At 39.2% G+C, this 144,179-nt stretch overlaps 1 protein-coding gene across 1 annotated transcript; it reads right to left on the bottom strand.

The window, feature by feature from the left end:
* Positions 1 to 67,546: 67,546 nt before the first annotated feature.
* Grpr (gastrin releasing peptide receptor) lies at positions 67,547 to 111,090 on the bottom strand. The gene is made up of 4 exons (XM_060374789.1): positions 110,993 to 111,090; positions 110,244 to 110,674; positions 76,205 to 76,556; positions 67,547 to 74,481 (listed from the first exon to the last, which is right to left on the bottom strand). Exons 1-4 carry the CDS (start codon positions 110,996 to 110,998, stop codon positions 74,095 to 74,097), a joined length of 1,176 nt encoding a protein of 391 aa, XP_060230772.1. The 5' UTR covers positions 110,999 to 111,090; the 3' UTR covers positions 67,547 to 74,094.
* Positions 111,091 to 144,179: the final 33,089 nt, after the last annotated feature.

Raw genomic sequence — 144,179 nt, 5'->3', positions numbered from 1 at the left:
TTTAACTGGGGTTTGCTCATAGGTTCAGAGGTTTAGTTCATTATTGTCCTGTCAGGAAGATTGGTGGCATGCAGGCAGACATGGTGCTGGAGTAGGAGCTGAGAATTCTACATCTGTATCCACAGGCACCAGGAAGGGAGACAGTGACACTGAGCTTGGCTTGAGTTTTTGAAACCTCAAAGTCCTTTCCTGTGACACACTTTTTCCAACAAGGCCATACCTACTCCAACAAGGCCACACCTTCAATAATTCCACTCCATATGAGTTTATAGGGTCATTTTCATTCAAAGCACCACATGGCCCATGCCATATCCAGTCACTGTGCATTTACTACTACAATGGATGGCATCCTCTGAAACTAAGCCAGCACAAACTTCTCCCTTATGTTGCTTCTGTACGGTATTTTGTCACAGTGATGAGAACAGTAACCAATATACTACTGATGTATATTATTATATTTTCATGTTGAAGTTCCATTCATTCCTGTGAGGGGAGCCTGTCAGGTCTTATCTCCATTTGACAGGTGACAGAATGAAAAACAAAACAAAACAAAAAACAACAAAGAAGCTGAGAGTCAAGAGAAGTTCAATGTCTTTTTGGATGGCTGGTTAGTGGTGCATCAGATAAAATGTTGAAGTCAAGTTCAAGTTTTGGGATTCATTCAAGAACAGCTCAACAGGGGATGCTGAGCTATACTGAAAACATTAGAAATGAGAAACTTTGCCAGATGAACTCAGTAAATGAAGCAACCTCACCAGTTCTACTAAGGCCTTTGGGTAGTTGCTATAAGAGCCTCCCAGATTTCTCAGGCTTGTGCTGTTTATACCATTTCCCTGTGGGTCATTGCCCACAGCGGAAACTGGCTTGACAAATATTTCTTTATTGTCTACCTTCTCGCCCTTTTCATATCTCTCCACTCTCCTACCCATGTTATCAACACTTCCCAAATCAACTGTTTGCGTGCACAGTCTTCTTAAACGGAAGCACTCTTGGAGAAGAGTAAATATTTGGCCTCATGCTGATAGCTTACCACGTTTTTCCAAGGGAAGACTCGGTCATGAGGATGAGACTAATCTTTGTGGTTCATTCTATTAAACCTAACTTCTAGTTTGCAGATGAGGGCTCACTCTCTCTCCCCAGCTCCTCAGTCACTAGTTTCAAATAAACTCACCTGCTGTGCTGGCCAGGAGGGAAATGAGCATCAGCCAAGACTCCTCTGGCTGCTGCTCACTGCAGTGTCATCAATCAATGCCTTACACATGCTCTCAGCTGAAAGGCAATTAGTGCTACTCAGGATAAAAACTATTGTAAGACTGCGGATGGATGCATTATTGAAGAGACAATCAAATCTGCCTGGCTGGCAGAAGTGACCAGAGGTGGGTGGGAGTGCTCCCTATTGGTGCTCAGCAACAGGCAGGCCGAGGGTAGAGCAGTTTTCCAATTCCAGCTTAGAAGGATCATTCCAGTGATAGAAATATTAGTCATTAATGATAGGAACTTTACTACTTCCTCCCTTTTGGTCTCTCCCCTCAGCAGACTCAGCACTGCACTGAATCTACACATACGATTATGTCCTTTGTTTTCATTTTTAAAAGCAAGAAAATGGACTCATTTCAACACAGTGATAGTAATTTTTTGCAAGCTTTTCTCATTTATCAGTGCTTTTGATTGTCTTTTATGTGATTTTTTTCCTGTGGCCTTTCTTTCCCCATACCTGTCTCTCGCTGTCTTTCCCCACTCTTCCTATCTTTATTCCCTTGCCTATGAGCTTCCTTTCCCCATCCCTTTCTACTTGCTTTCTCCTCTCCTACCTCCCCTTCCTCCTTTACCCATCCCCAGCTCTAGTCCTTCTTTAAGTCCTTGCAATATTTTCTCATATTCTGACATTCCTAAAGATATATTCATTTACGGAATCTTTGATCTAGCCCCTTAACCAAAAAGGGAGTGGTCAGAAACAGTTAAAAATCTTCCTGTGTCATTTGTGTCCAAAAAGCATGACATAAAATCAGTTAGATTCATTTTCAAGCAAAGTTCCATTTTGGGCTTTAAAAGCCTGGTCCCTGTTGGGTAGCCTGTCTGCTTCACTGTCTTTATGGAAGCCTCACTGTGCCTGCTGAGCATTCCCAAGACAAAGTGGTACCACAAATTTCAGCCATTTTTGAAAAATAGGTGCCAAGTGTTCTCTCCTGCACTATTTGCTTGGAAAGGCAGGAGACAAAGTAGTAACGATGAAGGCAGCACCCGGGGCCTGTGCCTCCCAGCCTGTGATTCTTTGCTGGTCCTCTGAGGGCCTAAAGGACATAGCAGCTTTTGAATCCAGAATGGGTTCCAAGTGAACGCAGACTTAGTGACTAGGACTGCAAAATTTGAGATGGTCACAAGGCTGGACCTGGTTCTCTATCTGTACCTACTTAAAGTATTGAAAACCTATTGGTCAGAGGGCATGATGGTACACATCTGTAGTCCTAGTTGCTTGAGAGTCTGAGGCAAGAAAATTTATTGAGCTTAGGAGTTTGGGGCCAGCTTGGGCAACACAGGGAGACCCCAGCTCACAAAACAAAACAGCCACCTCAAAAACAAACAAACAAACAAACAAACAAACAAACAAGCTGGAAAAGTAGAAGCAGCAGCAGGAAAAAGAGTAAGAGAAAAAAAAAAACTCTTTTACAGATTCAAGATAAGGGGCTGAGGAGCTATCTCAGCTGGGAAGGAGCTTGCCATGGAAGAATAAGGACCAACCCAAGAACCCACACTACACAAACGCGGTGCACTTCCATGGGACAATTTGAACAGCTGCCCTTGCCTGTTTGGCAAGTTGTAGACCAGTGAGAGGCCCTATCCACAAACAAAATGAATGATATGCTTGAGGAACAATCCCAGAGGTTGACTTCTGGTCTCTGCGCGTGCGCGCACACACACACACACACACACACACACACACACACACACACACACAAAAACATGCACACAACCATTTCCAAAGAAGGTAGAGAAGCTATACACTAAGAAATGCAGCTGACAAACCACCAATTAGAGAATTCACTCAAGATGGACGTAAAACAGTTTGCTTAAAGCATACAAAGTTTGCATTATGAGCATAGCTGAGATAACAGACTGAAAAAAATAAATTTTCAAAAGAACAACACATTATGTAAGAATAAGGGTAAGTTGGATACTAAAACAAAAGAGAATGGAAATATATTTAGTGGAGGTACTCAGTAGATAGAGATGTGGGTTCTGGGAAACAAACATGGCTCCTCTGCAAGAGCTCTTAACCGTGAAGCCATCGCTCCAGCTCTAAGACTCAATTAGGTTAACTGAAAACTAAACATATTTGAATAGAGAATTTGTGACTTAGAAAGCACATTTGAAGAAATCATCCAGAATACAGCACAAAGAGAGTAATATCAAGTTACTGTCTAAAGTAACTAAAGTTACCATGGAGATAGGTTCAAAAACACACGGGTTTCTGGGTGAGGTGGTAAACTTCTGTATTTTGGAGGTTGAGGCAGAAAGGTTGGGAGTGGGAGCTCAGCCTTTGCTGCATAGCAAAACTTTCAAAAAATTTCAACAGTAACAATGCTTAGGTACAATAAGCATTCTAAAAGAGGAAAAAAGATGAAAAACCTAAACTGTGATATTTAAGGAAATAGTTATAAACTTTTCCCACAATTGATGGCAAGTGTGAATCTTCACAGCAAAGAACAGTTTAAGATTGAGCAGGATAAATCGAAGTATACCCATCATTTGACAATACTGTAGCACAAATGTGAAGAGCAGCAGGCATAGAGAGAAAATATTTACAGAGCTACCAAGTAGAAAAGACAGACATAAGAACCTAATAATGGAGAGAGTGGGCTTTTCAATAGCAGTGATTGCAAGGAGACAATGGAGGAATATATTCAAGCTAGAAATGTATGCACATGTAATTTTTCTTCAAGAGTGAAGTAAACTACGAATATTTTACAATTAATTGTTTTACAAAGGCTGAATGGTGCAACACATAGACCCCAGTTGAAAGAAATATTGAATTATGTATGCTTTCCAGAGGAGGAGTGAATATGAGGGAATGCTTTAAATGTGTGCTATAACAGTGAGCAAATAGACTAGGAAATATCAGTAGGTCAGTAAGTATGTTTAATTAATGACTGAAAAAAGTAACTACTTTATATAAGCAAGGGGATGCTAAATCTCTAAATGACCATAAAATGATGGAGCCTATTCGGTCCATGCTCAGAGCACATAAGGGGTTTGATTTCACAAAAATATGGAGATATCTTGTGATGAGTTTAGGAAGCATGAGGACTTTTCACAATTTTTTAAATAAATAAAGAGATTATGTCCAAGTATTTATAAAACTATTTTCCAGCTGACAAATTACTATTTGGTTATGTGAACACTAAAGACTTTCTTGAGAGAAAACATACTACAAATAAAATTAACCAAAGTGTTACTTAAAGAGAAGATTTTTTTGAGACAGTGTCTCTAGCCTAAGTAAACTTCAACCTTGTTAAATAGCTGAAGCAATCCTTGAATTTCTGAACTTCTGGCCTCCACCTTGTGAGTACAGGGAAAACTGGTGTGTGCTTCCATGAACAGTTTTCAAATATTTATTTATCTATTTTGTATGCATGATAGTGTTCCATGCTTGAATGCATGTGCATACCTGGTACCCACAGACATCAGAAAGTGTTGGAGGACCTGGAACTGGAGTTATAGGTGGCTGTGAGCCATCTTGTGGGTTCTGGAAACTGAACCTAGTAAAGCGACAAGTTCTCCTAACTACTGAGCCAGATTTCAGCCTTCTATGCACATTTTATGTGGTACTGGGAATGGAAGCTGGATCTTTGTGCATTCTAGGCAAGCACAGCAAGTGCTCTTAAATGTTGAACTCTTCTTTAAATTCTTTCAGTGATGTTTTGCAGTTTTCACTGTGTAAGTCTTATTTTTGCTTAATTCATTCCTAAATATTTTATCTTTTGGGGCTCTATTGTCCATGGGAGTGTCTTCTTCATTTTTCTTCTATATTGTCCACTACTAGCATATGGTAGTAGTAGAACAGCTAACTGATTTTTACGTAGTAACCTTGAATTATGAAACCTTACTGAATTCCCCTTTTGGCTTTAGTAGATGTCTTTGCAAATTTATTTGAATTCCTTTATACACAATCATGTCCCCTGCTAATAGATATAGTTCTTCACCTTTCTTTCTGTATGGATGCCTTATATTTCTTTTCCTCAATTAAATGATCTGTCCAGGACCTCCAACATAAGGCTGAATAGAAGTGACAAGAGTAGGCATTCTTATATTTGTTCTGAAGTAACAGAGAGCTGTCCAGTATTTCACCATTAAGTATGATTTAAGTTTTATGTAATTATATAAGTTTTATGTAATTATTACTTTATTATCTTGAGAGGGTTCTCTTTTGTTCCTATTTTTTTTAATTGTTTCTATTATAGGAATTGTTACAGTATTCTTTTGGCACCTATAAAAGTGATAATGTTGGGGTTTTGTTCTTTATTTGTTAATATTATATACTAAATTAATTTTAAGATGTGTGTTAGCCTTTGTGACCATGTGAAAATACCTGATAAAACAATCCAAATTTGTGATTTTGCCACCTAAAAGTGTTCCTACACATGAAATTTGGTTTGTAAATGGAGGTGCTGCTGGCATACAGTTGGGAGAGATCAAGAACACTGCCCAATATTCTGCAATGCACAAGAGAGCACCCCCACAACAATGAGTAACCTAATTAAAAAAAAACAGTGCCAAGATTAAGAAAAGTTGCTTGTAGATTAAAATCTAGTTCATCTTATCAAAATGGAAGAAACAGTTAAAGTTTTATTATCCTAAATTCTATGCATACATACATAAGTGCCATGATTTTGTTTTATGAAGGAAATAAACTCAGGGACACAAGATATAATATTTTAAAAACTTAACAGATGACAAATGTGAAATCTAGCATATATTTCCAAAATCAGCATGAAAGATTACAAAAGGAAAAACTAGCAGAAACAGGCCTCTGATGGAGAATAATTGTTTTATGCAGAGATTAATCATGTAGAAGTGATGTTGCCTTAAGGACTGATAATAATAAAAAAAGCTAATCACATGCTTTTTCTCTGTAAAGTAGTACTTAGAATCCTGTTATTACACAGTTTTATTTTAGGTTTCCCAAGGTATTTAGGTTTTTATTTTATTTGTCTTACATCCTGACTGCAGTTTCTCCCTCTCCTTTTCTCTCAGTCTCTCCCTCTCCCCTTCATTGTCCTCATCAACTCATTTTCTTTTTCCCTCCAGAAAAGAACCAGCCTCAGCCTTGATGCATATCAACCAACCCCGGCATATCAAGTTGCAGTAGGACTAGGTGCATACTCTTCTATTGAGGTTAGATGAGGCAGCCCAGTAGGGGGAAAGGGATCCAAAGACAGGCTGTGTGGCTGTGTGTTGTCTGGTAGGACATTCTTCTGGGATGTGGTTACTAGAGGGTTTTAAGTAAAATATGTTTGTAAGTATTGGGAGCTGACACTTAGAAATAGGAATGGGTTAAGGGGATATGGAAGATTTCACAGGAGGAAAGAAATAAGGATGTTCCTCTAGGATCTTCCTTGTAACCTGGGAATATGGACAGAGAATGAGGGGAAGCCAAAACACATAGTCTATTACAGAGCTGGGATGAGACTGGGGAGTTGGATTAGGAGGAGAGGAGGGAGAGTGAAGATCTGAACTTTGCCTACTTGCTTTGCTGCCTACTTGCTGCTCTGGCAGGCCTGAGTGGTGGGTTCCCAGGCGATGTCTTCTGGAGCTAGCAGCTGGGACAATGTGATAAGTGGGGAGGAAAGTTAGAGGAAAAGATCTGCGTGGTCCAATGGAGATAGGGGCAGAGAGCAAGGCTTAACAGGTATTCTGCTATAGAGCTGGGTTCAGACTGGGAAACTGAGTCTGAAGAGGAGGGAAAGGTGACAAGCTGCAGTTAGCCCACCAACTTCCTTGGCTGGTATAGCCTGAAAGTAATAGTTTCAATTGTTCACATTGAGTTTTAAAATACATTTGATAGCTGTATCTATAATAAAACATCTTTTTTTCAATTTTTTTTTCTTCCAGACAAAATGTAAAATGAACCAAGCGCTATCATGTGCATGTTTGCAAACGTATGGTGTTTTCTTTGATCAAGTTAATAGGCTTAACTCGTTCACTTCATGAAAACTAGCAACATGATAGCAGACATATTGAAAAAAGGTATAATTTCATAAAATGTTTATGAAATAGTTGATGCCTAAGTAGTCAATTTACTTATTTTCGCCATGCTTCCTACATGTGAAAGTAAACATAGACAATCATATCATAAACTGCTAGCTACCTACCCATTATAAGAAACGTATTAATTTTTTTATTATTAATTACACTTTATTCATTTTGTATCTCCCCATAAGCCCCTCCCTCCTCCCCTCCCGATCCCACCCTTCCTCTCCTTTCTGCATGCATGCCCCTCCCCCAGTCCACTGATAGGGGAGGTCTTCCTCTCCTTCTTTCTGATCTTAGAAAATCAGTTCTCATCAGAAGTGGCTGCATTGTCATCTTCTGTGGCCTGGTAAGGCTGCTCTCCCCTCAGGGAGAGGTTATCAAAGAGCAGGCCAATCAGATTATGTCAGAGGCAGTCCCTGTTCCCATTACTATGTAACCCACTTGGACACTGAACTGTCATGGGCTACATCTGTGCAGGGGTTCTAGGTTATCTCCATGAATAGTCCTTGGTTGGAGTATGAACGTATTAATTTTTAATGTAGTTTTAAACATTCAAATGCATATTGGTTTTTTACACAGACATTATTTATGTTTTACAATTGTCATGAAATTTTAATTCCACAAGATATAAGTTAATTATTAATATATCTGTTATAAATGATTTGCCTCCATTTATTATCCCACAATCATGTATATACACTTTATCATTGTTTCACAGCATTCCTTATAGCTAACAACTAATTTTATGTAACAAAACTAATTTTCTAATCTCTTTTTTTATATACACATACATAATTTACAAATGAAGCTTTTAGAAAAGCTTTCATTCATACATATGGGTAACATTACATAGACCGAGCAGGGTATATATTTAGTAATGTATAGGTAGATACACATACATCTATGCCCGTAACAGCATTTCATGAAAGCAGAGGCCACGCATTTTAAAAAGAGAAAGAAAGAGTATATTACATTATATTATAATCACAGCATGAAAATAATAAACTACAATTATATTTTGAAGGTTTCAATTTTAGTATCTATTTTCCCTGAACCCTTATTTACTTTAAGCTACTACTTGAAAAATTATTGCTGCTGAGTACATCTAATATTATGTTGATCGCTTTTTTTTTTTGATAAGTCCCTTTTCTTTGGTGACTAAGTAACACGCGCATAAAAATGCAGAAGATTAGAGATGAGATTGTAGGGAGTGAGGCTCCCTCTGACCCAGGCCTTTTAAACATAATCTTCTTAGAGACAATCGTCACCACCTGGTATGTTCTGCAGTCCCCTTCATGTTAGATTTTTAAACATGCCTAACAGAGCTTACTTTTTTCCTAAAGACTGATAAAGGCAGCAGGCCCCTGGAGTTGTACATCAATCCTAGGTGAAATGCACAGAAAAAAAAAAAAGTGAATAAATGCCAACAGTATGGAGGCTTTTATTTTACTTTTCCTGGTGATGAGGATCCAGGGATTCACATAGAGGTTAAAGCTGAGTTAGTCCTCAGCTTCTATCTTTAGTAGATTCTAAGAATTAAGCTCAGGCCATCATGATTGCATCATCTGGTAGCAATGCCTTGAGTTATCTCCATGCAACCATATAGAGGTTCCTTAAAGAGAAAAAAAAACTAAAAGTAGAACTACCATTTGATCCAGCTCTACCATTCCTGGGCAGATAACCAAAGGTTCCCTAAGTCCTTCCACATAAAAAAACAAAAAAACAAAAAAACAAACAAAACCAAAACTTCATGTTTATTGCTGAAATATTCACAATAACAAAGAAGTAGAACCAACCTAGGTGTCCATCAACAGGTGAATCGATAGGGGAAATCTACTAAAGGAGTCCAATAAAATAATTTTCAGGAGTAAAGAAAACTGAAATCCCCATCCCAACCCAGTAACAGGTAAAGAGACATCTTGTTGGCACTGCTTTGTTCATCCTAGCCTGATGCCTGGATTGGTGGCCAAAGCTGTTTTGTACCTAAGACTCATAAAAATCAAATCAAATCAATCCAGACAGCACAGCCTAGGTGGAGGAAGACATACAGACCTGTGAGATGCCATGCAAACCACAGATCTGCATTCCAGTCATGCCACAGGCTGGCCATAGGCACCTGCTTACTTCCACAACCATGCAGCAGGGGTGGAGACTGCCTGTCTCAGGGCCCCTTTCCCATTGTGTCTCAGGGTACATGAGGTCAGCCTGATAATGAAGAACCTGGAGAAAGCCAACCGGGTGAGCAGTGAGCAGAAGCCTCCTGTGGGTTGGGTTAGGAGGAAGGGCTGAGGGGGAGGTGGGGCACCTAGCCCAGGGCTGTGTGTGTGTGTGTGTGTGTGTGTGTGTGTGTGTGTGTGTGTGTGTATTATTTGTGCCAAAGCTCTCTGGCTTTGCCAAGCTCCTTACAATGCTACAGCTGAAGAATAGCCCACCAGAAAGGGCCTACAACCTCTTATTCAGAGTATCTTGCTGTCTGCATGTGGGTATAAACAACCCCATGATCAGCAAGCTAGTCTTGAGGCAGAGCACATGGTCATTTTCCTAGGGTCACTACTGGAGACCCTGTGGCAGAGTCACTCAGGACAAAGGGTACTGAGGCCAGTCTCTGTGGGCACAGTGTAGGCTGTTGACCCCTCCACAGTCTGAGGATGTCGCCCAGCTCTGTGGCCAGCCTCCAGAGAGAGCCAACACAATGTGTGAGTAGCTGGTGATCAGATGGGAGAGAAGGAGAAATGGGGCAGCCTGAGCATTCTGAAGAGAGATGGAACTGGAGACTTGAGGGTAGAGAGAAGTAGTTGGTTGTGAGTAGCCCTGCCACCTAGGGTCATGGTGAAGTTCCAGCCCAAGCTGCTTGACTACACAGTGGCAGGGGTTGGTGTTGATGTCAGTAGCTCATATTACCACTAGAAAACAAGGGTGTGCGTGTATGGTTGGGGCAGCCGCAGGGGATCACAGGGATGTACAGGGGCCGTGCAAAACTGGCACCACCCCTCACTGGATGTGCTCTGGGAAGCTGGTGCCATCTGTCACCAGCAGCAACACTCTTAAGAGCAGGCTCTGTCCCTAGGCCAGGCAGCACAGTGGAGCTGGCCCTCATGGCAGAGGTGCTGAAGAGTTCTTGTTGGTGGTACAGAAAAGAAAGAGCTGGTGTGCAGACCAGCTCAGCTACCACCCAGGCCCAAATCCAGGGCTCTGAGCTAGCCCACCTCAAAAACTGTATCATGTGCTAATGGTTGGGTCACGTGATAGGGCCAGACCTGTTGATCAAAAGCTGCAGGATGTCCATGAAACAGGGCAACAAGAAGATAACTAGAAGGAATCTGATGAGGATCAAATATTGATGCTGACACAGAAGCCAGAGAAGAGGATGGGCACCAGAAGAAGAAGAAAACAGGAAACAAGTTAGGAGCCTCCCACAGAGGGCCTCTGAAAGGCTCTGCCCTGCACACTATCAAAGCACATGTTGAGACTTATGGCCAAACTTTGGGCAGACTGCAGGGAATCTTATGAAAGAAGTGGAAAATAATAGTAAGAGCTGGAGAGGACAGGAAATCCACAAGGAGAGCAACAGAACCAAAAAAACTTGAGCACAAGGGTCTTTCCTGAGACTCATACTCCAACCAAGTACCATGCATGGAGATGACCTAGAACCCCTGCACAGATGTAGCCCATGGCAGCTCAGTGTATGAGTGGGTTCCATAGTAATGGGAACAAGGACTGTCTCTGATATGAACTGATTAACCTGCTCTTTTTGATCACCTCCCCCTGAGGAGGGAGCAGCCTTAACAGGCCACAGAGGAAGACAACGAAGCCACTCCTGATGAGATCTCATTGACTAGGATCAGAAGGAAGGAGAGGAAGACCTCCCCTGTCAGTGGACTTGGGGAGGGGCATGCGTGAAGAAGGGGGAGGGAAGGTGGGATTGGGAGGGGAGGAGGGTGGGAGCTACAGAGGAATACAAAGTGATTAAAATGTAATTAATAAAAAATTAAAAAAAGAAAATGCTCACACTATTTAAGTGTCATGCTGCTGATTTGTAATCGTTCATTGATAAATATCTGGTGCATAAAAAAAAAGAAAAATGAAATCATGGAATCAACACAAAAATAAATGGAACTGGAGATTACACACACATGATTAAATGTAAAAAATTAAAATGATAGTCTTCAGTAAGTCTAAGACCTTTTCTGTTTTGTATGTTCTGTTAAAATGCTGTGATAGCCTAAACACTCATGTGCACTTAGATATACTTCTGAAATTTTTCATGTGGGCAATTGATCACTCATGCTCTTAGATATACTTCTGAAAACTTTCATGTGGTCAGTTGATCTTTATATTCATGCACTACTTTTAAACCCATAGTTTCAAAATATTGTAATATTTAATAAGGCTACAACCCTGTTTATAACTCACATATTAGATTTACTAGATTGCCTTGGGAAATTTGTATGTATGTGAACTTTAGGTTCAGCTCATATATTTCCCCCTAAATTACATGGAATTTTATTGAAACTATAATAATTTAACTGAGAAAAATAATATTTTATTATATTGAGCTGTTATACCCAAAGATAATATATGTATATAATATATATAATACATATAATACATATATATAATATATTATAATATATATATATATATATATATTAGGCCCATCAAGACAAACTTTTTAATGTAAAATTTCAGGGCTGGAGTAATGGCTCAGTGGTTAAGAGTGGTTGCTGCTCTTTCAGAAGGCTGGGGTTTAGTATCCAGCACCCACATCAGACAGCTTACAACCACCCATGATTTCAACTCCAAGAGAGCTAATGTCTTTTTCTGGTTTCAGAGGTCACCTGAATACATGTAACATGCACACACACATACACACACACACACACACACACACACACGTGCGCGCACACACACACTAAATAATAAATTAATAAAATAAGAATAAGTCTAAGAAAATTTTCGTATTTCTTATTTTGTTTTCAGTAGTTGTGTATATTGTAGGTAACATCCATGTTGATAGAAAAATTGAATTATATGCTTTAGCATTGCTGTGATAAAACACTGGTCAGAAATACAAAAAAAATATTCTGGCTCATGTTTTCAGAAGGCTCAGTCAACGATTACTTAGTACCATGTGCTGAGCAGAGTATTATGATACTGGGGGTCCATGGCAAAAGGACAATGTTCAGGAGGCAGAGGGCAAAACAGGAAGTGGTCAGAAATAACACATTCCATGGATTTTTCTTTAGTAGTGTCTTTCTCCAACTAGGTCCCTTTTTTATAAAGGTCCCACAACCTCTTAAAAAAAGGAAACAACCCAGATGTCCCTCAGTTGAGGCATGGATACAGAAATTGTGGTACTTTTACACAATGGAATACTACTGAGCAGTTAAAAACAAGGAAATCATGAAATTTGCAGGCAAATGGTGGGATCTAGAAAACATCATCCTGAGTGAGGTATCCCAGAAGCGGAAAGACACACATGGTATATACTCACTTATAAGTGGGTACTAGACCTATCAGACAGGATAAGCATGCTAAAATCTGTACACCTAAAGAAGATAAACAAGAAAGAGGACCCGGGTAAGATGATCAATCCTCACTTAGAAAGACAAATGGGATGGACATTGGAAATAGGAGAAAACAAGAAACAGGACAGGAGCCTACCACAGAGGGCCTCTGAAAGACACTACCTAACAGTGTATCAAAGCAGATACTAAGACTGATAACCAAACCTTCTGCAGAGTGCAGGGAATCATATGAAAGAAGGGGGAGTTAGTATGACCTGGAGAGGATAGGAGCTCCACAAGGACCAAATATATCTGGGCACAGGGGTCTTATATGAGAGTGTTTCTCCAACCAAGGACCATGTATGGATATAATCTAGAACCCCTGCTCGGATATAGCCCATGGTAGCTCAGTATCCAAGTGGGTACCCTAGTAAGGGGAACAGGGACTATTTATGACATGAACTTAATGGCTGGCTCTTTGACCTCTTCTCCCCCTCCCCCCCAGGGAGGAGCAGCCTTGCTAGGCCACAGAAGAGGACATTGCAACCAGCTCTGAAGATACCTGATAAGCTAGGGTCAGATGGAAGGGGAGGAGGACCTCCCCTATTAGTGGTCTCAGAAAGGGTCAGGGAGGAGATGAAAGAGGGAGGGTGTGAGGGAGGGGGCTATGGCTGGGATACAAAGTAAATAACCTGTGATTAATACAAAAAAATAAAAATAAAATAAAATAAAGGATGACTAGCTAGGGAACATGTATTCAAAACCAGAGCGACTTAGGCATATTTTATATTTAACACACAACAATACATATTATTTTCTTTATATTGATATTAAGTATAGAAATGTACTTAGTATATCTATTATTTTTATGGCAGTATTTGAAGTTTTCTAAACTAAATATTATGTTGGATTTTCTTCTAAAAAGTCATTTTATCTACAAGTAATGGTAACTTGACCTTCCCAATTTTTAAACCTTTTGACTTACTTCTCAAATTGCATTGGCTCAAAAATGTTATATAAAAATAATAATATTTAAAAATATATATAGTAAGAAAATATATATAGACTATATTAATATATATAGTAAGAAAAACTTCTTGTCTAATTTTAATGTTTTTACCACGTTATAGTGATGATTTGTTTGTTGTTATATTTTAGTATAAGGAAGTAAAATGATTGATTTTCATTTTATTAACAATTCACTTTATTATTTTTTGAAACAAGGCTTTGTTAAATAGCCCTAGTTGGCTTGGGATTTGGTATATGTCCCAGGCTAGTTTTCAACTGGCAGCAATCTTTGAATCTCAGTATCTTAAGTGATGAGGCATGTACTACTACCACAAGCTAATAGTTCACTTAAATCATGAATAGATGTTGATGTAAGGCAATGCTTGGGCATATGGTTCTTACAGATTGTAGCAGGTCCCCTTTTTAGTTTTCTCTGGGACAAACATGTGACTGCCATGGCAATACTAACTTTTCCTCATGTTGGAGGTGTTAAGAGATGTAGATTTGCATTTGTGTTTGTTTCTGCTCACTCTTACTGCTGTTCTGGCTCATGATATTACATGCAGAGGCAAACAGCATCCCATGGGCTGCTGATTTCCCCTATAACACCATAACACCTACCCTCTGTAAGAAATCTGACAGTGTAAATTGGGCTTCATGTTTCTGCATCTCTCAAGGAACCCTATGTGATTCAGATTTTCATTTTGGCTCATTGCTAGCTTTAGAAAGTGCTTTAGTATAAAACTTTTGGATGCAGAAATCTTGACATTTTATATATTTTCTACCCGAAGTTAATTCAATTTTAAACACTGACTAGATCACCTTGAAGAAAATCTTTTGATTGCTCAAGTGCTAGTGAACTTTTTTTTTTTTTTTTTTTTTTTCTGGAGAAAAGTGGTCTCCCGAAATTGTTGGTGATGTATATTGATTAAGTAGCTCTAATAATCCAATTTAAGTTAAATTAGTACATGGCTGTCCACAAAGACCCTTGATCAAAATTCCCTCTTGAAGTAGTTATTGTCCCAAATTTCTCTGATTTTTCTTAGCACTTAATACACAATTATTGCTTTTCCACTTCTTATGAGAAACAAATGAGAATGAAAAGTGGAACTTTGGGTCTAGTATTTGTCTAAGTCACACTGTATACTTATCCCTAGTACACACATGCACATGCACATGCACGTGCCGCGCGCGCACACACGCACGCACGCACACACACACACACACACACGAATGAATCATGTACTGTTTAAATATTCCTGGGAAAGGCTTTTCCCACTCAGCCCATAGAATGGTGCCAATTTGATGTCATCATGTTGATTTGGCATCAGGGATGGACTATCAGATAGACAGTTGCATTCAAAGCCAATCATGGTGACTCATGTCTGAAATCCCAGCAGTAAAACAGGAGGATCGCCACACTTCAAGTCCAGCCTGGGCTACAGAGTCCCTATTTTAAAATTAACAACAACAAAAATAGAATTGCATTTGGTTCACAATCAAGCCCAAATTTACACTATCTGAAGAAGTAATCCTCTCATGGGAAAAATTGTTTTCATCTGTCATTTCCTGGCCTATGCCAACCTCAGCATTATAGACCTTTGGAGGCAGATAATTCTTTGTTGAGGGGCACTGCTTAGTGACATCCTAGACATCTACCTTCTAAATCCTAAGACTTCCTTACCCATAGAGTGATAATAAAAAGTTGTGTTCTTGGCCAAACATATAACTAAGCGGTAGAGGACTTACCAAATGTAGTGGCTTAAGTGAGACATTCCTCATAGTCTCAAGCTTCAAACACTTGGTCCTCAGTTGATAGTACCACTTGGGAATTTTAGGAGGCTTGGATTTGTGGGAAGAAGTATGACACCAGAGGTGGGCTTTGAGAGTTGGAGGACTCATGCCATTTCATTTTTACTCTTTTTGTTTCTTGCTTGTGGCTCAAAATGTAAGAGGTCAGCTTCTAGCTCTAGCCACCATGTCTGCTTCTTCTCCACCATCATGGACTATTATTCCTCTGGAACTGTAAGCTCAAAGAAATTATTTCTTCTGTAAGTTGCCTCGGTCATGGTGTTTTATCATAGCAATGGAAAAGTAACTAATAAACGAAGCAAGCCCCAGGTGCTGGGTTCAATGACCTGAACATTTAAAAAATAAACAAACAAATAAGCCTCTTGACATGACCACATGTGCCCTGAAGAGTGAAGGCTGGACCAAACAACATCTAAATGAGGACTGTTGAACATTTCATTTTGGGCTAGTGAAAGAGCAATGAAGGATTTAGTTAAACTTGAACACAGGCTGGAAGGAGGACACCTCTCACAAAGTAGAATGCTTAAGTTATCATTGGCACAACCTGAATACTATCAAATATCGTTCAGGGAAGAGAATAAGTAGACAGTAGGGGCTCTGTTGTATGGGGACTAAGTACAACATCCTAGGATCTCCACTCACATCTAGGAAGATGGATCTTGATGTACTAGGCTTTCCTCTTTTCTTCCTTTCTCCCTTCACACTCTTTTTACAGTGTTCAGGATAGAACCCAGGACGTTGTATATGCCAGGCAAGTGTTATACTAACTAAACTACAGCCACAGGTCCCTCTTTTCTCAAGTACTAGAAACCAGGATTCTCTGTTTCCATTTCAGCTTCTCCAGGGAGTTTCTTTGAGCTTGAGTGTTGCTAATTATATTTACCTACTGTAGGATTGTCACTAAAATAGAAAATTACTAGTTACAAAGTAATTAGATAAAATTATTGCTTTTGCTTTTTACTAACATGGCATGAGAGGTTTCTAACTTGAATCTCATTTGGAAAACCCTTTGAACTACTGGATTGAAAATTACAGTATGAGCTGATATAGGTCAAGCAAGGAACACACAGGTGATAGAATCAGTGAAAATAGAAATGCAAAACAGCAAACCAGAACAACACAGCAATATTTGGCACTTCAAGCCAAACTGACATCAACTTGAACTTCAGGGTCCTCATTGTGTGATACGGATTCAGAAGAACAAACATGTCCTGCCTACAATGTATGACAACAGAAGACTGCAAAGAAAATTGTTCTCTGAACTTTCTCATAGAGAAGATAGGGGAGTGATGCCCATAGGAAGTTGTGTCCAGGCTGGCTGTTTAGAGAAATGGTAGCTCAAATTCACAGTTCTGGGAGATTTGGCAATCTATTGTTTTATACAAATTGACAAGTGCCCACAGTTAAGATAGACCGCAAAGGCCAATTTTCTCTGAACTAACAACAAATCCCAGAGTGTTAGTAAATACTAACAGAACATATAAGGAATACACAAATAGCAAATTAAATAAAAATACAAAAAAAAGTCCAGGAGTGACAATTAGCAGAAAAACTAGAACAAGAAAACAACAGACCTACAAAAATTTCATGATACTCACGATATAAAATCACTAGTGAATACAATATTTTTAAAAAATTGAGTTTTTTTAGTTAAATGTTTTATTCATTCAACATTTCACATTACAAATATTTGAAATGTATATGCATGTTGGGATAAATAGTCATTTGCAAGCTATTTAATATCACCAATTTTCACTAGCACTTCAACAAATGAACTTTAAACAAAATGGGACTGTGTTATATAGCTTAAGAGGAGAATATACAAAAATTTACCATAGAATGAGTTTAATAAAAAAAGCAATTACTTTTATATAAAATGCTAGAATACAACTATGACCTCCCCATACATGATAAAACACTATATGGAAATTCAGGCAAGTGTGCAATTAACTGACACACTTATAATATTTCTTGCTGATAACACAAACGATACACTGGAAAAAAATTACGGAGTAGTAAAAAGTAGACATCCCTTTCTAAAAGCTTCCCTTCCAAAAATAGCAAAAATTTGATGAAACTATAAAAGCTCATATTTAAAATTTTAAAAAGATATAAACAACCAGTTGAATGTAGCATTGTCCCAATTCTTACACTGCTCCATCACAGTAACTTTAAAATAAGATAATAAAGTAAAGCAAATGAACAAAAACTTCTTTTGCTGAATTTTAAAGCTAATCTTAAATTTCCATTAGTAGAAAGATTGATTTCTTATTCTTTTCTTTAGAAACACCACCAAGAAAGAGGATTACTCTTAGCAGTAGAAAATGACATTTTAAAATATCTGCAATTAAAAACAAAAAGTAATGTGGCGAATATCTTTTCAAAGTCTGAGATAAGAATTGCACATGATTGGAGTGAGCATTCCACAATTTATCACTTTCAACTTTTTTTCCTTTTTTTCCACTTTTAAAATTTTTATTATTTATTACAACTTATTCACTTTGTAGTCCCCTCCTCATCTCCTCCCAGTCTCACTCTTCCTCCCTCTTACTAGGGCATAGAGAAAGAAGAGCCAGAGAGTCCTGATGAGATCTGATAGACTAAGGTCAGCTAGTAGGAGACAAGAACCCCCTCTATCACTTTCAACTTTTAAGCCATCTTATAACAAGAAACAAAGGAGGGTGAATTATCAAATCTTTCTCTTGGCACTCTTGTAAAATGCTAATTTTGTTGGCTGCAAAGGAAACACATTCAAAGAATTCCCTGTGGACATGTGAATGGAGGAATGAAAGATGCTCCCTGGTAGTTGGTCAGTGTTTTCTTTTCTTCTGAACTGCATGATTCTAATTGGGATATTCATATGCCTTTTTCTTTCTTTCTAGTTTTTTTTTTAATGCTCATACATGGATTGGGGTGTGCTGTTGTGCTGTTCCTACCAAGTAAACATGTGAGATGAGTTAATAAGAAATAACAGTTGAACAAGTAGCTTTGAACAATAATTTTCCCTTTGTGCATTTTGGTAGAGTGCTGAATTTTGGTAGAGTGTTTTGTAGCTAACTTATTTTACTATGCATGTGGTGTATATTTAGTTTAGTTTTTTTTTAATTTTTATATGTATATATGCATGTGTACATATATATATATATATAATGTCCCAATTGTAGCTCCCTTTCACCCCTCCTCCTGGTTCCTCCCTCCCACCTTCTTTCACCCTATCTCCCTTCCCCTTATCCTCAGAAAAGGGGAGCAACACCACAACACACCACAGCACATCATGTCATATCAGGACTGAGTTTCTCCACATCCACTAAGGCCAAGAAAGGGGAAGTAATCTAATGCAGCCTGGTTCAGTGATGTCCCCACCTTTGGTTTCTCTTTTCTCTCCAGGTCCTCAAAACTGCCCCCCCCCAATGCTCCCCACATCTGATCCTGACTTTCATTTAACTCCCCACACCCTCTCCTCTCCAGTTCCTGCTCTACTTCCTCTTCCAAATTATATTCTATTCCCCCATATTTAGTTACTTTGGGTCCGTAATTAGTAGTATAGTTATCCCATAATATATGGCTAATATCTGCTTATAAGTGAGTATATACCATGAGTGTCTTTCTGCTTCTGGGTTACCTCACTCAGGATGATCTTTTCTAGTTCCCACCATTTGCCATTCTTCCATTGAGGGGCATGTAAAGTGTTTCTAGATTCTGGCTATTACAAATAAAGCTGCTATGAACATAGTTGAGTAAATGTCCTTCTTGTATGATGGAGCATCTTTTGGGTATAGGCCCAGAAGTGGTATAGCTGGGTCTTGGGATAACGCTATTCCAAATTGTCTGAGAAAGCACTGGATTGTTTTCCAAAGTGGTTGTACAAGTTTGTACTCACACCAGCGATGGAGGCATGTTCCCATTTACTCCACATCCTCTCCAGCATATGTTGTCACTTAAGTTTTTTATTTTAGCCTTCCTGATGGGAATAAGATGGAATCTTAGTGTTGCTTTGATTTGCATTTCCTTTATGACTAATGTTGTTGAGCATTACTTTAAGTGTTTTTCCTCCATTCAAGATTCCTCTGTTGTGAATTCTGTTTAGCTCTTTACCCCATTTTTAATTTAATTATTTGGATTTTGGTTCTTTAATTTCTTGAGTTCTTTCTATGTTTTAAATATTAGCCCTTTGTAAGATGTAAGGTTGGTGAAGAACTTTCCCAATCTGTAGACTGCTATTTTGTTCTCTTGACAGTGTCCTTTACCTTACAGAACCGTTTCAGATTTATGAGGCCCTATTTATTATTTGTTGATATTAGAGCCTAAGTTGGTGTTCTGTTCAGGAAGTTGTCTTATTTGCCAAATGACTTCAAGACCATTCCCTGCTTTCTCTTCTGTTAGATTTAGTGTATCTGGTTTTGTGTTAAGGTCTTTGATCCACTTGGAACTTGAGTGTTGTGCAGGATGATAAATATGGGTCTCTGCATTTTTCTACATGCAGACATCCAGTTAGACCAGCATCGTTTATTGAAGATGATTTCTTTTTCCCATTGTATGCTTTTGGCTTCTTTGTCAAAAATCAAGTGTCCATAAGTGTGTGGGTTTATTTCTGGGTCTTCAATTCAATTCCATTGATCAATCAGACTGTTTCTATGTCATACCACACCGTTTTATTACTATTGCTCTGGAGTACATCTTGAAATCAGGTATAATGATAACTCTAGAAATTCTGTTATTGAACAGAATTGTTTTAGCTATCCTGTGTCTTCTATTTTTCCATATGAAGTTGAGAATTGTTCGTTCAAGGTCTGTGAAGAATTGTGTTGGCATTTTGATAGAATTGCATTGAATCTATAGATTGTTTTTGGTAAGATGGCCATTTTTACTATGTTAATCCTACTGATCCAGGAACAAGGAGATCTTTCCATCTTCTGATATCTTCTTCAATTTTTTTCAGAGTCTTGAAGATCTTGTCATACTGGTCTTTTACTTGCTGGGTGAGAGTTACACAAAGATACTTTATACAATTTGAGGCTGTTATGAAGGGTATTGTTCCCCTAATTTCTTTCTTCAGAGACTTGAAGTTTTTTTCATACAAGTCTTTCACTTGATTGGTTAGAGTCACACAAAGGTATTTTATGTTATTTGTGGCTATTGTGAAGGGTGTTGTTTCCCTAATTTCTTTCTCAGCTCATTTGTATTTTGTGTACAAGAGGGCCACTGAGTTTTTTGAGTTAATTTTGTATCCAGCCACTTTGCTGAAGGTGTTTATAAGCTGAAGGAGTTCTGTAGTAGAATATTTTGGGTCACTCATGTATTCTATCATATCATCTGCAAATAGTGATACTTTGGCTTTCTTTCTGATTTGTATCCCCTTGATCTTTAGTTGTCTTATTGCTCTAGCAAGGACTTCAAGTACTATGTTGAGCAGATACAGAGAGACTGGGCAACCTTGCCTTTTCCCTGATTTCAGTGCTATTGATTTAAGTTTCTCTCCATTTAGTTTGATGTTGGCTATAGGCTTGGTATATATTGTCTTTAGTATGTTTAGATACATGCTGTTTATCTCTGATCTCTCCAAAACTTTAAACTTGAATGGTTGTTGGATTCTGTCAAATTGTTTTTCAGTATCTAAGGAGATGATCATGTTTTTTTTTTTCCTTTTGTTTGTTTATGTGGTGGATTACATTGATGGATTTCCTTATATTGAACCACCCCTGCATGCCTGGAATAAAGCCTTGGTCATGGTTGATGATATCTTTTATGTGTTCTTTGATAAGATTTGTGAGTATTTTATTGAGTATTTTTGCATCAATGTCCATAAGAAAGATAGGTCTAAAGTTCTCTTTTTTGTTGGGTTTGGATGGTTTAGGTATCAGAGTGACTGTGGTTTCATAGAATAAGTTTGATAATGTTCCTTCTGTTTCCATTTGTGGAATATATAGAAGAGTATTAGCTCTTCTATATATTGGTATTAGCTCTCCTTTGAAGGTCTGGTAGAATTCTGCACTAAACATATCTGGACCTCAATTTTTTTTTCTTTTTTGGTTGGAAGACTTTTAGTTACTACATTTATTTTCTTAGGGGTTATAGGACAATTTAAACTGTTTACCTGATTGTGATTTAACTTAGTAAGTGAAATCTATGAAGAAAAACATTTATTTTTAAAGATTTTTCAATTTTGTAAAGTATAGGTTTTTAAAGTAAGACTTAATGATTCTTTCAATTTCCTGAGTGTCTTTTGTTATGTCCCCCTTTTCATTTCTGATTTTGGTAATTTGTATTGTGTCTCTCTCTGCCTTTTAGTTACCTTGGCTATTGTTTTGTATGTCTTGTTGATTTTCTCAGAGAATCAGGTCTTGGTTTCATTGATTCTTTGTATTGTTCTGCCTGTTTCTAAGTTATTGGTTTCAGCCCTGAGTTTGATTATTTCCTGCCATCTACTCCTCTTGAGTATGTTTGCTTCTTTTTGTCCAGAATTTTCAGGTGTGCTTTTAAATTGCTAGTATGAGAACTCTCCAATTTCTTTATAAAGGAACCTAGTGCTCTAAACCTTCCCCTTAGCACTGATTTAACTGTATCCCATTTGGGGGGTATGTTGTGCCTTCATTTTCATTGAATTCTAGAAAGTCTTTAATTTCTTTCTTCATTTCTTCCTTAACCCAGTGGTTGTTGAATAAGGATTTGTTCCATTTCTGTGAGTTTTTTTTTTTTTTTTAGGGTTTCTTTTGCTTCCATTGTTGAAATCAAGGTTTAATACGTGGTGGTCTGATGAGAGACAAGGCTTGTTTGTATCTGTTGAGGCTTGCTTTGTGACCAAGTATAGGGTCAATTTTGGAGAAGGTTCTGTGAGGTGCTGAGATGAATGTATATTTCTTTGTGTTTGGGTAAAAGTTCTGTAAATGTCTGCTAGGTCCATTTGATTCATGGCATCTGTCAGTTTCATTATTTCTTTATTTAGTTTCTGTCTCAGTGCTCTATCTTTTGGTGAAAGTAGGGTGTTTAAGTCTCCCAGTATTAATGTGTGGGAATCTATGTGTGATTTAAGCTTCACTAATTTTTTTTACACATGTGTGTGCCCTTGCATTTGTGGTATAGATGTTTGTAATTGAGATGTCATCTTGGTGGATTTTTCCTTTGATGAGTATGAAGTGCCCTTCCTTATCTCTTTTGATTAATTTTGATTGAAAGCCTATTTTATTAGATATTAGAATGGCTACTCCAGCTTACTTCTGGGGTCTGTTTGCTGGGAAAAGCTTTTTCCAGCCCTTTACTCTGAAGTAATGTTTATCTTTGTTGCTGAGGTGTTTTTATTGTAGTAAAATGATGGGGTCTGTTTATGCATCCATTCTGTTAGCCTGTGTTTTTTTTATTGTAAAATTAAGTTTGTTGATGTTGAGAGGTATTAATGCCAGTGATTGTTAGCTCCTGTTATTTTGATGTTTGTTGTTGTATTGTATTTGTGTGTTTCTGTTCTTTTGGTTTGGATGCAGTGGCATTACTTATTTCCTATGTTTTTTGTGGGTGTAGTTTACTTCCATCAGTTGGAGTTTTCCTTCTAGTAACTTTTGTAAGGCTTGGCTTTTGTGTAGATATTGTTTAATTTTTTTTTTTCATGGAATATCTTGCTTTCTCCACCTATGGTGATTTAAAGTTTTGTTGGGTATAGTAGTCTGTGCTGACATCTGTGTTCTCTTAGGGTCTGTATGACATATCTTTGGGCCCTTCTGTCTTTTATTGTCTCGGTTAAGAAGCCAGGTGTGATTCTGATCTCTCTGCCTTTATATGTTACTTGGATTTTTTACCTTGCAGGTTTTAACATTTTTTCTTTGGTTTGTACATTTAGTGTTTTGAGTATTATGTGATATGAGATTTTTCTTTCTGGTCTAATCTATTTGGTGTTCTGTAGGCCTCTTATATGCTTATAAATATCTCTTCCTTTAGGTTGGGGACATTTTCTTTTATGATTTTGTTGAAAATATTTTATTGTCCTTGGAGCTGAGAATCTTTTCTTTCTTCAATTCCTATTATTCTTGGGCTATTTCTTTTCATGATACCCTTGATTTCTTGGATGTTTTGTGTCAGGAAATTTTTGCATTTAGCATTTTCTTGGATGCATGCATCATTTTCTTCTACTGTAGCTTCTAAATCTGGGATTCTTTCCTCCATGTATTGTATTCTGTTATTCCTGTTTTCTTTCCTAAGTTTTTCATTTGCAGGATTTCCTCAGTTTGTGTTTTCTTTCTTGTTTCTATTTTCATTTTCAGGTCTTGAACCATTTTTATTCATTTCCTTCACCTGTTTACATTTTCCTGTATTTCTTTAAGTGATTTATTCATTTCCTCTTTAAGTGTCTTTATCAGGTTTATTGTGTTTATCTGTACTTCTTTAAGGGATTTATTTATTTCCTGTTTAAATGCCTCAGTCATCTTCAAAAGCATAGTTTTAAGGTTATTTTCTTATGTTTCAGTTGTGTTTGGATATCCAGGACTGCTTGAAGTGAGATAACTGGGTTCTGGAGGTGCCATATTGACCTAGCTTTTGTTGATTTGTCCTTACACTGGCATTTAGCCATCTGTTTGTCTCTGGCACTGACTGGTTGTCCCTGATTACCTTCTGGATTTCTTTTTCATCTTGTTTTACTTGTTTGTTTGTTTATTACAATTTATTCACCTTGTATCCCAGCTGTAGCTCCGTCCCTCATCTCCTACCAATCCTATCTCCCTCTTATCTCCTCCCATTTCTCTCCCCAAGTCTACTTAAGGGAAGTCCTCCTCCCCTTCCCTCTGATCCTGGTCAATCAGGTCTCATCAGGACTGGATGCATTGTCTTCCCTGTGGCCTGGTAAGGCTGCTCTCCCCTCAGGGTGAGGTGACCAAAGAGCCAGCCACTGAGTTCATGTCAGAGACAGTTTCTGTTCCCATTACTAGGGAACACACTTGGATACTGAGCCTAAACCCCTACATCTGTGCAGGGGTTTAGATTATCTTCATACATGATCCTTGGTTGGAGTATCAGTCTCAGAAAAGACCCCTGTGCCCAGATTTTTTGGTTCCGTTGTTCTCCTTGTGGAGCTCCAGACCCTTCCAGGTCTTTCTATCTCCCCCTTTTTTCATAAGATTCCTTGCACTCTGCCCAAAGTTTGGCTATGAGTTTCAGCATCTGCTTTGACACCCTGCTTAGTAGTCTTTCAGATGCCCTCTGTGGTAGGCTCCTGTCCTGTTCCCTGTTGTTTTTTTTTTTTTTTTGTCTTTCAATGTCTATCCTGTTTGCCTTTCTGAGTGAGGATTGATCATCTTACCCAGGGTCATCTTTCATGCTTAGATTCTTTAGGTTTACAGATTTTAGTATGTTTATCCTTTATTATATAGCTAATATCCACTTACAAGTGAGTATATCCCATGTGTGCCTTTCTGCTTCTGGGATACCTCACTCAGGATGATCTTTTCCAGTTCCCACCATTTGCCTGCAAATTTCATGATTTCCTTGTTTTTAATAGCTGAGTAGTATTCCATTGTGTAAATGTACCACAATTTCTGTATCCATTCCTCAACCGAGGGACATCTGGGTTGTTTCCAGATTCTGGCTATTAAGACTAAAGCTACTAAGAACATGGTTGAGCAAACATCTTTGTTGTATACTTAAGCATATTTTGGATATATTCCTAGGAGTTCAGGTATGGGAAGAGCCCTGAGCAGAATGCTGAATGTTCCTGGGGCAGCCCCCCTCAGGATGGTGAGTACTGCTGTGGGATGACTGCTGGATCTTAGGGAATAGCCCATAGTTCTCTTCAGGTGGTTGTGTCCCGATTAGACCTACAGACAGTGGATTGGAGTTGGGATGTCTACCTTGTATTATCCAGAGAACCAATAGTTCTCCTCAGGAACCCAGGAGTCCTCCTTTTGCCAGGGGAACTCCTGGAGTCAGCAGCCCCACCACTCACTCTCTGTCTCCCTGGTCTCTGTGCTCAAGCTGCTGGTGTTTTGAAGTCTGCAGAAAGGCCTCTGGCTTGCTATGAAGTTCCACAGTCCAGCCACTCAGAAATTGTGCACACTGAGCACCACCATCTGAGATCCTTCTGTGATGTATATTTGTTATCTTTTGTATATCCTGTCTTTTTTCCAACAATGAACATTTTTAAGCGCTCTTTTCACTGATGGGCTATCTCTTTATGCAATATCTCAGATTTTCATGTTGCAGAGAATAGGTTTTTGTACTTTTACTACGTAGAGATCTTCATATACTTCATTTTAAATAGAAACAATTTTAATAGATTTTACTTTCTTATATTCTGCTTTTTTATACATTTCAGTGCTCTGCATACGTTTTAAATTATGAACGTTGTACACCAGCAATGATATTTTAGAGTCTGCAGAGAAGAGAAAGCATGATGCTTAATCATCCTTTCCCAGCACTAGCTTTTGGTGTATCTATAATCTAAAATTAGCCTATGAAAAGAAAAAAAATAATAAAAATATTCACATCAAAATGACAACATAACACTGTAATTCCTAAACAACATCATATGAATATGTACAGGATCAAAATCTAAAAATAACAAAATTGTCTACAGATTCTTAGTTAGGTTTTAAAAATCATTCATAAAATGTGGACATTTTTGTGATTGTTTAACCTTTTTAAATCTTAATTCATCGATACTACATGTTTGATTTAGAGACATTTGTTCCTTTAATTTCTATGTATTAAAACAAATTACCTGCCACAGGACCCGTTTGTAGTGTTAGTGTTCATGACTAATGTAAGTAAATGCTATTCTAATATTTATCTGTGTTTGTGTGACAAGTGTGCTTACAGATCATTTGCTTCCACTTCTTTACAGGGCATAAACAATAATTGCCCATTAATGCAAATTTTATAATTACATGTCTTTCACATTGCATGGGATTTTAGGTGGGAGTTACTAAGTAACTCAAATATAATTAACATGTAATTAGTTTACAGGTTTTAGGGTATCACTTCAGCTTACCAAACATGTGGTACTTGTGTACCAGAATAGCACCAGCCATGTATTTACAGTGTAGTTATAGCGTAATCACAGGTTAATTGTACAATAAGCAATAAACTACTTCTGTGTATTTTCTAGGTAATGAAACCTCCTTCCATGATATCATGATATATAAATACAAAGATTATATTGTGTTTCTATGTAAGAAACATTTCTCTTTTTTGTATTTTTTTATTTTTATTTTTATTATAGTCAATTCACTTTTTATCCCCCCTGTAGCTCCCTCCCTCCTCCGTTCCCAATCCCACTCTCTCTCCCTCTTTTCCACCCATGCCCCTCCCCCAGTCCACTGATAGGGGATGTCTTTCTCTCCTTCCTTCTGATCCTAGTCTATCAAGTCTCATCAAGAGTGGCTGCATTGTCATCTTCTGTGGCCTGGTAAGGCTGCTCCTCATATAATTATATGTATATAATTATACATATATTATATATATAACATATGTAAAATATAATATATATTATATATTATAATATATATGCATATAATATATAATATATATATTCAAGTTTCTGCAAAATACAAAATAAAACTTTCAACAAATAAATTTAGCATTTTGTGAGAATACCCTTGGAAAGACTTGATAATTCATCTCTTCTCTTTTGAAGATTACATTTTCTGTTAAGAGAAATGTTGTTTCATGTGGTCCCATTTATTGATAGTTGCTCTTAGAGCCTGTGCTGTTACTGTTCTGTTCAGGAAGTTGTTTCCTGTGCCAATGAGTTCAAGGCTCTTCCCCAATTTTTCTTTTTTCTAATGGATTTAGTGTGTCTGGTTTTATATTGAGGTCTTTGATCCATTTGGTCTTTAGTTTTGTGCAGGGTGATAAGTATGGATCTATTTGCATTTTTCAACATGTAGACATCCAGTTAGACCAGCGCCATTTGTTGAAAATGTTATCTTTTTTCCATTAAATGGTTTTGGCATCTTTGTCAAAAATCAGGTGTCCATAGTGTGTGGATTTATGTCAGGATCTTCTATTTGATTTTATTGATCCACCAGTCGGTTTCTATGTCAGTACCATGCAGTTTTTAGTATTGTTGCTCTATAGTACAGCTTGAGATCAGGGATGGAGATACCTCCTGAAGACATTTTATTGTAGAAGATTGTTTTAGCAATTCTGGGTTTCTTGTTGTTCCATATGAAGGTGAGAATTTCTGTAAAGCAAAGGACCCTGTTGTCAGAACAGAACAACTGCCTACAGATTTGGAAAGGATCTTCAAAAACCCTATATCTGACAGAGGGCTAATATCCAGAACATATAAAGAACTCAAGAAGTTAAACAGCAACAAATCAAGCAATCCAATTAAAAAATGGGGTACAGCGCTAAACAGAGAATTCTCAATAGAAGAATATAGAATGGGAAAGAAACACTTAAAGAAATGCTCAATGTCCTTAGTCATCAGGGAAATGCAAATCAAAACGACCCTGAGATTTTACTTTACACCCATCAGAATGGCTAAGATAAAAAACTCAAGTGACAACACATGCTGGAGAGGATGTGGAGAAAGGGAAACCCTCCTCCACTGCTGGTGGGAATGTAAACTTGTAAAACCACTCGGGAAATCAGTCTGGCGCTTTCTCAGACAACTAGGAATAGAACTACCTCTAGATCCAGTTATACCACTTCTAAGCATATAACCAAAAGATGCTTAAGTATACAACAAGGACATTTGCTCAACCATGTTTGTAGCAGCTTTATTTGTAATAGCCAGAAGTTGGAAACAACCCAGATGCCCCTCAGTTGAGGAATGAATGCAGAAATTGTGGTAGATTTACACAATGGAATACTACTCAGCTTTTAAAAACAAAGAAATAATGAAATTTACAGGTAAGTGGTAGGAACTGGAAATATCATCCTGAGTGAGGTAACCCAGAAGCAGAAAGACACACAGGGTTATATACTCATAAGTGGATACTAGACATATAATATAGGATAAACCTACTAAAATCTGTACACCTAAAGAAACTAAGCAAGAAGCAGCACCCTGGGTAAGATGATCAATCCCCATTCAAAAAGGCAGAGAGGATGGACATCAGAAGAGGGAGAAAACAGGGAACTAGACAGGAGCCTACCACAGAGGATCTCTGAAAGGCTCTAACCTGCCGGGTATCAAAGCACATACTGTGACTTATAGCCAAACTTTAGGCAGAGTTCAGGGAATCTTATGAAAGAAGGCAGAGGTAGCAAGACCTGAAGATAACAGGAGCTCCACAAGGAGGGCAACAGAACCAAAAAATCTCAGCACAGGGATCTTTTCTGAGACTGATACTCCAACCAAGGACTGTTCATGGAGATAACCTAGAGCCCCTGCACAGATGTAGCCCATGCAGTTCAATATCCAAGTGGTGTCCCTAGTAATGGGAACAGGGACTGACTCTGACATGAACTGATTGGCCTGTTCTTTGATCACCTCCCTCTGAGTGAGGAGCAGCCTTACCAGGCCACAGAAGATGACAATGCAGCCACTCTTGATGAGACTTGATAGACTAGGATCAGAAGGAAGGAGAGAAAGACATCCCCTATCAGTGGACTGGGGGAGGGGCATGGGTGGAAAAGAGGGAGGGAGAGTGGGATTGGGAACGGAGGAGGGAGGGAGCTACAGGGGGGATAAAAAGTGAATAGACTATAATAAAAATAAAAATAAAAAATACAAAAAGAGAAATGTTTCTTACATAGAAACACAATATAATCTTTGTATTTACATATCAACAGTTGTAATCAATTCTATAAACAGGCAAACATTTAAATACGTTAACTCGGTGAGGTAGAAAAATATTTGAAATAAATTGGCATGATTCAGTATTTTAAAAATTACATCCTAAGTCTTAAAATATCAGAATGGAAAGGATCTATTTTTATATGGCTAGGACATAAAAAAACTAAGGTATTAAATTGTTACTTTATAATTTAAAAGTCATTAATTTTTATATCTGTCAACCTAATACAATAGTTATAATAAACATAGTCTATGGGACCAGTCTGAATGTCTTCTCCTTGATTTCAATCATTAGATTGAAATCACTTATCCCTTTTATTCCATATTTTACTGATGTTCTGGGCTGGGCAAGGAAAAGAAACATGATTGGAAAGGAAGACAGAAAACATCATTACTCATAAGGGTTGTGATTACCTTTGTATATAAGCCTAAGCCTGATATATATGAACGAAAAATAACAGGAGTGTTTAGTATCGTGTGTTTGCTTCTGTGTGGATGTGTGTGTGTGTGTGTGTGTTTAATATACCTAATCAAGCAGCCATTAAACTTTCTGCCTCTCTCCTCAACTGGTAATCGTTAAAAAGAAATATATGCTTCTATATGCGTTACATATTGCTATGAATATATGTCAAATGTACTACATTGCTTTGTATCAATTAACAAAAAGGTAAGGAACAGAATTCCTGTTTATAACAGCATCAGGAATATGCAATATCATACTCGACCTAATAAACAATGTGGAGTACATTATAAAATTTTAATGAGAAGACTGAAATGGTAGAGAGGATTTGACAGATTTGTAGACTGAACAACTCAGTAGCTTTTGAAATTCATAGTTTAATTTGTAGCAATGAAATCACGACAACTTTGGAAATTGACAAGCTGATTGAAAATTTTCTGTGGAAGAGTTTAAAAGTCTGGTAAGAAGAAAGAAAATTTTACAAAAACAGATTTGGATGAAGAGCTGAATTTTCCCAGATAGGGTGAGGTTATTTTAAGACTACAGTGATTAAAGCAAACACAGCGTGGGCTCAGAGATTAACACATAAAGAGTGGAACCACACAGAATTTGGAAATACACTTACATGTGGATTCTTGGCACAAAACTAGAATCCCTACAAATCACTGGGTAGGGCATAGACTTTTTTATTTTTTATTTTAGTGGTTATCAAAAAACATCTACCTTTTTAATAAAATTTTAACTCCATTTACTCTAGCTAGAAATAACCCAAAATTTGGATTAACTCTTCTTATCCAAATTATGCAAAAATACTTCAGTGTCTAATAACAACATTTTTGATATTTTATTCCTTAATATGGATGGTTTTTTGACTTAATTACTATCTAAAACGTCATATAAAATTAATTAAATGATATTTGTGTTTAACCAATTTAAAAATGGACAAAACTACAGTGATTCCTTCCAGAGCCTAATTTCAATCTCTAACCACTTAAGCATAAGTGAGTTCACAGAGCACAAATAACCATGAATACCAGGAAACATATAGTCAATCTCATTTTAAAAATACGTACATCTTGTAGCAGTTGTGCAGAGAGGTTACCATGTGGGTTTCCTAATAGTGGGAGTGGGGGCTGTCTCTAACACTGTTGCCTGCTTCTGGATCCCTTTCTACTAGCTGGGCTGCCTTGTCAGGCCCCAGTAGGAGAAGATATCCTTAGTCCTGCTCTGACACCCTGCACCCTCCACCCTGGGTGCCAGGGTGGTCTGGATACCCCTTCGGGGGCTCCCTTGCTCTGAGAAGAAGGAGAAGGAAGAGAAAGAGGGGACGATAAGGGAGGGGGAATGAGAGTGGAACATGGAGGGAGGGAGGGTGTTTGGATCAGGCTGTAAATAAATTAACTCTGAGTTTATGTCAGAGACAGCCCTTGTTCTCCTTACTAGGGTACCCACTTGGACACTGAGCTTCCATGAGCTACATCTGTGTAGGGGTTCTAGGTTATATCCACACATGGTCCTTGGTTGGAGAAACAGTCTTATAAAATACCCCTGGGCCCAGATTTTTTGGTTCTGTTGATCTCCTTGTGGAGCTCCTGTCCCCTCCAGGTCTTTCTATCTCCCCCTTCTTTCATAAGATTCCCTGCACTCTGTCCAAAGTTTGGTTATGAGTCTCAGCATCTGCTTTAATACCTGCTGGGTAGAGTCTTTCAGAAGCCCTCTGTAGTAGGCTGTCTTGTTCCTTGTTTTCACCCTCTTCTGATGTCTATCCTGTTTGCCTTCTGAATGAGGATTGAGCATCCTTAACAGGCCACAGAGGAAGACAATGCAGCCAGTCCTGATGGGACCTGATAGTCTAGGGTCAGATGGAAGGGGAGGAGAAACTTCCCTGTCAGTGGACTGGGGAAGGGGCATGGGAGGAGAGGGGATTGGGAGGGGACTAAGGAGGGGCTATAGCTGGATACAAAGTGATAAATTGTAATAAATAAAACAATTTAAAAAGTAAAAAAGAAATTAACTCTATCATGGACTCGATTACCTGCTCTTTGATCACTTGTCCTTGGCAATGCAGTCTTGCCAGGCCACAGAGGAAAAGGATTCAGGCAGTCCTGATGACACTTGATAAGCTATGGGCAGATGGCAGAAGAGAAATTCCCCTTACAGTGGACTAGGGAAAGGGGATGGGGGAAGGAGGGATGGTGGGACTTGGAGGAGTTGAGCAAGGGAGCTTCAATCAGGATATATGATCAATAAATTGTAAAAATCAAATAAGAAATAAAATAAAATTGATATCATCTAAAAAAGAATTCAACTAAATAAATAAACTAAAAAATCAAAACAAAAATACATGTTTCCTTTATCTGTTACCTTCCCTCCAATAGGACAAACTATCTTCTTAGTGATTTGACTTGACTTAGGTATATCCATCTTACATATGTCATGTGTAAACTTTGCTTCAGTCACAAAAGCTATAAGGAAAAACCAGTTGGCTCTGGGTCATGATGGGGAATAGTTTTGCTATGATCCAGGTGTTTCTTAATAGCCTTTTACCAGCTGTTCTTCTCTCCTTAAGACTGCCTTCTTGTCACTACTCAGCTTCGTCTACACCAGATGCTAGAAAGGAGCAGGCTGAGGTACACAGGATCTTGTAATATTTAATGAGCCTCTTTATCACATGCACAAAATATGATGCTTGTTCAGTGAGGAGAGGATCTGTGAACAGGAACTATTGGCAAAAATTTAGACTTTGCTTAGAGTTTGCCATCTGTGCAACATTGTCTTTTAATGGAGGAATTCCAGTTCCTCTAGAGCAGTGCAAAGAAAGGCATCCAATGGTGAGTTGAGCATCTCACCTTAAGCAAACTTTCCTTTTCCTCAGAATTCCCTAACGCAGTGTGTACATGCTATTTTTAGTGTCCCATGTTCATCTGCACAGAGACAGAGCAGGAGAGTCTTTCTGATCCCTCTCCAAGTGGGAGTTCTCTCTCGTTTGCTACATCCCTAAGGGATATTAGGAGAAGTTCTCTGATGCCTTTGTAATTTCTTCATCTAAGACCAATAACCTGAGGGTCTGGTCCCTGTTCTTCAGTCCCTTGTAGCTCCTGTTGCAAGATTAACTTAAAGTTTGTTCCCAGGCCTGGGGATATGGCTTAGTGGTAGAATGCTTGTCCAACATACAAGAAACGCTGGGTTCAGGACCCCAGTATGGGTACAGAAATAAAAATAAATAAATAAACATAATAAAAGAAAATCCTTTCCCAATGAGGTTAGTAGTTTTTCATTTTGCCCACTTTCCTTGTCCCAGAGACTGAGCTGCTGTGCTATGGAATCACTTCTGTTCCTGTATCTTCCTGGTATGGTCGTCAGGTTTTACAAAGAAGATCACCATTTTTCTTATGTGCTATGTGATAGGTATTCATGGACTCCCCAAAATGGTATTGATTGAGACTGGGTATCCTGTATCCCAATGTTCCTAAGCCTAGTATGAATCGTTTCAGAGAGCAAATACTTCTGGAAACAAAAGAGTCAGTGAGCACAAGTTCTCGTTTGTGACTTAATTTCTTACATGTTCTCAAATAAGCTAAGCAAATCCAGGCACATAGGTTTTAATTTTACCAAGAATTGGTAACTTTACTAAGAAGTGAATAGGAATAAGAAAACTCAGGAAGCCAGGCATGGTGGTGCATGCCTTTAGTCCCAATACCCAGGGAGGCAGAGGCAGGTGGATCGCTGTGAGTTCGAGGCTAGTCTGATCTTCAAAACGAGCCCAAGACAGCCAAGGCCACACAGGGAAACCTTGTCTCAAAAAAAAAAAAAAAAAAAAAAAAAAAAAAAAAAAAAAAAAAAAAAAAGGAAAGAAAACCCAGGAACTGGCATTCTTCTTCTTCTTCGTCTTCTTCTTCTTCTTCTTCTTCTTCTTCTTCTTCTTCTTTCTTTTTTTCTTCTTCTTCTATTTTCTTTCACATTACATGATCCCAACTATTTCACAACGAAGATCTTTCACATTTTAAAAGTAAAGTTATAGTCCAAGTATGTGTTTTTTGGTTTTTTTTTTGTTTTGTTTTTTGTTTTTTGTTTTTTTCCTTGCACTGGACAACAATAAAAGAGGCAAGAACTTTGAATTTTTTAGCAGAAGAGTAAATGTGGTAAATGAAAATAACTCATCTATGTCATTCACAAATTTTTATTCTGAATGTAAATAAACTCTTTTTGAAAGGAACACAATGGCAAACAGAAAAAGAAGATAAACCCACAGGTTACTTATGGATGAGAAGAACACAGAAAAGGCATACATTGTGGTTTCTTGTACCCCACAAATCTCCCCATTATGGAGAAAGCTGCTGGCCTTTAAAAAATTCTCAAAGTGAATACCACATCCCTATAATCCCTAAATCTAGGACAAAGTGTCAAATACCTGACATATGGCAGTGCCATTCCTGGTTGCAACATTAGCTCAAGCTCACCTTTCTGCTTCTCATAGAACCTCCTCATACTGGCATGGGAAGGCAATGGGAACAGTACCATGGGTCTTGGCCACTTACTCAAGGATTTTCAGCTTGCTTGTTTTCAAATGGGTCTTTGGGCCCAACAGTGATTCCCAACCTGTGGGAACCTAACCTCTGTAGTTCTATGGATTGTACCTTGGTTATTATTTACTTAATGGCTAATATCCACTTATAAGCAAATATATAGCATACTTATCTTTATGGGTCTGGGTTACCTCACTCGGTATGATTTTTTTCTAGTTCCATCCATTTGTCTGAAAATTTCATGATGTCACTTTTTTTTTCTTAAATAACGGAGTAATATTCCATTGTGTAAATGTACCATATTTTCTTTATCCATTCTTCTGTTGAGAAACATCTAATTTTTTTCCAGTTTCTGGCCATTATGAATAAAGCAACTATGAACATAGTTGAGCAAGTGTCCTTGTGGTAGGATTGAGCATCCTTTGGGTAGAAGCCCAAGAGTGGTGTAGCTACATCTTGAGGTAGATTGATTTCCTTCTTTCTGAGAAGCCACCATACAGATTTCCATAGTGGCTGTACATGTGTGCACTTTGTCTAGCAATGGAGGAATGTTCCTCATGCTCCAAATCCTGGCCAGCATAAGCTGCCATTTCTGTTATTGATCTTAACCATTCTGACAGGTCTAAGATAAAATCTCAAAGTAGTTTTGATTTGTATTTCCTTGATGGCTAAAAATGTGAACATTAAAAAAATGTTTTCCAGCCATTTTATTTACCTCTATTGGAATTCTCTGTTAAGATCTGTATCCCATTTTAATTGGCTTATTTGTTTTCTTGATGTCTAGGTTTTTTTTTTTTTTTGAGTTCTGTACATATTGCATATTGGCTGTATAGTTGGTGAAAATCTTTTCCCATTCTGTAGACTGCCACTTTGTCCTAATGACAGTGTCCTTTGACCTGCAGAAGATTTTCAGTTTTGTGAGATCCCATTTATTAATTATTAATCTTAGTGCCTGCACTATCAGTCTTCTGTTCAGAATTTTTTTTCCTATGCTGTTGAGTTCAAGGCCATTCCCCACTTTCTTTTCTATCAGGCTCAGTGTATTGAATTTTACGTTGAGGTCTCTCATCTATATGGAGTTGTGTTTTGTGCAAGGTGAGCAGTAGGAAACTATTTGCAATTTTCTATATGCAGGGCCCTAGCTAATATAGTGTGGATGAGCCTTACATTGTTCAAGGTCTTCATATCAACTCTTGGTCCAACACATTAAGCATCTCTACTTTTTAGTAGCAAGGTCTGGACCACCTGAACCTCTGATGTCCTGAGGTTGGTGTTTCTCTTAATCTTCACCTAAGAATGATGACTCACTCCTCAGCTCACCAAGTCTTCCAGCATTAAAACTTGGAGTTATCAGGACAAGAGTAAAGATAGCATATTTTACAGTGTCTTCTAGGCATTCTCAAGTCTGGCAGGGAAACAAGATTGGTGAGGTGTCATGCTCTGAGTAGACGCCCTCCTAAATTCCCACTCAGTTTCCTCCCATCACAACCTAGAAAGCAGCCCTGATTTCATCTGAGGCCTAGTCCTTCATTCTAGCCCCTCAAAATTTCATTGCTTTTAGAAAGAACTGATGTTCATATCCACTGGCTCAAACTCTGCCTGATATCCCAAGGCTGTGAGTGGTAGAGATATTTTTTGTTGTTCCTAGTTCTGAGGGTCTTTCCTCTGGCTCCTTGGCAGAAACTTAGAAGCCCCTAGCAACTGGCCTGAGGCAGTTCCCTTTAACATTGAATTCTTTACCTCCCTCAAATGCTATGAAACTGAGTATGAAGTGTGCCTTTATGTAGCCAGTTCTTGCAGGGAAGAGTTTCCTTATTTTAAACAGTGTTCTCATCTTGCCCATTATGGACTAAATCTTACTCTGAAGAATAGGTCATTATCTATTGGTATGTACACTAGCACACTTTCAATGAGCTCAGTTGATTCTAACTACTTTTCCTATGGCTTCCCTGGGCCTATAGCAGAGTTGAGGCTTTAGGTGACCTCCTCTGGAGTGCTTGGCTTATGCCTTCCCCATATAGAACTTTTACCTTCAGATACACCTGAGCCTGGAACTCCTCTCCTTGTAGAACTGGGTCATGAAGTTCTTAATCTAAGGTCCTTACTATTAAATCTCTGCAAATAGAAGTCAAGGGGAAACCTGAGTCTATCTGCTCTGCCCTCTCTGTGGTCGAATCTTAGTACAATGATCTCCATTGGGGGATGCATGGTTCCCATTTCCTAACCCAGGATGCATACTTTTATATCTGACCAGTCTTGGAACTCTGCCTCTGGCTGACCTGAGACTGTCATTTATACCAAGGCCCTTGCTTAAATACCTCAATAGTTGGCCATTCACGGTACAGCACAACCTGCCAATGCTGATTAGGGCCTATAATTCTAGACAGTTGTAATGACACTCCTTTATTTATTGCCCCCCCCCCCCACATACGACACTGTGCAGGTAAAGGTCAGAGGACAACTTGTAGGAGTCCACTTGGGTCCCATGGATAGAACACAGGTTATTAGGCTTGGTGGCAAACTCCTTTACCTGCCGATCCCATATACCTTATTCTATATCAGGGGATCTGACCTTGCTTCACAGTAGGACTTGCAACTCCTGGCTCCCTGGACCAGAGCCAATCATATTCATAAAAAGTCCTCTACTTCTTAGTTGCTAGAGGAAAAGTCTAGGCATAGGCACAACATATCTGTCTACACCTGCAAGGGGTCTAACAGCAAGAACTACTACTTTCTACTACTTTACTTATTTTCTTTTTCTTTTTTCTTGTCTTTCTTTCTTTCCTTTTTTTTTGTTTTGTTTTGTTTTGTTTTGTTTTGCCAGGCTTCCTCATTACAATTACTGTCAAGGCTCAAGTCTACTTCCCTGTCTGGAACCTGGATTCACCTTACATCAAACCTTGGATTCCTGTACTCTTCCAGGTAGAAATCAGTATCACAGTTCTGTTAGTGATTGTGATAGAGGGGCACAGGTGTTAGATGGTGAAAGGGCAAAGGACAGGTCTTTGAGGACAAGCACTGATAGGGTTATACTGTGGATGATCTGTTCACAATCACCATCCTTAGTTGACTAGTCTGGAAGTTTTCCCGAAGGTTGGATCAATCAGGCTGTCTCTGATTATGGTGTGAATGGTGAGTTCACAAATAAGGTCCTCAATGAACAAGTCCTGAAGTGTTACTGTCTACTGACTGGCTTCCAGCTAGACCAATCAGATCAAGGTCCTCACCTCTAGAAACACAAACCTTTATAGCCTGCAGAGCAATTCACATCCTGGTCAGCCAGTGTCAGGTTCTCCCAAGGGTCTCAGAAAAAGAGAGGAGCCTGTGATACTACTCAAATGTCAGTCTTCACACCAAGATGTTTTTCTTTGCTAAAATGATAGCACCAGTGTCCCTTAGACTTCCACGAATCTCTAGAGGGTATGTTTGGAAAAGTAACATCTGGTGATATCCCTGACTGTCATTCTTAGGATGACAAGAGGGGAAGAATTTTGACCTGATGATATTTTGGAGAAGAGGTCCCTTTTCTGGCCCTAAGATGCTACCCAGAATTTCACATAGGATATAAATCTTCAGGAGAATCAGGGTGGCTCCATGTAGTTCAAGGTGTTCCTTTGGGCTGGAGAGATGGCTCAGTGGTTAAAAGCACTTGCTGTTTTTTTCCAAAGGACTCAGGTTCAGTTTTCAGAATCTACATGGTGGTTCACAACTGCTTGTAACCCCAGCTACAAGGGATCCAATGCCCTCTTCTGGCCTCCATTTGCATCACTCGTGTGTGGCACATTAAAAAATGCAGGCAAAATACCTATACACACAAAATAAAATTAAAAATCAATAATAAGGTGCTGCCCTGTCTGGTGGTCTCCAGACACAAGGAGGTTCAATAACTGTGCTGTGTATTACCTGGAGCTAACATCAAGCCAAGAGTTTGGGAGATCCATTTGTTTTGCAAAAAATCTGTCAGTCTACTAGTTCTTGTTTGCAAGGACAGGTTCTTGAATTCTACTGATTGAACGTCATGTCTCTCAGATAAAAAAACTTATAACTTCTAAGGTAGAACTTGACGTGAATCATTCTGCCAAAACTGTTGGGGGGGGGGGAGAGGGCTACATGCTGCCAGCAAAAGTAGGATCCTGTGACCCTCCAATAGCAATTTAAGTCCAAATTGTCTCTCTTCTGAAATGAGATCACCAATATCACCTGTTTCTGCCTCTGTAGAAAGGTAATTCAGGGTACACTATACCTGGCTACTGTTATCTGGGATTTTTTTCTCCCTTCTTTCAGAATGTCATTTATATTGGAAAGCTTTAGCATTTTTAGAAACTCAGTTTTGGAGAATCCAAGATGGTGGCAACAATCACACACTGTGTCTCATCAGCAGGACAGCAGTGTATAAACAGTGACGGACAGACCAAACTGTGGGTCCCCAAACATCAGCATCTATGTTTGCCTGGTGAGAGGAAACCCCAAGGTGAGGGAAACAAGCAGGTTCAACCTTAGGACACCCAGCTAATCTCCAGGATCCTTCCAGTGCTCAGTTGCAGTGTATAGCCACTTCTCTGCATGCTGTTCTCACTGGACCATGAATATCATCTGGGTACCGGGAAATGTATCTCCAACCTTGGGTCTCCTGACACTCAGAAGCCATGGAAAATGTCCCAGATGCCAGTCCAAAGCTCAACTCATCTCCCTAGGTAGACCAACCAGATATCTGGGCTTACAGGTTCTCCAATGAGTACAGTGTCTGGGCAGCTGAATCTCATTCATCTCAGAGCAAGAAAGTCAGTGGTGGGTTGGCTGCCTCCAGGACTTTCCCTGGTTAGAGGAAAGGTGTTGGACTCTTGAGGAGTCCACAGGATCATGCATCTGAGGAGAGCTGCGGTAAATCCCTGAGAATCACCCAACAGTCAGAGAGCATACCTATCAATCTGAGGAGGGCTCTTGCAGGAACATCCAGCTTTTTACCCAGAGTTCTTCTGCACCCCACCAGAACTACAGACAGCACCAGAAACTACCAGCCAACTCCAGAGACAACCAGATGGCTAAAGGCCAGCATAAATACCACACACACACACACACACACACACACACACACACAGAGAGAGAGAGAGAGAGAGAGAGAGAGAGAGAGAGAGAGAGAGAACAAGATGGCATCTCCAGAAACCAGTTATCCCAAGGCAATCAGCCCTGGATACCCTAACACAGCAGATATACAAGGACATGACTTTAAATTTATGCTTATGAAAATGATAATGGAAGTAACACATAAAATCCATAAAGAAATACAGGGAGGGACAGTCAAACAGACTGGTGCTCTTAGAGAGCTCTATAGGGAGGAAATGAATAAATCATGTAAAGAAATACAGGAAAACACAAACAAACAGGTGAAGGAAATATATAAAATGGTTCAGGGTCTAAAGATGAAAATGAAAACAATAAAGAAAACACAAAATGAGGAAATCCTGGAGATAGAGAACTTAGAAAAGAGAACAGGAACTACAGAGGTAAGCATTTCCAACAGAATACAAGAGATGGAGGAAAGAATCTCAGGTGTAGAAGACACAATGCAAGAAATCAATACATTTGTCAAAGAAAATGTTAACCTAAAAGATTCCTGACACAAAACTTCCAAGAAATCAAAGACATCATGAAAAGACAAAACCTAAGGATAATAGGAATAGAGGAAAGAGAAGATTCCTGGATCCAAGGCCCAGAAAAATATTGTCACCAAAATCATAAAAGAAAATTTTCCCAATCCAAAGAAAAGGATGCCTATAAGCACAGAAGAGGTCTACAGAACACCAAAACAGCTTAAGCAAGAAAAGAAAATCCTCCCACCACATAATAATAAAAACACTAAATGTACAGGATAGAGAAAAACATTAAAAACTTCAAGGGAAAAAGGTCAAGTAACATATGGCAAACCTATGTTGATGGGATCGGGGATACAAGGCACATACCTAAATATGGTAAAGGCAATATACAGCAAGCCTATAGCCAACATCAAACTAAATGGAGAGAAACTTAAAGCAATCCCACTGAAATCAGGGACAAGACAAGGCACTCTCTCTGTATCTCTTCAACATAGTACATGGTACATAGTACATAGTCCCAGCTAGAGCAATAAGATAACTAGAGGAGATCAGGGGGATACAAATTGGCAAGGAAAAAGTCAATGTATCACTACTTGCAGATGGTATGATAGTATACATAAGTGAGGCCAAAAATTCCATCAGAGAACTCCTACAGCTGATAAACACCTTCAGCAAACTTGCTGGATACAAAATTAACTTAAAAAAATCAGCAGCCCTTTTGTATACAAAAGACAAATGTGCTGTGGAAGAAATTATGGAAACAATACCCTTCACTATAGCCACAAATAATATAAAGTATCTTGGTGTCATTCTAACCAAACAAGTGAAAGGCTTGTATGAAGAAAACAAAAAACAACAAATGTTCTCCCCCCCACACAAAAAAACTTCAAGTTCCTGAAGAAAGAAATTGAAGAGGATATCAAAAGATGTAACAATCTCCCATGCTCATGGCTTGGTAGGATTAACATAGTAAAAATGGCCATCTTACCAAAAGCAATCTACAGATTCAATGCAATCCCCATCAAATTACCAACAGTCATAGACCTTGAAAGAACATTCTTAACTTCCCATGGGGGGGGGAACAGAATAGCTAAAAATAATCCTTACAATAAAAGATATTCTGGAGGTATCTCCAGCCCTGATCTTTGAGCTGGAGAGATGGCTCAGAAGTTAAGAGCACTGGCTGCTCTTCTCAGGGTCTTGAGTTCAGTTCCCCAGACAACCGCATGGTGGCTCACAACCATCTATAATGAGGAGATCTGGTGCCCTCTTCTGGTGAGCAGGCATGCATACATGCAGGCAAAACACTGTAAACATAATAAATAAATAAATAAATCTTAAAAAAAATTCTCAAACTGTACTACAGAGCAATAGTAATAAAAACTGTATGGTATTGGCATAGAAACAGACTTGTCTATCTTTGGAATCAAGTCAAAGACCCAGAAATAAACCCACACAACTACAGACACTTGATTTTTGACAAAGGAGCCAACACCATACAGTGGAAAAAAGATAGCATCTTCAACAAATGGTGCTGGTCTAAATGGATATCTACATGTAGAAAAATACAAATGGAGCCATATATATCAATCTGCACACAATTAAAGTCAAAGTGTGTCAAAGACCTCAACATAAAACCAGACACACTAAATTTGTTAGAAGAAAAAGTGGGGAAGAGACTTGCTCTCATTGGCACAGGAGACAACTTCTTGAACAGAACACCAAGCTCAGGCACTAAGATCAACAGTTAACAAATGGTACCCCATGAAAGTAAAAAGCTTATGTAAAGCAAAGGACAGTGTCAACAGAAAACAAAACAAAACAAAACAAAACAACAACAACAAAAACAGCCAAAAAATCTTCTGCAACTGTACATCTGACAGAGGGCTAACATCCAGAATATATAAATAACTCAAGAAATTAAACACCAACAAACCAAATAATCCAATTTAAAAAATGGGGTACAGAGCTAAACAGAAAAATCTCAACAGAGGAATATTGAATCACCAAGAAGTGCTGAAAGAAGTGCTCAATGTTTTTTGTCACCAGAGATATGAAAATCAAAATGACTCTGAAATTCCATCTTATACCTATCAGAATGGTTAAGATCAAAACCGGTATTTTGATGGGAATTATATTGAAGTTGTATATTGCTTTTGATAGCATAGCCATTTTCATTATGTTAATCTTACCGATCCATGAGCACGGGAGATCTTTCCATCTTCTGATACCTTCTTCAGTTTCTTTCTTCAGAGACGTAAAGTTTTTTTCATACAGGTCTTTCACTTGCTTGGTTAGAGTTATACCAAGGTACTTTATGTAATTTGTGGCTATTGTGAAGGGTGTTGGTTCCCTAATTTCTTTTTCAGCCAGTTTGTCTTTTGTATACATGAGAGCTTCAGTTTTTTTTTTTTTTTTTTTTTTTTTTTTTTTTGAGTTAATTTTGTATCCAGCTGCTTTGCTGAAGGTGTTTATCAGCTGAAGCAGTTCTCTGGTTGAATTTTTGGGGTCGCTCATGTATACGATCATATCATCTGCAAATAGTGGGAAGCCTTGCTTTGTCCCTGATTTCAGTGGGATTGATTTAAGTTTCTCTTGATTTAGTTTTGATGCTGGCTACAGGCTTGTTATATATTGCTTTTGCTATGTTTAGGTATGTACCTTGTATCCCTGATCTCTCCAAGACTTTAAACATGAACGGGTGTTGGATTTTGTCAAATGCTTTTTCAGTATCTAAGGAGATGATCATGTGGTTTTTCTCCTTCAGTTTGTTTATATGGTGGATTATGTTGATGGGTTTTCATATGTTGAACCACTCCTGTATGCCTGGGATGAAGCATACTTGGTTGTGGTAGATGATACCTTTGATGTATTCTTTGATAGGCTGGGGTCAGTTGGTAAAGGAGGAGGTCTTCCCCCTTTCTGAGAACTAGGGGATGGGGATATGGGGTAAGAGGGAGCATGAATGGGACTGGGAGGAGAGAATGGAGGGGAATATGATTGGGATGTAAAATGAATAAATTAAAAAATCCTCAGTTATATTATTATAAACATGTTTTTATTTTAATCTCTAGTGTCGGATATGGGGCTGATTCAGATTGTCTACCACAGCAAACTATTTGCCTTGTGTGGGCTCTGAGGGGGGCTCTTTGCCAGCTGCAGATAGTTGAATTCTGAAGACTATGGAGAAGTAATAATGCCAGAGCCCCAAGAGAGAGGAGGGCTCTGAGAAAGAAAGATTATGATGCTCCCCACTGCTGCTCCTGGTTGCTGTTGATGCAATTTGACAAGAAGAAGTTGGAGATATCCCGAATTGAAGATTGAACTTGGCCCAACAAACTCAACAATTCTTACCAGCAGGAAGTAGCCAAAGAGAACTATGCCCTTTCTCCCCACTAACCCTTTTTTTTATCCTACGTAGTGCTAAGGTGTTGGAAGGGATTGGGGTGGAGATGGGAGAAAGAAGTATAAGAACCCAAACAAAATAGTTTTAAAAAGTATACCCACAGTCATTTATCCTACGACTTCATTTAGGACTCATGTTTCTTCTTTCAGTGAAACCAGGGCCACTTTCTTTGATAGAGTCATTCCTTTTCTTTGAACAGGCAGAAATGAGGGGATTCTGAACTGTGCTGTCAAGCAGGACTAAGAAAAATCCACTGGAAATATATGGCCCTCTCTACTTGTATGGTGGTTCCTTCATAGTGCTGACCTTGACCTTGACTGTAACTCCTGGGTCTCTATTCAGTTATAGAACCAGCACTGCTAGGTAAATGTCTTCCACTTCTTGACAACTTTCTAGAAAAAAATATGACTCTTCTTAACCTGATGATTCTGGCCTCCCTTCTAGGTTACAGAAGGGACAAGGATAATTAGGAGTGGGTTTTGGGGGAATACCTTAGAAATTTGTGGTACCTTCTTTGTTTTTCTCTATGTTAGTATTTTTCTTCTTCTTCCCTAACATTTCTCAACCCAACACTCACTACTATGCTTTCAGTAGATCCAAGACTCTTCTAGATCCAGCCCCTTTCCTTGGAACACTGAGTTGGACTGAGGATGCACCAAATCCAGTCATATCCATTTTAGATCTCCAAGGGCTGAGAAACAGGGCAAAACTCTGTTCTGGCACAATCCTTCTCTCATTCCTCATATCCTTGAGAGCCTACAGTCTATCCTTTGCTGACTTGAATTGACCCTTCTTAGAGTAAGATTCCCATGATCTCTAGGACCCCAAAGGATAATTGTGGGGCTGCTCAATCTCACAGATTTTCCCATGGATGTCAAGGTCTGAGGGTAGCCACCACAGTATCTGTGGAATCCCTTATGTTCTCAGATGGGACAATTCACTCTCTCTATAGAGGGGTTCTATGTTTTGACTATCATTTTCTTGACTAAAGTCTTCCTGGGAAACACCACCTAAGGAGTTTTCCCTACTATAGATCTTGCAGAGAATTGTTCCTTGCCAAGAAGTGATGTGAGATGAGGGAGCTGTAGGGTACTTGGTAAAGGACTTGGTAGGAGACTTGGGGCTGGTAATGTACTGTTAATGATAAAGCCAGCTCATCTATTCGCTCTCTCTTTTAAGTAAGAAATCGTCTTGGATGTGATTTCTATTCTAATAACTTGACTTCCTACATGAGAGTGACCGAGCCCCATGACTTGTATGTAAACTATGTTTGTGTTTGTTTATATATGTGTGTACATATTCATGTGTGTACATATATGCATGCACATGTGCGTGAGCATATGTGTAGACTAGGTAGACGTTGACACTGGGCATTTTGTTGCATTTATTGATGCGTGTGTGTGTGTGTGTGTGTGTGTGTTTGTGTGTGTGTCTGTGAGTGTATCTCACAATACAACTTTTGGGAGTAGGTTCTTTCCTTTTACCATTTAGGTCCTGAACTTAGGCTGTCAGGGTCGGCAACAAACACCTTTGCCCAAGGAGCCATCTCACTGTCCCTACAATTTAGTTTTTGAGACAGACTCTTTTTCTGGACCAAGTCAGTTAGACTGGCTATGCGGTGGGTGCGCAGGATCTGCTCGATTTCATCATTTTACCATGTTAAGTACATGCACCGCAGCACCTGGCTTTTTGTGTAGATGCAGGGGATTCTAACTCAGCTCCTCATACTTGCATACCAAGCACTTTACTAACTGAATCATCTCTCTAGCCCAAGATCCACATTATTTTGTGAATCCTTGGTTCTTTTCAGGTGATATCACACATGTCAATGGTATTCTGGTCACCAAACACCACTCTTTCTAGTCATTACTTATGCCTTCTGTTTGTTTTCTTATTCTTATTGCTCTTGCTACAGATTCCACAGCAGTAGTTTGTATATAGGGTCTTCTTTTTTATCACTTGACATACATATAGCAGAGCAGGTAAAAGAAATGTAAATGAACACACACAATGTGTGTATTGAGTTGAGTGGAGTGGGACAACGTGGAAGTACTTTTATTACAAAGAAGCAATACTTGAGAACTATCATCAAGGAAGTTTATTTTGTTTTTCCATGCTACTTTTTCAGAGTATGTGTGCATAACTAAGCTTAATCTCTTGGACAGGTTGGGTCACTCGTGATGATGTATATTAAAAAGCTCTCAGAACAGTGACCTGCCTGTGGTTATGGACAAGAGAGAACACTGTTTTCTTTCCCTCTAGTCTTGAGTAGGTTCCCCCCCCCCCCTGTGTGTGTGTGTGTGTGTGTGTGTGTTTATAATGATGATTTATTTAAGCTTTATTAGGTATTGCCAGTCAGTATGCTTAGAATCTGTTTTGCAAATTGGACAGCTGCCTCTTACACACACTAGCTTTTATCTACTCATTTGTGTCTCATTAACCTTCGTAAGACACTCAGTAGCCAATAGCATGGCAGATGAGAATCCATGTATAGCTGGAAATTTTACTCTGGCATGGAAAGAGGTTAACTGGTGAGGAGTAGTTGCTTGTCATGTCTATTGTAAATTATTAGGTAAATACTAGTATAGGCTTAAAATGCAGAACTAATGAACTTTGGCTCTTTCTGCTTCACTTTGGTTACTTGTGCTCTAGGCTAACGTTGTGAGAAACTGAGTGGACAGAGTTCTAGAAAGGAAATTTTGTGATACTCACTAATTAGTTCAGGCAGTGTAATAGACACAGGGATAGGGTAGGGAAAGTAAAAAGGAAGAGAAAGTTTATTACCACAAATAGCTGTATTAGCCTCATGCAAGGATCAGCAAACTAGGGGTTTCAGGTAACATTTTGATTTTGCAAATACTGGTTTATGAGGCACAACTACATTCACTTACTTTTTATTTTTATCTAAGGCTGCTTTCATTCTGCAGTGGTATACTTGAACAATCACAACAAAGTCTGTATGTTCTATATTGCCTAACTTATTGATTATCTGGCTCTTTATAAAAAAAATGTCTTTCAATCCTTGATCTAGTGGAAATAGAAACATTCATACAAGTAAACATAATTCAAAGCAAGGTATGAAATGCTGGAGCTAACAGACATCATATATAAACCAAATGGACCTAACAGATATTTACAGAAAATTTCACCCAAACATAACAAATACCTTCTTCTCTCCACCTTAAGGACGTTCTCCAAAAAAAAAAAAAAAGAAAAAGAAGAAAAAAAAAAACCCACATACTTGGACACAAAGCAAGTCTCAACAGACACAAGAAAAAAAATTTTTTTTGATGATTTTGTTGTTTTCTTTTTCTTGATTTTATTATTATTTTTTTATCAGTTACATTTTATTAACTCTGTATCCTAGCCGTGTCCCGATCCCTCATTCCCTCCCAGTCCCTCCCTCCCTCCCTCATCTCCACTGTGCCCCTTTCCAAGTCGACTGATAGGGGGGACCTCCTCCCCATTCATCTGATCCTGTTTTAGCAGGTATCTTCAGGACTGGCTGCAAAGCCCTCCTCTGTGGCCTAACAGGACTGCTCCTCCCTTCGGGGGTGGGGAGACCAAAGAGCCAGTCATTCAGTTCCTGTTAGAAATAGTCCCTGTTCCTCTCACTTTGGGAAACCAATTGGTTACTGAGCTACACAGGCTACATCTGAGCGGAGGTTCTAGGTTATATCCATACATGGTCCTTGGTTGAATGTCAGTCTCAAAAAAGACCCTGTGCCCAGATATATTTGGTCCTTGTGGAGCTCCTATCCTTTCCCCATCAGACTAACTCCCCTTCTTTCTTATGATTCCCTGTACTCTGCCAAAGGTTTGGTCATGAGTCTTTGCTTTGAAAACACTGCTAGTTAGAGTCTTTCAGATGCGTTCAGTAGACTCTTGTCATACGTTCAATGCACATCCCATCTGTCTTTCTAAACGAGGATTGATCATCTTACCCCATGTCCGCTCTATTGATTATCTTTTTTAGGTATATTTCATTATGTTTATCATATCTTATAGGTCTATATAAGTGAGTATATCCCATGTTTGTCTTTCTCCTTCTGGGATATTTCACTCAGAATGATCTTTTCTAGATCCCACCATTTGCCTGCAAATTTCATGATTTCCTCCTTTTTGATTGCTGAGTAGTATTCCATTGTGTAAAAATACCACAATTTCTGTACCCATTCCTCCGTTGATGGACATCTGGGTTGTTTCCAGGTTCTGGCTATTACAAATAGAGCTGCTATAAACATGGTTGAGCAAGTATCCCTTTTGTGTACTTGAACGAACTTTGGGTATATACCTAGCAGTGGTATAGCTGGGTCTTGAGGAAGCACTATTCCTATTTGTCTTAGAAAGCGCCAGATAGCTTTCCAGAGTGGTTGTACCAGTTTACATTCCCACCAGCAGTGGAGGAGGGTTCCCCTTTCTCCACAACCTCTCCAGCATGTGTTATTGCTTGAGTTTTTCATCTTGGCCATTCTGATGGGCAGACACAAGAAAATTGAAATAACCTCCTACATCCTATCTGACAATCACAGATTAAAGTTTGGTTTCACAATAACAGAAAGCTTACAAACTCATGGGAACTGTACAAGTCTCTATTAAGTGAAAAATGAGTTATGAACAAAAACTAAAGACTATGCATAAGTGAATGAAAATGAATGCATAACATACTCAAACTTATGGAGCATAATGAAAGCTGTTCTAAGAGGCAAGTTCACAGCAATAAGTGGCTACATTAAAAAATTAAATCCATTGACCCAAAGAATATAAGTAATAAAGAGGACCCAAATTAAGATGTATAAATCTCACTGGGAAAGGAAGATAGAATAGACAGAGGAAGTGGCTGAAGAGAGAGAACAAGGTAGGAGAGGGGGTACAGGGATTTAAGAGGGGGAGGCTAAAACTGAGGAGAGAGAGGGTGAGAAAACAGAAGGCCTGTAGAAAAAAGTGAAGACATCTCTGTGATAAGCTGGAGACCTAAGTCAGGGTAGGCTCCTGGGAGAATATGAAGAGGACTGAAGCAGAGACTCTTAGTAGCAGAGACTATAGAGACTGAAGAGGAAATCCTTAAACTAGACTAGTCTAGTAAAGGGGAAGGGGGACACCAACCCACCCACAAAAACTTTGGCTTACAATTTACCCTGATAATGAGATGTACAGGGTAGAGCAGAGGTTGAGGAAATGACCAACCAATGCCTGGTCCAACCAAAGACCCACCTTATCAGAAAGCACCAGTCCTTGACACTATGAATGATGCTCTGCAAAATTTGCAGACAAGGAACCTGACAGAGTTGTCCTCTGAGAGGCTCTACTGAGCAGCACCTCAAAATAGATGCTGAAATTCACAGCCAAACATTGGTGGATGCCTAGGGAGTCTTGGGGAATAGTGGGAAGAAAGAGAAAAGGACTTGGAAGTGACAGGATCTCCACAAGAAAAACAATAGAACCAACTAATGAGGGCCCAGAGGGTCTTGCTGAGACTGAAGCATCAACCAAGGACCATGCATGAACTGGACCTAAGCCCCCTACAAAAGATGTAGCAGATGGGCAGCTTAGGCTTCATGTGTATATTCTAGTAAGGCAGGTGGGCACTGCATTGGACAGGGACTCACTTACTATCTTTTAGATCACTTTCCTCTGACAGGACTGCCTTGACAGGCCACAAGGGAAGAGGACATGCTCAGTTCTGATGTAACTTGATGAGCAGGGGTGGATGGGAAAGGGAGCTCCTCTTTTCTGAGGAAAGGGGAGGAGGGAGAGAGTGGGGCTGGGAAGGGAAGAGAGAAGGGCCTACAGTATGTGAAGTGAATAAAATAAATAAATGAGAAAAAATTAAAAGAATTAGAAAAATCTCATACTAGCAACTTAATGGCACTCCTGAAAGCGCTAGAACAAAAAGAATAAATCACACCCAAACCGAGTAGATAGGGAAAAATTATGAAACTCAAGGCTGAAATCAATAAAATAGAAACAAACAAACAATACAGAGTCAATGAAACAAAGAGTTGGTTCTTAAGGAAAAATCAATAAAATTAAAAAAACCTCATCCAAATTAAAAGGTATAGAAAAATATCCAAATTAATAAAATTAGAAATGAAAAGGGGAACATAAAAGACACTGAGGAAGTCCAGAGAATCATAAAGACATTATTTAAAAACATATACTCCATCAAATTGGAGGCTAATTTTATTTATAGATACTATGTACCAAGGTTAAATCAAGATCAGATAAACAATTTCCATAGACCTCTAGTGAAATAGGAGCAGTCATTAAATGTCTTCCCCCAAATGCCCAGAGTTAGAAGATTTTAATGAAGAATTATATCATACTTTCAAAGATGAGTTAATGCCAATACTACTAAAATTATTTCATAAAGTAGAAACAGAAAGAAGATTGCTCAATTCATTTTATGAGACCACAGTTACCCTGATACCAAAACTATATAAATACTCAACAAAGATAGAAAATTATAAATCTATTTCCCTTTATAACATAGACATCACTTGTTAAAATGGAACTTTGTTTTGGGTGTTTAGGCCTCTACCTTCCTTCCACCAACCCTCCAATTCTAAGTATGAGAGAGAAGTTAGTTAGGAGAGGGTCACAGACCCCTTTGCTTCTCCTGGCTGTGTAAGGTCAATGGGTCTTTGGAGGATATACCAATCTCTGTCAACAGCAAATGCAGCCAGCAGTCTCCTCCAAGCTGCTGTGTCCCAAAGTGTTTCTCTCTGTCTGCCTCAAACTACCAAGCTTTCCATCTCTTTGGTCTCTCCAACAGCTACTGACCACACACCAACACTGCACCCCACACTTTCTCTTTCTGGGCTCTCTCTTATAGCCCCCAGAGTCCTAGACCATGCACCTCTCTGTGCCCCAGGAAGCACAAGGTAGGCTGTTACAAGTTGACAAAAGCCACATCCTGCATGAGATAACTGTCAGTTGTTGACAAACTAAAGTTCAAACTAAAATTCCACACTTGGGATTAACATGTAACTCAGTTTACAAAGAAACCAAAACTTCCATTACAAATAAACTATGCAAACCAAATCCAAGAACACATCAAAAAGATCATCCACCATGATCAGGCAGCCTTCATCCCAGGCATACAGGGATGGTTCAGTATATGAAAACCAATAAATGTAATCCACCATATTAACAAAACCCCATGATCATCTCACTAGACTCAGAAAAGATCTTTGACAAAATCCAACATTCCATCATTATAAAAGCCCTGGAGAGATCAAGTACACAAGGGCCATACCTGAACATAGTAAAGGCAATTTACAACAAGCCTATAGCCAACATCAAATTAAATGGGGAGAAACTCAAAGAAATTCCAGTAAAATCAGGAACAAGATAAGATTATCCACTCTCTCCATATCTATTCAATATGGTACAAGATACCTTAGCCAGAGAAATAAGACAACTGAAGGAGATCAAGGGGATACAAATTGGAAAGGAAGAGTCAAACTATCTTTATTTGAAGATGATATGATAGTATACATAAGTGACCCTAAAAAATCCCTCCAGGAAACTCCTCTTACAGCTAATAAACTCTTCCAACAAAGTAACCAGATATAAGATTAACTCACAAAAATAAGTTGCCTTCCTATACACAAATTATAAATGGACTGAGAAAGTGATCAGGGACATAAAATATTTCAATAGCCTCAAATAATGTAAAATATCATGGAGTAACTCTAACCAAGCAAGTGAATGACTCATATGATAAAAACTTCAAGTATTGGAAGAAAAATTTGAAGAATATGTCAGAAGAAGATATCATGCTCATAAGTCAGTAGGATTAACATAGTAAAAATGTCCATCCCACCAAAAGCAATCCTCAGATTTAATCCCCAAAATGCAATCCCCATCAAAATTCCAACACAATTTTTCACAGGCTTTGAAAGGACAACAATCAACATTATATGGAAAAGGAAAAGGCCAGCATAGATAAAAAAAATCCCGAACAATAAAGGAAATGCTAGAGGTCTTATCATTCCGGATTTCAAGTTGTACTACAGCACATGGAAATGGCATAAAAATAGACATATTGATCAGTGGAATCAAATTGAAGACCCAGACATAAATCAACACACCTATGAACACATGATATCTTATAAAGAAGCCAGAAATATAACCTGGAAAAAAGATAGCACCTTCAACAATGGCACTGGTCAATTTTGATGTCTACATGTAGAAGAATACAAATAGATTCATACTGATCACCTTGAACAAAACTCAGGCCCAAGGGGATCAAAAACCTCAACATAAAACCAGATACACTGAAATTAATAGGAAGTGGGAATATCTTTGAACTCCTTGGCACAGGAGATGACCTCCTGAACAGAACACCAATAGCACAAGCACTAAGATCAACAAATCATCAATGGGACCTCATGAAACTGAGACGCTTCTTTCTTCCTTGCTTCACAGCAAAGGACACTGGCAATAGGACAAAACGGCAGCCTACAGAATGGAAAAAGATTTTCACCAACTCGACATGTGACAAAGGACTAACACCCAAAATGTATAAAAAACTTTAGAAACTATAAAATAATCCAATAAAAAATTAGATGCAGATCTAAAAAGAAAATTTTCAGTAGGGGAAATTCAAATGACTGAGAAATACTTAAAGAAAAGTTCAACATCTTTAGCCATCAGGGAAATGCAAATCAAAACGACTTTGAGCTTTCATCTAACACCTGTCAGAATGGCTAAGATCAAATACACAAGTGACAGCTCACGCTAGAGAGGATGTGGAGCAAGGGGAACACTTTTCCATTGCTAGTAAGATTGTAAACTTGTATAGCCACTATGGAAATCAGTATGGCAGTTTCAAATAAAGATGGGGATTGATCTATCTGCAGATTCAGCCATACCACCCTTGTGCATAGACCCAAAGAACACTCCATTCTACCACAAGGACATTTGCTTAACTATATTCATAGCAACTTTATTCATAATAACCAGAAAATAGCCTAGATGTTTCTCAACAGAAGAATAAATTTAAAAAAAGTGTGGTACATTTACATAATGCAGTATTACCTCTCTATTTTTAAAAAATGACCTCATGAAATTTTCAGGCAAATGGATGGAACTAAAAAGAAAAAATCATACTGGGTGAGGTAACCCAGACTCAGAAAGATAAATACGCTATGTATTTGCTTATAAATGGATATTTTCTGCTAAGTAAATAATAACCAAGCTAAAATCCATAGACCCACAGAGGTCAGGTAAAGAGGAGGAGTCTAGGGGGCACCTGGACTATTTTATGGGCAGACTAGGAGAAAGTGGGGACAGAAGCAACAGGGAAATTAGGTAGTGGGGGGATGAGGCAGAGGGAGAGAGTTGGCTGGAATTGTGGGGCATTTAGAAGGTAATGTAGAAACCTAGTACAGTGAAAACTTTGGAATGTATCCAAATACTCTTAATAGTGGGGAATAGAGAGTCTTAACTAGCTATCTCTCATCACCAGGTGAGGTTTCCAGCGGCAGGACTGAGTTGCATTTAATTGAGTTGTTGGCCAAGGAGAACCCATGGAAATTTCCAAACAACCCAGGCTGTTGCTAAGACAAATGATTGTTCTTTGCAAACCAACAGAGAATAAACCCATTGGTGAGGACAACACCCATACAACACCCACCCATACACCTCATTTGGTGCAGAGAACTCAAGCTGGTGCCTACTTGGAGCCACCACTCCTGCATTCTAGACACTTTGGTACAGGAATAATCTCTGCAAACTACCAACAGAGAAACATGGACACCAACACAGACACAAAACCTCTAACCTACAATCTGTCCTGCCTGAAATATATGCTAAGGAAATGTTGGCACAGAACTTGTGAGAGTAGCCAACCAATGTCTTATTACACTTAAGGCCCACTCCACAAGAGAGAATGCATGACTGACACTGCTTGGCTAACTAATAAGCAGAGACTGGAATGCCCATACACCTAGGGTAAAAAGTAAAATCTACTGGTCTCAAACAAAAGAAGATCAATAAAATAACTGTACTCATAGATCAGTACCTTATGCAGTCACCATCAGAAAGTCTTCCTTCTGCAGGAGATGGGAAGATATGCAGAGATCCACAATTAGACATTATACAGAAATAGTCTAAATGGGAGGGCTCCAGGAAATCCCTCCCCTCAGAGCTCTGAGATTCCCACATAAGGGGAAGTGGAAAGAGTGTAAAAGCCAGAGGGCATGAAGGACACCAGGAAATCACTGGCCCTCTGAGTCAACTCAGCAAGATGTATTCGAGCTCACAGAAATGGAAGCAGCAAGCACAGGGTCCAAATGAGTCAGCTCCAGGACCACTGTGTCCATATTATAACTATTTGCTTAGAATTTTTATAGAAATTCTGACTATAGGAACTAGTGAGTCTCTGACTTCTATGCCTTCTTTTAGGACTCATTGTCTTTTGTTGGATTGCCATTCAACTTCAACATGTTAGTTTTTGCTTCATCATATTATATTTTATTTTGTCACGTTTGGCTGTTATCTCTTAGAAGCCTGTTCTTTTATTTTTTAAATTTAAATTTATTTATTTTTTAAATTAATTAGAGTTGTTCACTTCATATCCTAGCTGTGGGTCTCTCCCTCATCCCCTCCCAATACCCCTCTCCCTCCCTTGTTTCTTCCCATGCTCCTCCCCAGGTCCACTGATAGGGGAGGTTCTTCTCCCCTTCCATCTAATCCTAGTCTATCAGGTCTCATCAGGACTGGCTACATTGTCTTCCTCTGTGGCCTGGTAAGGCTGCTTCCCCCTCAGGGGGAGGTGATTAAAGAGCCAGCCACTGAGATCATGTCAGAGACAGCCCCTGCTCCCCTTACTAGGGTACCCACTTCGACACTGAGCTACCATGGGCTACATCTGTACAGGGGTTCTAGGTTATCTCCATGCATGGCCCTTGTTTAAAGTATCAGTCTCATAAAAGACCCTGTGCCCAGGGTTTTTGGTTATATTGCTCTCCTTGTGGAGCTCCTGTTCCATCCAGGTCTTTCTGTTTTCCTTTCCTTTCATGAGATTCCCCACATTATGACCAAAATTTGGCTATGAGTTTTGATACCCTTCTGGTTAGAGTCTTTCAGAGGCCCTCCGTGGTAGGCTCCTGTTCTGTTCCCTGTTTTCTCCCTCTTCCTATGTCCATCTCCTTTGCCTTTCTGAATGAAGATTGAGCATCTTACCCAGGATCCTCTTCTTGATTAATATCCTTAGGTGTATAGATTTTAGTATGATTATCCAATACTATATGTCTAATATCCACTTATAAATTAGTATATAACATGTGTATCTTTCTGCTTCTGGGATACCTCACTCAGGATGATCTTTTCTAGTTCACACCATTTGCTTGCAAATATCATCTTGTCCTTGTTTTTAATAGCTGAGTAGTATTCCATTGTGTAACTGTACCACAATATCTGAATCCATTCTTCTGTTGAGGGACATCTGTGTTGTTTCCATATTCTGGTTATTACAAATAAAGCTGCTACAAACATGGTTGAGCAGATGTCCTTGATGTATATTTGAGCATGTTTTTGGTAAATGCCTATGAGTGGTATAGCTGGATCTTGAGGAAGCACTATTCTTAATTGTCTGAGAAAAGGCCAGATTGATTTCCAAAGTGATTGTACAAGTTTACATTTCCACCAGCAATGGAGGAGGGTTAGCCTTTCTCCACATCCTCTCAAGCATGTGTTGTCACTTGAGTATTTGATCTTAGCCAATCTGATGGGTGTAAGGTGAAATCTCAGGGTCTTTTTGACTTGCATTTCCCTGATAGCTAAGGATATTGAGCAGTTCTTTCTTTTTTTCTGTTACATGCATATTATTATTATTATTATTATTATTATTCTTTACACTTTATTCACTTTGTATCCCCCCATAAGCCCTTCCCTCCTCCCTTCCCAATCCCACCCTCTCTCCCCCTTCTTCATGCATGCCCCTCCCCAAGTCCACTGATAGGGGAGGTCCTCCTCTCCTTCCTTCTGATCTTAGTCTATCAGATCACATCCGGAGTGGCTGCATTGTCATCTTCTGTGGCCTGGAAAGACTGCTCTCCCCTCAGGGGGAGGTGATCAAAGAGCAGGCCTATCAGATTGTCTCGGAAGCATTTCTTTAAGTGTTTCTCTAGCATTAAATATTCCTTTGTTGAGAATTTTCTGTTTTGATCTGTACACCATTTTTTAAAATTGGATTACCAGATTTGTTGCTGTTTAACTGCTTGAATTCTTTATATATTCTGGAGGTTATTCCTCTGTCAGATATAGGGTTAGTGAGGATCCTTTCCCAACCTATAGGCTGATGTTTTGTTCTGATGACAGTGTCCTTTGTTTTACAGAAGCTTTTCAGTTTCATGAGGTCCCATTTATTTATTGTTGATCTTAGAGTCTGTGCTATTGATGTTCTGTTCAGGAAATTGTCTCCTGTGCCAATGAGTTCAAGGCTCTTTCCCATTTTTATTCTAACAGATTTAGTGTGTCTGGTTTTATGTTGAGGTCTTTGATCCACTTGGACTTTAGTTTTGTGCAGGATGATAAGTATGGATCTCTTTGCATTTTTCTATGTGTAGATATCCATTTAGACCAGCACCATTTGTTGAAGATGCTATCTTTTTTTCCTTTGTATTTTTTGGCTTTTTTTTTTTTTGTCAAAAATCAGGTGTCCATAAGTGTGAGGATTTATTTCAAGGTCTTTTATTTGATTCCATTGATCAACCAGCCTATCTCTATGCCAGTACCATGGTGGTTTTATTACTCTTGCTCTATAGTACATCTTGAGATCAGGGACGGAGGTTTCTCCAGAAGCTCTTTTATTGTAGAGGATTGTGTTAGCAATTCTGGATTTCTTGGTATTCCATATGAAGTTGAGAATTTTTCTTTCCAGGTCTGTAAAGAATTGTGTTGGTAATTTGATTGGAAGTGCATTGAATCTGTAGATTGCTTTTGGTAAGATAGCCATTTTTACTATGTTAATCCTGCCAAACCATGAGCATGGGAGATCTTTCCATCTTCTGATATTTTCTTCCATTTCTTTCTTCAGAGCCTGGAAGTTAGGAGGAGCGGGGGGGGGTATAATCAAGATACAATATATAAGAAAAAAATCCATTTTCATAAAAGGAAATAGTGATGAGAATAGGAAGAAGGAGGTGAAGGAGGAGGAGGAGGAGAAGAAGCCATCAGTGAGGCAAAATCTCTGAGAAAGTATTTCCACAGATTCAGTACTCAGAAGCTGTGGTCCAGAGGGAACCATGGCCATATCTTGTGCTGGCAGCCACACTTGTATGAGTAATGTGTAAGTATCTCTCAAGTGATACAGATTTGGAAGGTATGAAGGAGTCTTGAAAAGCACATAGGCTTGGCATCAGGAGAGAGCAGGTCATGGTGAGAAGTTGAGGCCTGGCTGGCATCATGTGACAGGGTTTTAGTTACTGAATAGAACCCAGGAGATACTAATTGTGAAGGTATAACTCAGTTGTAGCAGAGATCCCAGCATTTTAGAGATGCTAGTACCATGGGATGATTGCTAGGGACACAGCAGCTATGGAGTGGAGTTAGACTAAACCTAGGAGATAAACTGTGTGTGCTGACAATGGTAGTATAGCTGGAGAAATGAAGCCATCTGAAGCCCGGACGACTGAGTTCCAGAAGTCGGACATGGGGTTTTACATTGCTGGACTTCAGTTCTGCTTTGATTTGAAACTAACTGTACCCAGGTTCTTCCTTCTTGGAGCAAGAAAGTATATAACTTTTTTTTTTTCCTAAACAAAGTCTCTCAGTTGTGAGATTTTGGAATTTTACAGAGACGTTGAGATTTTAGACAGACTTTTGAAATTTTAGCAAGACTTTGGAATTTTAGAGAGGCTTTGAACTTTGAAAGAGACATTGGATATTTTTAAAGATACTGAACTTTTTAAGTGGAGTTTTAAAGACTATGGGACTTTGTATTACTTTACATTATGATATTAATATTCCTATGATAACTTGGGTATAAACGAGAAAGGAAGGCTTATAGTTTAATGGTAATGAATTGATGAGCCAAATTAACAAAGGTTCAGTTGTCCTGGTTATTGTTTAACTTGACACAAGCTATATTTATCGAGGAAAAGGAACCTCAGTTGAGAAAACATTTCCATCAGATTGCCTGAAGGTACTTCTTTAAGGCATTTTCTAGGTTAATGTAGGTAGTCCCAGCCCACAAGAAAGAAGATGGTACCACCCCTGGGCAGGTGGTTCTGAGTGTATAAAAAAGTAGGCTGAGCAAACCAGGAGGAGCAAGCCAGTAAGCAGAACTCTTTCATGGCCTCTATGTTAATTCCTGCCTCAAGGTTTCTGCCCTGCTTTAGTTTCTGCCCTGACTTTTCTCAATGATGAACTGTTATCTGAAAGTGAAAGATAAAACAAACTCCTCTCCAAATTGCTTTTGGTCATGGGGTTTTATCACAGAAATAGGAATCTTAACTAAGATAGCTATTCTGGGTAAATGGGGGAAGGAATAAAGCAGCAAGAGATAAGCTGGAGGTGGTAGGGAGTTAGTATTTACTTGTGTGGACTTTGTCTTAGGAAAGGAGACTTATCACTGAATGTAGGGAGTGAGAACACCATGAAAAAAGATGTATAAAAGCAACGTGAAGAGGAAATACAAATGAGCCTAGCTAGGCACAGTGGCTGCATACCTGTAGTCACAGCTACTCAGGAGTCTGATGCAAGAAGATCACTTGAGTCCAGGAGTTCTGAGCTGTAGTGTGCTATGCATTAATATGGTGACCTTCAGGCATGGGGGACCACCACACTGCCTAGGAAGCAGTGAACTGTCCCAAGTCAGCCATCAGAGCCTATCCGGGGTTGTTTGAAAGGGGTTTGGCACAACAAGGAACTCCTTTAGGATGCTGACATGAGGCTAGGCATATTTAAAAGGAGGGAGAGAGATGATAACTTAGGCACGCTAGAAGAATAATTCACCAGAGGAGCCTTCACCAGCCAGTCTAGTCTAAGCCTTTGTTCTGGAGGTACAAAGTTTTACTTTCTACCAAATGTAGAAATAAAAATACAGTTGGCCATAAGGCTCAGCATCTGCTTTGATAGTCTGCAGGGCAGAGCCTTTCAGAGGCCCTCTGTGGCAGGTTCCTAACTTGTTTCCTGTTTTCTTCTTCTGATGTCCATCCTCTTTGCCTTTCTGGATGGGGATTGAGCATTTTAGTCAGGGTCCCCTTTCTTGCTTAGTTTCTTTAGATGCACAGTTTTTAGTAGGTTTATCCTATGTTATGTCTATATGTGTGAGTATATACCGTGTGTGTCTTTCTGCTTCTGGGATAGCTCACTTAGATGATCCTTTCCAGGTCCCACTATTTACCTACAAATTTCATGATTTCCTTGTTTTTCATTGCAGAGTAATACTCCATTGTGTAGATGTACACAATTCTGTATCCATTCTTCAGTTGAGTGGCATCTGGGCTGTTTCCAGCTTCTGCCTATTACAAATAAAGCTGCTACAAACATGGAATCTTATGTAAGAAGTGGGAAATAGTAAGATCTGGAGAGGACAGGAACTCCACAAGGAGAGCAACAGAACCAGAAAATTTGAACACAGAGGTCTTCCCAGAGACTCATACTCCAACCAAGTACCAGGCATGGAGATAACCTAGAACCCCTGCACAGATGTAGCCCATGGCAGTTTAGTGTCTAAGTGGGTTCCATAGTAATGGGAAGAGGGACTGCCTCTAACATAATCTGATTGGCCTGCTCTTTGATCACCTCCCCCTGAGGGGGGGAGCAGCCTTACCAGTCCACAGAAGATGACAATGCAGCCAGTCCTGATGTGATCTGATAGACTAAGATCAGAAGGAAGGAGAGGAGGACCTCTCCTATCAGAGTACTTGGGGAGGGGCATGTGTGAAGAAGGGGAAGGAAGGGTGGCACTGGGAAAGGAGGAGGGAGGGGCTTATGGGAGGATACAAAGTGAGTAAAGTGTAATTAATAAAATACAATAAAATTTAAAAAACAAAAACAAAAACAAAAAAATACAGTCTTAGAGAACCCCAGGCAGTTGGGAATTCTTGGGCCTTTGGACTAGCATCTCAGTGCTGAATGTGGGCCTTAGGAGATGGGTTTTTTGCTTGAGACATTTTAGTGGGATATTTGTAGACCTTGGGGTTGGTTGATTTGAGTGATCAAAGTAGGAGTCAAAAACAATGATAAACTTCAGAGGTTTGGTGGCTGAAGAAACCTTGGCAGCCTTTAAATGGCACAGCACAGACAAAAAGTCTTGAAGGTTCTTAAGGAACAGTGATAGTTTTGAAAATAATCAGGTTGGGCATCAATGTGCTTTATTATTGGGTACCTGCAGAATTGAGATCAATTTTTAAGTTGGGTCCTATCTGAATTATGTCAAAAGAACAACTGGTTTTAGTCCTTAGCTTGTGAGATATTTCCCCCTTTTATGTATCAAAGTATAAGAGTGTCCTCTCACTCTAAGGAGGCAGCCAACAAAGCTGTAGTAGAGCTATGTCCTTCAGGCCTGACGTTGGTTATTATGGAGTCAAGACTCCTATGCTGACCTACAGAATATCCCGATTCAGCAGTAAAATTTTATAGCAGTAGCTAGAGCTATGGCAACAGTGATGGGGATCTTAGGATTTCCCCATAAGAAGAAAGGGGACAATCTCCAGGTCCTCTCAAGAGACTCCACCTAACACATGCTTCTGTTTCCCAGCTGCATAGGGTCTTAAAGGGATATTAGATACTATAAGAGGTGAAAAGTTGACTGAGGGTGAGACTTCATTTATACAGATTTTGAGGGGTCACAAATACTGCAACAGGACTTTTTCATGATACAGCTGATTTTGACTCAAACTTCTGTAAGTAATTTCAACAATTCATTGGCTCATGAGTATGGGCTTCAATGAAAGTGTTTCTTTACTTTACCAAATGTCCTGTCTGGAGCTTGGTTGCATATGCTTGGGAAAAGTGACACAACGAAAGGTTTGCCCGGAATCAGGAATGTGCTTGATCAGATAGTACAGTAGACCTTTAAACAATATCCTCTAACTTGAAGGAAAATGGGGTGACAGTATCTAAGCAGAAAGACAGTACATCCTTTGAGGTGGGTTTAATGTCCAGGTAACCATATGGGGGTTGGGAACTGAACCCAGGACCCCTTAAAGAGCTCTCAGCACAGAAAGCCTTCTCCGCAGCCTCCAGGTATAAGTTTTCATTATTGTTTCATCAAAAGGTTCTCATGGAAACTTTGGACACATATCTATACTCGCTGCTGTCTTAGCTAGGATCAAGAGACACCGTGACCAAGGCAATTCTTATGAAGGAAAACATTTAGTTGGGGCTGGCTCACAGTTTCAGAGGTCTAGTTCATAATCGTTATGGTGGGAAACATGGCAGCATACAGGCAGACGTGGAGCTGGAGGAGCCGAGAGTTCTACATCTTGATCCCGCAGACAGCAGAAGAGGTCTGGGGTAGCACACTGGCATACCTTGGGCATCGGAGACATCAAATCCCACCCTCACAGTGACACACTTCTTTTAACAAGGCCACAACTACTTCTGCAAGTGCTAACAGTGCTAATAATGCTATTGCCTGTTCTACCGTTCTGATTCAAACCGCCACAGCTACTATGAGAGAAAACTCGGGTTTGAGAGCAAAATGTGACTTGGATTCAGTAGACAATAGTCATTTACATTCAACAGGAGAGAAAAATGTTGATAAGTGAATAGGCACAAGATGTACTGTGATCAACATAGATTTCTTCATGGTAAATGAGGTCCTTGGCCAGACCAAGAATTTAATATACATAGAAACTTGTAACTTAACTTTATTTTGGTAAATGGTCATGTGCTGTTTGAAATCACCAAGAAGCTGGTACTTGGAGTTGCCATCCTCTATTTCGAAGCCAAGCATGTTTTTTTTCAAAGTGTCCTCCCAAATACCTTGTTAAGGATTGGACTGTCTATTCCTAACACTGTGACAAGGAGGAGAGGAAAATAATACAAGCTCAAAGCAAAACCACCGTGTCCTTGAGAACAGCTAGAAGGTGAACCAACTCCAACAAAGATCATTATTATTTTATCCCATGATTTGACAGTGCTGAGAGTACAAAGAGAAACCAGAACATGGGAAGCTCATTCATGGAGAGAAAGCTTAATCAAACAGCAACTCCATCTGACTCCCTTGACTTCCTCAGTTGGTTTCTGCTGGATGTTGCCAGTGCCTGATTTGATAACGTTATCTTTATGTGGTCTTTGCACTTGGAAGCCTCACCTGATTGGACATTTTGTTTTGCCTGAGACTCTTTTTATTGGGAACTCCAGCTGACTGTCTCAATGGTGCTTCTCCAGGAAATTTCTGCTGACTATACATAATCCCTGATTTGGTGGTGTTACCTTTTGTTTGATCTCTCATTTGGTCTACTCCAGTTGTCTCTATGGGATATTTGGTTGTTTTGTTTTGTTTTGTTTTACTTTGCTTTGCTTTCAAGACAGGGTCTCTCTGTGGAGTCTTAGCTGCCCTGGAACTAGCTCTGTAGACCAGGAAAGCCTTGACTTCTTAGAGATCCTTCTGTCTCTGTCTCCAAAATGCTGAGATCAAAGGCATGCACTGTCACCACCCAGCTTCTGCTGGATGTTTTCCACACACATTTAGTGATGTTTTACTAACTATCTGTCGCTTGCTATTTATTCTTTTACTTTTGCACATTATGTAGCTCATCAATTCACTCATTTCTGACCTAGAATATAGCTATCTTAGATCATTCTCTGAGAACACAAAGAATGAAAGTGCTTAGGGATTTATTAAAAACCCAATTTGGATACAGTAGATCTGAGGTAGGGTGTGCAAATCAGCATTTTAAGGAGCTCCCAGGTGACGGTTCATAAACCATACATCAGCTTACAGTGTTCAGGGTGAACACCCAAAAGTAGACTATCCTAGTAAAGAGAACCCCGGTTATAACTATTGCAGACCTTCTAAAAAGCCTAGAAGTCCTGGGAGTAGCTGCAATTGGCCTCTGGTATGGAGCAAGGTGTTTGGCTTTCAGGACTTCAACTGTGGAAAACGGTTGTACTTTCAGAAGTTCATTTTCATAATAGAAAGCACAGTTTAGTCCATATGCAGAGGATAGTAGTCATGCTTTTGTATTGTTTCCTTGAAAAATGATCCCATTCTTCTTGTATTAGAAAGCATCACTTATCAGTATTGAGCCTAAGGAATAAGCTTAGTGTGTTACGATGTAGTACTGTGCAGATTTTCCTTTCCCTACCAAAAAGGATGTATGAAACTCTGCCCGCTTCATCTACATCATCTCCCACCCCATTAGTTTTCATTTTTTCCAAACTCCAGTGGCTAAGTGAAGCATAAATTGTGACACTTTTCCTTAACTTCCTCATTTGTAAAATTAGGGACCATGTATGGCATTCCCTGGGGTGTCTTCCAATGCTAATACTCCATGCTTCTGAGAGAGTATTAAACACTCTATATTACAATCTGTGGATTTAGTAAGGTTTTATTTTCTGACATGGTAGTAAAACGCTTACAAAAAATTTATACTTTCTTTTTCTTATCTTTTTAAAAAAATATTCTTCTCTCATATATTACATCCCAACTACATTTTTTCCTCCCTCCATCCCTCCAGTCTTTCTCCACAACCTCTGCTTTTTTCTGGATCTCCCCCCCCTTCCCACTTCACCTCACCTCATAAAAGAGCAGGCCTTCCAGGGACTTCAACCAAATACTGCATAACAAGCTATAATAAGACCACCAGGCACATGCCATCATATCAACAATGGACCAGGCAACCCAGTAGGAGGAAAAGAGTCCCAAAGACAGGCAAATGACTCAGAGACAGCCTCCACTCCCACTGTTAGGAATGCCACATGGACACTGAGCTACACAACAATAACATGTATGCAGAAGTCAGACCCATGCAGTCTCCCTGATCTCTGTGAGCTCGCTTGAGTTTTCTTCAGTTGATTCTGTGGACCATTTTCTCATTGTATCTTTTCTCTGGCTTCTCCAATCCTTCCTCTGCCTACTCCTCAGAGCTCCCAGAGCTGCTTCTAATGTTCGGCTGTGCTACACTGCATCTACTCCCATCAGTTGCTGGATGAAGTCTCTCTGACGCCAGTTTTGCTAGGCACATTCTGCAAGCATGACAAACTGTAGGTTGGAGGCTTTGTGGCTGGGTTAGTGTCCCAATCCCTCCACTTGAGGCCTTGCCTGGTTGCAGAGGATGACCAGTCAGGCTCCATGTCCCCATTACTAGGAATCTTCACTAGTGTCACACTTCTAGATTTCATGGATTGCTTTAGATGAAGTTCTGAGTAATTAAAGTGGAACAACCTTATATTCAGTTTAGCATTTCATTGCCTAATATCCCAAAAGACTTTAGCTAAGCTATCTTCTCATATAACCCACGAATCCTAGAGACTCAACCACTAATTTAGGCACAGTTATGATATGTAAGTATTGACACTTCCATAAAGCATTTACAACTTAATTGTGGACTGTGTAAAATACAGATCAAATCAAGAAGGTGAGTGCATGACAGGGAATGTGGAAAATTAAGGAACTTCCTTTCAAATGAATTCAAAGGCCCACATGTGGTGTGACCAGTGTGTCCTTCAAGAAATTTCCTGACTATATCTGAGAGGCACTCCTAGTATTACCTCTTATCACAAAGGCACGGGGGTTTGGATGAGCTATCTTTACACCCACCGTGACTGTGACATTCCTTTGTTCACAGCTTCCTTACACTAACTCATTTTCTGTTACAGGAACACATATTTGTAAGGAATGACTGTTTATTCCATCTCTGGATGATCAAGATCAAGGGGACAGAACTAGTCATCTTTTCTCTTTTGTTTTGTTTTGAAGCACTGTCACACTCTGTAGTCCTGCTTAACTTGGAATTTACTAAGTAGCCAGGGCTGGCCCCAAACTTTCAATTAGCTTCCTGTCTCTGACTTCCCAAGTGCTGATATTTACAGGCATTCTTATGCTACCAAGGCCAGATGGCTTTCTTTATTGTAGTGCAGAGCATCACATGACAAGAGACAGATACAGTGTGTGTGTGTGTGTGTGTGTGTGTGTGCGCCTGCATGCATGTGGTAGGGGAACATGCTTTCCTTTTAGCTTCAATTTTAAATTTTATTTTTAAATATTCTTACACACTTACATTACACATAAAACATATTAACTCAATTCGTGTCCTCCCTTTTCTTGCCCCTCTCTTTTCTTTTTTGTTCCCCTGGCATCTCTAGACACTTTCACTTCTTTCATTTTACGTATGCATACATAATTTTATGTATACTACATAAACCCTAGAAACTGCAACCGAGAGAAAATATGTGATATTTTGCTTTCTGAGTTTTCTTTTTTAAAATGTATTTATTTATTTACTTAATTGGTTAGTTTTATTTTTTAATTTTATAAATCTATTTTTTTATTTTGGTTATGCAAAATGAATAAAAAAATGTTTGTTATAAATAAATCATTACAAAATGAACCATAAATATTCACTGACTACAGCTGGGATACAAAGTGAATAAACTGTAATAAATACAGAATTAAAAATAACTCAGAAAAAATATAGTAAATAATGAGTTCCTTCTTTTTATAACACCATTGGGATTTAATCATGGGAATGTTTTTTAACCCTCATCATCTGAAGGTCCCACCTCTAAACATCATAGTTGGATTAAATTTGATTCTCTTTTACTTCACACCAGAGACTGTAGCTCAAGAATGCGGCCCTGGGAGATAATAAAATCATTTCTAGCCATAGCTATTGTTGAGTATTTTAAATATTTCAAAAGACTTGATCCCTGTGGAAGCCATTGCACACACACACATTTCATATAAGTGAGTTTCTGACAAAGAAAATGGCCCTGTAGAAATTAATGAAACAATTCATGAACTCAATGCCAGATAGCTTCATTATCTTTGTAAATACCACCTTATAATATGTTCATTTTTCTTCACAATCAGCCATTGGCTAGAGGAAAAGAAAGGGTAGAATCCAGGAGGGTAGTGTGTTAATTATTTTGGATTTTTGGCTAGGTTTCCTCACTTTGATGCATAAGTATTCCCCCAACACACACTTACATTGCAATCTTTTGCATATTTTTCGTCATGTTTCTTTCATTAGCATATATTTGTTGTACAAAATAATAGGAGACATTCTCATATGCATTTACTCTTTTTTCCTTTTTCTTTTCCTTTTGGTTTTTTGAGACAGGGTGTCTCTGTCCTGGACAGACAGGATGCCTCTGCCTTGGCTGTCCTGGACACTCTTTGTAGACGAGGCTGGCCTCCTGGCAGAGATCCACCTACATCTGCTTTTCTGAGTGCTGAAATTACAGGTGTGCACTGCCACGCCCAGCTGCCTTTTCTTTTTCAATATATGTTTTTATTAATTATTTGAGAATTTCAAATAACAAATTTTGATTACTTTCATTCCTCCTCTCTCAGCCTCTCCCAGATCTGCCCCCACCACCAAGACAAGTTTGTGTCCTCTTAAAAATAAAGTTAATAAAATCCAATTTTTTGCTACAAAAATATTTTTAGATGTGTGCCCTTCCATTGTTCTGGACCATTGTGGAATTACCAGGGGCTACACTCACAGAGAAAATTGAGTCTCCTTCCAGCAGCTAATAATTGTCAACATTTCCTAGACTACAGGCTGGACTTGATGCCCACCTTCCTTCTCTAAGCTTTGGTCTGGTTTAAGCCATAAATTTTAGGAGTTCTTCTGTCATATGTTATTTAGAATAATTCCAGAAAGCAAGGGTCTTTAAAATTTAGCATCCCAGTCTCAAGAAGAGCAATTTGAAATAATTGTCACTATTATAAAGGCATCTATTCTTTGTTTCTGCAAGTCCACATTCTAGAATTTTTCCTATCGAAACACTTGCACATGCATGGAATTACAAATATAATATGTTTGTTATTTATTATGTTATTGTTGATGATAGTAAAGAATGGGAAACTCCAAATATCTCTCAAATGAGACTGGATAAATAAATAAGGTTATGATATGCAGGTGTAATAAAGGATGAGGAAGCATTTTAGGCATTGGTAGAGAAATATCTTCAAGATATGTTGTGTCAGGAGTAAACAAGGGGGCATAGAAGCCAATATGCTCCTACATCTGTAAATTGAGGATGGAATCTTGGAATACATTTTGTTATTTGTCTGTATATATGTGTAAACTCTGCAGTAAACATATAAATAAACTAGTAACAGTACAACAGTAATCACCAACTACAGGGTTTGGGGAATGGATGTTGATCATTGTGAGGACAAGGGACACTGATAGTTGAATAACTTTACGTTGTACCTCATTTCCCATGGCTTTAGTTCTGAACCACGAGACAGAGATTAGGGCAAACAAATGTCCCCTTGACATGATAGGACCACTGCACTCACAAATCCAGCAGTTGTGGTTGCCAATACAAGACCTACAGAAGACCAAGACAGTCAACATTCTGGCATGGGGGTGGGGAGAGGTTCACAAGCTCCCACCCTTAACAGAAATGCTGTGGATACTTGATGGTTTCTGCAGGAATGAGAGTTGATTTTCTTTAAGGGTGTAGTTCTTGGTAGGTCAGTCATGTTCCACCAGATGGTTCAGGAGTGTATGGACAGCACAAATGAGGAGTCAAGGAGATATTTAAATGAAGAACAAACAAGAAAGAAAGGATGAGGCAGAGAAGAAAACTACATGGAGTTGTGGGTGAATAGGGAAGTGGGAATTGGTCTGGGAAGAGTTAGAGAAAGAGTAAAGGATGAATAGAATCAAACACATTGTGAAATTCTCAAAGAATTAGTAAAATATGTTTTAAAATATAAAGTGTATAAGCAAAAATGCAATAATACTTTAATTAGGGAAATTACCTGGAATGCTTATTTTTCATTTCAGTGTTTCATCTCAAACAAATATTAGAAATTCCATGTTTTGCAGCGAAAATTCCATGTTTTGGTTCTGATGTAGGCCTGAGAAAACAACAGCCTAAAGGACAGGGCTGGTGAGATGGCTCAGCAGGTAAAAGGTGCTTGCCACTAAGCCTGAGAGGTGAATTTGACACCCAGGACCCACATGGCAGAAGAAGGAACTGACTCCCACAAGTTGTTTTCTGATCTCCTGCATGTGTGCCCTGTACATTCTCCCTTAAATTCTTAATAAATAATAATAATAATGTTTATTATTAATAAGAAAAGGGACTCCAAGCCACAGAGTGCCGTCATGCAACAACTATTTTTATTGAACATTGGATACATGCATCTGTCCAGTTCATAAATTATGTTTTATTGTGTCACAAAATAAGAACAACTACTTATCTTCTACCACTTTGAACACTCAGCTTTCTGCACTGGAGTCAAGCTACTGTCATGTAGCTGCACACAAAATGGGATACTGTCATTGGAAGCATTTCTGGAATAATCCAAATTCAGTTGCAGAGCACACTTTCCACGGAGAGAGTTTCACTAGACCATACAGTTACACACGTGACAATGTTAAAAAGAGCTGAGTCAGTCACGTTCATATTGTGAATTTTTTTCTACATAATTCATTAATCCAAGGAGTCTTGACAAAACTAAACTATGACATTATTTACGCTAAGTTCCACACCTGGAACTCATTCTGAGTTATTTAACACAGAGTATATTTTTCAGAGCAATAAATATTTATGTTAATGTTAGCATGTGCAAATATAATTTACAAAACATGTGCCTAGAATTTAAAACAAAACATAAAATAACACTAAAGAAGCTTGCACCATATGCTTTCACAGCTCACTGGACTGTATCATCTCAAACCCTGTTGTCTTGAGTGCAAGAAAGGTCATGTACAACTCAGTAAAAGCACAGCTTACGGAACAAAATATTTTTTTAGTGAAAGCAGTTTTACTTTTTCACTATCGTAAGCATATCAATAGCTAGGAGCAACACAAAGGAAACTTTGAATTATACAGTGTGCCTTAAATATTGAGGTCCTGACTTAGACTGAAAAAAATCAAGCTTGTCTGAGAGTTAATGAAGTCTTGAATGTATGAAGTTTTATTGTCCATTAAAATGATTATCTTAAGAAACCATGAAGTTATGAATGTCTCTCCATGTTTTATTACTCTGGGAGTGAATTTTGAATTCGGGACAAATATAAATCTTATTTCCTAGAAATGTGTGAGCTCAGAGAGAACAGAGAGACAGTGCGATCAGAGCTAGGCATCCCAACTATTGATTCATTATTTGAGTTCCTGACAAACAGTCCATGAAGTACTTTTCTATTAGAGGCCATTCATGTAGCCTACATCCCCAGGCTCCCAGAAACCATCCATTGCCTTATCTTTTTCATTTAGTGAGGAAGAGAGGGTTGTATGAGCAGCCCTGCCTCTTTTCTGATACCTTTTCTCCAATGGATCCTGATTCAAAAAAGGTTTGATTGTTAGTACTTGGGTCCTCTTCTTTGACATTGCCCATTGCTGAGTTATTTGTTTTTGAGTTGTAGTTTTGGTTGCTTTTGTTGTTGTTTTGAGACAGTCTCACCGTGTATCTCTGGCTGGCCTAGGACTTGCAGCAATTCTTGTGCTTCAGCCTCTTGAGTGCTAGGATTACAACCATGTGACTTAGTTGGTGCTTACAACTGAAGTATGTCTCTGGGTTGGGATGAGACTGTAAGCTAAGGGATTTCCCTGCTCCACCAGTTTGTACTGCATCCCAGCCTTAGCCTTCAATGAGCCCTTTAACCTGTGTGTTTTGATCCCCTTTAATTCTATCACTAAGCCAGGCCTTTGGACACCATCTAGAGTAGCAACGTGGTTTTGTATTAAGTCCTATGTGCGTCATTTCTCACACAACCTGGATTTGGGAAGTAATTCTGGGTGGAGGTATGGAATCAAGAAAAGTTCTGGTCTATGAGTATATTCTGCCACTGGACTCTTCCATGCAACCTTAGTATTACTAAGTAATGGTCTTGAGTCATGGCTTCATCTGTGTAAGACAGCAGTTCACATATGAATACTTGATGACATTATGTTTCTTGCCTTTGAGCACATTCAAGGCCATAGGACTCCATTCAGGTTTTTGTTAAATGTTACAAATTTCATGGGCATTGTGTTTCCCCTAGCATCTTGCCCTGTGTCTCTGCCTTTCACTTGCTTATAACATGGGAATTTATTCCCACTTCTATTCTACCAATAATAACCTTACTAACTTGTTTGTACCAGGGTAAACAGGCTCTGTCTAGGGGTACCAAAATGTCCTGGAAACCAAGGAAGCAATGATTGTCATTTTTTTACAGAATGAGTCACAAGAGTAAAGCATGGTTAACTCAGATCAGAGCAAAATGAAATCAGATTAAATTGCAATGTAGATGAAACAGCTTTATTGTAGGTCAAATGTGGTCTGATTTTGATAGCTCATGTTTCATTCCCATGGTTCCATGGACATTTTAATTCAGTACTAGATGGTCTCAAGCAGGTGAATTTAATACCTCTAAATTCCCACAGTAAAGAATGTAAATGAGCTCTTTGGCCAGTAGGAAAAGCTTCACTTTAATAAGGTAATGAGTGTAAGAATACTTTATAGACTATGAACATGAGGTAAATGCACTATTCTTTAGAATTAATCATGGACCATAATAGTCTAACCCAAAGTTCCTAAATTGAATACATGTGCTGCCTTAAAACTTAAAAAAATAGTTAAAATCCATTGAGTGTATTTCTAATATAAGGTTTTGTAAGAGGAAAGTTTGTTCTTCGTGTGCTTTTTGTTGACCACTCTAGAAATATATTCCCCTGGGGCATATACTTGATCCTCCTTTCTCTTACAAGGAAATGTCTTTGAAGGCCCAAATGATACTATTTTAAAACTTCTTTCTATTACCTTTGTGTGTGTGTCAGGGGTGGTTATGTGTGGGGCCTGCATGTGCCATGGTGCATGTGTGGCGATCAGAAGACCACTTGAGGAGTTAGTTTTCCCTTTCTACTACGTGGGTTCTCTGGGTGGAACTCAGCTTGTCTGGCTTGGTGGTAAGAGCCTTTACAGGGTGAGCTATCTCACTGACCCTCAGAATGGAACACTGTTAAAGTTGTTGTATCTGTGTGCTGTGGTAAAGATGTGCCTAGGAGGGATAGCAGACACTGAAGGAAGAACAACTTGAGGTGGTATGTTACGTTGAATAGCGTGTGTGTGTGTGTGTGTGTGTGTGTATGCATGCATAGAAAGACAGAGAGTGAAGGACATAATGGGAGAGGGTGAGAGTTAGTGTTCAAGAGAGATTGGTCCCATAAAAGTGAAGAGTTCTTACTTCCTTGCAGCTGTTGGTTCATTCCATGAAAATGTGGCCATAGTTAGATGAATTTTGTGAAATATGCTCTGTTCCTTCCAGAACGCCAGAGCTAATTCCAACCCATTCTCTCATAACAGCTCCCTCCAAGTACAAATGGGAAAAGAGAGGATGGCGAGAAAGTGCATCTCTCCCTAATTACCATGATTTAAGGCACACTGTTCATTCAATCCTCATACAGTCAACTGTTTCTATCTGGCTTCTGGGGAAAGTGACTTAGCCAGCTTTTAGCCCACAGATGAGGGTGCCATTCAACACGTCATTCTCCAAACAAAGATAATCCTTTTTACTAGAAGCCATCTGACATATGATGGGACTAGGAAGCCAATAACCAACTGTGACTCTTGGCGGAAGCAAGCACTTTATAACCCAAGTTCTCCCGTGTCCTATTGTCAAGCTCATTTACGTCTGTTCAGTGTGTATTTTTATAACAAGACGAGGTTGCTTGGTCTGTAGAAGCTTCTGAATCATTTCCCTACAGACTCTCCATCCTCTCAGCTGAAGAACCAAATTATTAGTGGTGCAAAGAAGCCTTGATAATGAGGCAGAAAGCTAGATTGAGTGGGGGAGGTGAGAGCAGCCAGAAGAACTGCGTTGAGCTATCTAAGTTTATGGGGAATCATAAAATCATCAGCAAGGAGGAGCCTTGTCTGCACTAAGCAGGGAAAATCATCTTGCTGTAGAATATCACTCCCAATGGCAGCTGGACCTTCCCTGCCAGCCTCAGTTCTTGGTGGGGAGACTGCTTTGTTTATTGCTTAATCTATCACCGTTGAGCTGCCTGCCTCAGGGAAGCTCAATTTAAGATAGATTGAAAGCTAGTATCTGTCAATTGAATAAACACAGATGGTTTTCCACAGCAAAAATTGATTTTTTTTCCTTCGCCAAAGACATAAGTGCTAAACGTGATTATCTTTGGAAGCCAGGCATGAAATGTCTCGGATCCAGCCCTGTATTTTTCGCCCTGGTATAGAAGGGACACCACATGGGTCTCAGGTTTCTCTTATGATTTTAGGGTCTTGATTTTAAAAGAAAAATTCTATTTCCTTAGAGAAGAGATGGGTCAATTAAGTTTTTCCTAATAAGGTCTAGCTTCAGCCCATTATTTAATTCACTGTATGTTTTATCAGTATGTTTGTCAGCTCACTGGCTGACAAAAACTCCCTCCAACTCTTTCATTTGCAAGTCACAAGGAAGTAACAAGATTTGCCTTAGGACACACAGCAATACCCAGACCTTGATCTTCTCAGTGTTTGTCTAGTAGCTAATAAGGAGACACACCATCTGTGCCCTAAATTCCATATGCCTGAATTCTAGATATCCGGAATGGTATTGATGTTAGCAACTATCTAGGCATGGAGCCATTTGTGTTCAAGGGTTAAAAGTTTGAGGCAAAAGAGCAAAGTTGTGACACAGTATTTCAAGAGAACAGGCAGATGAAAGTGAACAAGAGGGAAGAGCAAACATGCCCTTTGAATAGTAGAAAACTGAGCCACATATTTTCTTATCTGTCTTTCAGCTCTAATTCTAAAACACTGCAAGCTCATGGAACGTTATTAATGGGAATGATGCCAAAGAGTATCTGGGTAACAGAACAACCTAGCTTCTTTAATTCTTCTGTGTGCACAGGAGCATGGAAGGGGCCTTGAGGGAATCTCCAAACCTTATGGTTGTAAGAGAAGCAGAAATATAGTAACTGTAAGGAGGTGGGCCACATGCATGCTCTCAAGACAGAACTGGAGGAGATGGAGACCCTCAGAGAACCTTAGTAATAGAAGGGACTTAGCTCTGTGTTCTCATTCTAAACATGAAAAAGGAGCCTAAAGATGCCTAAAGTCATACAGCTAGAGGTAGGATTGAGATATCAAGACATCTTGGTTCTTTCACCTCCACTGTCTGTTTTACTTTTCAAAAAGTGCAATGTAATTAGGGAGTATGAGGAAAACTGGTGTTTCTAGTACATAAAAGCAGGAGGGAAGAGGTTTTATTCCAGGTGGTACAGCCTTAAAAGCACACTGTCTTGGTCCTAATGCCTAAAACCCCACAGCTAGCCAGTACTTCCCCACATCAAGCAACAAAAAGCTTTCTTCCATGTGCTTGCTGTTTGTATCTCATGCAGATAGAGAAAGACTGAACTGAATTTGCCTCCGGGTTTAAGGGAAAACACGTAGACAACTTGGATTCACAGCCTGTTAGACATGGCCCATCTTTAAGTTCAGAAAGAGTCAAAGCAGGATTTTTTAAATAAGATAGTACAAACTTTACTACAGACCCATTTCTATGAATTTATAAAGAAATGGAACTGTCAGTCCAGTCTTTCTGCATGTGGGCTATTTCACACACCTTTTTAAGTAAGAATAAAAATGTTCTCATTTTGGTCAGTTCAAAAATTTAAGGTATCTGGGGCTTTTTTAACACGTGTTCAGACACATGATCATGATACTAAAATTATATCAATTTTCTAAACGTAACTTTAGGGGAACTATACATTCAATAGAAACATGATTTTATTTCTTCATAGAGACCACCTTTCTTGTATTGAAACTACTGCTTTATCACAGCAAGGGCAGTTAAACCTAAGAAAATAAAATTAATTCAAAACATGTATACCAAGAAAAAATGTCATTCTTTATACATTTATAACAACTACTTAGTTGTTACTTTGATAAAATGAGCATTTTTTTTCCCACAAAAGGATTTCTCTTCTACGGTAGAATGACACTGTAATGGTCAAAATTGGGTTAACAAGAATGAGAACTTCTTTGAAATGAGAAGTCAGAGCATAAGCTCTTTAGCCACAGATAGATCTATGTGTTTGGTTGTATTTTGTTTTAACATTTTATATTGAGTGTTTCTCCTGTGTCCTCAGCAACATCTTTGAAAAAGTCAATATTTAGAGGTTTGTTTTATATTACACTGGCTTCTAATGTTATAAATGAAGTCTATTCCTCACACATGAGATTCTTTCTTAGACTTGCCTTTTCATTTTAGGAATGTAAATTAAAGTTGTCCCTTGGTTTACATATTATAGATATTTCTGGGAAAAAGAGTCAGGCCATGTTTTGAAAGCAATCAGCTTCTGTTTAAAGAATATCATTCACAGAGCATGGTTTCTCTGCTCTCTTTGTTCATATAATTTCTAGGACTTAATTGACCATACTGGCATAGCAGAGCTTGGTGCTTTGAATAATAATTTCCAATTTGTTCCTTGTTTCTTACAGGAAGATTCGATCTCCATCAGAAGCCCTCACAAGTTGAGATGGAAAATGAAGCCTGCTGGCTTACTTTGAGATATAATAATGATTGTTTTATTTGGACATTTCTTACATCCATCTACAGCACTCAGCCTCCTGAAGGGTCTTCAGGATGTACAGACAATAATCCCTTCTAGGGTTCCTGGACATCCATACAACAAAACCTGGAGTTCCATAGGAGGAAGGTTGGCCTAGATGTAGCCCTCATGACAGATATTCCCGTTGATGAGACTGAAGGTGGCCGAGGGGTTGGTGCTCTTGAAAGAGGTCATGCAGGTGGTACTTCTGCCTGTGCTGTGGGACCGGTTCATCAGGCCAGGCTGGCAGCAGAGGAGCTGAGTGTTGAACTGCTTCCTGAAGCTCTTGCTCAGCAGATACAGAGCAAAGGGGTTCACACAGGAGTTGGTGAAGGCCAGGAGGCGGGCGCAGATGCTAGTGACAAAGTGGAGCATGGAGGTGTCCACCTCAGAGTAGTGGTAGGAGCGGTACAGGTAAATGACATGGTTGGGGAGCCAGCAGAAGGCAAAGAGGCCTACGAACACCAGTACTGTCTTGGCAAGCCGCTTCCGGGATTCGATCTGAGAAGGAAGAGACACAGAATGGAGCCAGTGTTACAGGTATGAAGACAAAGACAGGGAAATGGATGAGGGAGAAGAGCTATAGAAAAAGTACAGCTGAAGATGAAGATAAGGAGAGAGAGTGGGGGGAGAAGGAAAAAGGGATCAGAAACACACAGATTGACAAGGTGGGAAGCAGAAACCCATGAGGTAAACTAGAATATGCTGCTGAGAACAGTTCTTTAAACAAAGTTGATTACACGCTTGAATGGATCACACAAGGATATTCTAGTAAGTGCCCTCTTTTTCCTCTAGAGAGCAGGGGCAGTTTATCAGCCCTTCTACTTCATGGCTTTCTTTGCTTTACAGTTAATGATTTCTTATCCCTTCTGATGCTCAAAACCCCAGGCAGTTTTATTCTTCCTCACCGGCCCAGCTGAGATAAATCTGTATTATTTTTCTGTCTCTAGCTGTTTCTGGGTGACACAGTGAAGAAAGTGGCTACACAACATGGACTTAACATCTCTTTTTTGCGCTTAACTTCCTTTGTGACTTCAAGGAAGAACTGCTTTCTTATTAACAATTTGGGGTACGATGGGTGTTTGCTAATTAAAAGGTTTTTCAAACTGCTCCTTTTTGGCAGATAAAGAACTTTGAAATGGGAGGCCCCTAACTGGGGTCAATTCTTTATTTCCATGGAGTTGGGTGGTATTTTTATTTCACCATTAAATATATCAAAGATCTGCATTTGGACTAGGAGGCAAAAAGAACTGACTAGGGCTGAAGAGATGGATTGCAGAAGACCTGGGTTCAGTTTCCAACACCCACATGGTAGCTCACAATTATCTGTGAGTCTAGTCTCATTGAATTCGGTGCCCTCTTCTGACTTCTATGCATATCAGACATGCTCGTGGTACACATGCATTGCGGTTAAACACTCATATACATAAAATTAAAGTATATAAATCTAAAAAAAAAAAAAAAACCTTTTAAAAACTGACAAGGAAAGGAAAGCCAGAGCTTTTATTTTTTACTCTTTGTCTCTCTAGGATAAAATTGAAGAAGTTTATGGAAGATAGAAGGAGTGACATATGGGGGTATCCTGCATGCTGTGATCTGTAGCTCTTACACATGCTTTTATAATTTTCCAATAACATTACAAAATAGAAGCTATTATTGCTATAACAATGATAAGAAAATTAAGGCCTCAAGAGGAAAAATCCAATCTGGATTTGAGCCATTCGTTGTGTAAAGCATTTTCTCCACCATTGGTATACATCCCTGATGTAAAGAGATGGGTTTCATAAAGACATTGTGTTCAAGCACACCAGGTCCTTTGACATTAGTCACCCCTCTATACCTCTCTCCAGCATGAGCCTTTTTAATCATCTTATTTCTTTTTCTTCACCCAGTCTCATTTTTCTGTTCCGTCTGCTTTAGCTGTGTGGTAACTCTCTTCCTGGACAAACAATGTGACTGGGTTAAAAGAAGAATCTATAGAAAGCACTAGAGTTCCTGAAATTATTTTCCTTTACACAGCTGTGGGGAACTAAACCTAAGGCCTTGTGTATGCCAGGCAAGTGCCCTATCACTGAAGTAAACCTTAATGAAGCATCACTCTCCTCCTAGAATCTCCTAATCAAGTAATGTGGTTACTTATACACAGTACTTGTCACTAAGATTCAAAATTAATGCAAGGGACCAAGTGCCCAAGGAGGAAAACGAATTCCTAATATGTACCTACCTGCTTCTTGACATGTATATTGCCTTCCACAGGAAGATTGTAGGCACTCTGAATCAGATTCCGGGCAATGAAGTAGTAGTAGACAGAGATGATTGACAGTGGAATAATGTAGAAAACCAGAAAGGAAGCCATAGAGTGAATTTTGGGATGTAGCTCATTAGAGTGTGGGTAGGGGGCACAACTAATGAAGGTTTGGTTGGTATCTTTCACGTGGAAGGGATGGAGGTCAGAAAACACAGCCTCTGGGATGGCCAGCAGCATAGAGACAATCCAGATCAAGGCAGCTTTCAGGCAGATCTTCATCAGGGCATGTGATGCCTGGATATCCATTGGCCGGACAATGGCTTTGTACCTGGATCAGCAAAAAAGGAATGGTTCCATGTAAGTTTTTCAACATCATTATGGATGATACCACAGCCTGGACTAGAGTAAGGAAAATTAGGATGCTGAGAAGCAAATTTTAAGGAGGCACTCCCTCTGAAGTTCATGAAAATGTTTACTCTGAATTCTCATAATCCCAAATATGAGCACCTTCTGAAATTTGGTACCCTGAGTATGTTCCTTGTCTCATTAAAAATTCTAGCTGGTCTATAATAGATGCCTTGAGAAGTAACATTCTGCTCTCTCTATCTCTCTCTCTTTCTGTCTCTCTCTCACACACACCTAAATATATAATAAAATGTGTTCAGTCCTTTTAGTGTTACTTGTATGTATGGGCTGACCATTTGGTACTGAATAATCAGTTAGGCAAAGTCTACTCTGGAGAGGACTAATTACCTTCTCTCAGTGTTCCTTAGATGCTTGGAGTTCTTTGTCTATGCTTGGGTTCCCATGAGATTTCCCCTTTAAGAATTATACATATTTATTTATTGTGTACAATATTATTTTTCAATATATATATATATACATTATATGAAGGCTAGATTGAGTAATTAGCATATACATTATTTCACATAGCTATCTGTTTTTTGTTTCTCTGAAGCCAATTAAAATTGACTCAGTGATTTTCAAGCATATGATATATTGTTAATAACTGCAGCACAGTTCACCCTGTCTCTTGATTTTAAGAGTGCCTCTCAGTCTGATAGGCTAGAGTCAGGTGGAATGGGAGGAGGGCCTTCCCTATCAGAGGACTAGGGGACAGGCATGGGGGAGAGGAGTGAGGGAGGATGGGATTGGGAGGAGATGAGGGAGGGGGCCACAGCTGGAATACAAATTGAATAAATTGTAATAAATAAAAAAATTAAAAAAAGAATGCCTCTCAGAAAAGGTGATCTTCTTTTCATTTTTCTTAATAAATTGCAGAAATTAATAACAAAACTACCTAAAGAGAGACACAGAGACGGGGAGCTTGTTTTTATTTTGCAAAATCTTTGTTATTAATATTCACATGCAGTTTTGGGAACATGAAGTCATTGAATATTTTCAATATGTCTGTTTTTTCTTTCAAAGAATAGGAATGAATAAGCCATTGAAAATGCGACACACCGGAAGGAGGCTGGTAATTAACAAACTAATCTTTGTTTCACCTTCTTTTTTTTTTTTTCAATGCAGTTTATTCAGGAACCTTGAACAATCATCTGACCCTGGGTAAAGCCAGCCCACTTTATTTTTTTTTTCATTTTCATTATCCATTTATTGAATATTTTGATATTATTTAGCAGTTCTAGATCAACCAAATACAATGATGAAGGAAAGAACATGAAAAGAAAATTTAAAGTGACAGACATGGTTTGAAAACCTTTGTTTTTATTCAATAGCTCATTCTGAGACTCGAATTGATATTGCCCATAAATTCTATTTTCCCTATTGCTTTTGCCCAGTACTGACATAATTAAGTTGCTTGTATCATCATCGAAATGAGACTGAGGTTAGGAAACATTTGGAATGCTCTTCGATGTCATATAAAATTCTATTTAAAGCTGTATGTCTGCTATGGCTTTGTGCTTTGATTCATTGCCATTGTTGAGGATTAATTCTTAATCCAATATTTTACATTGTGTTTATATCTTTACAAGAGTCTAAATCATAGAATTTTTGTGGATAATGACTATTTCTGTACTATGCATTGTTGCCTTATACATTCTTTTTTTTTTTTTTTCCAATGTAGTTTATTCAGGAACATTGAACAATCCTCGGACCCCGGGGAAAGCCAGCCCACAGCTTAAATAGCCTCTGGGTAGCCAACCCAGGCGTGCCACGGGGGCAATGCAGATAGGTCCACATACATGGAAGCAAGCCAGATCCTCGGCCTTAGCCAAATGTGGAGTTGTTCGTGACAGAGAGCACCCACCATCGGGAAGGTGGAAGGCGGAAACCAGCTCCATCTTTAAGGCATAGCATTCCGCAGCTCTCTACAGTTCCCCCTTTTTGTTTTAGACGCATCAGGCAAGAGTAGAGGTCTGATCTCTGATATTAGAAATAAATTGGGACTTTGTACCGATGTTCATTTAGGTGTCATCCACCCAAAGAGCATCAGACCCGTACCAGGCCACAGTAGAGGACAATACAGCCACTTTTGATGTGAACTGACAGACTAAGATCAGAAAGGAGAGGAGAACCTCCCCTATTAGTGGACTTGGGGAGTGGCATGCAAGCAGAGGGAGGAGGGAGGGTGGGATTGGGAGGAGAGGAGGGAGGGGCTTATGGGGGGATGCAGAATGAATAAAGTGTAATTGATGAAAAATTTAAGAAAAAAATGCCAGCCCACTTTAAATAGCCTCTGGGTAGCCAACCTCAGCATGCCACGTGGGCAATGCAGATAGGTCCACATACATGGAAGCAAGCCAGATCCTCGGCCTTAGCCAAATGTGGAGTTGTTCGTGACAGAGAGCACCCACCATCGGGAAGGTGGAAGGCGGAAACCAGCTCCATCTTTAAGGCATAGCATTCCGCAGCTCTCTACAGTTCCCCCTTTTTGTTTTAGACGCATCAGGCAAGAGTAGAGGTCTGATCTCTGATATTAGAAATAAATTGGGACTTTGTACCGATGTTCATTTAGGTGTCATCCACCCAAAGAGCATCAGACCCGTACCAGGCCACAGTAGAGGACAATACAGCCACTTTTGATGTGAACTGACAGACTAAGATCAGAAAGGAGAGGAGAACCTCCCCTATTAGTGGACTTGGGGAGTGGCATGCAAGCAGAGGGAGGAGGGAGGGTGGGATTGGGAGGAGAGGAGGGAGGGGCTTATGGGGGGATGCAGAATGAATAAAGTGTAATTGATGAAAAATTGAAGAAAAAAATGCCAGCCCACTTTAAATAGCCTCTGGGTAGCCAACCTCAGCATGCCACGTGGGCAATGCAGATAGGTCCACATACATGGAAGCAAGCCAGATCTTCGGCCTTAGCCAAATGTGGAATTGTTCGTGACAGAGAGCACTCACCATCGGGAATGTGGAAGGCGGAAACCAGCTCCATCTTTAAGGCGCAGCATTCCGCAGCTCTCTACAGTTCCCCCTTTTTGTTTTAGACGCATCAGGCAAGAGTAGAGGTCTGATCTCTGATATTAGAAATAAATTGGGACTTTGTACTGATGTTCATTTAAGTGTCATCCACCCAAAGAGCATCAGACCCATTCGATACCTTTTTCTCAGAGGCGGGGCCTGGGGCATCAACCCGCATGCAATCAGACATGCTCTTCTCTGGGTCCAAAGCGGCTGACCCTGAGTGCAGTGCTTAGCCTCGCATACTGAGCGTAACATTTTGGCTTTTTATGGTAGCCAACCATGCTTGGGGAGACTGTCCTGCTTCAATGGCTGTAAAGGCTGCCTGTGGTATATATGCAAGATTAGAGTCTCACAACAGTGTAATGCAGCCATGATCATTCAGGCCTTTGTTTCACCTTCTTATCCTCTTCCTTCTTCCTAGCTCTCTACTGCTTTGTGAGGTACCCAGAAAAATGCTGCCTTGCCTTAAGAACTCTGAGAAGCAGACATAGGCTGGAGGCCAAAGGTACAAAGGTTTATTGGAGGTGGATACCTGAGCTTACTCAGGTATTTAAGAGTTTCTTTTTCTCTCAAACATTTAAGCAGAAAATATAGCTAGTTAATGATTGATGCTGAAAAGAAAAGATTTTGCTGTCAAAGATACGATCAGGGTAGCCATGTTTTAACTGTGGAAAAGATGAATAAACAGAGTAGGTGGACTGGAAGAAAAAAAAAGGAAGACAAACAGAGGCAATGTGGTTTTAAGTCATAGAGGGTTCTAGTTTTCTGACCTATGAATTACTTTTGAACATGGAGTCTTGTGTTATAATTCCAAATATTCTCTCACTGCATTTTCTCTTGAGTTACTTTGAGTGGCTTCTGTTTTTTTTTTTTTTTTTGTGACCAAAAAGAACCTTACATGAAAGAGTCAACTATAATGGCCATTTGAAGTTGTTACCATATTTATTTCCAGGATCGTTTCCTGTGTGTCATTTCCAACTCCTTAAAAGAGCAAGCTACGTCTTTACATTGTACTCAACGGACAAGTGTTAAGTCTCCTTTAGGCCTCTGTTTCTTTTTTTCTTTTCATGCTCAATCCCACGATCTAGATATGGCTGAATTCAGTCCTTCTGAATCCCAGTTTAAGTATCATCTTGTGGATTTTTCAGACTACTCAATGCCTTAAACACTCCCATTCTTTCTCTCAACCTATCTAAAAGTTTGATAGGGTTATCAGTTCTTATCATTTTATACTTACTATGCACTGTCGTTACTTAATGTTTGTGGTTCGAAGAATTGACCCAAGACCTTGCTCATGCAACCTAGGCAAGCTCTGTATAGAGCCTCACATTTACTTTTCATTTTGAAACAGTCTTTATAATTGCTTAGGTTTGTCTTAAACATAGTATGTATCCAAGTTAGGACTTGATCTAGGCAACTGTTCTGCCTCTGCCTCCTGAGTAACTTGGATTGTTAGCTATACCACACATCCATACATGAATTTATTGTTTGCTAATACTTTTATTAGTATGTCTTTTCTACTTGACTTTTCCATCAGTTTCCTGGGGTCTGAAGATTCTGGCTTCTTCTTTCCATTTCTTTCTATATTGTGCAAAATATCTAAAGTTCTGCACATGTTTAAGTAGTAGTTCAGCAAAGACTTGCTATTGGTTGTCAATATATTACTTCCAGGCAACTCTCTTATTCCCACATTCTCAAAAGTGAGGGGAGGGCCTTCACTCTTACACATTTAACAAGAATCATTCTTCTGTATATGGCAAATTTACTTTCTTGATAGCAGGAGGACCAAGACAATTCTTTCCCACTTCTAAAAAACAACCAGGTTCATTTTTCTTGTATCAACATTGGAATGAGTAAAGAATAGTCTTCACAAAATTAATGTGTCAAAGACTCAGACTAATTGTATCCCATGTCCAAGATTGGAAATCTTTGTCTACAGAAAGACCTGACTTTTATTCAAATAGTCCTTTGTTTCATTATTTTATTCAAATAGTTTTGCCCTTGCTTGTCTATAATTACCTACTGTAGTCAGTAGGAATTGTTGAACATCAACAATTTAAAACTCTCAGTACAATCTAAATTCTCACTGTACAGAGAAGATTGGTCTAGAAGAAAAAAAATGAACAAAATACTCTCCGAGGTAACTGACATATTGCATGAAATTTAAATTCGAATCCTACAGGTAAACTTTGACAAAACTACAAAACCTTGGATTTATTTTCTTTTGAGAATAGCAAATACAATCCTCCTTGAAATAATTTGAGGCTGTTATTAACTGACTTGTAAGATGCCTATAACCCAGAGCACAGAGCAGTAGAGTCTTTAAAAAAGTAATGCATTTCCTTCCTTCAACTCTTCCAAAATCCTTCTCATATCCCCCTCTGAGCTATTTCTCAGCAAACAGAGGAGAAGCAGTCCTTATAGCAGATCCAACTGTTCTTTTTTAAATATGTGATACATTACAGTCATTTTTTTTCTAATTTTTCCCTAGGTTATTAGCTCCAGTACTCTTTTTCATCCCATCTTAATACACTCTAGTTTCTTCTGATTTATAACATAGACTTGTGATCAAAGCAAAATCCCCAGGGAGATGGCTGGGTGGAGGGAAGGGTTGAGAAAGAAAGAAAGAAAGAAAGAAAGAAAGAAAGAAAGAAAGAAAGAAAGAAAGAGAAAGAAAGAGAAAGAAAGAAAGAAAGAAAGAAAGGCACAAAGAAAGACACAAAGAAGGATATTAGTGAACTATAGAGAAGGAAGCAGGAAAAAGGAGATGTTAGGTAAATGGAGACAACAAAAAGAATGAGGAAAAGAAAGAACTAAACAGTAATCTGACTCTTTCAAACAACTCTATTGTTGCTGAGTCAAGCCCTTACCAATGTTTTCACCCAGACTTTGTAAATGTACCTTGTTTCCCCCAAGGAAGCTAGTTTAAGAGCAGTAGGTAGTTGAAGGGGGATTGAACACTTAGGAGGTTAGTACCCACTACTTTTTCTCAAGCATTCTTTAACAATAGGCAGCAATTGCACTCAGAAAGTAGTAACTCTCAGTGAAACAGAACCTTACTATGTGAAATAGATACCTCTCAAATATGTGGGGTGGGGTGGAATAGGCACATGACTGAAGATCCTGAAAACTTGCAGCTGATGCAGTTGTAGACCTTATTTCCCTATCCAAAGCTTACTGGAAGTGATTCAAATGAAGAAAAGTTGAGCATAGAATTGAAGTCATCTTTCTTCCCTATTCCGAAAGTACCAAAGAAGATTTTCATTCACACCAAATGAAAGATGGTACACTAAATGACACAAGGAGCTACTTAGCTTGAAATACAGCGTGAAGGCATCTTCATTGTACTAGTTGGGAACACTACCCAGTCAAAACAAAACCAAACATGCACCTGAACTGTTTTATTTATAAATAATGTACATATAGAGTAAGAAAACATGTAAATTTATCACCTACTGAAAGAAAACGGACAATCTTTGGGAAATGGTTAGTTGTACATCTGAAGAAGGAACCATTTAAGATGAACCTCAAATACATTATGGTGCTAGTTGATGGTTGGGAAGCCATGAACCCTAGAGAAAGAACTACTGTTTTCCTAAATAGGTGGGTCAAACTACCCTCTAAATATTTCGAGGCTAGAGAGATAGCTCTGCAGTTCAGTGCACTCTCTGTTCTTTCTGAAGACCAGGTTTGTTTCCTGGAACTCAAATATCAGCTTAAAACTGTCCATAACTCCATTTCCAGGATATTCAGCTCCCTTCTCTTCTATCCTTTATGGGAATGTAGCACATATGAAGTATACACGCAGACAAAACACTTATATACATAAAATAAAAATAATTAAATGTTAAAACATACATGTTTCTATCCATACTTTAGTGCTGCTCTCAATCTTGGTCAGAGAAGCTTCTTTTCTCAGTGGGTAACAGTCCATGTAGAGACTCATAACTGATCAAAGTGCCAAGAATAAGTAACTGTTGAATGCTCAGTTCTAAATGGGTCATTCACGTCAACCTCCATGTCCAAGCCTCAGGAGACATCTCAGAATAGAAGGTGGAAATAATATAGGAACCAGATGATAGCAGGCAGCGCATGAAATGCTGTCTTCTGCATATGGGATGGTTGTTGTACTCATCAACTCATAGTAACTGTGGTGACCTGCACAAGATCAAACCAGTCACCATTCCAGTATGGTTGTTGGAGGATGTCATAATGCTTCACCCCAGCTGCAGAGTGTCTGCTGGGAAAGAGGAGTGTTTTTTTTTAATTGGGGGTGTGGCCACTGGTTTCTCATTCTCCAGGAGAGAGTCTTATACTCATGAATGCATGGGAGGTACTAATTGGGCTTAGTCAAGTTACTTTTTAAAAAGATGATGTGACATGAAGTGGGAGAGATATGTTTTTGGGAGTGGCCAAAGGGATTTGGTAGGAAATCGGGGACTGAATACCATCAAGATGCACTGTGTACACATATAGAATTACCAAACAATCGACTCAAAATATTCTTACAATATCAATGTCATTGTTATTAAAGACCTTGACACTAAAGAAAATAGAGAGTTTTACCTTGAAGGTGTTGAAAGATGCACATCACATGTAATGAATAAGCCTTTATTTGTTCTGTAATTTTTTTAAAAGGAGTTATAAAAGACTTATAGTGGACCACAGGAGAAATTTTAATTATCAGTTAAATATTAAACATTATTAAAGAATTATTTTTAATTTTTTTCAATAAAATGATATTGAATACATATAAAATTGGTCTTGTTCTGGGGAAAAACACTGAAATCCATAAGGGTAAGAGTTCAAAATGTTTACTTTTCAAAGTTCAACAAAACAGAACACAACAAACAAACATAAATACACATGCTCACACTCACACATATTACATGGTGAGGACAAAAATCAAGGACACAGTTATTATTAACTATAAATGGGTATTATAAAATACAAATTAAAAAACCTTTTAACGGTAGAGAAAAAAGGTAAAGTAATGTGTGGTGGTTTGGATAAAGATGACATCCATAGCTCTCAAACGTGAATGCTTGTTTCACAGTTAGTAGAACTTTCAGGAAGGATTAGAAGGTGTAGCCTTTTTGAAGGAGGTGTGTCACTGGTTTTGAAAGCTGAACTCATTCCTAATTAGTGTGCGCTTTCTCTTTCTCTCCCTTTCCCTTGTGGTAATCTTAATAAGATCTCAGCTATTGCTTCAGCAGCATGTATGCCTGCCTGCCTGCCTGCAGTCATGTTTCCTGTCATGATGGTCAAGGACTCATCCTCTGAAACTGTACACCCAATAACTCTTTCTTCTATAAGTTGGCTTGGCAACTTAGTTTTTCTTCACAGTAATAAAAAAGTAACTAAGACATAATGTCATACATTTTAATTTATGTCATTAAAGACAAAAGCTTTTGCCATATGCTCAATATTATTAAATTATAATTGAAATGTGATTGAATGTATCATATCTCCTCAGCACCTACATAAAGAGCAAGGAATAGTCACAGTGTTCTCTTGAGTTTATGATTTCTAATATCATCTATAACCTCTGAGGTTTTGTTGTGTGCTTTTTCTTTTGTTTCATGAGGACTATTTTTAAGCCGCTTGCTCATTTGGGGAGACTAGTTTAATTAAAATGAGATTACATACAATACACATCATATCAGCTGGATATGAGCTGAGAGATCAGGGAAGAGTGAAGCTGCCATTGTGGGTGGAGGCATTATTTCTGGCACCTTGTAGGCATCTGGTGATCCTGTGATAAGCCTCAATTTGGACCTTAATGTTTAATTCATCCTTACATTTAAATAGAAGCCAATATAAATAGAAGGTTTGATACTTTCCTTCCTTATCCATTAGACACATTTCAACTCCCTCTCCAGGTGAGTGATCCCCACTTTGGCATCCAGGTTTTAGTGGATTTCCTAGAAGACAACAGAGATCTGCCTGCTTTGGGAACATGCAAGCTTTAAACCTAGGCTGAGGAGACCTGATAGGCTAGGGTTACATAGAAGGGAAAGAGGACCTCCTCTATCAGTGGACTAGGGGAAGGACATTGGGGGTGGGAGAGGGAAGGAAAGTGGGACTGGGAGGAGATGTGGGAGGAGGCTAGTCCGGACACAAAGTAAATAAATTGTAAATAATAATAATAATAATAATAATAATAATAATAATAAACCTAGGCTAAGAGAATGGGTCATGATCCGTGTTGTGAAATGTGGTTAGACTATTAAGCTTTTGATTTATGAAAAGAGAACAAGAAACAAATTGTGTATGCAGCTAGAACCTCCTACACCCAGTATAATCCTAAAGTTGTTTATCTGAGGGCTGCAATTTCCCCCATCATGTCCTATTCCAGTACATGCCCAGTATATCCTGGAGAGCGTAGCTGGCTTTGGGGACAAAGAGAGTGCCACTTATTTGTTCCATAGTACAATGGAAGGTATTATGTTTATCTTCCAATATGGAAAGATGGCCCAGCAAAGTATTTTTAAATAACCTCACTATTTGGGGTCAAGGACTTCAAGTAACCATATCTCCACATATTTACTTTCTGCTTCAAGGACTTGCTTTGCAGCCACCATGTGGGAATTTCTTTTGTGTTTAAACGTATATCAGTATTTGTGTGAATATCTGTGTAGATTTTCATCTATGAAGACTAGAAGTACATGTCCGTGTCTGCCTCGGTTGCCCTCCATTTTTTTTTTTGAGTTAGGATCTCTTACTAAGTCTGGAGCTCACTAATTGAGTTAGACTGGCTAACTAGAAAACCCTGGGGGATCCTCCTGCCTCTGCTTCCCTAAGTGCTGGAAATATAAGTGCAGGAAAGTCATGCCTGGGTTCTTGGATGTTGGTGCAGGGGATCTTACTCAGACTGAGGCATCACCCCAGATCTCAGGAATTTTCTTTTTGTGAAGATTTATGAGGAATAAAACATTTGTATATGAGTTTCAATTATATTGACTCAGTAAAGAATCATCACCACTGTAATAGCTCAAACTTGCAAACTACTTACTATAGATCAGTCACTTGTGCTGTGATTGATTGGGCAATGCTTTAATTAAATGATCATGTTTTGTCCTCACAGTGATCTTATAAAGTAGACACCTGTTCTTTAACAAATAAGTAACTGAGGTTTAATAACTTATCCAAGTCCACCAGTGGTAAATATTAACAATGAAGTTTGAGTCTATTCAAGATGATTCCTATGACTATCTATCATCAGGTCAGATAGCGTCCTAATTTGATAGTCCTATGGTTGATCATGAAACCTGAGATTACTGATACATTAAATGTAACACAGACACACACACAGACACACACACAGAGAGAGAGAGAGAGAGAAACAGACAGACAGAGACAGAAAGAGGTAGAGAGTCCCATATGGCCTGAGCTTAGAGTGAAGTCTGAGTTCTCTTCTATATCCAGAGGCCCCAGGGACCAAAAGGGTCACCTGAGTGAGACTTTGGAGTGATGTTTACAAAGAATAAGACATTGGCATCAATGAATAACCAGATGCCTACAGGCTAGAATGAAGCTGGGATGATGCCAAGGAATGTTTTAGGCAGAAAGATATTGATTCTGGGAGATGAGGATGGGCGTGTATGTCAGTTGTGAAGCATTTGCCTAGCATTTGTGAGGCCTTGAGTTCAATCCTCAGTACCACAAAAAACAGCAGTAGCACAACCCCCTGATTCTAGGATATGAAGGCCTTAAAATCTTAGGGATAAGGTGGAAAGAAAGAGGTAATCAGTTGTTGGACATCTTCAAATGCTTCCTCATAAGGAATTGGGAACCAACTGAACCTTGAGCAAAGAATGAGTTTCATCAAGATGATCTAATTCCAGAGTTCAATGCTAATCTTATAAGCTTGCCTGTCAGAAGGGGTATAAGTAGGCTTAAATATTGCCCTTGCCTTTGGGTATGTTTAAAATGACAAAAAAGCAGTTACCCAGTTAAACATCAGTAGGTATGCCAGCATATTGGTGCAAAGCTGTTTATAGACTGTTCTTCAAAAACTTTATGGATAAATGAACATATATTTAGAGCTCCTTATATTTTTCAACAGTTTGTGATCTCCAGAGTTAAAAATAAAATTAAAAAAAAAAACATTTCCAGATTCCATTTGCACACTGAAGTCAGACATAGTAAAATCACTCTACCTTGCAGCCTAGAAAATACACAGAATGAGAGAAGCCCCAAGCATAAAGTTCACCGATGTTCTAGGGTAGAATATACCACTGAGTCTGTGTCATAGATTATATTCAAAACTGGGCCTTCACCTCCAAACAGACTCAGAGGTAAAGATTTAGATTAATTAAGGGGGGAGTTACCAAAAATCATGGGAGAGTGTGGAAAGTGAGACAAGAAGGGGAGAGAGTAAGGGAGCCCTTAAGAGCTTTAGGAGCACGCTGGTTGCAGAATTGTGCCAGGCATGGACAAAATGACAGCACTTACCCACCAGTCCCCAGACTTCTTTGAGACCTCTGGCTGAGAACTGTCCTAGGTTGTTAATTGTGGGCTGACTCCAGCCTGCCCTAAACCTCCCTTGGGCACAATGACTGTCCTCACTCTAAGAAAGGAAGCCCAAGTCTCCCAGGGCACACCAGGTGTTCCAGCTACCACGACAGCAAGAAGTCTTCTCCTGGTCCACTTATTTTATCTAACATATATGAACACTTTGAAAGTTCAAAGAGTGTTTAGTTTTAAATATATTTCTCATTGCTGGGGCTACCTTAATAAAGTGTCTTACTTTTTTTTTTTTCCAAAACAAGATTCATTGAAGTTCAAAAATACCATCATGGCATATGACTCATTGTGTCTAATTATAAAAGTGTAACAGCAGTATATTTAAATAAACTTTGATGAGAAGTTTGAGAAGTGGTAAGAGGGTTGCCGAGCTTTGTAACTTACTAGCTGCTCCAGCTTAGGTTGTTGGGGAGGTCTTATTGTATCCAAGGCATGGGAACCCTAGACTCTTCTTTCTTCATTAGCACTTTATTTTTATTTTCTTTTGATTGTTTTGTTATTTAACAAAAAGTTACATTGTACATACTGTGTGCCTGGTACAGTTCTCAATTGGTTTCAAGAATTAGCTTTAAAAAGAAGCTATAGATTGACATTAAATAGAAATAATGTTTCTAATTTGAATTTTACTATGTAAGAGATGGATAGCTCTTGAAATGTTTTTTGTCATTAAATTCTAAATCTAACTTTAATGCAGTTATGTCTGTACCTATTAGCGTCCTCAGTCAAATGACTTTGGACCTCATGCTTGAGCAAGAAAGAGCATAATATTGTACAAAATACTTTTTAATAGTTAGCTACTCTTACTTTAAAAAGTCCTTATTACAATAATAGAATGTTGTAAGTACTCTATCATTTCGCTCTCCCCTTACCTCATTCTCTCCCTCTTCCTTCTTCTCTTTTATTTTCTTGCCTTCTTACTCCTCCTTCTGTGTTATAACTCTTAAAACTGAAAAAACTAACAGAGTGGCCAACTTTCCCAAGGCCACATAAACAAATGGCAGAGCTAGAATCTGAACAGAAGCTTTCTGGCTCCTGAGTCCAGGTTTCAGAGCATAAGATTTTAAAGCCTCTGTTTTCTTCATCAGTAAGACCTTGGGTTCCATCCCCAGTCTCCGTCTCTGTCTTTCTGTCTCTATCTCTTTCTGTGCTTCTGTCTCTCTCTCTCTCAATCACACCCTCCCACACACAAAGAACCAAATGACATAGTTGCCTTGAGTTAGTAAAGATATCATCAAGGTGGATGAGAGAGGTAATTTGGAGGACTTTTCAGTTAAAACAATTCCAAGAGCTCATCATAAAAAATTAAGAGAGTGGAGAATTCTAGAAACAAAACAAGAATTATTTAGCAGTCTTATACGTGATGTTTTGATATAATTTTTTCCAATTTCTTTTTTTGTCTTTTTTACAGGATTAAAAGTAGACTTTTTGTATTTTTTAACATCAGTCTGTCATGTAAACATTTTGTGATATCACACAGATGCCCCTCCAGACATCAGATTGTACTCTGCAGATGCTAACAAGCCTTTTTGGTCAGTTTGTCTTTTCAAGGAAGTCTGGTGATCTCTAGGGAACAAAGTCTCTACTTTTTTATGTGCCTCCACCAATTAGCTCAAATGAAGCAATTCACCTGCAACTACCCAGAAAGCAGCATGTCTGGTAACACACTAGCATATCTTAAGTACTTTCTTTCACAGGGTCCTATATGAGCAACAAGTTAATGCAAATAAATCCATAAGCCTGGACACTTAGTGACTTCTTTGCATACTCCATTCTGGAAATTAAGAATGATGATTCAGGCTGGAAATATGGTTCAGTAGTTAAGAGCATGTGCTGCTCTTCCAGAAAATTTGGGTTCGGTTCCCCGCACCCACCTTAGGCGTTTTACAACCATATGTAACTCCAGCTCCAGGAGACCCAATGCCTCTGGCTTTCTTGAGTACCTGCATTCACGAGCATATACCCACATGTAGATGCACACACCTCCATATAACTAAAAATAATACAATGTTTAAAAGAAGGTCAGTTCACTCTGGGTCATAAGAGAATGAGGTATTTGAAAAAAATGTTTTGAGATTATAATTATATTATAATTACGATTGTCTCTTCTTATTTACTCCCTTTAAATCTTCATTGATCTCTTTCAAATTCATGGCCTCTTTATTCACTATTGTTACATGACATATCCCTTGCCAGGAACAGCATTTCTGTTGAGGTTAGGACTGAAGTCTACATCTTGCTCATTTTTATGCTTGCCTCATTCATTAAATCAGGAACTCTTCATTCCATTTGCTTGCTTCAGAATGTGCATTAGACTAGGAAACAGGTATGAGATGTTCAAAATGGCCCATTCTTCTCCTGTCATACACTGAGGTAAACTGTCTTTCCAAGGCCTTAGACAACATTGCTCTGAATACTTTAGGCAGTCCAAATGCTTTCTATTTCTCTGTCTTCATTTCAAGTCTTCACAATCCACTAGGGATAACTGAGAAAGTGATCTACCCAGGCTCAGTTCCCTCCCCCTTTATTATTGTATTTTTTGGCAACCTAATAAACCTGTTCAATGAGCTTGCTGGAAAGACCTTGGGGGAAGCAGCACCATGCACAATGGTGAAACACAAAGGTGGGTGGCGAGAAGCATGGTGGGACTGGGCATCCAGCTAAACTTTGTCTCCAAAAGCCTTTCCTTTTCTCTATTTAAATGGTTCACACCTGAAGGCATACAGGAGGAAAGTGTTGTTTGAAAGCCCTCTACTTTGGTCTCAGTTTTACTCCTCTTTGATCACGTTGCTATAGAACCCCGCTTTACCATTTAATAACATTGACAATAGTGGTTCTTGATCATCTGAAAGGCTAAGGTGTCAACTATGACAGAGCCTCAAACCATTACAATACCCCAGCGATGCCTGACTGTGTATGTGTGCTCATGTGTGTGATGTGAGGTCAGAAGATAATGTCAAGAATTTCTCTTCAACTGCCATCCAGTTTGCTTCTTGAGAGAGCATCTCTCACTGACCTGGAGGTCATCATGAAGATTAGGCCAGCTGTCTGGTGAGTCCCGGGTCACTCTTGCCTTTGACTCCCGAGGGCTGACATTACCATGCCCAGCATGGACAGTTTTTTCACATGTGTTCTCAGGATCAAATTCATACTTGCGAGGCAAGCACTTGACCCATTTGAGCAACTACCCTCCACTCACCGAGATTTAGGGTTTTCATATATAATATTCTGTAGAGCCTCTTTCCTGGGTAACTGGAAAAGCATCATGCATCTCCTATGCACACTCAGTTTAAATACGAAGCTCTTACTGTTAAGTGACTGTCCCAGAAAGTGCAGTCACAAGCCTTCATCATGGACAGGAAACTACATAAGACTCATTGATCAAATCTGGTCTTCTGTCTCTTTTTTTATGGCCATGAACTAACAATGTATTTTTTAACATTTTAAGTGGTTGTGAAAACATCCAGAAAAGACTAATATTCATGGGGTGTGTGAAAATAACATGGAATTCAAAGTTCCGCATCCATAAATAAAGCGTTTATCATCTGACCCTTCATAGAGATGCTTGCCAGGCTCTGGCTGATGTGCCCTGAATACAGGACCATGGCTAATGTTCCTGTGTTCTCTGCTTGTGCCCCTCAAAGCTGTTCATTTCATCTTTAAATAGAAAGCCTGCCTTTCATCACACAACACTGCTTATTAGCCTTATTAATTCTTGATAATAAAGACAATAGGCCACTGAGCCCTGCCATTGGGCTTCTAGTACCCAGCTCTCCCTGCTCCGTAGCTTAGTCAATTCAGCAACTCTCAAGTACTAAGTTGGTATTTCTGCCTCTGCTTGGCACTATTAACGTAAAAGTTCCTGGCCAATGAGGATTTAACATCTAGCTAGAAAAAAATCATTCTCAGAAAAAAGCCCGTAATTAACATGGCAATGATTTCTACATAGATCTTTGTGAAGAGCTCTTAGAGCTGATGGCAGTAGATCAATATGTGAAATGCTGCTGTCACAATACAGACAAATGCAGGCACCCGTCTAATTACAAGTCTCTCTTTTCTAGAACTCTAGACCTGAAAGGAAGAAGTCATCAAGTATAATTCCTTTCCCTTGAAGAAGACACCAAAGCTAAGAGAAGTCCCAAAGTCAGCTAGCTGAAACTCCCAGGGCTTTAGGTGCTGGGTGCCCAATCACTGATGATTTCCTAAGATTGACCATTGTTTTAATTTTTTAACTTTTGTTTCATTTTTGGGATTATAACATAATTATATTTCTCCCTTGCCTTTTCTCCTTCTAAATCCTCCCATATACCCCTCCACTCTTCTTCAAATTCATGACCCTTTTTCAATACTTTTTGTTTCCTGCATATCTATTCTAATACATATTGGATATAATATATTAGATAGGAATATATCATAATATATCATATATACTACACACACACACACACACTAAATATAACCTGCTCAGTCTATATAATGTTACTTGTATACATGTTTTTAAGGCTGAACATTTAAGACAACCAAATAGTGTGTTCTTTCCTTAGATAGACCACCTCTCCAACTTCTAGGTTTTCTCAGGTGGCTTTGTGTAGGCTTGAGGCTTTAAAGTCTTTTTCCTTTCCACTTTGATATGCCCACCAGTATCATCCTTGTTCAGCACATGCTTATGTAGTTATGTCAGTAAGACCTTATAGGTGTAGCTTCTAATATTACTAGGAGACACAGCCTCATAGCAAACTCCCCGATCCTCTGGTTCTTACAATCTTTCTGCCCCTTCTTCCACAATATTCCTTGAGCCTTAGGTATGGGAGTGTTTTGTAAATATATCCACTGGGACTGGGCTCCATGGCTCTGCATTTTGATTGTGTGTGTGGTGTTCTATAATGGTCTCCATCTGTTGCAAAGAGAAGTTTCTTTGATGAGGGGTAAACGTTATAACTATACTTACCTGTAAGTATAAGGACAAATGTTTACAGATTATTGTTAGGAATTATGCTGATGTAGTAAATTAGGGAATCTCTTCCAATAACCATTATTTCAGAGGCACTGAGTAGTTAGTTAGGTTTCTAGGACCACACATGTTTTCCCTCTTGTTGAGTGAGTCTTCAGCCTAATTAGAGAGCTGTTGGTTATTGTCAAGGTATGTAAGCCACTACTGCACCATTAGGGGTAATAAACTATGATAATAATTGATGTGGTCCATAGACACCATAGCTGAATAGGACTCTTGGTTACCCTCCTCTGGATGTTAGCGTGGTGCCTTCTGGTACCAAGAAAGTTAGTTCCCAGAGACAGGAAAAGAGCATTGTTCTTTAAACCTTCATATCTTCCCTTAAAGCACAAGTAAAAAATGCATAAAATTAAATACTGACTATATTTATGTGCATCCTGTGATACATGGCTTCTTCACACTATCATTTTAACCTTCACATTCTCCTTTTGTTGACAGTCTTGGGAAGAAATTGTGCTTCAACATGGTTAATCATCTAATGTAAGAACAAGTAATATCTAATTAGATAATCAACCAATAATGGGTTTCTTTTAAAAAATTAGTTTGGATCACCACATTTTAGAAAGCATTTTCAGGGCTAGAAAAAGGCTCGGTGGTTAACTGTTCTTGCTGCTCTTGCAGATGACCTGGGTTCAATTTTCAGCACCCACACAGCAGCTCACAATCATCTATTACTACAGTTCCAGGAGATCCAAAACCATCTTTGACTTCTGAAGCCACTAGCCATGTAAGTGGTGCATACACATACATACAGACAAAACATCCATACACATAAAATAAAAAAAACAGTATTTCTCATGTTTTTATGGGGAAAACTACAATTGTTTGATTGTAACAATTTTCTATTGTTCTAAAAAATTGTGTTTAAAGTACTTTTCACAACAGATACTTGACCCAAATATGACACATCCTAACTCAACAGAACAGAACAAAATTAACAAAGGGCAAAAGGCAACTTTGAAAAGCTTCAGTGAGACCTAAAGTTCTATTTATATGTAGACAGTCTGAAGAAACACATGAGTCACGTAGACATGTTATTATCTCCGTAAGTAAGTGTGCTTGAAAATAAATTTCTTTATATGCCAAAATTTACAATACCCCTATTTCTTCATAGGTTTTTTGCTTGTTTGTTTGTCTGTTTTTTTTTTTTTTTTCTTTTTACTGGCCAATTAACCTGCGTAGACTATAAGAGAAAGAGACAAAGATGGTAGAAATAGAAATAGGGATAGAAAAGGAGAAAGGCAAGGAAGAGAGGAAAATAATAAAGAAATAAAACTAAAAATAGGTTTTCTATGCCACTCCTGGGTGTTTACCCAAAGGAGTCCAAGGTAATATATCACAGAGCTATTTGCTCATCAGAGTTTATTGCAGCACTATTCACAATAGCTAAGCGAGGGAACTAACTCAAGTAGCCAAGAACAATGGAAGAGATAAAGAAAATCTTGTGCACATGCATGTTTGTGTGTGTGTGTGTATGTGTATGTGTGTGCGCTTGTGTGAATTTTCAGTCACAAGAAAGAACAAAGTTATATCATTTGCAGGAAAATAGATCTTAGTTTCTTTTCCTGTCGCTGTAATAAAATATTCAGGCAAAAGAGGAGAAGAGTTTATTTTGGCTCACAGTTCTAGATGGGGAAGTCACGGCAACAAGAGCCTGAAGCAACTGTCACATTAAGTCCACAGTCAGAAGAAAGCACCGATAAGCACACTTGTGCTGCTCCTCAGCTGCCTTTCTTACCCAGCCCTGGCACTACCCACATGGGGCAGGACTTCCTACCTCAGTTATTGTAATAAGTTACTCCCTTACAGACCTTCTCAGAGGCCCTTCTTCCAGGTGATTAAGATTGTAGTGACAATGAAAACTATCACACATATTAAGCACATTAAGGCAGTGTTGCAAAGATATATGCTTTCTTGTATGTGGTTCCTATATTTTTATTATAGATAACATCCAGTCATGCATGGACATATATTATGAAGGCAGAAGCAAAAACCACCTACAGAAACAAAACAGACTATGAGAAGAAATAAGAGGGGAGAAAACAGGAAGGAGTCAAGTAATGTGGGACATTTGCTCAGTGTACAATTGATATTCATATGAAAATGTTTTAATGTAACCCACCACTGTGTACAATAATGATACACAATGGTTTTAAACATCAAACTCAAACCTGGTCAAAATGTAGAGAATAAATGATCATAAGGTGACCAACCTCAATTAGGACATCTACAACTCAAACCTCACACACACCTCAAGCTCAGGGAACATTTTGGAAGAGAAGGTGGAAACATGGCAAAAACCAAACAACCAGGACACCACTGTGAGACAGTATCTTCTAGACATAAAGAGCTGCCGAGAGAGAAAAGAATCTGTTTTGTCCAGTGATAAGCTCCCTGAAATGTTATCCAATCCTAAGTGGTCGGCCTTATACCATGTACATATGGGCAACACTAATGCTTTTCAGTAGGATAATATGTATTATATGTGTGTGTCTATATCATATATATGTATGGACATGTATGTGACAGTAATAATTATAGGAAAAGAGTCCATAAATTTGTGAGGGAGTGGGGGATAGAGGAGAAATTGGAGGGGGGTGGTGGAAATGATGTAAATACAGCACTAGTGCATAACATTCTCAGAAGTATTAAATAATGGAATTTAAAGAAACGTGTCTTATTATCACTCTGGCTCATTTGTTTCCATGAAAATTTCACCTGTTATAATCTCACTGTGTAGCTAAATGTCAGCTCTAACTCTCAGCTTACTGGGCTGAGAGTCCCAGCCTAGTTTCAGGATCTCCGAGGCTTTGATGAGTGGCTCACTTTGAGGTGACCCAGAACTCCCATTCTCTGATGCTAAATTGCTGGGACTCTGAATCCCGACCTCATGGGCACAGCTATGTAGCTGGAAACTCCTTGTTAGCAGAGCTGGGCTAAGAGCCCCCATCAAGGGCAGCAGAGGTCTTTCAAGAGAGGTGGTGTAGGATTTTCCACTCCAGATAAGGGTAAACTAGCTGGTGACCAGGCACAGCTTCAGAAACAAAATGTTTAAAAAAAAATCTCTTTGAAAAAAACATCAGAGGCATACCAACGTGATAACATCGTGGGAAGCTCAAATCCTGGAGAGAAATTAAGTGTAGACAACAGGTTGGCATTCAGCATCATTTTCTCCTTGAGGCCTTCACAAATTTCAAGCAGATTTAGGGTAAAGATAAGTTGAGCCCAGTATCCACTGAAGAAGGGAGTTCCAGGTTAACAACCCATAGGTTGAGTTGAGATGCCCAGATGGATAAACTTCAACAAAAGAGAAAAAACTGGAAATGGACCAAGTCTTGGATATGAAGTGTCCTCAAACAGACTAACTCTCACAGAGACTTTCTATTTGCTCAGTTCCAGGTTAGGTCTGATACAATACTACCTTCCAGCTGTCAGCAAGAACAAAGGCTAGTATTTCCTGGAAGGTAATAGCACCAAAAGCCTCAATTTACCTACAGTTTTCTATACACAAAATTAAGCATTCAAACAAAAATTACACGGTCTGCCAAGAGACAAAATAAGTGCCCATAAAATAAGGAGGAAAAAAAGTTACAATAGAAACAGACTTATAGGCATTTCAGAGGTTAGTTTGCCACACAGGTATATTTCTTAAAGATTTGTTTATTTCCTTACTTGTGTGTACCGTCCTAAGTTTATGTGTACCATGTGTGTGCAAGAGCACTAGGAAGTCAGAAGAGGATTTTGGATCCCCTGAAGTTATAAACAATCCTAAGCCATCATGTGGGTTCTATGAACCAAACCTGGGTCCTCTTCAAGAGCAGCCAGTGCTCTTAAAACCAAGTCATCTCTCTAGCTCCCACAGAAAGTTTGAAAGATATATTGAGAATCTATTTGTGAGCCAAATAGAAATTTTGGAATTGCAATAGAGAAATGAGAGGACCACGTTAATCAGTCATGACAAAATTGTGACATTAAAATGTGTTTAAAAACAGTTTTTCTCTCCAGTACTCCAAAATAAAAATTTAAAAATACAAATAAAGAAATGAAACTTTTTTCCAGTAACAGAGTTGTTTTGAAATTGCTAGCCTTAATAACAGTAAAAGGGGCAGACTTTAAAAATGCAAAGTTGGCTTGTGGTTATTCTGTACATATGTAGAGAGATAAGACAGAAAGGAATGGAATTTATGTTTGAAGTTGTAATGATTACAAACTTTCCCAAACTGACTAAAACCTTCCCCAAACTGACTAAAACCTTCAGGCCTCAGACTGAAGAAAATACTATGAATCCCAAGCATGAAAAACAGAAAGAGAGAGAGAGAGAGAGAGAGAGAGAGAGAGGAACTACATTTATACACATCACAGTAATTTGATTCAAAGTCAAAGAGAAAGAATACAAATGTTGAATCAGAAAAAACCGCTCAATGTTTTTAAAGAAACTATAATAAAACTGTGATTTCACATAAAAATTCAGAGGACAGTGAATAGCAGCTGCAAAGTACCAAAAGACAGAAATCTTTCTCCTAGAAATCTTAAAATATTCTTCAAAATAAACACAAAATAAGACAGTGTCTAACACAAACTGAGAGGAAATGTCACCATTGGACTTACTACTAAATGGAACACTATATGGAATTCCTTGGACAGGAGGAAAATTATCTCTGGTGGAAAGCCACAGAGATACAGACAGGAATGGAGAATATAGAAAAGACAAATAAGATAAATCAAAATCTAAATTTAAATCTTAGATAAGTATTGAGTAAACATAAAGTATATACAAACAACAGTAATGGAGTGTTATGGGTTATAAAAATACAGAGAAAAGTAAAATACAGAACAGAAAGGGGATAGCAAGATATCTCAGTAGATAAAGGAGCTTATAGCCAAGACTAGAGTCTAATCCCTGAAACTCAGTTAAAGGTAGAATATGACAACCACATACACATCATGGCACACGATAATCCTCCACATATACATGAATAAATAAAATGCAAATTATGGCATAGAAATCCAAAGGCAAGGAGGAATTTTAAATGATGTTGAAGTACTCTCACAGGCCTGTATTGTGAGAAAATTCTAATTTATAGTAGAGTCTAATAAGACAAGGACACACGAACATTGAGAAAAGTTTCTATAATTAACAAAATCATGGAGGAATGAAATACAATAATTAAAATATTAAATTAATTCTGAAAATTTTTCTTAGGGTTACTATTACTGTGATGAAACATCATGACCAATACAGTTACTTGGGGAGGAAAGGGTTTATTTCACTCATAGTTCCAGTAACAGTTCATCATCAAAAGCAATTCAGACCAGGCAGGAACCTGGAAGCAGGAGCTGACACAGATGCCAGGGAGGGGTCCTGCCTGCTGGCTTGCTTCTCATGACTTACTCAGACTGATTTCTTATAAAGCCTTGGACCACCAGTCCAGGGGAATGAGCTGGACTGCCTACCCCCCACATCAATCGCTAATTAGAAATATGTCCTTCAAGCTTGCATACAGCCCAATCTTATGGAGGCATTTACTCATTGATATTCCCTCTTCTCAGATCACTCTAGCTTGTGTCAAGTGGCCATAAAACTAGCCAGCACAGAGGTAAGAAAAGAGTAAATTATAGATCAGATGATATCAATTAAAAAATCAGGTAATAAGAAAAGATATTTGATTTAGATATATAAGTAAAATTTTATTTACCATTGTGTTTGTAAAGCAGAAGCCTGAGACCAAATTATAAATATCAAACATATTGCATCAATTCACTTGTATTATACATAATCACCAAATACCAAGACTGGTGAAGATAGCAAAGAGCTCATAGTAGATTCCATTCATCAAAAGAGTACTTAAGACCACAGTCTATGGATTAGAAAAGCATCTTCACCAACCCTATATCTGACAGAGGGCTAATATCCAGAATATATAAAGAGCTCAAGAAGTTAAACAGCAACAAATCAAGTAATCCAATTAAAAAATGGGATACAGAGATAAACAGAGAATTCTCAATGGAGGAATCCCAAACGGCAGAGAAATAGCCAGAAGCTGGAAACAACCCAGATGCCCCTCAACTGAAGAATGGATACAGAATTTGTTGTACATCTACTCAATGGAATATCACTCAGCAATGAAAAACAAGGAAATAGTGAAATTTGCAGGTAAATGGTGGGAACTAAAAAGGATCATCCAGAGTGAGCTATCCCAGAAACAGAAAGTCACACACGGTATATACTCACTTGTATAGACATATAATATAGGATAAACCTACTAAAATCTGTACATCTAAAGAAACTAATCTAGAGGGAGGACTCTGGCTAAAATGCTCAATCCCCATTGCGAAAGGCAAAGAGGATTGACACCAGAAGAAGAAGAAAACAGGAAACATGTTAAGAGCCTCCCATAGAGGGCCTCTGAAAGGCTCTGCCCTGCAGACTATCAAAGCAGATGTTGAGATTTATGGGCAACCTTTGGGCAGAATGCAGGGAATTTTATGAAAGAAGTGGGAAATAGTAAGATCTGGAGAGGACAGGAGGTCCACAAGGAGAGCAACAGAACCAAAAAAATTGAACACGGGGGTCTTTCCTGAGATTCATATTCATGGAGATAACTTAGAACCCCTGCACAGATGTAGCCCATGGCAGTTCAGTGTCCAAGTGGGTTCCATAGTAATAGGAGCAGAGACTGCTTCTGACATGAACTGATTGGCCTGCTCTTTGATCACCTCCCCCTAAGGGGGGAGCATCCTTACCAGGCCACAGAGGAAGACAATGCAGCTGCTCCTGATGAGACCTAACAGACTAGGATCAGAAGGAAGAAAAAGAAACCCTCCCCTACCAGTGGACATGGGGAAGGGAATGTGTGGGAAAAGGGGAGGAAGGGAGGGATTGGGAGGGAAGGAGGGAGGGAAATGTTCAACATCCTTAGTTATCAGGGAAATTAAAATCAAAACAACCCTGAGATTTCACCTTAGACCCATCAGAATGGCTGAATGGCTAAGATCAAAAACACAAGTGACAACAAGTGCTGGAGAGGATGTGCTAGAAGGGGAACCCTACTCCACTGCTGGTGGGAATGTAAAATTGTACAAACACTTTGGAAATCAATCTGGTGCTTTCTCAGACAATTAATAATAATACTACCTCAAGATACAGCTATGCCACTCCTAGGCATATATCCAAAAGATGCTCAAGTATACAACAAGGACATTTGCTCAACCATTTTCTTAGCAGCTTTATTTGTAATAGCCAGAAGATGGAAACAACCCAGATGTCCCTCAACAAAGGAATAGATACAGAAATTGTTGTACTTTTACACAATGGAATATTAGTCAGCAATTAAAAACAAGGAAATCATGAAATTTGCAGGCAAATGTTGGGAACTAGAAATGATCATCTTCAGTGAGATATCCCAAAAGCAGAAAGACATACATAGTATATACTCATTTATAAGCAGATATTAGACGTATAATAGAGGATAAACATATTAAAATCTGTACACTTAAAGAAGCTAAGTAAGAAGGAAGACCAGGATAAGATGCTCAGTCCTCATTCAGAAAGGCAAACAGGATAGACATAGGAAGAGGGTGAAAACAAGGAACAAGACAAGAAAGCCTCTGACTTTACCCAGACTCTACCCAGCAGGGTGTTAAAGCAGATGCTGAGACTCATAGCCAAACTTTGGGCAGAGTGCAGTAAATCTTACGAAAGAAGGGGGAGATAGTAAGACCTGCAGAGGACAGGAGCTCCACAAGGAGAACAACAGAACCAAAAAATCGGGACCCTGGGGTCTTTTCTGAGACTGATACTCCAACCAAGGACCATGCATGGAGATAACCTAGAACCCCTGCACAGGTGTAGCCTGTGACAACTCAGTCTCTGACATGAACTGACATGTCTCTGACATGAACTCAGGGGCTGGCTCTTTGATCACCTCCCCCCTTGGGGTGGGCAACCTTACCAGGCCACAGAGGAAGACTATGAAAGACAGTCTTGATGAGACCAGATAGGGTAGGGTCAGATGGAAGGAGAGGAGGTCCACCCTTATCAGTAGACTCTGGAAGGGGCATGGGAGGAGATGAGGGAGGAAGGGAGGAAGGGATTGGAGGGTATGAGGGTGGGGCCTACAGCTGGGATACAAAGTGAATAAATTGTAATCAATAAAAATTATATTTTAAAATATTACTTAAGATTATAAAAGACATAAGAAATGGAACTGCTGTCAATTTTAGCAGTTTATCTAGGAGACAAAACTTGGTAGTGGTTGCAGCAATTTGAATGTCTACCTAAAAAAAGTAAAACTCTTGTTGAAATTCGGTTGTCATTCAAACAGTAGTGTTAAATGGTAGGACTTTTAAGGGGTGGTCAGATTATGAGGTTTCTGCCCTTGGGAATGGATTAATGCCATTGTTGCAGGAATGTTTAGTTACACCAACAGTGAATGGTTACTTTATTTAAAACCTTTTTATTTATTGAATTTATTCTTACATTTTTATGACTTTTTTTGAGTATGTGAATCATTGTGTTTTGTTCATACTCAGTCCTCTACTGTTGTTATTTTTAATCCTTCCCCAAAAATTCCCCTTCTGGTCTCATGTCATATATATATATATGTGTGTGTGTGTGTGTGTGTGTGTGTGTGTGTGTGTGTGAAATTCTCAATAATATAATTGTGGATTGCACGTTTCTAGGAGAATAGAAGACCTATATCCATACTAAAACTTTAAATGAGTATTTATGCCAGATTTGTTTATCACCATCCCAAGCTGAAAACAGTCTGATCATGAACTGGAAGACAGATAAACAAAGTAGAGGACATCAATGCTGTGACTACTACACAGCAAAATGGGAGTGGGTTACTTACACATGCAGTGTGTTAAAGGGAAGCAGGCTGCATGCTACAGTTCATGGGACATCCTGGAAAAGATCAAAGTTTATAGGAGCTGAGGAGACAGAAGAATCGTTATCTATCTATCTATCTATCTATCTATCTATCTATCTATCTATCTACCTATCTTATGAGACAAAGTGTGATAGTTTGTTTTTTCTCCTCTGCCCTGCCCTTTCTGTTTCCCCTTCTCCTCAGTAAATTGTTATAAAATTTCAGGTTTCTGGGTTTCTCACACACATTTTTTTTTTCCTTCATGCTATGTCACAGTGTAACAGTGGGACCCTACTGGCACTTCTTGGAACAGCCTCCAGAACCATGAGCTAAATACATTTTTTTTTTTTGAGGTTGCATTTTATCTTTATTTCTTTATTTATTTTACAACTTTTTCATTCTGAATAATAACAAAGCAATATATTTTTCACAGTGCAGAACAAGCCAGTACAGGAGTGTAGACCTTAAACAAATTCATAGGGATGTTGCAAATCATTCACAAAGTACTTAGTTAGACCTCAAAGGTAAACATAGAATATGTTTTAAAATGAATCAAAAAATAGATATAAGGACAGATACTTTGATCAGCTTCATTTTGGTTGTGGGTGGGAGTTTCACAATAATGTAATTTTTGAAGAGTAATAATTTACTCAGTTTGTATTATTCTGTTGTAATAAGAAACCCAAGACAGAAGTTTTCTAAAACTTTATAATTCTAAATGCTTATATATGATAGGCTCAATAACCAGCTGTGAAATTGGATGAAAACTTTTCTAACCTCTAATAAAAGGCTGATTAAAAAAAAAACATGGTAAAGTACAGTTGTATCCTTCTAATTTATTTTTAATTCTTCTCATTTTATTAACAATCTTTTATTTATTTATTTTTAAGGAAATGGTATTCACAAGCCATGGTGTCTTTTCTTTTTGAGAGTTTCACACATGAGTACTATATTTCCATCATTTCAATCCCTCCCTCTCCCTCTCCAGTTCCTCCCACATTTCCCTCACTTCTTCTCAGATTTGTGACCTCTTCTTCTAGAGCTATAATTTACATAAGTTATATACAATGTACATATAAGTACAGTCTACAGAGTCCATGTGCTTAGCTCTGACCACTTGGGAGTGGATAAGCCACCCGGGAACACTCGTCCTTGGGTAAAACTGATTCTAATTTCTTATAAAAATGACTGTTCTCAGGCTGGGAGTGTGGCTCCGCTGGAGACTGCATGCTTAGCATGCATGCATAAGGCCTTCAGTTCAGTCTCTCTGAAAAGCTCTGCCCTGCAGACTATCAATGCAGATGCTGAGACTTATGGGCAACCTTTGGGCAGAGTGCATGGAATCTTAAGAAAGAAATGGGAAACAGTAAGATCTGGAGAGGACAGGAACTCCACAAGGAGAGCAACAGAATCAAAAAATCTGAGCACAGGGGTCTTTCCTGAGACTGCTATTCCAACCAAGAACTATGCATGGAGATAACCTAAGACCCCTGCACAGATGTAGCCCATGGCAGTTCAGTATCCAAGTGGGTTCCATTGTAATAGGAACAGGGACTGTCTCTGACATGAACTGATTGGCCTGCTCTTTAATTACCTCCCCCTGATGGGGAAGCAACATTACCAGGCCACAGAAGAAGATAATGCAGCCAACCCTGATGAGACCTAGTTGACTAGGATCAGAAGGAAAGAAAAGAAGACCTCCCCTATCAGTGGACTTGGGGAGAGGCATGCATGCAGAGGGGGGAGGAAGGGAAGGATTGGGATAGGAGGAGGGAGGGAACCACAGGGGGGATACAAAGGGAATAAAGTGTAATTAATAAAGAATAAAATAAAATAAAATAAAAAGGGAAAAATAAAGAGAAAGTAATGAAAAGGAGACATATATGTCCAAATGATGGTTATTTTAAGGGGAGAGAGATGAGGATGGGGCCAAAATATATTAACAAAAAGAAAAAAAAAAAACAAGCATGGTCAAGCAAGGAGAGCCAGGAAACTAGTTTGTAGGTGTTACGGTGCTTTCCTGAATTTTATGATGTCTATGATTTTAATAACTCATTTAATTTGGAATTCCTTTTAATACCAACTCTGTTGTATAAGCTCTAAATGATTTTAAATATTTGTTTATCTGCTTTCTGTTGATAATTTTGTGTGTGTGTGTGTGTGTGTTTAAGGATACCTCAGATTTCACAAAACCTAGCTCTTGTCATCTGTGGCTGAAACCATTGTTGTGCCAGTGTTACTACTTTGTGACTCATCAGAGGAAATGAACATGATTTGTGGCTCATAATCAACTATTCTAGGTTCATCTGGGACGAGCCATCTGAATTCACTCATTCCTTATTCCTTCTTTCATTTTATCGATTCAGCAAGAATATTTTGAGCACTCAGTTCAGGCTAGGTACAGGTCTAGTATCATAAAATATATTAATGAAAGAGACAGATTTCTATCTTGTGTGTGTGTTTGTGTGTTTAAGCCAGGAGTTGACATCAATTGCTCCTTATCGTATATTTTAAAACAGGGTCTCTCACTGAACCCACAAATTTACAACTCAGGTTGAATGGCTAGCTGGTAAGCCTCCAATATTTTCCTATCACTGTCTCCTCTGTGCTGGGACTACAGACATGTTCTGGTGGTCTAACTCAGGCCCTCCTGCTAGCATGACAAGCACTTTGCCAACTGAAACATCTCCCCAGGTCCCTAGATTCTGATGTGTGTGTGTGTGTATGCAGTATGACAAAACCCAAACAAATGAACAAGGAAACTCTTGAGAAAATAATCATGGATTGTATATACCCATGAGGACTGAAGACATATAGCCATACTAAAACTGTAAATGAGCATTTATGCCAGACCTATTCATCACCACCCCAAAGAAAAAACAGTCCTACTGATCACAAATTGGAAGACAGATAAACAAACTAGGGGATGTCAATGCTGTGAATACTCCACAGCAAAATAGGAGTGGGTTACTTAAACATGCATTACAGTGTGTTAAAGGGAGGCAGGCTGCATGCTACCATTCATGAGGCATCCTGGAAAAGATCAAGGTCTCCAGAAGCTGAGGTGGAGGAAGGTGTACACTACAAAGGAATCAGAAATAATTGGGGGAGGTGGTAGAAACGATATGTATTTAGATGGTGTTGGTGGAGGTGATGTGGTGGGGTGGGAGTGTCAAGGTTCATAGACATAATCTCCTAAGAACTTACTATATACAACTTACATTCCAATAAACCTGAAAAGGAGAGGTACTGGTTGATAGGATCATATTGGTTATCCTGTTAGAACGAATGGCCAAAGAAGGTCTCTTAGAGGAGGCAACTGCTGTGCAAAAGAAACTTCTTGAATGTCCCTTTTTGCTTTTACTCAGGGGTTAAAAAAAGAAGAGAGAAAGCTTCCATTTTATTCTGAAAGCGTGTGTTTTAATTAAAAGAGAATTTATGCAGCCCCACACACCAGGAAGATTTATAAGTGCAAGAATACAAATTTAGTCTATTTTTAAAGGTTGTTATTGACAGGCACAGTTCAAAAAAAAAAAAAAAAAAAAAAACCTCACCAGGGAGCCCTTCGTGAGATCTTGCCTGTTTCATGATGAAGTTTGTGCTTTTTATTCCTTCATGCATATTAAGTTGCCTGGATGATACTTAATTAATCACATAAAAGCCTGACACTTGAAAAATAATGTGTTAGAGACAAGATGAAGGTTCTTTGTTGCCCTCCTTTCTTCTTCCACTACATTCCAGTTGAGAGAGAGAGCCTGGCTGGGAAAGCCCACCTCCACAACAGCCGGCCTCTGGTCATTCCCAGAACCTGTTGGCAAGTTGTGCTGGCTCACCATAGCTGTGGGCAGACACAATTAGACTTCCACGCAGACACAATTATACATCCATGCAGAGTGGTGGCATATGTTTCAGAAAAAATACCAAACTGTGAAGAATTTAGGAACTGGCAGCCCACCCAACCTCCTCTTACTGGGAGACTTTTTGGAAGGATGCTCTCTAAGAAACTAAATTGAGTCTCCTTTTGTGATAAAGATATCAATCTCTTCAGAATCCAGAAAGTTGGGTGTAATAACCTAAGAACCATTGAAGTGACCAAGGAAGGACTCCTTTTAAACTAATCTGCCTTGGGTCACTCAGCACCATCTTTTCAAACAGCCAGATTTTGAGACTGGAGCTCCATGTCAGGAGGAGGGAAATGGAAACAGACTGTATTTTGATTCTTTTTTCAAAAGCAAAGTGGTTAGTTTTGCTAAAAAATTTGAAGCTTGCAACAAAGTAAGGTTTTAGTTTCACTTTCCTCCAAGCTTGTCGGAAGGTTAAATCTCATCACCTGTTTTCTGTTTCTGTGTCAAACAAGGCTTTGAACTTGAAAATGCCTTCTACTGCTGGCTGCTTGGTTGTAATATGTGTTCACTGCTCAAATATCAATCAAACTGTAGGTCTTCAACTCTTAGGAGTAGAGTGGACCTTGAGTATTACAGAGAATATAGAGATTATGGAGCTTTCAAGTACTGAGGAGGCAGAGAGACAGATAGATACCTAGGGTTTGTTGGCCAAGTAGCCTAGGTTATTGGGTGAATTCTAAGCCAGGGAGAGACCCTAGCTCAAAAAGAACAAGATGGACAGTTCCTGATGAATGACACCCGAGGTTGACCGTTGGCCTCCACATACACAACTCTCCCTCTCTTTCTCTGTGTCTTTCTCTCAAAATAGTCTAGCTCAACTATGACATTTTTACAGGTAATTAAACCAAGGTCAGAGAGTTGGTTAAATATCTAACTCTCATTTGAATAGCAGTAGCAGATAAATGTTTAAAATGCAGGCCTGTTGGTGCCCACCCAAGCCTATGCCATGGGGATGAGGAATAGAACCATATACTTGCGAAAGGAGGGCACACTTCAAAGAGTAGACTCAATAAGAATGGGATGTCCTCAAAGCATGTATGAGAACATTAGTATAGTTATGAGGATAGAAAGTACAAATGGAGAGAGAAGACAGGGACCAAAATTGAAGGCGCTTGAGTGTGAACCTGAAATTGGTCAGCTGTGGTAATCCCAGGATTCCATTTACTGACACTTTCTTAAAATTTCCTTTTTGAGGATGGTGACAATGGTATAAAGTTTTCTAGAAAAATGTTCTTTTCTTAGTGACAAAGACTAAACCTCACCTGTGGATAGAGAGGGCTGCAGAAGGGTGATGAAGATGAACACTGGCATTGCTAACAACCTACAACGGGTAAGCGTGGATGATTAGGGTTATGACTCCCACTCGCTTGTTGGAAACTTTGTTTCAGTAGTTCAGGGTGGGGCCTAGGCTTCAGTAAGGTTTCAAAGTTCCCCTTCAGTTCTGATGCTCATCTACATTGGACACTTTGAGTCTTCCTTTTAGCAAGCAATCAAATATGGAGGCTCACTTGGAAACTGACAATATTTACTAAATATATGCACTAATAGCTTAGCATTTCAGACTTGAACATATGCCTAAAAGAAAGAAATTCTTATGTCAACCAAAAGATACAAATTCTCACTCTTAACCAAGAAGCTATCTGTAATGGACAGCTTCTGAGAGAGGGAACATCTGTTTTCTTCAATGAAATGACACTTGGTACATCAACTGTACTCCAGGGCAGAACAAGAACAGTTTTCCAATACAAAATGGACCCCATGTTTGTTTGTTGTGTGTTTTGCTTATTTGTTTTTTAAAAAGTAAGAACACAAAGTTGGGAGGAGAGGAGATAAGATCTATGAGGCGTTGGGGAAGGGAAAACAATATGGTTAAAATACACTGTATGAAATACTAAAAAAAAAAAAAAAAAAGTAAGTATCTAGAAAAGTTTCTCAGCTCCAAATAAGAAATACATCAATATTCATCAGGATAACCTGAGTTTTTTTCTTTCAATGGAACCCTGCACAAAATTGAAAAATCACTGCTAAGCATACCAACACAGATGAATAACACAGAAATATGCCAGGCATAATAAGGCAAAAACAAATCTGTATTCACTTAAGGATTTCATTTATATGCTCAAGAAGTGCAATAAGTAATAGCGGGTGAATGAAATCGTAGTAACAGTTGCCTCTTGGTAGGAATATTAACTAGAAATGGGCAAGGTGCTAGAACTCCTTCATATCTCAACCTGGTGGTGGTTCCAGAGACACACAGATGCCTTATGAGATATTAAGCTGCTAACTAACCCTCTTTGAGGAAGTCCATAGCTGACACATTGTTGCCAAGTAGAGAATTCACATTTACATTGCCAAGCCCATAAAGCTGTTGTAAGACTCTCGTAGCTTTCAAACACAAGAGAAATAGAAAACTCCAGTCTTACGTTATCACACTGGCTAGACACCTGTTCTTGTTGAAGTCAGTGTGATGCCCCACCTGTAATTTCAGTGTTCCATCAGCCTTTGCAAGGCCCTGCCAAATACAAAAAGTTAGTGAGGACACACTGCAGCTGCAGTGGCGTTCAACTCAGCTTTGCACAGAGCTTTCCCTGACTGTTGATGGCGAGTTCAGTCTGCTCCGAAACTCTGGGAAGAGGGTCCCTGCAGCTGCAGTTTTCTATTCCATGCCCTCCCTTTCCACTCCGTTCATCTCTCTGAGGAGACAGTAAACACCATCTGGACCACTGCATTCACCAGCCCGGAAACCCAAATCTCTTCTTCCCATCAAGAAAATTATACTCAGCCTGACGTGCCCTCCACCAGTGAGAACCAGCCATGGAGCTTCTGTCAGCTCTGAAGTTTGCTGACCCTGAACAAACACAAAAAAAGTGTCTGTGGTCATTAGTACCTGGAGGGCAAATAGGCAAGGTGCAAGCAAGAGAAGGATGAGTAAAGAAACAGGGTCTGTCCCACACAATACCCTCATTTCTGAACCATTACTTTTCAGTTTCTGAGAATATCATCTGTTCTGAGCAGTGTACTTTGTGTAGCTTAGGATAAACACATGGGCACAAATATTGATAATGCTATCTTTTATTTGTCCATTACTTACCAAGGCCAGTTCACCTGAGGACAGTTTGTTCCTTTACAAAAAGAGATTCCAGCACCACATGTATGAAAATGTAGGCCATTTTCTTCAGAGTTTAAACTTTTAAGAACAGTATCTATGCTTTTTCCAGCATACACTCTGGGCCTATGTATCTTTACTATATACCAAATAGTGGACATAGGATAACAGTTTATAGTTTCTGGCCCATGGGATCTACCTGTTTTTCTTACATCAGCCATCTAGCATATGTTGTCTATGCTAGTCTAATCATTTCTGTGTTTAATCTTCAGAACATAAGATACAGTCAGGCAATGTGTGTGAATATCCTGCAATATTTCTTTACTTGTTTTTCAAGCATGAGTTTTTTTTTAACATGGTAGATATTTGATAAATACAGGTTTTAAGATTGTGCTAATATAGAATCATATGATGTATTATTATATATAAATATATATGGAGTTCACAAAGATGTGTATTTTCCAGAATAAATGGAGACACTCACCCCCACCAAGCTCCAAAGACATTTGTACATAGAAGGACATTAATAAAGCTATTAAAATTGGAAGTCAACCGTGAACAATGCTTGCTTAGCTGGGCCAAAGGAAGTAATCATGTTTAAATTCATTGAAGGGAGACTTAGAAAAATCAACACACAACTGTTCTGTTCAGCCACACTAAAAATGAGCTATAGGAAAAGTTAAGACTGTCCAAGGAAGACAAAGTTCAAAGAAATAGAGCTGATTTTTTTGTTCTTTTTCCAAGAGGATTTTACAGAGGGGCGGTGGGAACGTCTGTGTTTCCTAAAAGGTTCTGAACTGGGTCTAAGAAACATTAGCCTGAGGTTAAACCTATGGGGTGTGATTGTCCTTCTCACTGCTCAATTAATTTTTCAGGGAGGGAAAAGGCAGAGAGAAGTGATGATTTTTCTTCAGAAATAAAAAAAAAAAAAAGCCCCTTGGTCTCAGAGATTTAATTCCCATTTGTCTCCTCTTGTCTCTACCATTCAGTCATTTTTCTTTTCTTAAACTAATATTCCAGACTCCAGAAGTAATTTCCAGAACAAAACCATGCTTGGAAAGGAATGTGAATTTGAGTAAAATTCCCTTTTGGGCAAACAGCTTTCCCGTGTCATTCAGTATTTGGTCCACCACCCTGAGAGAAGATATAACTTCCAGTGAGTACTCACCTGTCTGCTGACAGTGCCGTAAGTGTGAAGACAGACACCCCCACTGAAGTAAGTTGTATAAAGGGGATCAGTTTACAGCCAACCCTGCCAAAGAGCCACCTGTCAGCCAGGTACTTGCTGGCATCCACAGGGGCACACGTTACCAGGAGCAGCAGATCTCCCAAAGCCAGGCTAGAGATGAACAAGTTTGGCACGTTTCTCATGGACTTGACTGTACAGAAAATCTTGATCAGGGTGATGTTGCCGATGAGGCCTATCACGATGATAACCCCATAAACTGCAGGGATGACATAGATGATTCCCGGGTGGAACCAGTTCTCCATCTTGGGGGGATTCAGACTTTGGTTGAAGGTGTTGTTGCAGGTCAGGAAAGGCTCCTCTTCCAAGTTCAGGTGGGAACAATTATTTGGAAGCATCTCAAAGACTTCTCTCTTAAAAAAAAAAATGCCTTCAGGATGTTGCTTCTTAACTTCTCGTTTTTCAGTTAGGTGATGAAGGTAAGATCTGTGCTAGACTCTTCTTGATCTCCCTTAATAAAAACACTCTGAGCGCGCGCACACAGACACACAGACACACAGACACACACACATTGGTATTCCAAGCTCTAGAGTATGTTGATGTTGGTTCTGTCCCAGCCTTCACACCACCAGTGAGAAATACATCTATAAATCCACTAAGTTAACAAGCAACAGAAACTCAGCCTGAAGAAAAGCTTACAATTCCACCCACTTCGTCTCAGCTTTTCCTACCTCCATCCTAGTCTGAGTCTCTCTGGCTGCAGTTTACTAAGAACTTTTGGATTGCTATTTTCACACAGCATTTCCCGTCTTTCCTGATATGTAGAACCTGAACGTTTAAAGTGGGTAGGAAAAAACTGCACCAAGAAAGCCTCCAATCCTATAGGCAGGATGCTTTGCACGTCACTGGCTTCCCCAGCAAACGGCAGCTCTTCTGAGCTGAGGCTCTGAAGAGGAGCCAGGACCACGTATAGACAGTGAATGCCAGCCCCCTGCTGGACACTTCAATCACTGCCCAGCTGCCTGCTTTCTCCAAATGAGAATCGGGCAGCAGATCGCAACTCCTAAGTGGCTTAACAGATACCTTTGCCTTTTCATTTAAGCTGGCAGTGCCCATAGTCGGTATTTAATACATGCTGTTCGCTGCAAAAACTGGGTATATCTCTGATACTGTCTCCATCAGTTCGGTTGTGACTCATGACCCTTCTGTTTCTAATCTTTGCTAATGCATTAGAATGGCACTTCTGGGTCTGAGTGTGAGCTGTCCTAATTAGTTGCCTTGAAAATAGGGACAGCTCCTGAGAGTTGTTGCATGGGACTCACACCTTAAATCTTCAGCAACAGGCTTCAGGGAAGCCAGAAGCAGAATGCACACATGCTCTTTCCTGAAAGTTTCCCAAGCCTCTGTGCTCCTTAACCATGGAGCCAGCTGTGTGTTCAACAGTCAAGATCATTGATCTCTTTCAGAAGAAAAAAAATGCCTTTCTTTCTGACCTAAAAATCATACGAGCTGGCTTTTTTGGTGTAGCTTTTACAATATTTTTCGGCAAGTTTTCAATTTTCTCTGAAGTACACAACAGTTGTGGATTCTCACAAGAAATGGGCAGCAGTTGAGGGGATCGGCTGGTGAAAGAAATAAGTTATAGTCAAAGAAATGGTGAGAAAGACCCTATTCAAAATACTATCAGAATCAGGCTTGACCTTTAGCTAGCACTAATACATACACCATAAAGCTATACCTTCATGGTATTAGTGGAGCTGGCCCTTCCTGATACATGTTAGAAAGGTAGTTAATAACAGACAGTGGTAATGAAAGGCTCGTTTTTTTTCAGGACCCAAAGAAATGTATGTTTGCTACAGTGTCAGGGCCCATCAAAAAAGCTTCCAAGTGTGTTGCCATGGAAGTTTGCAGCATTTGATGCCCAGGAGGCTGTGGTATCTTTTTACAATATGAAAGGCTCCTTGTAGGTAGCCTGCTGATACTCCATGCTTGAAGGTAGAAGAGTTTCTTACTTGAGTCCAGCATTGCCAGGACTGAGTCAATAACCATGAGCCTAGTGGTGTCAATCAGTCGCTAGCAGTACAACTTACTGATGCAGGACATGAGCTTCAGTCCTGACTGACCCTCTCATTTATTACCTTGACACACTGCTTGGACAAGTTACTTATGCATCTTCAGGTTCTTTATCTGTACAGCAGGGATAATTTATGAAGTTAATAAAAAAAAATCCTTAGTAAGACTGCATAGTATTTATTCTACTTGATTAATTTTGACTACTTATCACTATTACCATGATTACCATTTGGGGATTGAAAGGAAAAGATTTGCTTTAGAACGGCTCAGAAGACTGATTGATCTCAAATCAATAGACAGAGTTTCCACACATACCAGTAAGTCATCAACTGCTCTGTTTACTTGAGGGAAATTTACAGCTGCCAGGTACTACATATGCCAGAGGCTAGACAGTAGCCCTAAGCAAGAGGAGCACTCTTTAGACCCCATTCCCTTTGTAGAAGGCAGTATCCACCTCTCCTTCAAAACATGTGACACCTGACAATGAAGGTTTTCTAAGCGTATGCTAGAGCTTTTTGAACAAAGAAAAAAGCAACATGTGCTTAGTGGCACAAAAATAAAAGGGGGTGTGGCATTGAGCAGAGAGCCACTATAAACTTTTTTTGTAAAGGTCACGCAAATTAAAAGAAACAAGGCAAGGAAAGTGCAACATGAAACACATCTAGAGGTGACAGTTGGGTGAGACAGCCCTGACTCCCCTGTTGCTGCTCCGAAGTTCTGCCTGTAAAGGCTGGGTACACAAAGAGGGCTTGTGGGCATTATTTCTTGTTATTTCTTCAAATACCACTATGTGCTGAGTCAGTCTTGTTTCTTAAGTCCAATTAGGCTGCTAGTGTTTTTTTTTTTTTTTCCCATGTAAGTTAAGAGGATGTGGGCGGGTGCTGATTACTCAGAACTGCTGTTAGTGTTATGCCTGCCACAGCCATATAGAACTGTTGTAATGGTGACTTAAAAGTGAATGTATATTGAGACCTGACGTGTAATATTTGCTAGATTCAAGAACGTTGTGAAAGGCTAAGCAGGAAATTCTGAGGCTGTTTCAACTAATTAGCTGTAAGGATGCTGTCCATATCTAGCGCTGTGCTATCTTCTACGCAGGTACCGAACATATGCAGACCTTTGCTAGCTTGTTGTTTAGTAATGGGCATGAGCTGCTTGAGACTTATGAAAATGACATAGAATAAATGTAATACAGTGTCACTGTCCTTGAGGAATCTGGATTCGCAATAAGATTGGAATGCGACAATGTCTTTGCTTGTGTGTTAGGGTAAGGATGTTATTTGTGCTTCCGTTGCAGCCATCACAATCACATTTTCTACTCTTCCATAAAAGTCACTCTTCCCTGGAACTTTAATAAGAGAGGGACAATGACTTGGTAAAATTTAAGACGGTAACTTGATTCCACAGAATCAAAGAGACAAAGTTTCTTTCCATGGTACTGTGTTTTCAATCAGCTAAAAATTCTTGGTAAGCTAGCAGTATATATTATATGTAATAAATAAAAACTAATATATATATATTTATATGAAACTAAGATGAATTAGTTATAGTGACTATGTCCAGAACAAAGAGAGATGGGGGGGGGGAAGAAAAGAAGAGGAGCAGAAAGAGAGAGGGGAAATATAGAGAGACAGAGGCAGAGAAAGAAAGCAAAGTAAAAAAAAACAAAACAAAACATTGAATCTGTTGGGGAAGACTTTTCATTTAAGATTTCAGGTTGGGCATTAGCCTATAAGATACATGTATTTTCACTTATAAGCGGATTTTAGTCATATAGTACAGGATTGACATACAATTCATAGACCCCAATAAGGTAAGTACAATGGGCATCTTAGGCTTCATGTGGGCCCTCTAGTTAGGGGAGTGGGGAATATCTCTGACACAGACTATGTTGCGTACTTTTTGATCACTTCCTCCTGATGGGACTTCCCTACAAGGCCTCAGGGGAGGAAGAATAACACAGTCTTCATGTGAATAAATGAGCTGGGGTGTGTGGGTAAAAGGGCTCCCTATACTGAGGAATAAGGGAGAGGGCATGCAGGAGGGAGGGTGGGACTGGGAGGAGAGGAGAGAGGGGCCTATGATGGAGATGTAAATTGAAGTAACTAAAAAAGACACAAAAAATAAATAAATAAGATATAAATATTTAACAAAAACAAATGTTCCTGGAAAGATTGATCAGTGGTTAAGAGTGTATACTACTCTTGAAGAGGGCCTGATTTTGGTTCCCAGCACCCACATCCCACAAACTCCAGCTATAGTGGGATCCGATGCCTCTGGCCTCTGCAAGTACCTGCTCTGACAAGCATGTACCTACACACAAATACACACAAATACACACATTTACAGAATTAACAAAATCTTTTTTTTTTTTTTTTACCAGCAAGATTGTTAGGGTACTTTGCAAAACACAACTTCTGAAATCCTGCCCTATACATACTAATTTTAATTCTTCAGTGACAGAACCCAATCATCACATTTTTTTTCATTGTGTCCCTTAGAGGTTATAGCACTCTGTTATACTGGAGGCTAGCGAGGTAAGCAGATAAGGCTTATCATGCGTTGATATCAGCGTAGATATCATGTCAACATGATAGTACCTACTGTCCCTTCTGATGAGAGTAAGAAAGGGAACGTGTTTAAGAAATTAGATTGTTGCTTTAGCGTAAACCCTTAAGCCAGCAGCATGACCTCGGGGCTTGTTAGAAATGCAGAATCTTGGGCAAGTGTCATTGCTCAACTAGTAGAGGCCTAGCAACCTGACTTCAAGCATTGAACCCCACAAGGTGGCAGGAGAGAACTGACTCCAGAGAGTTGTCCTCTGACCTCCATACTGTGTGGCACACGCATACCTATACACAAATAAATAAATAAATAGATAAATAAATAAATAAATACAATTAAAAAAATTCGGAATCCTAGGCACTATCCCAGGCCTCCTATTAGGCTTCATTTAAAAGAAGTGATCTTCACTGTAACAAGATATCCAGGAAATTCATCTGCAGGTTAAAGTCTATGATACATATATCAGGAATATATGGGAACAATGATTAAGAAACCAAAATAGGAACAGGAAATGGGAGGGAGGCTGAAGGCTCAAGCTCAGCATGAAAACAGCCACTGGCCACCTCAAAATTAAACTAAACTTAGAACCACTGCTGCCCTGCAGCTCAGTGTGGTAAGGTGTGCCTGTAGTCCTAATACATAAGAGTCTGAGGCAGGAGGACCAAGAGTTGGAGACTACAAGACAAATACAAAAAATAGTAATGAACTGCACCAGTGTTTCTCTGTAGACCTGATATTGGCTGAGGATTTCCCCATATTCCTAATAATAGGAGCTGTCCCAGTGTGTTAGACTACATCACTAAAGCCAGGGGCAGGACTCACAGTGATCTACCTGCCTCTGCCTTCTGAATTTTGAGACTCCAGGTATGTGTCAATTCACCCAGCCATAGGATGGTGATTTGTTTTTTCTTTATTTGAAGGGTATCACTCTAAGAATAAAAAAGCAAGGACAGGATGGAAGTCACTCTAGAGGGAAATTCTGGACCTGGTCTTGTGCAAAGTGAATTCAGCATAGAAACCAAGGAAGGTAAGCACTTCAACAGAAATTTGGGATGAAGACAGAGTTGAGTACTCCAGAGAACAGAGAAGCAGATTGCTGACTATCAAACAGTTAAGAGTAGAAGTAACATCAGCTTTGATGAGAAGGTGATGTGCTGAAGGTCGGTGGGGGCTGGGCATGGCTTCAATGTGAGATTTGTGACAGTGGCATGGAGGAGCTGTGCAAAGGACTGCAGCAGTTCCTGCTTGAGAAGAATCAGAAAAGTCAAATTTTAGCGCTGCAGCAGGAATAGACAAGGCAGATGACTCTATCCAGATCCTACAAAGCTGGGGTTGCTTTGAGTCCCCTTTTCTGTTCTCAGAACTCTGTGACTTTTCATGGGCTGGGAAACTTCTATGAAAGATGAGGGGAGTGTTCCCAAAGAGTCACATGTCAGTTTAATCCCTGTGAAGATGTATAAATAAATTCAAATGGCCAGGGAAAGCCTGAAGAGGAAGACCACAGCATCCAATGTTGTGGTTTTTAAGTAAGTCCACCCTTTCTTGATGTGTGATGAATGACCTTGATTGTCAACTTGATGGAGTTAGAATCATCTTGGGAACAAATTCCTTAACTTATCTATGACAGAGTTTCCTGATTAGGCTCATTGACATGGGAAGGCACACCCTAAATGTGAGCAGTCTATGGGTTGGGGTCTTGCATTAAATATAAAGAATGTGAGGTAATCAAAGGAATTCATAGTTCCCCATTTCTTGACTATTGATACAGTGTGCCCAGCTGCCTCAAGCTCTCCCACTAACTTCTCCTCTATGATAGACTGTACTCAGGAACCGTGAGCCAAAATAAATGCTTCCCTCCGTAAACTTTTTTTTTTTTTTTGGTCAGGTATTTAGTCATAGCAATGAGACAAGTAATCAGCATAGACTGTGTCTACTTAGGAAAGCAGGATTAATTTTCTTTCTCTTGGATATGAGCTGTACTTAGTATCTTGATTCTAACAAGTAAAATGATGAAGTAGGGACAATGTACAATTCCCAAAACTAAATGGTAAAAAGAAAGCATCACAGCCTCTTCTTTGGGCTAACTTGCTCTGCAGGAAACAGCTGCCATGTCATGTAGACACTTGCTATGGTTTGAATGTGAACTGTCTTCCAACAGGTCCATGTCATGTAGACACTTGCTATGGTTTGAATGTGAACTGTCTTCCAACAGGTCCATGCATTTGAACACTGATGCTTTGGGAGGGTATGGATCCTTTGGGGTGAATCATGCAGTCTAACAAAGGAGAGTCTTGAAGGACATCTGCCTCTAGCTCTGTTCTGCCAAGATGTAGCAAGCAGCCACAAGGTCCCTGAGCCCCAGACTGAGCCACCATGCTTTCCCATATCATGATGGAATGTACCCTATAAAATGTGAGCCCAAATAAACCCCTCTTTCCTTCAAGTTGCTCCCATCAGACAGTTTGTCACAGGTGCTAATAAAGTACCTAATACAACATTCAAATGACCTTATTGATATGCTTGCTTGTTGAATAACTAATATAGCCATGCATCATTTTACAAGTGGGGCCCACTAGAGCAGTGCTACTCAACCTTCCTAATGCTGTGACCCTTTAATATAGCTTCTCATGTTGTTGTGGTGACCTCCAGTCATAAAATTAGTGTTGCTACTTTGTAACTGCAATTTTGCTACTGTTATGAATCATAATGTAAATATCTGGTAGGCAGACAGTGTTAGGCATCCCTGGCGAAAAAGTCCTTCAACCCTCAAAGGGGTTGTGACTCACAGGCTGAAAGCCACTGTTGTAGAGACAAAGCGTCAGATGATGCCTGGCTGCAGCTTCATGACAGTCCCTGCCAGAGTCAGGACCACCTAGCCAAACCACTCCCAAATTCCTGACCACCAGAGACTGTGAGTTAATAAATATTTGTTACTGTTAAAACACTGTTTGATGGTAACTTGTATACAAAGGACTACACTTAGTCAGTAAAATGCATGGACACAAGGAAGAACGACAAACCACTAAAAAAGAAAAACAAAACAAAAAAGTCTACAAGAAGCAAGTGCCATAAACCCAAGTTGAAACTTGAGTGTTTAGACAGGGTGTTTGCTGAAGTAAAAGTCTAGTCAGGTCTGGAGAAGTTATGCAGACTGCAATCCATTTGTCATCCAAGAACACTAAAGTTTCTTATCTCAATAAAATATATGTATTTTGAAAATAGTATAAATGAGCTGAACTTAGATGCTCAGTCACCATATATCTGAAAATTAGACCATTTATATGCCATCTCTCTATCTGCTCAGTGAGCTAGGGCAAGTCAAATCAATTCAATGAACATTATTTGTTACTGAGTGCTCTGCTCTGTGGTTTTCCATTTGTGAAATACAGGGACATTTTCCCCTTGCCTTTGCCCCAGGACAACATAAGGCATCAGTCCTGACCAGTAACATGGCATTCAAGAGAGGCACCATCAAAACATCAACTATTTCTTCCCAATCTTTTTATCCTCCTCTGCTGAATAGTGCTAAATGCCCTGAAAGGCATCCCTGAGTTATTTCTGCCTATCTATAATAGATGAGTGAAATAGCTTTAGGTTTACAGAAAAGTTACAAAGACAGGGCAAAGTTTTCTGATGTACCCATCATCTAACTCCCCATGGCATTAACATCTTACAAAACTAAGAGATTTGCATCGGCACAATACTGTTGCACAGACTATAGGCTTTATTCAGACTTCTGGTTTTTCTACTGTCATCTTCTATCCCAGGATCCAATACAAGATGCTTCACGGTAGTTAATCATTATGATCCTTTAGACTAGTGCTGTATCTGTGACAATTTCTCAATCTTTCCTTGTTTTCATTCTCTCTCTCTCTCTCTCTCTCTCTCTCTCCCTCTCTCTCTCTCTCTCTCTCTCTCTCTCTCTCTCTCTCTGTGTGTGTGTGTGTGTGTGTGTGTGTGTGCCTGTGTGTGTGTATCTTTATTACTGGGGACTGAACTCAATTTTTCCTTTTCTGCCCTTAAAAAAAATTTAACAGGGTGGCCTTGAGCTAACTCTGTAGTTCACACTGGCCTCAAATGTGAGATCCTCCTGCCTCATCATCCGGAGTATCTGGCATTTCAGACCTGTGCCACCAGACCTAGCTTTGTCTTAACACTCTTTTAGAAAGTATGGATCAGGTATTTTGGAGAATATCAGAATATCCTTTAATTTTGGTTTTCCTAACATGTTATTAGATTTGGGAGATGAATTCTGTAGAGAAAACCACAGAAGCAGGAGCCCTTCTAATCAAATTTTATGAGGGAGTGTGTGTTAATTGCTTCTATAAGCAAGGGCCATCATTGATGGCATAAAAGAAGAAGAATCTGTTCTCTCATAGTTCTCTGTCCCAGAATTCTGATAGGAAACTTTAAGACTAAATTCAACTTGTTGTTCAGGCAGGTTCCTTCTGAAAGCTCTAGGAAGAACTGGACCCAGTATTCCTTGGCTTATGGTCATACTACTCTATTCTCTGTTTCTACCATCGTATTGCCTTTTCTTATTGTGTGAGTAAGACTTCCTCCTGCCTATAATTTATGAGGATACATTGTGATGCACACTCAGATAATCCAGGATAATCTCTACATTTTAAAACTCTTCATTCTTTACAGAAGCTTTTCAGTTTCATGAGGTCCCATTTACTGATTGTTGCTCTTAGAGCCTGAGCTGTTGGTGTTCTGTTCAGGAAGTTGTCTCCTGTGCCAATGAGTTCTAGGCTGTTCCCCACTTTTTCTTCTAACGGATTTAGAGTGTCTGGTTTTATGCTGAGGTCTTTGATCCACTTGGACTTTAGTTTTGTGCAGGGTGATAAATTTAAATCTATTTTTTCTGCATGTGGACATCCAGTTGGACCAGCACCATTTGTTGAAGATGCTGTCTTTTTTCCATTGAATGGTTTTGGCTTCTTTGTAAAAAATCGAGTATTCATAGGTGTGTTGGTTTATTTCTAGGTCTTCTATGCAGTTCCATTGATCCTCCTTTCTGTTTTTATGCCAATACCATGCAGTTTTTATTACTATTGCTCTGTAGTACAACTTGAGATTGGGGATGGAGATACCTCCAGATGATCTGTTGTTGTACAGGATTGTTTTGGAGATTCTGGGTTTTTTGTTTCTCCATATGGAGCTGAGAATCTTTTTTTCAAGGTCTGTAAAGAATTGAGTTGGTATTTTGATGGAAATTGCATTGAATCTGTAGATTGCTTTTGGCAGTATGGCCATTTTCACAATGTTATTCCTACCAATCCATGAGCACGGGAGATCTTTCCATCTTCTGATATCTAAGACAATTAGGAATAGTGCTTCCTCAAGACCCAGCTACACCACTGCTAGGTATATACCCAAAGTTTGCTCAAGTACACAAAAGGGATACTTGCTCAACCATGTTTATAGCAGCTTTATTTGTAATAGCCAGAACCTGGAAACAACCCAGATGTCCATCAACGGAGGAATGGATACAGAAATTGTGGTATTTTTACACAATGGAATACTACTCAGCAATCAAAAAGGAGGAAATCATGAAATTTGCAGGCAAATGGTGGGATCTAGAAAAGATCATTCTGAGTGAAATATCCCAGAAGGAGAAAGACAAACACGGTATATACTCACTTATATAGACCTATAAGATATGATAAACATAATGAAATCTATACACCTAAAAAAGATAATCAAGAGAGCGGACATGGGGTAAGATGGTCAATCCTCATTTAGAAAAACAGATGGGATGTGCATTGAACATATGACAGGAATCTACTGAGCGAATCTGAAAGACTCTAACTAGCAGTGTTTTCAAAGCAAAGACTCATGACCAAACCTTTGGCAGAGTACAGGGAATCATGAGAAAGAAGGGGAGTTAGTCTGATGGGGAAAGGATAGCATCTCCACAAGGACCAAATATATCAGGGCACAGGTTTTTTTTCTGAGACTGACATTCAACCAAGGACCATGTATGGATATAACCTAGAACCTCCACTCAGATGTAGCCTGGGGTAGCTCAGTAACCAATTGGTTTCCCAAAGTGAAGGGAACAAGGACTATTTCTAACGGGAACTCAATGACTGGCTCTTTGGCCTCCCCACCCACCAAGGGAGGAGCAATCCTGTTAGGCCACAGAGGAGGACTTTGCAGCCAGTCCTGAAGATAACCTGATAAAACAGGATCAGATGAATGGGGAGGAGGTCCCCCCTATCAGTGGACTTGGAAAGGGGCACGGTGGAGATGAGGGAGGGAGGGAGGGACTGGGAGGGAATGAGGGATCGGGATATGGCTGGGATACAGAGTTAATAAAATGTAACTGATAAGAAAAAAATAAAATTAAAAAAAAGAATAAAATTTTATTTTAATCTGGTTAAAAAATAAATAAATAAAACATTCTTAACAAAAATTCCTTTGTCTACAAAGTTCTTTTGTCATGGAAGGGGATATATTCATACTGAATCTAGGAACAGGGCTTGGACACTGTTGGGAGCCATTATTAAGTCCACTACAGGGTATTCGATATCAATGTCATTCCTCAGTGGCAATGTTAAACCTGACTACTTGGTTAAAGTGGTGCCTGCTAGGGTTCTCCATTGTGGAGAATGTGGGGTGATATTTAGGTCAATTGATTTCTATTAATTATTATAAATGTGATTTTTAGTTATGTATAGTGTATATGTATAATGTTGTCTTTATACAGTGCCACATACAAGAAATGTCATTCCCTGTTAGACTCAGCTCTAGGTCCTGGAAATTAAAAAATTATCAGGCAGTGGACCCTGCTTCCAAGGGGCTAATTGACTTCTGAGAAAAAAAAATTAATTTCTTTAAGAAAAATTATATCATCAGTCAGTATAAACAAGCATTCCTTTTAAACAATCTGGAATTTGCTTCAGCAATGATCTTTTGTTGTTTGATGAGTTTGAGGTTATATAAAGGTGCAAATGAGGGCCAGAGAGATGGCTCATTGGTTTACTGTATGAAATACTCTTGCAGAATAGAGGGCTGGAACTCAGTTCCCAGCACACACATTAGATGGCTCATAACCATCCATAACTTCAGGTCTAGGGAGTCCATATCCTTTTCTGGATTTTTCTGGAATTGCACCAATGTATGGGAACAAAACTGAGTGTGGTGGCACAGTACATCTTAGCACTTAGAAGTCTGAGGCAGGAAGATCAGGAACTTGAAGCTATCCTGGACTACATAGGAAGATTCATCACAAAATAATAAATAAGTAAATAAATAAAAGAACAAAGGAAAGTATAAATAAATAAGAGTTTTTGGAGTTTCTTTTTTTAAATAATTTATTCATTATATATCACAATTGAAAGCCCCTCCCTCAACTCCTCCAAGTTCCACCTTCCCTTCTGCTTCCTCCTACCCCCTTTCCCCTAGTCCACTGAAAGGGGGAGTTCTCGTCCTTTGCCAGCTGCTTATCAAGTCTCATCAAGACTGCCTGGATCCTCTTCCTCTGTGACCTGGCAAGGCTGCATTGCCAGGAGCAAGTGATCAAAGAGCAGGCAAGACAGAGACAACCCCTGCTCCCTTTATTAGGGAACCCACATGGAGTCTGAGCTGACATCTGAACAGGGGGTCTAGGTCCTCTCAATGCATAATCCTTGGTTGGTGCATCAGTCTCTGCAGGACCACAGGGGCTCAGGAATTTTAGCTTTGTTGGTCTCCTTGTGGGGCTCCTGTCCTCTCTGTGTCCTTCTATCTAACCCTCTTCCATAAGACTCCCTGCACTCTGCCCAAAGTTTGGCTGTGAGTCTCAGCATCTGTTTTGATCTCCTGTTGGGTGGAGCCTTTCAGAGAACCCTCTATAGTAGGCTTCCATCCTGTTCCCTTTCTTCCACCACTTCTGTTGTCTATCCTGTTTGCCATTCTGAATGAGATTTAAACGTCCTCCCTAGGGTCCTCCTTCAGGTTTACCTTCTTTAGGTCTGTAGCCTTTAGTATGGTTATCCTGCCAGCTAATATCCTCTTATAAGTGAGTATATCCCCTGCGTGTCTTTCTGCTTCTGGGTTAACTCACTCAGGATGATCTTTTCTAGTTCCTACCATTTGCCTTTAAATTTCATGTTTTCCTTGTTTTTAATATTTGAGTAATATTCCATTGTGTAAATGTGTCACAATTTCTGTATCCATTCCTCTGCTGAGGGACATCTAGGTTGTTTCCAGCTTCTGGCTATGACAAATAAAGCTGTTATGAACAGAGCTGAGCAAACGTCCTTGTTAAATGGCGGAGTATTGTTGAACATGCTGTATCTCCCACTTTTATATGCTTTCTTAGATTCTCTTCTTAAATATAAACTACTATTTCCCGGGGCAGGGGAAACATTCCATTGGGCTTCTCCTAAGAAAATATAGTTTTATTTTGTTTGTAGCAGCTTTTATGAAACAAACAAGCCAGCTTGCTCCTCCAGATGATAGGTGCTTTTGGACTAAAGAAATCCCAAATCTTTCCTGTCACCTCCCCCACCCCCAAGCCTGTAAAATAACACACCATGTTCTTCTTGAAGAAAGATGCTGAAAAAGGCTTACCCATAGATCTTTTTCCTCCAAATGCCAGTATGGCACTTCAAACTCAAAGTGGCTCCATGGGAACTCTCTCTCAACATAAAACTTCTGTTATTCTTACTGCTTGAAGTAGGCTCACCTTAAATTAATTCCAAGTCATGTCTGAAATATATTTCTCATGCCAGCTTCTTCAAGTCAAATACTCTTGATGCACATACTACAGGATTCACTATTCCCTATGCCCTGTCATATGGAGCAGAAGCATTCTGCTCAAATAGCTTTTTAACTATGCCTTTGATTATGTAATTTTAAAATAATATTTTATTAATCATTTGAGAATTTCATACGGTATATTTTAATCATATCCTCCCCAACTCCTCCTTTCAACACCCCCTCTCCCCTCATCTCCCTATCTACCTAACTTTCAGTTTTCTTACAAAACAAATACAGTTAATACGCTGAATCTAATTTGTGTTCAGCTTCTCTTGGGAGTGGACCCTTCCCTGGAATGTAGTTTACCTGCAAGGTGTCAGACTATTAGGACAATGGATTCCCTCTTCTAGAAGCTATAAAAAGCCAATAGCTCCTCAGCTAGTCGTAGGATCTCATGCCCACCTGTCTTCCATTTTGAGATTTTTATCTGGCTTGAGAGTGTGGACATCTTGTCAAGGTATCCCAATCTCTGTGAACTCATAAGTGCAAGCACCTTGTTGTGACCAGAAAATAATGTTTCTTTGAAACTGACCACCATCTCTGGCTCTTACAAACTTTCTGCCTCCCTCTTCCTTAAAGATCTCTGAGCCTTTGTGGAAGATTTTATAATCCATTTAATTCTGAACATGCCACGGTTTCTTATTTTCTATGCATTGATCACTTGAGGGTCATTTAAAAAAAACTCTCTATGCTTCCATATTTTCCATACAAAGGGAATGTAAAATATATTATAATTTGGTTTTCTTTCTGACCCTCTCTTTACAAGATTCAAGGTAGAAAACAAATAACAAAGAATCTGAAAATTTATGAATTCCTAAACAATTTCAAGTGACTATACAGTAATTTATTATCACTTTTGAGACATGATGATGTTTTTGATCATTTTTAAAAGTCATTACTTTTATTGCTTAGTTAATTAATATTTTTCAGTCCTTTTTTATTTAAAGCAGGCCTCAGTACATGCTTTCTTAAGGGGCAAAATTATAACTATTTTGGATTTTCTGAAGCATTAGGTTGACTCTGGTTAACAGCTAAAGGACTGCAGGAAACGTAATGACTGTGGCTGTGTTCCAGGAAACTTTATTTATGAAATGACATGCTAACCCACAGAAACTTGCTGAAATGGCTATGGCCAAAATGGTGTGATGAACAGGGCTTGTTTCAACATCGTGTGGGAAGTGGAGAAATGCCCAGGACCAAGGTCAAAACCAGAGTGGGTTGACAGTTCCTTGAGACTGGTTGTCACACTCCGCATGTGTTTCTGTATGTGCTTGAAACTCTCCATTATAAATAGGGTTCTCTAGAAAGAAAAATACATCATGAACATGGGTCATAATGCTTTTCACAGAACAACTCTCCTGACTTGGGGACCTCTGCTGAATAGGAAGAGTGGTGGAACTTCCGCCAACGAGTTAGCCACCAGTCTACCTTTCAGGAATGCACTGCCAGTGCTCCACAGCAGCCAAGCTCCAAGAATGAAGTAGCATGGGCAGCAGCTGATTTACTAGTGGCAGCTGATGTGTCAGCCTGGGAAAATGCTTCACAGATGCATTGAAATTTTTCCATTTCTACTGCCTTCTGAGCCAACTCTTTCTTATTCCGCTCTATGGACATTATATTTTATTTCTGAGACATGTTTTTGCTGTATATCACTTGCCTGGACTTTGTCATACAGGGTGGCCTTGAACTCATAGTAATCCTGCTTGATCCTCCAAGAATGCTTAAACTACCATGCCCGGCTGCATATGAGTGCATTCCAAATCTCCTTCTGTCTCATACAAGCCAAGCTAGCTAGCTAGATAATGACTAGTGCAAGATTTGTGGAAAGAGGACACAGTCATAGAAAGAACCAACATCGATTCTTTTCTGGAATCCTTAAAAACAGCCGATGGTGGAAGGCTATCTGCACTGCTCTTCCAGGAGAGCAGATGGGTGAAGAGAAACAATATGGCTGAATTCCCATGGTTGATAACTCTTTTGAAAATTGGGAGTTCGGCCATCAGTTCACACTTCTTTTCAGGGTACAAACGTAGAAATAGAAAGATAGCCATGACCCAGAGTTCTCCTGGGAAGTCACATAGACCAAAATAAAGGAAAAAAAGATATGCTGGGACACAAGTTAGTAGAAAATATGCATAAAGAATTAGGAAACAGAAAGCAGAGGCAAGAAAAAAAGGGGGGAGGGAATAAAGGTAAGACAGAGCATCCAGCAGCTGGAGCTTCGATTTCTTCTTCAGCAAAGATGCATTTTCATTTTGTTTCTCTTTTTTTGTGGGATTTTTTTTTTTACCTCTAGGGAAATAAATATGCTGCTCATTTCCTATCTCCTGTCTATAGTCACATTTCTTTAATATCAAAGTAATTTAAGATAAAAAGCAGAAAGGCACAGAGGCACACAGATTCCCAATGGTGACAGGACTGCAGTTGTTCTTTCCTTTGCAATAAACAAGGTGAGACATGCTCCCAGAAACACACAGTGAATTTTGCTACATTTTGAGGGAAATGCTTCTAGGTTTCTGAATGAGTTATAAAAACAGCCATGCCCCCACTAGCCACCTCATGGCCAAGAAGCTTCTCCTAAGACTATAGTGAGGCTTGACACCCTATTTTTTGTTCTCTACTAAACCCCACTCCCTGTTCTGACCAAACTCTTGTTTTCTCTTGCCAATAGTGAAAGCCACCTTTCCAAAAGGAGTAGCCAATCTACTGTAGTGAGCTTACACCTCATTACTATAACCATTCAGCTACACTCACTCTACCCTAGGGATGTAGTTCAATGATGGTGTGTTTGCCTAGCACATCCAAGCCCTCTAAACCAAACTGTGTGCTTTTCTTCTTTCCTAAACTCTCCTTTATCATGATTCTGATCCACAGGTGTCTTCTTTGAGTTTTGTACCACTGGACCAATCATCAAAGCACATCCTCTTTCTTAATCAAAATCTGAAAATGTATACCACCCACACTTACCCACAAAACCTGGCTGTAAGGCTCACTTAAGAATGGGGTCTCTTTCTGTCTGTAACAAAGAAAACTGGGTTGCCAAGCACAGGAGCCTAAGAGAAAAGCAAGTGAGTAACTGTACAGGTTACAGCAGATGATAATGTTTGCATGCTTCCCCAGCATTTTGTTTGAAATTCAGTGACTTCAAATCATGGGGCAAGTAAAACACAATTATTATTATTATTATTATTATTACTTTCAATTGCAAAAAGATTATTGAGCTGAAAAAAAAATCAGGTCAGGAAAAGAACAAGAAGAGGCTTTTGTTACCAGGCAATCCAGAAACAACACAAACTGTACTCTGGAGGAAAAATGCCTTTTTACCCCTTCCCAGAAACCAGGACACTGTATTTCCTCCTAGATATAAAGGCTGCTTAGCTGAAAGTAGATGCTCCTTTTTAAAGTGTATGTGTATGTGTGTGTGTGTGTGTGTGTGAGAGAGAGAGAGAGAGAGAGAGAGAGAGCAGGGGGAGGGAGGAAGAGAGGGAGGGAGAGGAGAGAGAAAGAGTGAAAGAGAGAGAGGCTAGAGCCAGAAGAGAGCATTAAGCCACCAAGTGCTCAAGTTACAGGTGGTTGTTAGCCCCACCTGATATGAGTGCTGGGAATCAAACTTCGGGCATCTTTAAGAGCAGTAGTAATCAGTCTTAATGGCTGAGCCATTACTTTAGCTTCAGCTCTCCTTCCTTCCTTCCTTCCTTCCTTCCTTCCTTCCTTCCTTCCTTCCTTCCTTCCTTTCTTGCTTCTTTCCTTCCTTTCTTCCTGTCCACTGGATCTCAGGAAGTTGACTTAGAATTCTTCACTTAGTCAAAGGTTACTTCAGATTCTTCTGCCAAACTCCTACATTAAAATCTCTTAAATTCTCACAACAAGCTCTGGGCCTATTCTAAAATGTTTGCAAGTGTAATGTTTCATCTATTTTTCCTGAAAATTTTGTAATTTCACTTTTATTTAGTAATAAATAGTATTCTATCACATATATGCCCATATTCATATATATTCATTTTATACTATTCTCATACATACCCAGACACACATACGTACACACAAAGACACACACACACACACACACACACACACACAGATGCTTCCCAAGTGCTGGAATTAAAGGCATTTGTCACTCCGGCCCAGCTCTAGGATGCTCTCTTAAGAGGCATTTTGTTAGTGAAGCCGTGACACCATCAGAGATGCATCACTCAGACTGCACTTCAAGACAAGATGTGTTGTCCAGCTGAGAATGTGTAGCTGTTATGTACTTGCAGGAGTTACCTCTGCTTTCTATTTGGAGAGGTTTTACTTTTCCTAGGAAGCTATCAGTCAAAGATAGGAAGCTATCCGCCATGACTGACATACCACGACCTGGTCATTTCTGTCCAGTGTGGGACTCTCCACATGGCCAGTATTTGTGCCAGTTCTCCTATTAACTTGGGGGAGTCTTTTTCAGAGTTGCTTTACGGTCTCATGCTCTCCACAGACCAGTGCTTCATTTCCCTTTTCCTTCTTACACGAATTACTGGTGCGAGGTTTCACTCAAGTCATTTTTATTATGCTTCGTTTTCCAGGGAAGATCAGAAGATCAGTTTGGCACAGGATTCACATGATCACGTGCATCAGTGTGGGTGCCTGTGTGTGTGTGTGTGTGTGTGTGTGTGTGTGCACGTGTGTGTGTGTGTGAAAGAGAGAGAGAGAAAGAGAGATGATTGCATGTGTGGATTCAAGTGCTTGTACATTTGTTTATGAAAACCAAAGACACTGGGGAGCTTCCACTACCTCATTCTACCTTCCTTTTTGGAAACAGGGGCTCTTGCTGAACCTGGACCTCACCACTTTGGCTACACTATCTGACCAGTGAGCCTGTGGGATCCTCATGTCTCTGTCTCTCTAGCCTTAAGATTACACACATGCTCATACACACTCAACACACAAGATTATGTGCGTTCTCGGGAGCCAAACTTACTAGCTGATACTTGAATACCAAGATCTTAATCAACTAAGCTATCTCCCTTCAGAAAAATATTTTTGATGTTTCTAGCATTGAACACAGAAGAAATTAATCAAATTTAGAGACTAATCATTACCTTCACTCCTTTCTCTTGTCATTCTCTTAGGACTGACATACAATCTAAGATCTTTAACAGTCTTCTTCATGAAAGTGAGTCTCAAATTAACATTAATAAATTATTACAATCAGGAACTCAGCAATACTAGAATCCATTAAGTGCCCATTTTCTGGTCCCCTCAGATATGGTGCATATAAACTCATGCAAGCAAGTATGCTTGTTTATTGATGGAGGTTTGGGGTTTTTTTTGTAGGCTCTTTCAAAAGTGCCCTATAATTTTTCTCAGTGCTGCTTGCAATGTCCTAAGCATCTTTTGCTTTTTCCTTTAGCCAACAAGTCTCTCACTGTTTTTACTCTATATTCAAATGCCACTATTCTACCAAGTCTTTCTGGAGTCCTCTGGGAAGAATTGTCCTATGGCATCATTATTACCATTACCATCATTGAATGAACATCATCACCACCACCATCATCACCTCATCACTACTGGCACCTATTAAATCTGGCTCAAATCCTTATAAGCACGCAATAACATATGTATTACTACTACATTCATTTCATGGGTGGGGAGTCAGAAGTACAGAGAGGTTCAAGGTCACATGTCAAGAAAGGAAACCAAAGATCATGATAAACTTATACCTGACTTTCCTAGACATCTAATCTTAAGAGGTGAATGACCTTAGTCAACAGGCCTGTCCAGAGGGAGAAAGAGTGAAAGGGAAAAGACTCATTGGTTCTGCTCTGGAAAAGGTTATTCCTGTGGATAAAGTTGATCCTGGAGAGTTTTTATGTTCTTCTTGTTCTCCACTCCCTTTGCTTATCTACTTTTTCTTTTTCCTATTATCCATTTCTTTGAAATGCAAAGTAGAAAAACTGATTCAGTAGTTTTAATTCAGAAACAATGCAATTTCTGTTATAAATATGCTATCTTGAGACACCGTTGACACTCCTATAAGAAAAGACAGATTAGTAAAGACAAAGCATAATCTTAATTTATTCAAAGTTTTGGTTTCACAGGAGGTTTTAGAAATGACCCAGAGAAAACTGTTCTTGTGATTAATTTCCACCAAAAAAATAGACTGTTAATTAGACATATTATTGTAGTTAGTAGTAACTGCTGGAAGCCTAGTCTGTTCACATTCTTCTGGCTTTCTTTGAAAGTAACCCTTCCTCATAGGCTCTGGGCAATATCAGTTTGGAATGAGGGGTTTATGATCTAGTGTTAGACAAGGGTAGCTCAGAGAATTTCTTTATGGCAAGGTCCTACAAGTGAAATATGGGAAGAGGACCAGAACAGTGTTTTTAGAATTTTTTTTTTCTATTTGGGAATACAAGATCTGCCTAGAAGAAAGGAATTTCAGTTTCTATAGCCTGAATCAGGAAAAAATGGGAAACAGGAGAAAGAAGGAAAGGCTGTGAGAATTAAATGATGCAGAACAGTAATCAATAAACAGTGGTTTGTTTTCCTAAGAACATTGCCAAATTTTGCATGTAATATTTAAAGTCATCTCCATTACCATCTCTTGAACCATAATTCTACAAAATTAGCTATTTACTATTTTTAATAGAAGGGCTATTTTTCTTTGCAATTAAACTGTGTTAATGTGACTAAGAATACAAAGTTTACTATATAAAGAAATTATGTATCATAACATATCTTTTAAGTAAACAAAATTATTTAATAAGGGAATTGATGTGTAAATTTTACTGGAAGAAACAATTTTTATTGATAAGTAGGAGAAACTATTTTAATTCATGATATGAGAAGAGATGTTAGAGTACTAATAAGGCATGAAAGGATAAAATGATTATTAATTGGAATGTGACCTTTGGGTAATTGATGCCTATGCTTGTGAAGTATTGAAGTATTAGGGGAAATGACTTTTTAAACAGCTATTTCTTTTATCCACACATCCACTCACTCATCTGTGTACCTCTTCATCTATCCATCCATTTATCATTCACTCATCTTCTATCTGTGCATCTATCTTTTTCACCCATCTGTCAAATTGCTATCCAGCTATTTATCTATCCATATCCTTCCAGTCATCTACTCATCTCATTTACTAATTTCCTTCTTGTGTGAGTACTTTCCTTTGAATAAAAAAGAAAATGATTCTGGAGATACTGTTTTGCAGTTAAGAGCACTGGCTGCTCTTCCATAGGACCCAGGTTCAGTTCCCAGAACCTACATAGCAGCTGTGTTGGCTAGTTTTATGTCACCTTGACACAACCTATAATCATTTAAGATGAAGGAGGTTTGATTGAGAAAATGCATAAATAATATCTGGCTGTAAGTAATTTTCTTAATTAGTTATTGATGGGAAAGGGCCAGCGCATTGTGGGTGGTGCCATACCTAGGCTGGTGGTCCTGAGTTCTATAAAAAAGCAGGCCGAGCAAACCATGATGTGCAAGCCAGTAAACATCACTCCTCCATGGCCTCTGCACCAGTTCCTGCCTCCAGTTTCCTTCCCTGTTTGAGTTCCTGTCCTGCTTTCCTTCTATATGAAACGTGGTATGGTAATATAAAGTGAAACAAACTTTTTCTTTCCCAAGCTGCTTTTGTCATGGTGTTTCATAATAACAGTAATAACTACAACTGTTATTGACAGATATTGGTACCATTATAGTGGAGTATTGTTGTGATAAACCTTACCACGCTGTTTTGGGGAGGATTGTGGAAGGACTTTGGAACTTTGGGCTAGAAAATCCATTGAATATTCAAAGGTTAGTGGGCTGTTCTGTGGGAGCTTGGAAGAAAAGAGTGTTGAGAGAAATACAAATGATGAAGATAATCGCTTGTAAAATTCTAGAGGGAATTTTGAGAGTCACTAGACCATTGTATTTTTCTGTTTTGAAGAGTAATATGAAAATATAAGCCAAGAAAGCCATTTCTTCTCCAAGTTGCTTTTGTCATGGTGATTCGTCACAGCAACAATAATCTTAACTAGTACAGGAGCTGACAAATGCCTGCAACTCAAGTTCAAGGGAATTCAATGCTCTCTTATGGCTTTTAGGGTATCAGGCATGTGCATAGCGGCGCATAGGCATATATTCAGATAAAACACCTATACCCTAAAAGGGATTCTTTTTAAGAAAAGAAAGTATGAGATAAAAGTGCTTCAGTTGTAAAAGCTTCTAAGAGTGAGAATTCATATCTGACAGAAAAGACATGCACAATTCCTGGCTATAACAGGGATAACATTTACTCTGCCACTGAAAGATCTTTGAAGAACCAGTAGGCTGCTGTGAATAAAAAAGGCATCATATGTGGAAGATATTATCAAGCTGGAAAAGAAGGAAAGTTTTACTCTTTAGATGGTGACTATTTCAATTTGACAAGATGATGATGGCAGATTAGGTGTGAAAGATCATGGGGAATGTATAACCATGTATAACTATGGGCTGGGAATTTTGGTGTTTTCTTGGCAGGCATGCAAGGATTCCTTAATTTTTTAGTTAGTAAGCAGCTGCAAAGCAGAATTCGACGAATACTTTTAATTAATTTCAAAGTTAATTGGCTACTTAGTAGCTAAAATATACACAAGGCTGTAGCTTTTTTTAGATCATAGCCCTCGTGTGTTTGTAATTTGTTCTTGGCATCCTGAGACCAAAAGAAAACTTTAATTATTAAGTTCAAACAACTTGTTAAATATTTATTTTTAGCTCCTAAGCAACTTAGGAGCAACTTAAAACAATAACACAAACATGTTTTAAATTTTGGCAAAAAAAAAAAAATCATATGTATTTCAGTGGGATATGTTTGGTACTCAGAACTTCTCCAACCTTGGTTTTAAGTTGGCCCTCACACCTTCACTTTCTGTTCCACACTGGTTTTCATTTGCTATTCGTTTTTTAAGCACAGCTAATGCTGGAAACCCATCCTCACAAAGACATGAGGTTAGCAAAGCATTGTCAGCAGACAGTGTGTGGAAACTGCAAATTGCATTAAGGTGGTACTTTGAAAAGCATCCAAAAAATAGTTTGTGTCACTGTGTTTCCTGCAACAGTGTAAAGTGAACTGTTCTGACTTTATGAATACACTGTAGGGACCCAGGATTCTTCAGGAGAATTCAGAATCAAGTCATTACCATTCACCAGGTACTTAATATTTTCGGCACTTTATATATATATATATATAGTTTGAATCAATACACACAATGGGGGTGATTCTTAATTTTATCCTTAATTTTTAGGAGATAAACTTGAGGTCCTAGAGCTGGAAACTGATGGAAATGTACATAAATTCTGTGTAAAGCATGTCTACTGATTCATGTCAAAGGACATTGTATTCTCATGCTTTCATCAGTCTCTCCCCAGTATATTCTAAGCAATTCTGGGAGTGAAAAGTCACACCCAATGTGTTTTATATTCAGTGTCAGGAGTATAAGTGTTGCTGTTAGAGAGCAAGGTGGCTTTCTTGACTTCAGCAAGTTTCATTTCCCTTGGAAAATCTTGAGGCATCACTCTGACAACAGTCATTTGTTGGGGCTGGTGATGTTGCTCAATGGTAGAGCATTTGCCTACTGTATCCAAAAGCCAAGGTTCACTCAACAGAATCACCAAAACAGTTATACTAATTTACACAGGAGACAATTCAAGAAATTCTAAAAGATGAATGGGTTGGTGTATTGGAGACAGAAAACGTTCAATAAAGGTGAAATTAATAAGCCAGATTTCATTATCTGCAAGTTGAACTCAATCACACAGAAAAATGCTGGGAATCAGAAGAGAACACACGTCTGGCGATTGTTCTTCTAAATGACCAATGGAATGGTCATACTCCTAACCAACATTATTCGAACACTGAAAGAATGCTCCCAGCAACAGGTTAATTTCTGTCACCATTGGCCTGCCATATGTGTGCATGAAGAGGACTTCAATTGCCACAAAATAAAAATCCCTAGGGAAGCAGCTTTACTCAATGAAATTTTGGAAGTTAGAAATTAAATCTTTCCCCCTAAATTATAAAACAAGGTAGATATGGGAGGGCTCCAGTCAATAACTGTTTGCTATTAGACTATCAGAAGACAACTCTTATCAAGTTGATCATAGTAGCACCAGGCAGTGGTAATGCACACCTTTAATCCCAACATGTCAGAGGCAGAGACATGTGGATCTCTGAGTTCGAGGCCAGCCTGGTCTACAGAGAGACCAGGACTACACAGAAGAGCCCTATCTCAAACACCCTCCCAAGAAATAGAAAAGAACAAAGATTAGGGCAGTGCTTTTCTGTAAGAATGGGTCAGAATACCTGGGAGGCAGGGGTAATTTGAGGAAATCTATTTAGTAGAGCATGATTTTCTATTCACATAGTAAAAACACACTTATTTCTTTGGTTGGTGAGTATAAAGAGATGGCAGTAGTTTTCAAGAGAGTCAGCATGAAAGTATAGCGCTGGACTAGAGAGACATCTTGGAGGATATGCTCATGTTTGCTGGGGCTGGAGCTCAGTGGTAATAGAGTGCTTGCTCAGCATGTTTGAGGCCCCAGGTCCATCCTCAGTGTCAGAAAAAAAAATTGAAAGAAAGAAGGAAAGAAAGAAAGGAAGGAAGGAGAAGAAGGAAGAGAAGGAAGGAATAAAGAAGGAAGGAAGGAAGGAAGGAAGGAAGGAAGGAAGGAAGGAAGGAAGGAAGGAAGGAAAGGAAGAAGGAAGGAAGGAAGATGTTTGATGTTTGAGACAGGTTAAGCCACCCCCCTCCTTGCAAAGTGGTACCAAAGGAGGAAAATGTACACTGAAGTAGTTTTGTTTTTCTGACTGAAATAAAACAAGGTACAGACCTTGAAACTGCAAAAGGAAAGTTGGAACATAGGTCCCAATTTCCTTTATTAATATATGTTCAGAGCTGTGTTAAAAGTGTGTTTGAGTAGGAGAAAATGGCCTTTGGGGATAAGCAGGAGCACCACGGAGAGGCTGCAGTTTCTAAATGCATTCTCAACAAAATTAAATGGATTCACCATATTCTAATTCAACTTAGTTATGCCTCATGAAATTGAGAAGTTTCCTATAAATTACACCGTAGAAATCATTAAGCAAATTCTCTAGCAGTACTTTCCAAGGAGGAAAATATGAGAACTGGCAAGCAAGTCACGAAAATGCGCAATCCACCATTAGTTTCTCTTTCCTCATTAAAATGACTGACTGCTCTGCTGAATTCCAATTGGGAGAATGTTGTTTCTGGTGATCTGAGAGTTCATCCTTCAAACTAACTATGTCAATAAGGTCTTCGTTTAGGCCTGAACTCTGAAAATATCTCACACGAATTTATGTCTATAAACATTTCCATGAGCTCCCTTGGAGGAAGCAAGAAGTAATTTGCCCTAGCTCACCGAGATGGGTCATGAGTGTTCTGTGGCTGACAGTCTCCAGCTCCCTGTGTGAGCTCTCTAGAGAGATGGACTACACAAGAAAATCTGAGACATCTTTTTCATTAAAAAGTCCAAAGATACAGGTCAAAAGCAGCACTGTGAAGCCATCTAGCTGAAAACTGTGAACTAGGCTGTAAGAGACATCATGTCCTCTTCATGACTTGAAGATTCAGAGATGTGAAACATCAGCACACCCCCAGTGTGATAAGAAGTGCCAGGTAGCAAGAAGAAGGTGATGGCAAGGCTTCTCATGAGGTAACAGAAAGAGAATTTGCAAAGCCAATGAAACTCTCTTTCTCTCTCTCTCTCTCTCTCTCTCTCTCTCTCTCTCTCTCTCTCTCTCTCTCTCGTGTGTTACTGTATATACTGGTACATGCATGTATCTGTAGAGGGCAGAGGACAAATTTGGATGCCATTTCTCAGTCAATGTCCACCTCCTTCCATTTGTTTCCTTATTTGTTTATGAAACAGGGTATAAATACTGTCCTAGCTGGCCAAGAACTCAATGTGTAGATCAGGAGACACCTGTACTCACAAATACCCACCTCTCAAGTGCTGGTACACTTGGCTTATTTATATTTTTAATTGTGTGTATGTGTAGAGAGACAGAGGCAGAGAGACAGAGACAGAAAGATTAATACAGACATTAAGGTACATGTGGATGTATAGTTGCCTCTGGAGGCAGGCAGAGGGTAGATGAGGGTGTTGGGAACTGAACTCCAGTCTTCTGCAAGAGTGCTATGGTCTCTTTATTAAGTTTTATTTTTTACAATTTATTCATTTTATATCCCAATTGTAGCCCCCTCCCTCATTTCACCCCTGCTCCATCCTCCCTATCTCTTACCCCCATCCCCTTCACTTAGTATGCTGAAAGGGGAAGTGCTTCTCCTCTGTCATCTGCCCATATTTTATCAAGTCTCATCAGGACTGCCTGGATCTTCTTCCTCTGTGGCCTAGCAAGTCTGCATCATCAGGGGGAAGTAATCAAAAAAACAAGCAATGAAGTTCATGACAGAGGCAGCCCCTCTTCCCTTTACTTGGGAACCCACATAGAGATTGAGCTGCCTATTGGCTACATCTGAGCAGGGTGTCTAGGTCCTCTCCATGCATGGTCCTTTGTTGGTGCATCAGTCTCTGCAGGACCCTCTGGGTCAAAATTGGCTTTGTTGGTCTCCTAGTGATAATCTTGTCCCCTCTGAGTCCTTCTATCCTTCTATCCTCATTTTTCCATAAGATTCCATGCATTCTGCCCAAAATTTGGCTGTGAGTCTCAATATCTGCTTTGATTCCCTATAGGTGGAGCCTTTCAGAGGACCTCCATGGTATGCTCCCATCCTGTTCCCTCTCTTCCATCACTTATGGTGTTTATTCTGTTTACCATTCTGAATGAGATTTAAGCATCCTCCCCAGGGTCCTCTTCAGTGTTTAGCTTCTTTAGGTCTATATATTTTAGTGTGTTTATCCTATATTACATGGATAATATCTGCTTATAGGTGAGTATATACTATGTGTGTCTTTCTTCTCCTGGTTTACCTCATTCAGGATGATCTTCCCTAGTTCCGTTCATCTGCCAAACCAAACAATCCAATTTAAAAATGGGGTTCAGAGCTAAACAGAGAATTCTCAACAGAAGAATATTGAATGGTGGAGAAACACTTAAAGAAATGTTCAACATCCTTACTCATCAGGGAAATGCAAATCAAAACAACTCTGAGATTCTCTCTTACACCTATCAGAATGGCTAAGATCAAAAATTCAAGTGGCAACATATGCTGGAGAGGATGTGGATAAAGGAGATCCTTCCTCCATTACTGGTGGGAGTACAAACTTGCACAACCACGTTGGAAATCAATCCAGTTTTTTTCAGAAAACTGGAAATAACTCTACCTCAAGACTTAGCTATACCACTCCTAGGGATATACCTGAAAGATGTTTCACCATTCAACAAGGACATTTGCTCAACTATGTTCATAGCATATTTATTCATAATAGCCATAATATGGGAAAAAACTAGGTGTTCCTCAACAGAAGAATGGATACAGAAATTGTAGCATATTTACACAATGGAATACAACTCAGCTATTAAAAACAAGAAAAACATTATAGACTCTTTTTTAATTTAATTTTATTATTATTTTTTATTATTAGTTACATTTTATTAACTCTGTATCCCACTCCCTTATTCCCTCCCAAACCCACCCTCCCTCCCTCATGTCCTCCCTGCCCCTTTCCAAGTCCACTAATAGGGAAGGACCTCCTCCCCATTCATCTGATCCTGTTTTATCAGGTATCTTCAGGACTGGCTGCAAAGTCCTCCTCTGTGGCTTAACAGGACTGCTCCTCCCTTGGGGGGTGAGGGATCAAAGAGCCTGCCATTGAGTTCCTGTCAGAAATAGTCCTTGTTCCCCTTACTATGGGAAACCAATTGGTTACTGAGCTACCACGGGCTACATCCAAGCAGAGGTTCTAGGTTATATCCATATATGGTCCTTGGTTGGGTGTCAGTCTCAGAAAAGATCCCTGTGCCCAGATATATTTGGCCCTTGTGGGAGCTCCTATCCTTTCCCCATCATACTAACTCCCCTTCTTTCATATGATTCCCTGCACTCTGCCGAGGGTTTGGTTATGAGTCTTAGTATCTGCTTTGATACACTGCTTGGTAGAGTCTTTCAGATGCCTTTGTGGTAGACTCCTGTCATACGTTCAATGCACATCCCATTTGTCTTTCTAAGTGAGGATTGATCATCTTACCCCGTGTCTACTTTCTTGTTTATCTTCTTTAGGTATATAGATTTCATTATGTTTATCATGTCTTGTGGGTCTATATAAGCGAGTATATACCATGTTCGTCTTTCTCTTTCTGGGATACTTCACTCAGAATGATCTTTTCTAGATCCCACCATTTGCCCGCAGATTTCATGATTTCCTCATTTTTGATTGCTGAGTAGTATTCCATTGTGTAAAAAAAATACCATAATTTCTGTATCCATTCCTCTGTTGATGGACATCTGGGTTGTTTCCAGGTTCTGGCTATTACAAATAAAGCTGCTACAAACATGGTTGTGCAAATGTCCTTTTTGTGTACTTGAGCAAATTTTGGGTATATACCTAGCAGTGGTATAGCTGGGTTTTCTCTATTGCTCTCTCTCTCTATCTCTCTACCACAAAACTGGGTTTTAAAAAAATGTCACTTTTTAGGGATCAAACTCAAGCCTCATGCCTACAAAACAAACACTTTAGCAGCCTAGCTATGTTAGGAGCCCTTAATTCTATGTCTTAAATGGAACATTATATAGATCTTTGACCTTAAGCAACTCATGTGTGGATAATCAAATGATTGTCCCTTAAGTGACTGCTCATAATTTTTCACCTTTAGATGGTACTCATTGTGGACCACTTCAGACTTAGCCATAGGACTTACTATAATAGGCAGTGACAGGTAGACATAGGTTATTTCTTCTGTTTCAGGTATAGGCTTTAAAAGGCCATGTGCAATTCCACTTGTTCTCTTGAACTTTCATTATCATGATAAGGACATCTACTTCAGTTGTCACACTGGTTCAAAGAAGATGAGAGTCACATTGAACTAAGCCAAAAGTACAAACCGGAACTGCTGTGACCCTAAAAACCTAGGTCAGAAAACCTCTAGTTATTCTAGATATACCATAGGTAAATGCATGTCTTTTATAAACTGCTAAGACTCTGTGATTACTGTCCTTAAAAACATCAGTTTCCTCAGCTCTAAACTGACTCCAAACTAAGTTGAGAACTTTTCTATTTTTAGTCATACTTCCCCCACCCACAAACCCCTCTTACTTTATTTGTAGCTGACTTTTAAAAAGTAAATAATGTATCTCTAAAACACACTGATTTCTGAAAATGTTGCTTTTCTGAGTGAATGTCAGCTGTGTATTTAATGTCACCCAATAGACAGTATGAAGTCTTCCAACCAAGACTGAAAACCCACATGAAAGGTGCAGAGCTTAGGCCTCAGCTAAACAATCACCATTTAATTTCTTCCCTTCAAGATCAATGTTCCCAAATAGGGTCCTTTTTATTTATTGCTTAAAAAGAGGTGAGTGTAAGGCTGAGGATCTGGCTTGCTTCCATGTATGTGGACCTATCTGCATTGCCCACGTGGCACGCTGGGGTTGGCTACCCAGAGGCTATTTAAGCTGTGGGCTGGTTTTCCCCAGGGTCAGATGATTGTTCAAGGTTCCTGAATAAACTGCATTGAAAAAAAATAAAAAAAAGAGATGAGGTGAGTGTCTTGGAGGAAAAGTCGGTAGAAAAACAGAAAATTCACATATCCCAGGCTTCAGAAAGAGTTTATAGTTGTGGATTGTGTGATCCAAAATTAAACTATCCAACCAATGTTTACCTTTGAGGATCATCAATTAACAATATAGAGACTGGGATTATTTGGGATTATCAGGATGGGCACCAAATTCAGTCACATATCCTTGTCAGAGAGAGCCAGCGTGAGATTTGATGGAAGAGGGAACACAGTGTGAGTGCAGAGGCAGAGATTGGAATGGCCAGGACACAGCCTCAAAGTGATCACCAGGAGCCAGAAGTGACAAAAACTTACATTACTGCTTCAATTCTCTGAAGGGAGTTCAGTTCTCTTGATTGTGTTGGGAGCCTTAACTCAGTGCATCTGTGGTCAAATTCCTCTTTCATAAACAGGTAAGCCCCTTCACCCCCTCTTTCCCATTGTTCAAGCACTGTCAAACTGCATAGTCCTGAACTTGGCTTCCTCTACTTGCATCCACCCCAGTCTCAGAGTCTATTTCATTCCTACTCTGCCAGTACTTTCCAGGCTATTCCATGTGGAAGACAGAAAATCATTTTATACTTATTTCTTAATCACATTTTCTAAAATGATTAAGAATATGGGCATATATAATTCATCAAGTAGTGGAACTTGCAATGAGAATATACATGTTACTTTTTTTCCTCTGAAGAATCATCACCCATGCCCTAGCCTAGAGACACTTAGAAGGTCTGGTCCAATTCAACGGTTTCCATCATCTCAGGCTTTGAACATTGCCCAGAAGCCAATTTAGTTCTGCACGGTTTGTTCAAGAATGATTAGAGTTCAGGCTGATCTTCTTTTCTTAACTGTTGAAGTGAACAAGGAGTCTTGAGGCTGTCCTCAGATAGGGTGCTGTCTGCTTGGTAATCAGTCCTTGTTGGCGTCTGAACACTGCAGAAAGAGATGGGTCTCTGGCAGATGCAGCTGGGTTATATACATTCGCTATATTAGCCCCTTCTGAGTGTTCCAATAAACCTCAGAGGCAAAGACTTGTCAAGGGTTAGAGGAAAAACTCTCCAAGTTACACATTGTCAATAAAATGCTATGGAATTGACCCACTCATTCTTCTGTTTGTCTTTAAGATACCAGATGGGTTTTTAGAAAATTCACCATGTCATGCAGGTAATGACATTTTGGAATTGTTGGCAGGGAATTTTTAATGAACTCAACAATGTGAGGCTGCTTTTCCAAAGTCGGCCAATGTTTCACATAAAAGAGAAACCTATTCGTCCACACCATACTTCTGAAGATGTATTGTGTGTGTGTGTGTGTGTGTGTGTGTGTGTGTGTGTTTATGTGTTCATGCGTCTGTGTCTGTGCATGTTTCATAACCAGCCTGAAGTCTTCAGCCCACTCCCTTCAGGCTGTGTACCTGCAACTTGATCTTGCACTGTAATGGCTCAGTTTTGCTTAATCTGATTATACTTGACTGAAAATGAAAAGCAGTGTTCATGTGATAGATTGAAAGCTTTGCAAAGGGAAGTATACCTCTAGCAGACTGTAACATTTTAATGCAGGGGGTTCTCAGAAATGTTACTATTAACTATTGGGGCTGAATGATTTGAATGTGTAAGGGGAGTGCCCGTGTGTGCATGTATGCAGTACCCCCCCCATCTTGAGGGGCATGCAAAAATGTCTCTAAGAATTGCCAAATTAAATCACACATTTTAAACCTCAGAAATCCAAGATGGCAGTGTGCACCATACATGAGGGGCAGAGGATCGGAGAATCCAAAACCAGTGAGTAAACAGGCGGCTGGATCCAGAGCATCAACTTTAGTGCTCCTAGAACGGACATCCAGGACTTGGGGTTGATCCTATCCAACCTACCCTCCAGCCCCCATGGCCGTCTCCCAGTCCAGGACTAGCAACTGTGAGCCCCTTGCCCTTTCTGCATTCTTCAGTGAGTGTGGACCCGCAGACCCAGGGATCCTCTGCTCTAGCAGCCAGGAATTGGATCCCTCCCACTTTCCTGAGGGCAGCGTCAGGATTACAGGGACAGTGTCCCAGTCACCAAGCCATGGTTCTGCTGGTTACCCCGTGGAGGCCAGTTGAAAAATAGGATCACACAGATCCTGGATCCAAGATGGTGGAGCCCAGATAAAGCAGAGTACCAGGAGTGCAGTGTTAGGCAGGCCTGTCAGTCACAGCGCAGCTCCCTTCTGAGGCACCCAATGGTTGCCACCCAGCTGTGGCCCTTTTGGGGCAACCACACATGTGCCTGAACCCCCGTGCATGCAAGCTTCAGGACTCCCGTGCATGCAAGCTCCTGACCTTCATTGCACCCACCTACATCCATGCCTGCACCTACACCCCACCCTTCAAGACCCTCACACCAACACCTTGCTTTATGTAGCTATATCAGAGTTGCGAGCATTCATTCTTGCATCCCAGAACCTATCTCATCTTCCTGAAGACTACTCCAGACTGCAAAGACAGGCCGATCCAGTCTTTGATACCATTTCCAGGAGCAAGCAGTCAAGGCTATGGACAAGCAGAAGAACACAATCATCATCATCATCATCATCATCATCATCATCATCATCGACAACAACAACAAAAACAGGTTATCATGGCTTTACCAGAACCCCCCAAAAACAATGGGTAGTCAAAGCAGCTGAAACACAGGGAATTGACTATGATTATGCACTTATTAGAGACACATAAAGAAAAAACAAAGAAATGTTTCAAAGAAATACAGGCAAATACAACCAAATAAATAGAGCCCATCATAGAAAGGAAACCACAAGCAAACAAGTGAAAGAAATGAATAAAATAGTTCAAGACATGACAATGTAATTAGAATTAATAAAGAAAACACAAACTGAGAAAACTCTGGAGATGGAAAACTTAGATCAGGAACCACAGAGGTTAGCATCACCAACAGAACACAAGAGATGGAAAAGAGAATCTCAGGCACAGAAGATACAAATGAAGAAATCAATATATCTCGGAAAAAAAAAAAAAACAGGTAAAAAAAAAGTTTCTGACACAAGAAATCAAGGACACCATGAAAAGACAAAATCTAAGCATAATAGGAAGAGATGAAAAAGAAGATTCTGGTCTCCAAGGTCCAGAAAATATTTTCAAGAAATCATAAAGAAAATTTCCTCAACCTAAAGAAATTCCCTTAAACACACAAGAGGCTTACAAAACACCAAATAGACTAGATAAAAAAAATCCTCCAGCCACAAAATAATCAAAACAATAAATCTACAGAACAAAGAAAATATTAAAAGCAGCAAGGGAAAAGGCCAGGTAACATAGCAAGGTAGACCTATCAAAATAACATCTAACTTCTCAAGAGAGACTATGAAAGCCAGAAGGGCCTGGGTATATGTCATGCAGACACTTAGAGACCACAGATGCCAACCCAGAACCACTATACCCAGCAAAACTTTCAGTCAATATAGATGCAGAAAACAAGATATTCTATGACAAAACTAAACTTAAACAATATTTATGTAGCAGCCCAGCCCTACAGAAGATACTGTAGGGAAAACGCCAACCCAATGAGATCAACTACACTCAAGAAAACACAGAATATGAATAACTTCACAACAAGAAAATCAAAAGAAAACACAAATACATTATTACCAACAACTCTAAAATAAAAGGAACTAGCATTCATTGGTCACTAATATCTATCAACATCAACGGACTCAACTCTCCAATAAAAAGACACAGACTAAGAGAATCATTGTGGAAACAGAGTCCAATATTATGTTCCATCTAAGAAACACAGCTCAGCAATAAAGATAGACACTACCTCAGAGTTAAGGGCTGGAAAGGTTTTCTAAGCAAACAAACCTAAGAAGCAAGCTGGAGTAGCCATCAAGCTAATATTTAATAAAATAAACTTTCAACCAAAGTTAATCAAAACAGACTTGAAAGGACACAACATTCTCATCAAAGGAAAAATTCACCATGAGGAAATCACAATACTGAACATCTATGCCCAAGAAAAAGGGCAACTGCATTCGTAAAAGAAACACTAATAAAGCTTAAATCACACATTGATACCAACACATTAATAGTGGGATACTTCAACACCCCACTATCACCAAGGGACAGATCATTGAGATAGAAGCTAAATAGTGATATAATGAAGCATACAGAAGTCATGACCTAACAGAACTTTTCACCCAAACACAAAAGAATATACATTCTTCTCAGTACCTCATGGAACCTTTTCCAAAATTGATCATATAGTAGGGCACAAAGCAAGTCTCGACAGATACAAGAAAACTGAAACAATCCCATATATTTTATCAGACCATCATGGTCTAAAACTTGACCTCAACAACAACAGAAATAACAAAAAACCTACACACACATAGAAACTAAACAACTCTTTACTCAACAAGAGCTGCATCAAAGAAGAAATAAAAAAGAAATTAAAGACTTCCTAGAATTCAAAGAAAATGAAGGCACAACATACCCAAACTTATGGGACACAATGAAAGCAGTACTAAGAGGAAAAAATCATAACACTAAGTGCCTTCATAAAGAAAATTGAGATATCTCATAAAAGCAACTTAATGGTATACCTGAAAACCTAAGAAAAAAGAAGCAGACACACCCAAGAGGAGTAGACAGCTGCAAATATTCAAACTCAGGACTGAAATCAATAAAGAAAAAGAAAAATAAAAAAATTTAAAAAGATCAATGAAACCAAGAGCTAGTTCTTTGAAAAAATCAACAAGATAGACAAACCCTTAAACAAACTAACTAGAAGGCAGAGAGACTCTATCCAAAACAACAAAATCAGAAATGAAAAGGGGG

Source organism: Meriones unguiculatus, chromosome X (assembly GCF_030254825.1).
Source record: "Meriones unguiculatus strain TT.TT164.6M chromosome X, Bangor_MerUng_6.1, whole genome shotgun sequence".
NCBI classification, from domain to species: Eukaryota; Metazoa; Chordata; class Mammalia; order Rodentia; family Muridae; genus Meriones; species Meriones unguiculatus.
Note: the sequence above shows the minus strand (reverse complement) of the source record. Positions and strands in the feature narration are given on the sequence as shown.

Bases quoted from the DNA above. Each gene is read 5' to 3' on its own strand.
- Grpr (XM_060374789.1), bottom strand. The intron at 76,557-110,243 runs GTGAGTACTCAC...TTGCTGATCCAG, and splicing joins ACGGCACTGTCAGCAGACAG to GTACAAAGCCATTGTCCGGC. The intron at 74,482-76,204 runs GTAGGTACATAT...CTTCCTTCTCAG, and splicing joins ATATACATGTCAAGAAGCAG to ATCGAATCCCGGAAGCGGCT.